Source organism: Cupressus sempervirens, chromosome 6 (assembly GCF_028749045.1).
Source record: "Cupressus sempervirens isolate cs-2001-9-10 chromosome 6, ASM2874904v1, whole genome shotgun sequence".
Lineage (NCBI taxonomy): Eukaryota > Viridiplantae > Streptophyta > Pinopsida > Cupressales > Cupressaceae > Cupressus > Cupressus sempervirens.
In genome coordinates this window covers 38,346,970-38,491,148 of record NC_143123.1, presented here as the reverse complement: position 1 = coordinate 38,491,148, position 144,179 = coordinate 38,346,970, and the positions used below count along the sequence as shown (strand labels likewise).

The 144,179-nt window shown below is 36.1% G+C and overlaps 2 protein-coding genes and 1 long non-coding RNA gene across 4 annotated transcripts; 1 reads left to right on the top strand and 2 right to left on the bottom strand.

Moving 5' to 3' along the window:
* Positions 1-57,502: 57,502 nt before the first annotated feature.
* On the bottom strand, positions 57,503-64,341 carry LOC149550993 (uncharacterized). 2 transcript variants are annotated; one of them, XR_016352649.1, is made up of 2 exons: positions 63,927-64,341; positions 57,503-59,312 (listed from the first exon to the last, which is right to left on the bottom strand). It is a non-coding gene; the product is annotated as an uncharacterized LOC149550993 (long non-coding RNA). The 2 variants fall into 2 exon arrangements; XR_016352650.1 differs by having other exon boundaries at positions 57,503-57,792.
* LOC149550994 (uncharacterized) lies at positions 63,138-63,950 on the top strand. Its single transcript, XM_089786553.1, has one exon. The coding sequence runs from the start codon at positions 63,139-63,141 to the stop codon at positions 63,769-63,771; it is 633 nt and encodes a 210-aa protein (XP_089642679.1). The 5' UTR covers position 63,138; the 3' UTR covers positions 63,772-63,950.
* A 1,147-nt stretch (positions 64,342-65,488) lies between the features above and the next one.
* On the bottom strand, positions 65,489-123,867 carry LOC149550992 (Eukaryotic translation initiation factor eIF2A family protein). Its single transcript, XM_089786552.1, has 15 exons — positions 123,626-123,867; positions 123,456-123,531; positions 121,831-122,106; positions 76,559-76,745; positions 70,851-71,085; positions 70,632-70,700; positions 70,410-70,511; positions 68,515-68,555; positions 66,982-67,115; positions 66,810-66,873; positions 66,614-66,710; positions 66,323-66,480; positions 66,188-66,213; positions 65,945-66,059; positions 65,489-65,820 (listed from the first exon to the last, which is right to left on the bottom strand). The coding sequence occupies exons 1-14, from the start codon at positions 123,657-123,659 to the stop codon at positions 65,966-65,968; spliced, it is 1,593 nt and encodes a 530-aa protein (XP_089642678.1). The 5' UTR covers positions 123,660-123,867; the 3' UTR covers positions 65,489-65,820; positions 65,945-65,965.
* Positions 123,868-144,179: the final 20,312 nt, after the last annotated feature.

Genomic DNA, 144,179 nt, shown 5'->3' with positions numbered 1-144,179 from the left:
CATAATCTAAAAATCCTTGCAATTGTGCCTTATCCTTTCCAAAAATACAAACCAAAATCATAAGTACCTTAAGACCCATTTAACCACTTCCCAATGAGATTTACTAGGATTGATCATAAATCAGCTTCCACTCCCACTACATGAGTGATATAGGATCAAGTAGGAATCGTGGCATACAAAATACTCCCAACTACGTACATGTAAGGAATTCCTTCCATAAATTATTTGATCCTCTTGTGCTTTAGAGCACATTGTAGAAGACAAACAAAATGTGAAGCTAAAGGAGTTTTAATAATCTTAGCTCCTCGCGTATCAAATATGTCCAACACTTTGTCAATGTACTATTTTTTTGATAACTAAATTTCTCTCTTGTAAATATTGACAAATAGTCATCCCAAGAATTCTTTTGGCTGCCCTTGAATATTTCATGGCAATTTTTTTAGCTAATTATTTCTTAAGCACTTGAAGAATTCTCGTACTAATGTCAATTACTAACATGTCATGCACATAATATAGAAGTACAAAAATTTCACCCCTAAAAACTATTTGGAATAGACAAATCACCTTCAGAGCATACAAACTTATGCTTAGTCATAAATTGGTCAAGTTTTTAGATGTCTTTTCTTTGGTGCTTATTTAATGCCACACAAGCTCCACCTCAAACTATAACAAAGATGTTCTTCATACCAATTTGAAATAAAAAGTAAGATAAGTACACAGAAAAAATAATTTAATTGCTTGTCAAAAAGCTTCTATTTATAGAAGTCTCATAATTCTCCATTCATATAGTTATTATATAATAAATATTATATATTGAAATTACACCAGTGAATAACTAGGAATAGCTATCTTTTTGTGTATTCTCATACATGTCTAATCATGACCATGTTTTTGAAGGAGGGTCATATTTATAAAACCATATGGGGTTATTTTTAAAACCTTGGTATTTAGGATTTAATGCTACTGGGGATCTCCCTTCAACAGTGTCAGTGTGGGTTTGCTTGCCTCGCCTTCCCCTCGAATTCTAGTGAGAAGACATTCTTCGTCAAATTATTGCTTTTCTAGGAAAGCCAACTACAATTGCGCATCAATCCCTTGATAAAAAGTTTATTTTTTTTGCTATAATTTTTGTTGAAATTGATTTGAATAACCCATTACCAAATTCTTTGGAAATTTGTCTTGGGTCTTCTTTCTAGGCAAAACAATTAGATTATGAATCTCTCCCTTTTTGATGACAAATATGTCATGAGTATGGTCATATATAGCTTCAATGTCCTTGAAACTTGACATCCAAAGGAGTGGATAGTTCTATGGCCAACAATGGAAGTGGTCTACTAAATACTATAGGGAAAACTCAACCAGAAATATAGCAAAAAGAAAGGCTCAAATGCAGGATAAGGATGGATTTGCCGCTGCTCACCCATGAGTTGAGGGGCATGGTCAGAAGAGGCCTTTGAAATATTGACAATTTGATTCCATTTTTAATCATTTTGAGGTGTTGGATAGTATGGTTTTAGAGGAGGGCATTCCTCCTAGTATCTCTTATGATCCAGTTTGCTCAGATGAGGGAGCTCTACCTCATGACGCTTGTTGGGCATCCCAGGTTGTGGTATACTGGAAGAGTGAGGTCCCTATAGCTCTTGAGTCTAAATATTTGGTGACACCTATGGTGCCTAAGGATAATAAAATTGTTTTGACCAACTTGGTTAAGGATGTGCTAGCATTTAGTAAGGGTAAGGGGTCTCCTCTCCCCTTGGGTTTGATGCAAAGACCATTCAAGTGGGTTTCCTCTACTCCTTCTCTAAGGGGGTGAGTGCACCAAGTTGGTGTACACAAAAGTGGACACCAAAAAAAAGCAAAAATCTCAATAACCCAATCAGGTTATTTAAAAGTAAAATGCGGGTTAGGCTTGGTATCCAAGCCTAGCCATTATAATTTGAAAAACTCGATTGGGTTTTTCAAATTTTACTTCTTAAAACTCGATCAGGTTTTAAGAAGAATATATTTTTTCCTATTTCTTGTGTTTGAGGGCATTTTTATACCCTCAAATAGCAACATTAGTGTGGAGTGTGAAGGAGAAGGTCAAAACCCGAATTGGTTTGGGAGAAAAATAGATTGTTTATTGCATTTTCATCCATAGTGGCATGCAAATGAGGTAGATCTTCATTCTATTCGTTGTTTATGTATTTTCCCATCAAATTTTGAAATGTGGTTTTGTAATTTATAATTTTTGTAATTGATTTTACATTTTTAATATAGATGCATTATGGAATCCAAGAAAATGAGGGAGAGGTGAAGGACCACCTCCTACACAATCAAACCCTCCATCTGTCATGACACAACCACAAAACACTCCACCCATTGTGACACAACCACAAAACCCTCCACTCAATGTTCCCATTCAACAACCACTACCTCTTATAAATCCTTCCTGCATATAATTACATCATTTAACTTCTACACAAGAGGACCTCACAAACTGCCTTACACAAAATAGTGTTAACATTACAGAAATGGTCAATAGGTTGCAGTCATCTACACTTTCTCACCACTCAACCCTAGCGAATACACTTGAACAAATGGCCCAAAATGTGACTAAGGTGTCTAGGTAGGTTACGAAATGGGGTACATGGAGGGATAGGTGTCATGCATTTTGTGTTGATGAATTATCATATCAGCAAGTGAAAGATAAAGACATAAAGAAAGGTACTATATGTTCTTTTTTCACGAATCTTATATCTGCAAACTCCCTATTACACACAATTAAAACATTTCCTATTCATTGGTGGACTCATACTAGGATGAGATCATATTTTTGGGATAGGTGGTATTTGGTATTTGACCTACCACCATGTAGTAAATATCAAGTGCCTCTATATTTTTTGAGAAAGCTATATTGTGAGTTCATCCTTGGTGAGAAGCCAAATTACTTTGACATCTATGAGTTTTAGGGTAGAGGGAGAGGCTTTGTGCAGGATAGACCTAAGGCTCGTAGGGTGGTACCACAACATGAGAGGAGACGTACAGCACAAAAAACCATGCCTCAAGTTGTGCTCCCACAATTATAAAGGAGTCTATTGATTTACAGACTCTTCATGCAACTGCATCATTGGAAGATGTTATCATTGAGTATGCCTCATAGTTAGGTGGTTTTCCTTCACCTATGGCACCTCGACCATCATCAAATGCACCTTTAGGGTCATCATAGCATGTGATAGCTCTAGCATCATCACCTATGGCACCTTGGTCATCATAGCCTATGACAACTCCATCAGCATGACTTGCACCACCAATGCCATCTCTACTTGTGTCACTTGCACCACTAGTGTCATCTCTGCTTGTATCACTTGCACCACCAGTGACATCCTTGCGTGTGCCACCTACATCATCATTATGTGAATCATTATAGTCTTTGGGGCCCAATCAACATTTTTTTTTAGCTTTCAGTGCATGTGTGATGGGATGGATATTGTGGTGTCTCAAGATGGATTGGCATCTCATCCATGTGTACATTGTGGGCATACATGTTATTTAAATGAAGGTGGGGATTTCACACTCACAAATGATTTGATGGTGATAGTCTTCCATGGACAAGAGACATAGGTTTGTTTGTTTGAGTTTGGACATGATATTATTTCATCACCTAAATATCATAAAAGTAAAATAAATAAATAAATGTATAGATCACTCTAGATTGATATGTGAAGAATATGCAATGTAGGGTGCAACAAGTAGTATGAGAACACCACAAAGTAGTCATTCTACTAGAGGTGTGAGGCTAGGAGCAAGAACACCCGAGGTAAAGATTTTTAAATATTCTTAAAAGTACAATAATACACTAGCTTTGAAATATTGTTTCTTAATTTGTATTCTTAAAAGTACAATAATATATTGGCTTTGAAATACTATTTCTTAATTTGTATTCTTAAAAGTACAATAATACCTTTCCATCTCCTACACTCATCATTCTTCTTCCATGTCCCATATCATCCAACCTGCTTCTAAATCCTCTTCCATCTCCTACCATCATTTAAACCCTCCCAAATTCATCAAATCCATCCAACTCCCATCCATATATCTTTCTCCTAGGATACCTGAACTCCATCTAATGAAACTCATGAGTTCATCTTCCATATACCCATTTGCATCAAAGATCCTCCATATCACATAGGGGGTCTTGCAAGTGTGTGGAGATCATGAATCTCCACTTTTATTTCTTGACAAGGTGCCAAAAGTCCATTCGCATCTCTCTTTTCCTTCTCGATCTCTTTGTTTTCAATTTAGGTCTTGTAGCCCTTTTTTAGCCCCAAATTTTCCTATCTTTCAACTATCCTTCCAATATTGTCCTTCAAGTAATTCTTGTGTCTTCTTGCCCTCCTATGATCTTCTTTTTGTTATTGTGCCTTCTTTCCATGTACAACATTATCTCATATTTATAATAATACTCTTTACTATTTTAAAGGGCTTGTCTGGGGCTGAAATTTCTCAAGTTGATGATGCCATGCTTTTTTCCATTAACTTTGGCCTTGAGAGCTATGTGGTATCATAGCTTGCACACCTATCAAGTTACCAATTTGAGTTGAACTCATGATGTGTCTTATTGATTCCTCTTATGTTATATTTGTTTCTTATTTAGGGTACTCCACATAGCTCAAGGTTTGGAGGAAAGGGAAGGAAATTAGCAAGAACACTAAAACAAAAAAAAGGTATTGAATACAAGTCAAGTGTATATTTTGAAATTTATTATGAATGAATGTATATACATGTACTCAATATTTATGAATACGTGTTGACTTATTTGTTGAATATATGTAGAAATAAGTGAGTTTTGTAGAGTTGATGAATACACCCGAGACTACTGATGTTGAGGCAATGGAAGAGGTAAAATTTCATATTTTCCTTCTCATAAATTTTAGGTTATAGTATGCATTTTTTCTACATACATATTAAACAGTTGCATTTACAAATGAGTATATTTTTTTTCAGTTTTATAGTAATTATCAATAATTTTTCTTATTAACATGTGTTATTTATCTTTTACCTATAACAACACTTTTTGAGACTTCATGCAAATCCTTTCTCATTTCATTTTGTTAGCAATCCTAAGTGTCAAAGATGGGTTCAAACACAATAGAGGCCAAAGGCATGTATATAGATTCTTAGTTGAAGCCCTCTTGTGATCTCAATTTGGATTGCTTGTGTGTGTGATAGAAATTCCTAACACCTACTCTACAATTCTAACATTTTATCGCTTACCATACAGGTTGTGCATCATACTAGCATTGATTCATCGGTGGTTGTGCCTCTTGCTAGCATGGGAGATCCAGCTCAACTTGCAATATATTTTTTGTTTTTATACTCTATTTGGAATCCCTAATGCTACTCTATAATGCTAACATTTCATCGCTTACAATATAGGTTGTGCCTCATGCCCGCACCAATTCATCAGTGGTTGTACCTCCTGCTAACATGAGAGATCTAGCTCAGGTTGCAGTATATTTTTTATTTTTTACTCTATTTGGAATCCCTAATGCCACTCTATAATGCTAACATTTTATCGATTATCATACAGGTTGTGCCTCATACCAGCACTAATTCATTAGTGGTTGTACCTCTTGCTAGCCCAGGAGATCTAGCTTAGGCTGCAGTACATTTTGTTATTTTTTTACTCTATTTGGATTGTCTAATGCCACTATATAATGCTAACATTTTATCGCTTACCATACAGATTGTGTCTCATATTAGCACTACTTCATCAGTGGTTGTACCTGCTGCTAGCATGAGAGATCTAGCTCAAGCTACAATACTCTCTTTTTTTTTAACTCTATTTGGAATCCCTAATGTCACTCTATAATGCTAAAATTTTATTGCTTACCATATAGGTTGTGCCTCATACCAACACTAATTCATCAATGGTTGTACCTCCTACTAACACGAGAGATCTAGCTCAAGCTACAATGCATTTTTTGTTTTTTTACTCTATTTGGAATCCCTAATGCCACTCTATAATTATAACATTTTATCTCTTACCATATAGGTTGTGCCTCATACCAGCATTGATTCATTAGTGGTTGTGCCTCCCATGAGCATTGATTCATCGGTAGTTGTGTCTCCCATTGTCATTCTACCTTATCATTTTGTTAGGACTCTCACCCATTAACGAAGGAGCCCATTACCACTATCATTCAATCCAACTATGGGATGAAGGGATGAGCTAATGAATGACTCAACTATCCACAATTTTGAACCCAATTTTTAGTTATTTTCATATTACTTATAGATAAGATATTTGATAGTGTATTTTAATTTTGCTTCTACAGACACCTAGCAAGCCATAAACTACATCAAAGAGGCTCAATTTTGATGATCGGACACAATCATAGATATTGATAGTGATTTACATATGTAGTTTAGGCTAAGACCAGCCTCATTTAGCCACAATGTCCCTTTGAAAATATCGACCACACTGAATAGAAGCATCCCTAAAGTTCTCTAAGCACCATCGGGCTGTAATCTTTGACACAAATACAAAAATCATGACATTTTTTACTTTTCATGTCTTATTACATCAAAATAAGTGACATATGATTAGATTTTATAATGAATTTGATAAACATGTCACATTTTTTATGTAAAATAATGAACGTTCATGTGTTTGATTAATTGCAAGAAAGTAAGGTGAAATACAAGTTTGTATGCACACATTGAACAAGTTGGATGGAAATCCAAGTTTAATGTATATCAAAATGAACAATATATTATGTCATATCAATCATATTGTTACAAAAAGATGTTATGTCTCATCGATACAATACAAAAGTCAACTACCTGACAAATGTCGAATGTGTACAATAGAAATGTTGAATGTGCACAATACAAATATTGAATATATACAATACAAAAGTTGAATACCCGACAAATTTTGAATGTGCACAATACAAATCTCAAATATATAAAACACAAAAGTCGAATATATGTCAATGTCATGTGATGACCACAACTACATATATATATCACTATTAATATCTATGATTGTGCAGGATCATCAAAATTGAGCCTCTTTGATGTAGTTTATGGCTCACCGGGTGTCTGTAGGAGAAAAATTAAAATACACTATCAAATATCTTATCTATAAGTAATATGAAAATAACTAGAAATTGGGTTCTAAATTGTGGATAGTGGAGTTGTTCATTATCTCATCTTGTTGTCCCATAGTTGGACTGAATGATAATGGTAATGGGCTCCTTCATCAATGGGTGAGACTCCTAACAAAATGATAAGGTAGAGTGATGATGGGAAACACAACTACCAATATATCAATGCTCATAGGAGGCACAACCACTGATGAATCAGTGCTAGTATGAGGCACGACCTATATGGTAAGAGATAAAATGTTAGAATTATAGAGTGACATTAGGGATTCCAAATAGAGTAAAAAACAAAAAATGCATTGTAGCACTATTAAAAAACAAAAAAACATTGACATATATTCGAATTTTGTATTGTATATATTCTAGATTTGTATTGTGCACATTCAAGATTTCTATTGTAAACATTTGACATTTGTCAAGTATTCAACTTTTGTATTATATATATTCAAGATTTGTGTTATGCACATTCAACATTTGTCGGGTATTCAAACTTTGTATTGTACCAATGAGACATAACATCTTTTTGTAACTATATGATAGATATGGCATAATATATTATTCATTTTTATATACATTAAACTTGAATTTCCATCCAACTTGTTCAATGTGTGCATACAAACTTGTATTTCATCTTACTTTCTTGCAATTAACCAAACACATAAACGTTCATTATTTATACAAAAAATGTAACATGTTTATCAAATTCATTATAAAATGTAATTGAACTCATATGTCACTTATTTTGATGTAATAAGACATAAAAAGTTAAAATATGTCATGATTTTTGTATTTGAGTCAAAGATCGCAACCTGATAGTGCTTAGAGACCCTTAGGGATGCTTCCATTAAGTGTGGTTGATAGTGTCAAAGGGACGTTGTGGCTGAAATGAGGTTGGCCCTAGCCTAAACCTTACCAACCAGAGCTAATGGAGTAGAGGATTCAATCTTAGGACCAATGATTTGAAATAGACACAACTTTTCCCATTTGAACTAAGAAACATTGTAACTTTTGGCAATATGTGAGATACAAATTGCTAGGAATGCATTAGAAGCTTCAAAACCCTAATTGCTAGGAAAGCACAAAATGAAGAAAGATGAATGAAATCTGTTGTTCTAATATATTTTACTAATTCAAATCAATTCCTTGAACATGTGAAAGAAATCCAAGGACTGGATTCAATCAGCTCATCACACAAACCCGAAAAAAACTTGGAAAAGTACAGATCAGCACTCTAGAAGCAACAAAAAATTGCTCCAAAACTTGTTTTCTTGATTCCAACCAAAAAAATTGGTGATCTCCAACAAATATACACTCCTCTAGGTCATTTTTTCATTTCCCAACCAACCTTTGCACTTGGTTATGCATGCTTGACAACTTTTGCAAGAACTTGCAAAAATTGCACTTTTGCAAAATTTGCACTTTGCAACTTTTTGCACTATTATGCAATTGACTCCAGCTAGGTATGAAATGATCCCAAATAATGTCTAAAGACTAAAGATGAAAAAAAATGATCAAATCCAACCTTGAGTCTACCTTTGACCAAATGTTGACTATGTTTGACCAGCCTAGAAAAACAAACACTAAGTGATCTTTTGGTCTTCAAATGAGTTTACCAACCTATCAAACATTACCACAATTTCCATTAGAGTTTATTACACAAAAAAATTAATGATTCCACTAACTAGACCCCTTATCTACCTTGTGCTCCTACACCAACTGGTTGCTTCAGCAAACAAGATTGTTTTGGGCTTCTTATTGGATTGGTATGAACCAACACATAGATTCAAGAAAACATGAGAACCAATTGGTGCACAAGTGACAGTATGGATTTTTTACTCCTAATTACCTACTGTCATTCAAAACATTTAGGAATTTCTCACAAAATGCTCCAAGATGTTGATTGCAAAAACACACAATCCGAAGGACTTCCAACCCTTCTCGTAGGTCTTCTCATGTTTTATATAGGGTGGTTGGGTGGTTATTCACCCTTTAGGACTCCTCTTCGAAACTTTGCAACTTTCTTGTCAAAAGTTGTAAAGTTGCACAATGCAACTTTTACATTTTTTTCCAACTTTTCACCAATTTGGTCAAATGACATTCCTATCATCTCAAACTTAACTACAAACCTTGCCTATGGTAAAAACCTCACCCTAAATCTTCCTAGACCCTATTGACCTCATGATGATGTCATCATCATGCCTTGTGCCAATCAGAGGGCTATTTTAAGCCTAAAAAGGGGTGACATAGTGTGACAGCAAGGACACAGTCATAAATAACCCTATCCAAGATTTTCATATGTTGTAGAGAAGCCAAATGGATATCAAAATATATAATTTATATTCCTAATGTTTTGGAAAATTTAAGAGAAAAATGCAAGAGGGCAGTCATCTAAATCCATATAAGTTGAAGATAATTGAATTTTTTTAAGGATATCATCAAACCTACAAAAAAGAGTTCAAGAGACAAATTTATAACAAATTTATAACAATAATGTACAATATTTACATCTCTTTTCTATTTTATATACAAAATCTAACATCTAAATATGCACATGTGACATCTCTTATTGGATTTTTATACAAAATATGGCATATAAATATGCACATGTTATGCATCTTCTCTTTTTTTTATATAGAATTCGGCATCTAAATATGCACATGTGACATCTTGTATCAAACTTTTATACAAAATATGGCATATAAATATGCACATGTTACATGTCTTCTCTTTTTTATATACAAAATTTGGCATCTACATATGCACATCACTGCAAAGTTGTAACATTTTTCATAACATATATACAAAATTATTCTACCATATGTAGAATGATTCAGCTATATAGCACACAATCAATCAAGTGAACCTTTTGGATCATCTCTAACCCTTATTGTATCAAGTATTGCCTCGTGATCAGATTCACATACTTTTCACAACTTCTTGTTAAGAGGCCTACCATGATATGGTACCAATCGAATAGTTTTTGCAACAATAAGCTTAGAGTAATGAAGAATGTCTATGTGTCTCAAAATCCTCAAATAACCACATGGTAGAATTCTTGATAGTGTACCTACATTTAATTGTAAAGACAATATAAAGTCAAAATTGATACATTATACATGACAAATTGACTTAAAGAGATCTTCATGGTAGGGGAAAAAAATATACTACCTTCTAAGCCATGTGCCTATCACAACATTTGATCCTATTGGGTACTTGTTGCCTATTTTGCCTCCCACCAAAATTTGATTTCGAATGCTTAACCCCACCCAATGGCTACTTCCCATCTTTTATATTATTTAAATGGCCTAGAGATATTGAAAAAATAAAACGATAAAACCTTATAGTGTTTTCTTATTTCCTAAATATGGTTCCGTTGGCCTTCACTTTCTGCATCGTCACATCTCACACAGATCTACGGTGGGCGCTTTCCTGCATCTTGAAAATGCACTACTTTTATGTAATGCAGGGAAGCCCCTTTGGGACATGTGGATCGGTGGGTCCTTCCATTTTGTGTGGGTTGCAGAAGGGAAGAGAGTTAGTCTACCTGGCGATTCTATTGGCACCCACTTTCCCACATTCTGAGCTTTGTCAGACTTTCTAACAAATGCGGGCAAGTGCCCTAGTGACAAGTGTCTGGATGATGTCACAGTGGATATTCATATAGGTTATGTACACTGTCAAATCTCCCAAGATTAATAGTTGGCACATGCCTACATTATAAAGATGTGTGAAGATTAAATAATGTGGGTATGCACCCTTGCAACACATGGCACGATGTGACATCATGGCCTCACCTTTCTCATAAGGTAATGACTACTCATCCTCGGTGGTAGTTGTCAGGTGAGTTGGAATGCAAAGAAGGTATCTCATTGGTCCATCTTGCTAAAGGTATACAGTCGTATGAGTTTTTTATCCACCGTCTGATGCAATGAGATTGACGATCAGTGCTTCCCCACATTATAAAGATGCAGATATGTTAAGAAATATGGGCAAGCGCCTTGCTGTCGCATGTCTCTTTAGGACCTGTTTCTTGTATGGGTCGCCAAGGTGGTGCTAGTTGTATGTCAGGGTGATGCCAGTTGGGGCGAGGTCAGGCTGAGACAGATATTGAAGTATTTTGTGGGCCCAAAATTTTGAAGGGAAAGTGCAGTATACAAAGAATCTTTCCTGATCATTGATCTTCTGCAGATCAATGATCAATGCTTGCCAGCAATATAGACGTGCATGAAGAATAAACATTGTGGGGAAGTGCCTAAACAACAAGTGTCCCAATGGGCCTAGCCAAGGTATTAATAGTTAGCATTGACAGTTGGGGCTGGCAGTTACATCGCGGTCAAGGTTTGAAGAGGTGGCATCGTTAGTTAAAGGATATGGTCAACCATGTGGAGACTCTGTGGAGTGGAAAAACAAAGGAAAATCATTGGCCCACATGGCTCATCCTAGTGATAGAGTTAGGTTGACCTGCTAACTTTGCAGATTCACTAGCTAGAAACAAGGAAAATCGAGTTTTGTTGTGTGATCTAATTCTTGTGATCAATGCCAACCACTCTTGGATGAATGTTGAACTCATTGAACGTGGAAAAACACCCCATTTCCCTAGTTGATCCATCTACCTAGCCAGGACAGTTTAATGGTGTCATTTCTATCTTCTCAGAGCCCTATTTCAATAGAATATCATATTTCATTGTACTTAGGTCTGCACCAAGGTTGGATTTTCCCTAGATCTACATGATTGTTCTCTGTAAGACTTAATGGCAATGGTTGTGGAGTAACTTCAAGGAGAAAATATTTTGGTTATGCCTTAGCTATAAAGGCAAATTTTGTAGATTTTGTTCTAGTCCACTCTTCTCTGTTTTCTCTGATATTGCTCTACAACTTCAGTGTAAATCCCGTTTGCCTTTGAACTGTATGACATTCTACCTTATCTCCTCCAGCCATTGATGTAAAGTGCAAGAACTATTTGCCTCTTATTGGTGTATTATAGAGATCTGCAATCTCACATAACTATCCTATGAATGGTATATAAGTGAATCCTCTCTTTCCTTGTGTCATTCATTTGGGTTTTCTGATCTATATGTGATTGTTAGATTAAAGCAAGTTTGGATGTGTATATCTTTTGGTGTCATGATGGTTCAATAGTGCATGTATGGGTAGAGATTGGTTTGAACACTCAATTTTGGTGCATCACCTCCTTAGGTTAGAGTAGGTAGATTTGCTTTCATGCATTCCTTCTCCCTTTTCCTCTCCAAGAGTAGTTAGATGCACCCTGATAGTAAAGGAAGTCGGCCTTCTCTAGAGACTCAACCTCACAGTTCAAGTCCCACAGCTTGGAGGTTGTTTCCATATTTCACAAGGTTGTCCTTAGGACAAAACTTTGGACGTGGGCGCAAACTTTTGTGACAACAATACTCAATATCCTCACCATCAATGACTATAACTATCAGCTTTTTTTTGGGCTCAATACATCGACATAGAAAGTAATTTGTTCCTTCATCATTACTGTCATATGAAATAACTACATATATATGACCTGCATTATATAGAATGATAATTTAATAAAAAAAAAGTGAAAGTAATCTATTTTAACCAAGTATTAAATTGATAACTTAGTACCTGGTTCAACTAGGTTAGATAGATGTTCAAAATTTGTTGATGATTCAACCTGGTTGAGTTGTAGTGTTGTAGGAAGTTGATATGAATCAATTAGATGCAAAGGTCTACAAGACCATTGGTCAACCCACTTTTTTTATTCACATTCATCTCATAAATGATGCATGCATGAAGAGAAAAAGCATGCAAGCTTTCTAGTATGAATAGTGAGTGATGCTGCATTTGAACTTCAAAATGAATGCATCTCACTTGATCCTATAAGTGTACCACAATTGCAAATTTTCAATGTTAGGTTCACATATCAACCAACAACATCTAGAAACCATAGAATTACCTATATTTCCTAGTCCCATCATAAAATTGCACCATTGGAAAATTATTTCAGAATGTTCTAGGGTATGTGTAGGATCATTGTGAACCAAACTATGACCTTAAGTGGAAAAGAAAAATCAGCAAATCAAGGTTATGTCAACTTGACACATAATTTTTAAGTGGTTATGGAATTTATATCAAAAATTTGTAAGAAAATAATCTATAGGAAATTGCATGTAGTTTCTAAACTACTAGGCCTTATCTGGAGAAAAAAAAATTGATTGGTCAAAAGTTTGGATTTTAATGCAGTATTATGAAAATTTCAGAGTGAAAATAAAAAGTAGGTGTATGTCTGAGAACCTTAATCAAAATCAAATGATAATTTTTTTAATATAATTATAGATATAAAACGTAGACTCATGCCCGGATGTGACGCATATTTTTGGGTATTTTTATTCCAAATAAATAATTGAATATGAATTTTCTACCAATACTTTTTTGGAAAAAAAAACTCCCATGTCTGACCACCTTAACTAATCAAAAAATTTAACAAATTTTATTTTTATTTTATTTTTCTTATACTAGGCAAAGCATAGAATGTGATGCAACTTTTAGATTTAAAAAATGTTATACCTTTTAAAGTTATAGCTATTTCTCAATCAGTATGTCAATCAGCACTTTACAACAATCTTCATTGAAAATTAACTAATAAGTACTTTTCAAACTCAGAATTTGATAGCAATTATATCAATGGAATCTCAAGAGTGATATTAAAAAACCCTTTTCCTTTCATTCAATTTCAATCAAAATAACATTGTCAGATGGCTACCCGAAGTCTAAGTGTCACTGAAACCCTTCTCAAACACATTTTTTGGGTTGACCGAATAGGTTTGTTAAATACCAAGCCTAATCAGATATCCGATTCCAAATGGGATATCAGATTAGGCCTAACAACTTTACACCCATATTTGGAGGAAAATTTCAAAAGGGAGATTTTTTTGAATTTTAAATTTGGAGGGAGACAAATTTAAAAGGAAATAAACTTAAGAGGGTAACTTCAGACAATTTTAGACAAAATTTATTTCATGAAAGTGTGGACATTAATATTATTATTATAATTATTATTACATTATAGTAATATGTATGATTATTATTAAATATAATATAGTTCTAAATATAATATAGTTCTAAACATAACATAGTGATATATATGATATATATTATTATTAAATATACATAGTAGTATTATATGATAAAATTATTCTATATAATAATATATATCGTTATTATTATTATTAAATCTATAATCTAGTAACATATATGATTATTATTGTTATATAATCTAATAATATATTATTATTATATTAAAATATACAATATAATATAATTATTAAATATAATATTGTCCCTTCGACCCATATGAAGGATACTAATATGTCCCTAGGGGTCCTAGGACCCCTAGGGACATATGTCATCATGTAATGGGTCGAAAGGGGTCATAGGTCACCCTATTACCTCCTTCGACCCATATGAACACTTCTAATATGTCCCTAGGGGTCTTAGGACCCCTAAGGACATATGTCATCATGTAATGTGTCGAAGGGGGTCATAGGTCACCCTATGACCCCCGTGACCCATATGAAGGATTTTAATATGTCCCTAGAGGTCCTAGGACACCTAGGGACATATGTCATCATGTAATGTGTCGATATGAAGGATTCTAATATGTCCCTAGGGGTCCTAAGACCCTTAGAGACATATGTCATCATGTAATGGGTCGAAGGGGGTCATAAGTCACCCTATGACCCCCTTCATCCCATATGAAGGATTCTAATATGTCCCTAGGGGTCCTAGGACCCCTAGGGACATATGTCATCATGTAATGGGTCGAAGAGGGTCATAGGGTGTTCGACCCATATGAAGGACTCTAATATGTCCCTAGGAGTCCTAGGACCCCTAGGGACATATGTCATGTAATGGGTCGAAGAGGCTCATAGGTCACCCTATGACCCCCTTCGACCCATATGAACGCTTCTAATATGTTCTTAGGGTTCCTAGGACCCCTAGGGACATATGTCATCATGTAATGTGTCGAAGGGGGTCATAGGTCACCCTATGACCCCCTTCGACCCATATGAAGGATTCTAATATGTCGCTAGCAGTCTTAGGACCCCTAGGAACATATGTCATCATGTAATGTGTCGATATGAAAGATTCTAATATGTCCCTAGGGGTCCTAAGACCCCTAAGGACATATGTCATCATGTAATGTGTTGAAGGGGGTCATAGGTCACCCTATGACCCCCTTCGACCCATATGAACAATTTTAATATGTCCCTAGGGGTCCTAGGAACCCTAGGGACATATGTCATCATGTAATGGGTCGAAGGGGGTCATAGGTCACCCTATGACCCCCTTCGACCCATATGAAGGATTCTAATATGTCCCTAGGGGTCCTAGGACCCCTAGGGACATATGTTGTCATGTAATGGGTCGAAGGGGGTCATAAGGTGTTTGACCCATATGAAAGACTCTAATATGTCCCTAGGGGTCCTAGGACCCCTAGGGACATATGTCATCATGTAATGGTGACCTATGACCCCCTTCGACCCATATGAAGGACTCTAATATGTCCCTAGGGGTCCTAGGACCCCTAGGGATATATGTCGTCATGTAATGGGTCGAAGGGGCTCATAAGGTGACCTATGACCCCCTTCGATCCATATGAAGGACTCTATTATGTCCCTTGGGGTCCTAGGACCCCTAAGGACATATGTCATCATGTAATGGTCAAAGGGGGTCATAGGTCACCCTATGACCCCCTTCAACCCATATGAAGTATTTTGATATGTCCCTAGGAGTCCTAAGATCCCTAGGGACATATGTCATCATGTAATGTTTCGACCCATATGAAGGATTGTGATATGTCCCTAGGGGTCCTAGGACCCCTAGGGACATATGTCATCATGTAATGTGTCGAAGGGGGTCATAGGTCACCCTATGACCCCCTTCGACCAATATGAAGGATTGTGATATGTCCCTAGGGGTCCTAGGATCCCTAGGGACATATGTCATCATGTAATGTGTTGAAGGGGGTCATAGCTCACCCTATGACCCCCTTCAACCCATATGAAAGATTGTGATATGTCCCTAGGGGTCCTAGGACCCCTAGGGAAATATGTCATCATGTAATGGGTAAAAGGGGTCCATAGGTCACCCTATGGCCCCCTTCAACTCATATGAAAGATTGTGATATGTCCCTAGGGGTCCTAAGACCCCTAGGGACATATGTCATCATTTAATGGGTCGAAGGGGGTTATAGGTCACCCTATGACCCCCTTCAACCCATATGAAGGATTGTAATATATCCCTAGGGGTCCGAGGACCCCTAGGGACATATTTCATCATCTAATGGGTTGAAGGGGGTCATAGGTCACCCTATGACCCCCTTCAACCCATATGAAAGATTGTGATATGTTCCTAAGAGTCCTAGGACTCCTAGGGACATATGTCATCATGTAATGGGTCGAAGGGGGTCATAGGTCACCCTATGACCCCCTTCGACCCATATGAAGGATTGTGATATGTCCCTAGGGGTCTTAGCACCCCTAGGGACATATGTCATCATGTAATGGGTCGAAGGGACCTATGACCCCATTTGACCCATATGAAGGATTGTGATATGTCCCTAGGGGTTCTAGGACCCTAGGGACATATGTCATCATGTAATGGGTTGAAGGGGGTCATAGGTCACCCTATGACCCCCTTCGACCCATATGAAAGATTGTGATATGTCCCTAGGGGTCCTAGGACCCCTAGGGACATATGTCATCATGTAATGGGTCGAAGACCTATGACCCCCTTCAACCCATATGAAAGATTGTGATATGTCCCTAAGGGTCCTAGGACCCCTAGGGACATATGTCGTCATGTAATGGGTCGAAGGGGGTCATAGGTCACCCTATGACCCCCTTCGACACATATGAACGATTATAATATGTCCTTAGGGATCCTAGGACCCCTAAGGACATATATATTAATATATATATATTATATTTATAGATTATAATACTAATAACATAATATATATTATATATTAATAACATAGGTCATAATAATAAGAATATATTATAGATTATAATAATAATAATATATATTAATAACATATATATAATATATTACGTTACTATATTTAATAAAAATATAGTAAAAATAATAATAATAATATAATATAATAATATATATTATATTTATAGATTATAATAAGAATAACATGATATATTATTATATATTAATAGATTATATGTTATATATTTATGTTACATTATTATATATATAATATATTATAATATATCTTTACATAGTAATATAACTCAAATAATTGATAACTTGCAAACTATAACCCATATTCGTTTTTCCCTCCAAAATTTTCTTGGGGCATATCGAATATCTGATTTGATATTGGATATTTGATTTGATATCGGATATCTGATATAACTGGCATCATTTTCCAACATATTCCCTATCCCTACAGACTTGACAACATCATTTTTTGAGATTCTTTTTCATGGGTTTTACAAAAAGTCACATTTTGGGGCCCAACCAATCAAAAAAAGTTTGAAAATATAACCCTAGGTGTCCGATATTGTCATCCGAATGGGGAGTAGCAATCATCGAAAGGCTAAATGAAAAAGGAAGGTATCCAATGAAGACATTGTGGCATATAGGGAAAGGAACAAAATGGAACACCGAAGAAAAAGACAAGGTATGTTAAATATTAGTCAAGTTGATGATGAATTAGTCGAAGGTGAAATCATAGAGACAGATAATGAATATGTATAGTTGGGGTATGAAAATGTACCTATTGAAAATGATAATGCTGGAATTGAAAATTTAGAGAATGAAAATTTCGAGGATGAAATGCTACCATGTCATAATGCAAATTACATAATTGACCATGTTGAACATGACAATGCACAAGAACCTAATGCATAAGAACCTTACATATCTCCTAATTATAATAAAAAATGAAGGTTCTATAATACCAAAATGGATAATTGAAATCGATGAAATGATTATTACCAGTTTGGAAGGGAAAAAATCAGAAAGAACCATTCGATTATGGACTTCAAGATTATATAAGATGTTTTTCGACAACAAGATAGTGGTGGAGCAATGTTAGCTTTTCATGCACTTATTAAAGCTGCAAAAGATGAGACCTATGTTTTCCAAATTGAAGATTCGTGTCAATAAAAAATTGGAAAGAAATGCCATTATTGCGAAGAATCTTTTCAGTACTCTCAATAGCATTGGGAAAAATAGCAGGGAGAAGGATAACAGAGCTTCTTGAAGGGTTATTACAACCTCTTTGGTAAGCCATCATTTGAGAAAGGGTAGATATATGAGACAAACTTGTATTGATTTGAATCTAAATCGTACTACTTTGAGAAGAGCACTTAGTCGATGACATAAAATTGATGATCCTCTTCAAAATGAAACATGGGCATTTGGTGGGAGACTTCCACGTTTTGATAAGAAGCTATTTGATGATGTGAAGGAAGAAATTACACAATTTTGGCACTCTAGCTCATGAGTATCACCCAATGCTAAAGAGTGTTAAAGTTGAGAATTGGCATCAGAGACTGCACGCCACATCCTAAACACTATTTGGAGATAAGTCAAACTATGTTGTTCAAACAATTTAGAAAGAGTCATCCAAGTCTTCATATATCACAAAAGGCTTTTGAATCTTTGAAGCCATTTCATTGCGTGCCACTCAAAATTTGAAATACATGTTGCAAATATCATGTTGAGTTTTCTATGCACCATGAACTATTACGATCCATCCATTCTACTTTGCATAGTAAATAAATGTTGGAGGATTGTGGTGCTAGTGGGCTTTCAAAATCATCAAGAGACTTGCTAGATCAACTTTTATGTCATAGATTTGATGGTTGTTTCTTTTATAGAAATGCTTGCTTAAATGAGAAGTGTTCAGAATGTGGTGGCTTAACTAGGTTTGACACATTTTTCCATGAGGGGTGCGAACAAGATCTTGGAAAAACAATAGTGAGAAAAAAGGTATATGAAATGGTGAAATACACATTGAAGAGTGGAGGTGAGAGCTCTAGATGTGAATTGGTTGGAAAAGATATTAGTGTGGCTTGTTTTATTTCGAATTTCAAGGCAAATCTTTTCTACAAGTATGCAAGACATAGTCACAGGTCTCAGTGGTTGGATCAACAATTTAGAATGTGTAAGGAGACTTTTCCCATTGGCACTATTATATCAGTTGTTGATTTTGTTGAGAAGTACACATTGCAACCTCAAAATGAGACACAGTCTCAGTATTACAACTCCATTCATATTGCTATTTTCGTTCATATAACATATAGAGATACCCCTGATAGTGCGGAAGATAATTGAAAGATTATTAGAGAGTATCATTTTTATATGAGTGATGATAGATCTCACTCTCACGAGTTTGTGCAACATTGTTTCGAGAATTATTTTTATTTCTTACATGAGCATGCAATTGCTATGGATAGACATATCATTTGGTCAAATAATTATACGTGTCAATTCAAGAATTCTTGCATGTTTTATTGGTTGTGTAAGATGCACATAGAGAGAGGGGTGCCTTATATTTGGAGTTTTTTTGAGTCCGTCCATGGAAAAGGGGAACATGATGGAGCAGGGGCATGTGTGAAGAGAGCTCTAGTTAAGGAGCAACTAAAGATTTCAGTATTAGAGCTTCTTGATGCTCATAGCATTTTTGATTGGTGTAGTTTAGCATTATCACAAGGGGGGACTCTTGATTCAGTGGTACGGGGGTTCTTTTGGTTGGTTGATCAAGGTTCCATAGCTGATAGATCAAATTGTGCTACAGTGAGAAACTCATCAAAAATGCATTCATTCCGGAGCTCTGATTCTAGTACATGGACCATTTGGACACAACAACTAGCTTACTTTTGTCCTAGTTGTTTTCAGTGTGATTGGGATCATTGTGAGTCAAGTGAGTGGGTGGACACATGGGCTCCACATTATCTTACTCCATTTCCTATCATACCCTCTATCAGAAATGATGACATGGAAAGTTCACTTGAGCATAACCATCTATCATATCTACTTCAGCCAGGACATGTCTTTGCATTGGTTGCACCATAGGGGAATGATGAGAAATAAAATTATTGGTTAGCACATTGTGTAAGAGGTAAACAAAAACTTGCACAATCGATCACAAATGATGATGGATTCACATATCCTATTGGTTCAGTGGTTGTCTCTGGAACATGGCTATGGACATACATGCTTAAAAGGAACAAAATTCTTGCATTCAAAGACTATTAGAAGCACAAAATAATTCTCATATATTCGCATCTTATTATAGCAACAAATGTAAAGTTGTTGAAGCATCAAGGAAGACCAAAAGTAAAATAACTTTTTACTATTACTAATGCTGATCATGAAGCCCTTTCGGAGACCCTAAAATAGAGAGACGACCCTACTGGAACACTCAACTAGGTATATTTACTTCTTATGTTATTTTCTTCATAATGATTCAATGAACTAATTATTATCTTGTTTAATACAATAAGTTACTAAATTTTTTTTATATTGGAATATAGGTACATCATGAAGAGTTGGGGGGGGGTGTTGGGGATAATTCCTAAGATTTATGATGTATTATGATGTAAAATGTGAACTTTTTTTGTATATGGTTTTTGTAATAATGAAAAAGACAAGTTAAATTAGTTGCACATTCTAATTTTTATTTTGGTAGGTTCTTTGTAAGGAATTATAAGAGGAAGATATTGAACAAGTTCTTGCAAATCATATTTTCATGTGATACAAGGCTATAAGGACAATTTTAAGAGCATTTATAACTATATGAAAGATAATTGCTTGCAGATATCTTATTACAAGTTTGGATTTTTTCTTATTTGACATAGAGCTGACATTATGATTATTAAAACTATTTTTATCAAACTAATCAAATAAGAAAAATCTAGAAAGTACGGATGAACAATTAGAATACTTGATTTCTTAAAAAACAATTTGGGGAAGGTGTCAATAAGTTTGAATACTCATTCGCAATGAAGCATTGAAACAAAAAGTGATTTTATGATGCTAATATTGTGTAAACCTTTTACTACAAGTCTTATCCATACATTTCATTATTTTTTATGGTGTGAGGTTTCCATTGTATATTTTACTTATTATTTTATTCTAATAATGTGATCTTGTATATTGTCAAAGTCAAAGCCTTGTATATTGTCAACATTTGGGACTTAAGCAACATGTTGCATTTGATCCTCTCCATAATCATCTTCATGTTCAAGTGCATCATGGTTCATAGTGTTTCTCCTTTTTGTTGGTTCATCATGGTTAGCATGCATTATTACAACCATGCCAACTCTTCCTCCATTGGTAAAAAGTGTGGCAACAATTCTTACCAAATTGATTTGCCCCTTAATATTAACTTGCCTCCTATAAGGTCTAGGGATAGATCTAATGATCTCCCTATGACCATCCACTTTTGTAATGGATACAAGACCCCATGGTGCAACTATAAACCTTGGGCATCAATTGGTCCAATAAAGTGGGATTTTGGTTATCTCTATGTTTTCTAGGTAATCTAGGTGTTTATAACAGTAGTATGGTCCCTAGGAGTTTGTGGAATCCATTTACAAGCAAATTTGCAATAAAAATTGTCTTAGCGCAAAAAATTGCAAAAGTTGCTTAGCAACTTTTGCAATTTTCTTGACAACTTTTCAAAATGTAACTCCTAACAGAAAAATCCTCATTATGCCCATTTTGAGGGAGGTTTTCATAGTTGCATTGAATTGGGTGCATGTGGTTTTGGGTCTTACTTGTGGAAGGTAAGTCTAGAAACCTTTTTTAGTGTTTGTTAGGAGGAGTATCCATTCAAGGAAGTAGGCCAAGTCTTTTTTTAAATCCTTGTGAAAACCTTGAAGGTTGTGTAGGAGTTGGCTTGATCCTTTCTTCCATTGTGCTATCTTTGCATCATCCATGGTCAAGGAGTCCCCTCCTTTTATTAAGGTAGCTCAAAGTTCATAGCAACTATTAACCTGCTGGATGCTCTTGAGAAATGGATTCATCTTACTTTCATGCTTAGAATCATTAGGAAAAATGCATATACTCTAAATTTTTAGTAGCAAGGTTCTCACAAAAAACTTTTACAATACTATAAAAATAATCTTCTAAGCTTTGGTTAGCTACCATCTCCAAATGAGCTATTCATTAATATGGTGATTTAACATCACCAAAACATGTTGAGCTCTTAGGCCCACCCCTTGAAACAAGAGTAAAATCGACAAGAATCCCTTTGCATGCAGTCTCAAGCCTCGCCAAATGAACTAGTCATTACCAAGGTGGTTCAACATCACCCAATAGTGTTGAACCCTTAGGCCCACCCTTCCAACTAAGAGGAAAATTGGTTCTTAGTCCAATGACATTAATGAAATACAAGGTTGTTGATCATCCACATACCTACTACATCTAATAAAAATAAATTTCAAGAATGCATGACATGTTTCCAAATGCATATCCATAAAAATGCACAAAAATGAAATTCTACAATATTAAAGGATGCTAGTCCCTTTGCATACACCCTTTAGCATCTCTAGAAGAGCAAGTGATTTCTGTGTGGATTCAATATCACCCAAACATGTTGAGCCCTTAGGCACACCCATTTGAATTAGTAGGAAAATGGATTGGTTATCCAAAAATTCTCATGCTAAGAAAGCTTGTTAATCGATCACATACCAACCACATCTCATAAAAAAAGAAAATCAAGTAACGCATACATGAGGTATGCACAATCACTAACCATTCTATGCACTTTTTTATCGAATCAATATATGGAACACTAGTGCAAAGCACCTAATCTTTTTACTTTTCTTGATGTAATAAGGTCTAGGGATAGATCTAATGATCTCCCTGTGAACATGCACATTTGTAATGGACACAAGACCCCATGGTGCAACTATAAGCCTTGGCCATCAATTGGTCCAATAAAGTGGATTTTTGGTAAATTCCATATTTTTTAGGTAAGTCTAGATGTTTAGAACATTATTAGGGTCCCTAGGAGTTTGTAGAGTCCACTTGCAAACAAATTTTCAATAAAACTTGTCTTAGATCAAAAATTGCAAAAATTGCAAAAAGTTGCTTAGCAACTTTTGCAATTTTCTTAACAACTTTTCAAAATCTAACTCCTAACGGCTAGAACTATTCGAATCATCAGTGCCATTAGGTCCAGGTGGATGGGTGAACCCTAGTGATACCCTTTTTCCAGGCACGGAGACCATAAATTATCCACGGCTACCTCGTACTAAGGAGTTTCCAATGTGCTCTAAGTGTGTTTCGAGGTCGATCTTCCAAGGGTCATAACTTGGAGCTCGTGAGGGCTATCGATGAACTATTGAATGCTATAGGATGGTGATACTAAGGCCTAAAATAAACTATCTAATTTTTGAGAGATCACATTTTGTTTCGATTCGGCACAATGATCTCACTGGATGCCAAAACTTGCAATGTGCCTCAGTTCATAGGTGCACCATAGCGTAACTGTGAAACTATTGATCTTGGCATCGAATCGTCAGTGCCATTAGCTCCAGGTGGGTAGGTGAACCCTATTCGCACCATTGTTCTGGCCACAGAGACCATCCATCATCTGCGGCCACCCCGTACTGAGGAGTCTCCAAGGTGCTCTAAGTGTGTTTTGAGGTCGATCTTCCAAGGGTCATAACTTGAAGCTTGTGAGGGCTATCGATGAACTGTCAAATGATACAAGATGGTGATGCTGAGACCTAAAATAACCTATCTCATTTTTGAGAGATCACATTTCGTTTGGATTCGGCATAGTGATCTTGCTCAATGCCAAAACTCATAGTGTGCCTCAGTTCATAGGTGCACCATAGCGTAACTTTGAAACCATTGATCTTGGCATCGAATCGTTAGTGCCATTAGCTCCAAGTGGGCAGGTGAACCCTAGTGACACCCTTGTTCTGGCCACGGAGACCATCCATCGTTCACGGCCACCCCATACCAAGGAGTCTCCAAGGTGCTCTAAGTGTGTTTCAAGGTCGATCTTCCGAGGGTCATAACTTGAAGCTCATGAGGGCTATCGATGAACTATCAAATGTTACAAGACAGTGATGATGAGGCCTAAAATAACCTATCTCATTTTTAAGAGATCACATTCCATTTGGATTCAGCACAGCGATCTCGCTCAATGCCAAAACTCGTAGTGTGCCTCAGTTCATAGGTGCACCATAGCGTAACTTTGAAACCGTTGATCTTGGCATCGAATCATCAGTGCCATTAGCTCTAGGTGGGTGGGTGAACCCTAGTGACACCCTTGTTCTAGCCATAGAGACCATCCATCGTCCGCAGCCACCCCGTATCGAGGAGTCTCCAAGGTGCTCTAAGTGTGTTTTGAGGTTGATATTTCGAGGGTCATAACTCGAAGCTCGTGAGGGCTATTGATGAAATATTGAATGCTACAGGATGGTGATGCTGAGGCCTAAAATAACCTATCTTATTTTTGAGAGATCACATTTTGTTTGAATTTTGCACAGCGATCTCGTTCGATGCCAAAACTCGTAGTGTGCCTCAGTTCATAGGTGCACCACAGTGTAACTTTGAAACTGCTAATCTTGGCATCGAATCATGAGAGTCATTAGCTCTCAGTGGGCGAGTGAACCTTAGTCACACCCTTGTTCTGGCCACAAAGACCATCCATCATCCACGGCCACCCCGTACTGAGGAGTCTCTGAGGTGCTCTAAGTGCGTTTTGAGGTTGATCTTTCGAGGGTCATAACTCAAAGCTCGTGAGGGCTATCGATGAACTATCAAATGTTATAGTACGGTGATGCTGAGACCTAAAATAACCTATCTCATTTTTGAGATATCACATTTTGTTTGGATTCAGCACAGCAATCTCACTCGATGTCAAAACTCACAGTGTGCCTCAGTTCATAGGTGCACCACAGCGTAACTTTGAAATCGTTGATCTTGGCATCAAATTGTCAGTGCCATTAGCTTTGGGTGGGCGGGTGAACCCTAGTCACACTCTTTTCCCAGCCACAAAGACCATCCATCGTCCGCGGCCACCCTATACCAAGGAGTCTCTAAGGTGCTCTAAATGAATTTTGAGGTCGATCTTCTGAGAGTCATAACTCAGAGCTCGTGAGGGTTATCGATGAACTGTCAAATGCTACAAGATGGTGATGCTGATACCTAAAATAACCTATCTAATTTTCAAGAGATCACATTCTGTTTGGATTTAGCACAGCGATCTCACTCGATGCCAAAACTTGCAATGTGCCTTAGTTCATAGGTGCACCATAGCGTAACTTTGAAACCGTTGATCTTGGCATCGAGTTGTCAGTACCATTAGCTCTGGGTGGGCAGGCAAACCTTAGTGACACCCTTGTTCTAGCCATGGAGACAATCTGTCATCCACGGCCACCCCGTATCAAGGAGTGTCCAAGGTGCTCTAAGTGCATTTCGAGGTTGATCTTTCCAAGGTCATAACTCGAAGCTCGTGAGGGCTATCAATGAACCGTTGAATGCTATAGGATAGTGATGTTGAGGCCTAAAATAACTCAGAGCTCGTGAGGGCTATCGATGAACCATCCAATCAAGTTTCTTAAGTTGACATATTTTGAGGTTACGTTGAAATTAAAAAGTTGTAGTATGAGGATAGTAACAAAGTGAAGTGATAGTTATCAAAGATTATGAATCTATGAAAGACTTGTGGTTGAGAATAGAATCCATGGTTGAGGAGTGAAGTCCTTAACTGTGTTGAGATTAGATTTGAAGCCAAGAGTTAGTTTCAAGGTTGAAGATGGAGTTTAAAATCAGATTTGGGATTATCTGAACCTTGTGTAGGAAGTTAACAAGTGTGTTTATGTCATGATAACACTTCAAATTATACATTGCATCCAAATTTGATAATAAAAGTTGTTAAAATGTTATTCAAAAATTATTGTATTTGAATCAAATATAAAAAACATAATCAAAATTAATGATATTCCATAAACATGAACAATACACATGATCCACGATAAATTGAACAATACTAGATACTAAATTAATATGTATAGCATTGTGCACATAAATGAAAAATATATATATCAAAATACATGTATCCATAGACAAAATTTTACACAAATATATATCAAAGTATCCATAGACAAAGTACTATATATATATATATATATATATATATATATATATATATATATATATATATATAGATATATATATATATTTATTTATTTATTTATTTATTTATTTATTTATTTATTTATACAAAATGTGGCTGATCATGCCATCGAAATGTGTATAATATCAATGTTTCTATATACAATGTGGCATATGCCATCTCAAAATGTCTCATGATGCATCCTACAACAATTATACTATCCTAGGGTGCTGGTGGATGATCAAAATGCAGCCTCTTCGCTGCATTAGGTGGATCGGATGCCTCCTACATAAACAAAAAAGGAAAACCCAAAGTTAGACTACTAAAATTATATGATTCTTTGTATCTAACATTGAATTACTCAAATGCATAATGATATTTTTTGTAATGAAGATTTATACTATCAAAATTTCATAATAAATGCCTCTCTCGTCAACCTCTTGCGCCGATCAGGAGTCCTCTCATATGCCCTCGGCAATGCATGTACCTCGCTGATTATGGGTTGTATATGTTCAAATATGTTTGTCAGATGAATCTACAATTTAAAGTATAACATTATAATTCATAGCATGCTAAATTTATAACATATTTAATCATGAATTCAAACTACAACTTACTATTGTAGACTCCTCCTTAGGAGAGAGTGGTTGCATCATCAAATCTACATAACTCTCATGTCGAACCTCATGTGCACTAGGAGTCTCCTATGAGATACAAAATAGTAGTTGTTAATGTCACAGAAATAAGTTTTGAATTTATTTATGAAGATAAGGAAAATTAAAAATTAAAAAAAACTTATACATACAATGGGGCTCTCAGTGCGAATGGAAATCCCTGATGGTCTATAACGTGAAATCTGTACAGGCTCATCGCCAGTAGCCATGCCCTATATACAATAAAGAATGTAATTAAATGGGATTACCACAAACATTTTACAAGAATGCATTGATATTTAATCAAATAGAAAGCACCTAATTACCTTTCCCTTGTCAATGTGTGCTAGCTCACCCCTTGCACTTTGTCCCCTCAGGACAGGTGGTACTTGCAAGATAAAAGAAAGATTAGCAAACATATATGCTACAATATCAAATAGAAAAAAAAAATGCGAACACAACATAATGTACCGTAGATGTCTCAAGACCAAATGAAATGGCTGAGAGTGTGGCATCATCAATCTATCTAAGCTCCTCCTCGGTCATCAACTAAACATGAACAAAGATCACATACATGTAAAAGTCAGTATGGCTTAAAAATTAAAATTACTCTATTATAAAAATTAACTTTAAATCTCATATGTCATAACAAAAAAATGTATACACGTACCGACACTGAAGGAGTCCATGCCTCTACATTCCCCTCCTCTCTTGCATCAGGGTTTGTGGCCTCTGCATGTGTGTCTAGTGTATCCTCGTCTAATACAAAATGATACTCAGGAAGATCACCTATGGGACCCAGGAAAATATTCTTGCATGTAATGCAAGTGTGAGGCACACAAATGTGTGATGAGCTAGCTGATGATGAATTAGCACTAGCATCATCAACACGAGGAGGCAGGACTAACCTAGCCTGAGCTATCATTAGGCTACTCAGCCTATGAATGGCTCTGATGGTCTGAGAGCTAGCCTCAGCCATAATATCCAGATGCTGCACTCAAGGAGGGGGGGAGATATCAGTCGGGGGGCAAAAGTGCTAGCTTTCTTCTGCTGGGAAGAGGGTCTATCTTGAGGAGCTCCTAGTCCTAAGCCCATGTTGGGCTTCATGCTCCAATAGTTCACTTTAAGTTTCAACACAAATTCTGCATATAATTTTCTAAGGAAATAAAATGGTATGTCTAAATTTCCATGTGGAGGGATATCAAAGATCATCCACCAACGATCCCAAAAGTTTCCACTTATGGCATCATTTGTACACCATTTAATCGATAGTTTGGATTTTTTTGGGTCGCTTGGTAAATCTATTTTTAGGTTTGTAAAAAGGCTAGCCAAATCCTCTTTGGTTATATTGAGGGTCGCAACCTCATCATAGTCCAAACCATAATCAAACATCTCATGCATTTCATCATGCCAACGAAGAGCGACATTTTTTTGGTTCGTAAGCATTTCAATGTTATCCACTATGGTGTTTAACGTGGATAACATAGGAGCCAATGAGGGTACATTATTATATGTTCTATGCAAACCTCTCAATTCGATGAGATTTTCACTCATCAAATCCTTGATTTGAGGAGGGTTTTGAGGGGGTAGAGGATCATTTGGTGGATGGTTTTGTGGGGGTACTGGATCATTTGGTGGGGGGTTACGAGGAATATTATTCCTGGCCTCAGTGTCATCATTTTGATCAGTCATTCCTATTGAATTGCGAAACATAATATATATTTTTTAAAAAACCTTAATTTTAACAATTTTTTTCAAAAAAACCCTAGATTAACCTAAAACAAACAAAATCATGCTAAAATATATTGAATCTAGGTGTAAAATGAGTTAAAAAAACAAAACAAAAATGCCTTGATATTCGATATCCGATTGTATATCTGATATCCAATCGTGATGCAAATACTGGCCCCCAAATATGCGAAATAAGGGCCCTCAGGTCTGTGATTTTTTTTTATGTAATGTCACAAGTATTAGATATCTAATATTATATTGGATATCTGATATTCGCCACATATATTATATAATATACTACTTTTTTATTATATATTATATTATAATATATTACATTTTTATTATAATATTATATTTTTTATATATTAAATTACATTATATTTTATTTTATATTATATTATATTATATTTTATTTTATATTTTTATATATTATATTTTATATATATTATATTACATTACTATATATTATAATATAAAATATTATATTATATTATTATAATATAATATATTATACTTTTTATTATATATTATATTATAATATATTATATTTTTATTATTATATTATATTTTATATTATATTTTATATATATTATATTATTATAATATAATATATTATTATAATATAATACATTATTATAATATAATACATTATTGTATTATTATAATATAATATTATTATTATAGTATAATATTATACGATTATAATATAATATTATTATTATATTATAGTATTATTATTATTATTATATTATATTATATTATATTACATAATATATTATACTATTATAATATAATATTTTTATATTATTATAATATAATAATAATAATATAGTATAGTATAATAATTATAATTATTATATTATGATAATATTATTATGTTAATTATCAAATATTCGATATGAGATCGGATATTCGATAAGGCTCAGTCGTACTTTCCAGGTTTGGTATCTAGATAGGTGAAAAAAAGTTAGAGCAAATTTTGAAGCACTTTTAGACATCTTCAAACTCTATTTTTTTCACATCGCCACTTTTTGGCACACCATGATCTTGCACATACCCTCTAATATTGTGCCACCTTTGTACTGTAATTCCTCTCTACTAAGGGCTCTTTTCACACATGTTCCAGCACCATCATGCTCTCCCTTTCCATGTCCCGCCTCAATCAAATTCCAAAAATGTTGCACTCCACTTGTCACATGCATCCTAATCAACCAATAGAACATCCTTGCATTCTTGAATTGTGCGGTGCAATTGTCTGACCATATAATGTATTGATTGTATCTTACATCTCTTTCCCTCAAATTATCATAGAAAACTCTAAAACATCCTTGCACAAACTCTAATGAATGAGTTCAATCATTTCTGATATAGAAGTGATACTCTCTTAATACCTTTCTATCCTCCTCTATGTTATCATGTGCATGAATAAATGCTATGTGTACAAAATTGACACTTGTATAGAGTTGTAATACATTGGTTGCACTTTATTTTGAGGCTTTAGTTTATAGTTTCAATGAATTCAACAACTAACACAATCATACCCAAGAGAAAAGTGTCCTTACACAATTTGAATTGCTCATCGAACCATCTAGCTCTATGTGTATGACCTATGTTGTCATAAATTATTTTCTCTTGAAACACTTTTATAAAATCAACTATGCATAATCACTTTTCACTAATTCACATCTCTTTAATTCTTTTCTATGTTTAACACCATATATAACTGACTTGTACTTTCCAAGAGAAACTAGTGTCTTACCAATTTCATGTATTCTATCTAGATGTAGGCATATATGCAACTTTTGCAAACCACCACATTGAGGGAAAAAACCTCTCAAACACATGGTCTTATAATGAATGCACCCATCATCTCATTTACATAGTAAACTTGCAATAAATTCTCTTGGTGCTTGAGCCATATCCAAAAAAATGTTTTGCATGTGGCTCCTGGTTTGTTTTTCCAATTCATCTTTTGACAACATCTTTTTGGTTTGGTAAAGCCCTTGTGTTGTCACACCAAAAGTTTTCTTTTAATATTCCTAGTGCATCAACAATAACTTTATCCTTACGTGGGAGTCTACCTTAAAATGACCAAAAAGAAGTCTCATTAGAATTCTCAATTTTCGCTTGCCTCACTAAGGCTTTGACTAACATTTTTCTACTTATCCTTGATGATTTACTTGTTTTTCTTACCATACAATTTTTTTCCATTTCCTTTCCTATTATGGTTGATGTGAGGACCCGTCAACTTGTATTAGCATCTTTATTATGTTCTTTTCAACCAATGGATTGGTATGCATCAAAGAGATTTCTAAAAATGCTTATTTCAGTACTATTTTTAGATGTTCTTGACCCCAAAATTCTCATTGTCTCTCTAAATTTCAGATTTTTAACCATTTCAAAAACAAGTTGGCATCTTCCACTTGTTAGTCTTAGCTTGGTTTTAACATTTGAGTGTTAGTACACTTAACCAAATTCTCAAGATGATGCCAAGTATAACAAAAGCCAAGCTACAGTGTATGTCAAGCCAAAGAATTCAATAGGCGCCAAGTGAACTTCAGGTGCCGAGCAATCTTTAGGTGCCAAGAAAAGTTCAAATGTCAAGCAAAGTAAAGATGTCGAGTCACTATAGATTTCGAGTGAAACAGAACTACTATAGGAGCCGAGTGAGCCAATTTTCCTATATGTGTCGAGCATCAACAACTAGTAAGTGTTGAGTAACATAGAATCAGCATATGAGTTTGTGCCTTCACAAACTCAGATGTAAATTATTTTTCAAGCTAACATAGGATGAATCTCGAAGGATCTTGAAGAAAAGATCGAATCTTTTGCATTACTTATGCAATCAGCATGCAACCAATAAGAAAAATAGAGAAGGCATGCAACCAATAGGAAAAGTGCAAGAGTTGAGCGAGAAATGAAGCGTAAATATTGATCATAGATTAACACCTAATCCTAAGTCTTTGAAATCTTTAATATGAGGATAAAATCCCATTGTATGCATGGATGAGAGAAGGGTATGGGTGAAATATAGAAAAATTTAGAGGGCATTTTAAAGACTTAGACAGAGCAGAGTAGCATTGCAGTATTCAATTGATCAAGAACAGAGTATCAGATCAGTAGCGACATATCAAATCAAGCAAGGACCAAATCAGTCAGAGTAGAACAAGGATATGAAATCAGCAATTGAGGATTGCAAGTTATCAGGTCAAAATCTTCTAATACTTTCTAGCAATTGTATTAGATATGGAAATCCTATGGACTTAGGTTGGCTTACTAGCCATTTGTAAATCCTTTAACAGGGTGGCATTCCAAGTGAATGTACTAAAGTCCTTTAACTAGGCCTACTTTTAGCAAGGTAGTGAAATCCCTTAACCAGGTCACTTTTAACAAGGTGTAAATTCTTTAACAAGATAGGCCTTTCACAAGGTAGACCGTTGGAAGTGGTCAAACATTGTAACCTTGAACAGTTACACATTGTTGTAGCGATATTTTGTGGGTGTCATCCCTACCCCAGTTTTACCTTCTCATTTTGGAGAGTTTCTAGGTTACCAAATTTGTGTGTTATTTATTTTCATGTATGTCTTTTACTTTCATGATTATTATATGAATTAGATGCATGTGGATAATATTAGTTGAAAGGATTTGAAAAGGTTAAAGTTAGTTACTTCTAATTCACCCCCCTTCTCAGAAGTAAATCTTCCCACGTATAATTCCAACAATTGGTATCAGAACAAATTTTTCCGAGGAAGGAGCCTTATAGCTTAGAGAAAAGATATGGAAATGGAAGTCTACAAACTTGGGAAGATCATAGAGAATGAGGAGATTGATATACAACTTTCCTTACATGCACTGGAAGAAGCTAGAGAAGAACTGAGAAAATCCTTAAAGAGAAGAAGAGAGATTGTCATAGCTGAAAATGATAGACAATACAAGGAAATTGACACCTCAAATCTATCTTCTAATGGAGATTCCAAAGAGTTTGATGCAGCAATAGCAAACCTAATGGAGAAGAATAGAGCTCAAGCAGAAGAAATCAAAACACTCAAGCTTGAACAAGAATCACAAGCCATGATGCTTTGTGAAGTGACTGAATAGAAGAAAAGAGCCATTAAAGACAAGGCAATGCTAGAAGAAGACAAGAGGAATCTTTCCAACAGACTGGAAGAATAGTCAATTGAGCTTGCAAGAATTTCAAACATGCAGCTAGACACCCTGAGCCAGATAATGAATGCACATCATGAACTGAATGTCAAGGATATTGAGATCTCCACACTGAAGATGCAAAATGATCAACTACAAAATGACCTGAAAAGAGAAAAGGAGATTGCAAAAAGCTTTAACAAACCTAATGAGGCCATCAAGTACTTTGAGGAGCCAATGAATTCACCAAGGGCTAGTAATGATACTTCAGGACTAGGATACACCAACACTGAACAAGGAAATTCATCAAAGACTGCAGAAGAAAGGAGTAACAAAGGTAAGAACACTAAACCTACTTGTCATTTCTATAGTAAAAAGGTACATACCTCTAATGTGTGTAGGAGCAAGAATGCCCATCAACATGACAAGCCTAAGAATGCAAGTTATGGTCATAAGTGCAAAAAGCAAGGACATCAAGCACATAACTGCAAGACTAGGACTATTAGGACACCAATATTTGAAGGTCATTGCTACAATTGCAAGAAGTATGGATATAGAGCTTTTGAGTGCAGATCAAAACCTATGTGGACACCAAATTAGGCAACAAGGGGAAACAACCATGGACATCATTACAATTGGGATTACAACACCAGGTATAGTTGTTATTACTATCAAGAATATGGACACATTCTTTAGAATTGCATAAGGACACATTTCAGAGGAAATTACAATAGATGGTTGAGTCAAACCACATGTTTCAATTGCTGAAGACTAGTCATATCAGCAGGAATTGCCCAACAAAGTCAAAGGCACCCAACTCAAAGAATGACAAAGGTAAAGAAAATGGGGATGTTGAACACATCAAAGGAGAAATGAATAAGACATGGAAGAAGAAAGATGGGTGTAGCACATCAAATGAAGGGATCACTTTACCTAACAGGTTAAGTGGTCACACTTCATCAAACTAAGCAAAAAGAAGGCATGAGGGACTGATTTACAAAGCTTTATCATACATCAGTTCCTAAGACAAGCAAGAACTGAAAAGAAGAGATTAGCATGATCAAAGATGCAAAGTTAAATTTTCAAGATTGCACAAATGTTGTCGAGTTGCCCTCAGATGCCGAGTAAAAATCTAGTACATGCCAAGTTGATTGTCAAAATAGTGGGATCTGAATGATCAGTTGAAGCCGAGTTGGTAGAGGAATCCAAATGAAGAAGAAATTTTTAGTTGAAGTCGAGTAAAGAATACTCCTGTGGAAGTTGAGTGATGGAAAGACAATGGAAGTTGGGTAATGTAGAATCCTTTAGAAGCTGAGTGGATAGTTATAACTGCACTAAGCATTAAATGCAGTGAACATAGGGTATATCATCATATTTTTAATCATTTTTCTTCACCACGAATGAAGAGCAAAGACGAGAAAGAGCGCAGAATGACCTCACAACAAAGAATCCAATGTTTGAGCAAATTTCAACAACATTTCAGCATGATTTCATTGATTTCAAGGTATTTATGTTTGTGCCAAGTTATGCAATTTAATATTTTCCTCGTTTTAAAACCTTAGAATTGCAAAAATGGCTTTTAGCTCTAGGAAAACTTAGGAAAATGAACCCTTCGAAGTCCAACTAGTGTCAAATGAGGTCAAAAAAACTAATTTATGCCCAATACTAGAGGTTGCATATAAGAATGACCCAGATGGAGCCCTATCCATCATACCCCCTAATGTAGTTATGGTTCAAGATGTAAGGAGATGCTATAATTGCAAGATTGGAGCCACAGGAGATATGGAGATTAGGGAGGCATATAACAAATTGTGTGAAAATGGAGTGTTGAAAGAAGAGTACAAAATTGTTGAAAACAAGGGTTTAACGCGTGCCCTAGAATTCCCCACAGTATTCAAGACTAAATGGATTAGACTAGTACTCAGTTGAATACACGATGGAAGCTTATGGTTGGAAGATGGCCCAGTGAAAATCGCAAAGATAATTGTTCATAGAGTGACAGGGTACCCAACCCTAGATCAGTCAAAGACACTTAGGAGTGATGCAAAGGAAGCAATTGAGAAAAATACTGGTGCTAAGTAGAACAAGAGAGGGATGACAATTGATACCATTCAAGACCCTCTAGTTGATTTTTCTGTTAGGGTGATTGTACATAAATTATACCAATCCAGGAGACTTAACAGTGTGCCCTGCATTGTAATGGATGTTGGTTACAAATTGGTGAAGAGGATCATACCTATGATCTTGCAGAACTGCAACTGCAACAAATTAATGAGAATCTAGCAACTATCAAGAGAACCAAGGGAGCCCAATGTAAATTTGGTGCCATTTTGATTTGTATATTCTATTTTTTTTAGAATGAGTCTCCTTCATTTGGTAAAGTAGCATGGAAAACAAATATTTCTATTATAGCTCAAGTCAATGAATACATAGAGCAGATGGGAGCTAATTTTGAGACCCTAATGACTAGCTATTTTGAGGACTTTAAGAAGACAATGAAGCAAAGGCTACGGATTCCAGTGTCATTAGTAGAGAAACATGAAAATGAAGTATGTTTTCTTGTAGATATAGACTGTACATACATTCAAGCTGCCATACCAAGAGTGAGATGGCTAAGATCTCTTGGGTATGAAATAAATATAGATGAAGCATTAACCATAATAACTACATTATTAGCAAAGGAAATAGACAAGGAAGCACCATATTTTGGAACTTATGATGTGGTGAGATCAAAAGTGGATATGGATTTGAATACTACCTCCACTTTGAAAAAGAAGGATAAGCTTGTTAAGAAGCTAAAAACCAAATTTGGGGAAGGCACTGTAGAAGAAGCAGAAGAAGAAGGTGAAGATGTTGACAGTGATGAAGAAGAAAAATATTAAGGGCCACTTTCCTTAACCGAAGGCATGGGGGAGGATGTAGATGAGGAGGAAGGTGTCAAACAGAAAGCACCCAAGGCTGAGCCAAAGAAAAGAAAGGAAAAGAAATAGCTAGTTGCACATCCAAAGGTAAAGAAGAAGGCTACAAAGCCAAGCCTAGCCAAGCCAACTACAAGGGTTGACACTAGGGCTACAACTCAAGTGGCAAAAGAATAGGAAAAACAAAAGGCTATAGAACAAGGAGGACCTATAGAGCAGAAGAAAAGAAGAAAGTATGTTGCACCTCCTGAATGAGACAAAGAAAGGACAGAGTCTGATGAAGATCAATTTAGATTGGTAAGCCGTTCTACCACATCTAAATTGGAAAATGTTTGTAATAATATTAGAGACAATGCATATTTAACTGGTCTAAAGACCATTGATTTTAATAAGTTGTCAAAAGAACAAAAAAACATAGTGGAAGAGTCCATCTACACTATGATGGCTAAGTTCAAGACCACTCCACTTGAACTAGACAACTCAATGCCTAAGGAGCTAAGCTCATTGGTTGAGAATAAATGGCATTACTTTCTTAAGATGGAGAAAGAAATAAGGGAGTCTACATTGGTTCATGTAATGCCAAACCTTACAAAAGGTCAAATAACAAAGGTTAGCAAGAAACATGGGAGGAAATTTGCACCCAAATATAAAGCCTTTAAGATTTTGTAAAACCAAAATGAAGATGTTGTGCAAAACTCCACAAAAATGTGGAAATTAATCTATGGATTGACAATAGTCAAAAAAGGCTAGGAAGACCCATCTAAAGGTAGAAATGATGAAGAAGAAGAAGAAAAAGAGAAAGATGGGGAAGGAGAGAAAGAAAAAGATGAGAAAGAGGAAAAAGAGATAGAAGAGGAGACAATGGAGAAGACACAAGGTGAAGAGGCAATAGTTGAAGAGCAGCAGACTAAACAGAGTGTCCAAGATACCCAATTGCCACCACCAAGTCCTCCACATATAGCACCTATAGAAATAGTAATAGTTAAGGATGTTCTTGACACCACAAGTTAGAACATCAATCCACTCACTGTAGAGGATCTCAAAAAGATCCTTCACCAAACTATATTACAATCAAAGCGAAGCACAAATATAGTTTTGGTGAGTGTGGATGAGTTGCAGAAGGCTATAGCAAAAATCATAAGGGAGAAGGAAAACATTCAAGTACAATCTACACAACCTCCCACAACTATAGCTGATCAACCTAAAGAGCAAGAAGCACATGGTAAAATTACTAAGGTTGATGATACAGTTACAGTCACAACAACTATTGAGGAGCCAGCAAAGGAACAAATAGGGAAAGATGTTCCTACTGCACACACTCAAGGTGCACCTCCTCAAATCATCATTATTGACCAAGCCAATAAAGAAAAGGAGAAAGAAGAGGCAAAAACCCGTAAGAAGCAGGAGGCAATACAAACATTGGTGAACTTTCTTACCTTAGGGACTCCTACTAAGAAGTTGAGCACTGATGCAGTACCATTGTAGATTTTAGCACCAGGCTCAAGCTCCACCAAGGTTGCAAGTGTACTTCACTATGGAGACCTTGCACTTGATGAAGAAATAGTCATACCCAGTTATGACTCAAGAACTATGAACCTACAAAAAATAAATGAAGTGCAAGAGGTCCTAGAAAGAAGGAAGAAATAAGAGATACTCAAAAATGAGTATCGGCAGAAGCAAGCACTGGTGGAAATTAGAGATATACTTCTTGATGCTTTTAGCCTGCAAGTACCTAATGAAACCCAGCCCATCATGGAGAAAATGTCCAACATAATGGACTAGGCACAAAATTAGGACCTTAACACTAATGTTAAATTATTAGAATGGTCAGAAAAGAAGTTTCTGATGAAAGTAAATGAGAAAATATCAAGTGAAATAGCACTTTCCCAAGTAGAATTGGCTAAGAAGATTGAAAAAGGTGAAGAAAGTACTTGAGAATGTATTCTCATTGTACACCAAGTTGTGTGATTCATCTTACTTCACACAAGAAACTAGCCAAAGGATAATGAGCTTGGAATGAAAGCTCAAGATTTCTAGCACTCAGCTACCCAAAGATCTAGCTCAGAGTGAGAAGCATTTTGCAGCTATGCTTCACACATAGAAAGAGTTAGTTGTATTGACGAAAGAAGAGGCCAATATCAAGGTCAAATTGATGCAAATTCAATATTCCATTACTTGACATCTAGAACTACTCCATAAACAACAAGCCTATGTAGAGAATGTTCTACAGAAAGACCTTAATCTTTCTACACTAGAAGGTTTTGTTCATCTTGCAGCAGAGACAGCCCTCCAACACAAGTCATTGGAAATTGCTTTAGATAATTGGGATGCTTCTCTTAAGATGATTATGGAGGTAAATAAAACATTTTTTGGCAAAGTATTCTATTCATCCTTAGGACCCTGTGACATAAGTGTCAAAAAGGGGGAGATATAGTGTGTAAATAATATAATGTTTTGGGGGAGATGTGAATAAGAATGGGAGATAATACATTTTTTGATGGAAATAATGAATATCCAAAGGGGGAGCTATTCAAATTTTGAGGAAGTAATAAAACCAAAAAGGATGCAAAACTGCAAGAAGATGTGAAAGGGTACACAGATACAGAAACAAAGGCAGACAAGGAAAAGAGTATCAGATACATCAACATGAGACACATTCAGCACAAGAATTTTGGTTACAGGAATAGAAATGGCACATCAGCTTAGAGGAGTTACAAAATCTTGAGGTGTATAAAAATTTTGAAAAATTTTTTGAAGTCTTGTACATATTTCAAACAAAATATGTACTATACTCATAGAGATCAGATGCATAATGTTCAGTTAAGTGTTTTTGCCACTCATGTCAAAGGAAGAGATTGTTAGTCTTAGATTGGTTTTGACATTTGAGTGTCAACACACTTAACCAAGTTCTCAAGGTGATGTTGAGTATAATATAGAAGTTGAGTTATAGTGTATGCTGAGCCAGAGAATTCAATAGGTGTCGAGTGAACTTTAGGTGTTAAGCAATCTTTAGGTGCCGAGTGAAGTTCAAGTGCCAAGAAAAGTATAGATGTCCAGTCACTATAGATGTCGAGTGAAATAGAATTACTATAGGAGCCGAGTGAGCCAGTTTTCCTATATGTTTTGAGCATCAGCAACTAGTAAGTGTTGAGTAACACAAAATCAGCATGAGTTTTGTGCCTTCAAAAACTCAGATGTAAACTATTTTTGGAGCCGACATAGGATGAATCTCGAAGGATCTTGAAGATAAGATCGAATCTTTTGCATTACCTATGCAATCAACATGCAACCAATAAGAAAAATGGAGAAGGCATGTAACCAATAGAAAAAGTGCAAGAGTTGAGCGGGAAATGAAGAGTAAATATTGATTGTAGATTCACACCTAATCCTAAGTCTTTGAAATCTTTAAAAGGAGGACAAAACCCCATTGTATGCATGGATGAGAGAAGTGTATGGGTGAACTATAGTGAAATTCAGAGGGGAATTTAAAGATTTAGACAGAGCAGAGCAGCATTACAGTATTCAGTTGATCAAGAACAAAGTATCAAATCAGTAGCGACATATTAGATCAAGCAAGGATCAGATCAGTCAGAGTAGAACAAGGATCTGAAATCAGCAATTGAGGATTGCAAGTTATCAAGTCAAAATTTTCTAATACTTTCTAGCAATTGTATTAGATATAGAAATCCTATGGACTTAGGTTGGCTTAGCAGCCATTTGTAAATCCTTTAACAAGGTGGCATTCCAAGTGAATGTACTAAAGTCCTTTAACTAGGCCCACTTTTAGCAGGGTAGTGAAATCCTTTAACCAAGTCACTTTTAATACGGTGTAAAGTCTTTAACAGGATAGGCCTTTCACAAGGCAGACCATTGGAAGTGGTCAAACATTGTAACCTTGAATAGTTACACATTGCTGCAGTGATATTTTGTGGGTGTCATCCCCACCCCAGTTTTACCTTCTCATTTTGGAGGGTTTCTGGGTTACCAAATTTGTGTGTTATCTATTTCCATGCATGTCTTTTACTTTCATGTTTATTAGATGAATTAGATGCATGTGGATAATACGAGTTGAAAGGATTTGAAAAGGTTAAAGTTAGTTACTTCTGATTCACCACCACCCCCCCCCCCCCTCTCAGAAGTAAATGTTCCCACTTGTTAATTCCAACACCACTTTGATTTAAATTTTCAAAATAGTTATTCCAAATCTTTTGAACAATTCTCCTACAATCTCTTTCTAACATTTTATCATGCATTGGCTTCAAAATATTTTCATCAATGTCAATTAGAAATTTTGGTTTTCTACAAGTTGTTCTAGGAGAAGTTGATGTATATGCATGCTCTATATTTTCATTACTTACATCATGTGCATTCATCATTTCAACTTGAGATGTCACACTAGGGGCATCGGGTGATGTAAGTGTTTTTGTCATAATTATTTCAATTGGAGTATGTTGAATATTTTTGTTTGTCAAATTAGGTTTTTTTGTGACATCAATGTCAATAAGTAGATTTTCATCACTTACATTGGAGGCATTTGATGATGTACCTTCATGTAATCTCCTCATATGCTCCCTTGTTTTTTCCCTTCTTGCCTCTTATTTTTCAATTGTTCCTCTCTTGTTCGTTCCCATGATTGTAGATGTAAATTACCCTACAAACAATCACATGAATAAAATAAATAATAAAATACAAAGCTAAATAAATTTTCATAATTATTTTATGCTTAATCACAAGATACTAACATAAAATGAGATGTTGGCACATTAAAAATATAAAATTTAGCATTTTCAAGCACAAAATACCTTACACTTGCATATCTGGTATAGAAATACATGTGAAGCAATAGTAGAATCTGGTGGACCACACTAAAATGACACAATAATTGTTTACATGTTGTTTTATTTATAGGTTTCAATAACCCGATCACATTATTGAGTTCTGAATGCATTGTCCATATGGACTAATAACCCGATTGGGTTTTTTATAACCTAATCAGGTTTTGTATTATTACTACACAAAGGTAAGATTAAGGAGGGAGGGAGTGATGGAGAGAACGAGAGAGAGGATGGGGATACGATAATGAGAGAGAAGGGGATACAAAGAGGGAAAGGGAATGAGAGAGAGAGAGGGTGGGGTTGAGAGAGAGAAAGGATGTGATGAAGAGAAGGATTGGGGGGGGGAGAGAGAGATAGAGAGAGAGGATGTGATGAAGAGAAGAATTGGGGGGGGGGGGGGGAGAGTGAGAGATTATGGGATATGATAGAGAGAGAGAAATGGAGAGAGAGAGAGAGAGAAGGGGATACAACAAAGAGAGGGAGGGGATAGGACAAAGAGAGGATGGGGTGGAGAGAAATATTAGAGTATATGATAGAAAGAGTGAGAGGGAGAGAGAGAGAGAGAGAGAGAGGGGGGGGGGGGGTGAAAGAGAGAGATGAAGAGGGAGAAGGAGGGGGAGGGGAGGTTAAGGGAAATAATAGAAAGAGTGTGTGTGTGTGTGTGTGTGTGTGTGTGTGTGTGTGTGTGTGTGTGTGTGTGTGTGTGTGTGTGTGTGAGAGAGAGAGAAGGGGATAGGAGAAAGAGGGAGGGGAGAGAGGGGGGAGAGAGAGAGAGAGAGAGAGAGAGAGAGAGAGAGAGAGAGAGAGAGATGATAGGATATGATAGAAAGAGTGATATCTAGATGGAGAGAATGAGTGAGAGAGAAGGGTATCAGAGAGAGGGGGGGCATATGAGAGAGAGAGAGAGAGAGAGAGAGATTAGGGGATAGGATGAAGAGAAATAATTAGAGAGAGAGAGATAGACGAACAGATGGAGAGAAGGATTGGGGGATATGATAGAGAGAGAGATTAGGGGATATGATAGAAATTGTGTGTGTGTGTGTGAGAGAGAGAGAGAGGGAGGGAGGGAGGGAGGGAGGGAGGGAGGGAGAGAAAGAGAGAGAGAGAGAGAGAGAGAGAGAGAGAGAGAGAGAGAGAGAGAATTAGGGGATATGATAGAACGAGTGAGATCTAGATGGAGAGAATGAGTGGGAGATAAGGGGATAGGAGAGAGAGAGAGAGAGAGAGAGTAGAATTTGTGAGAACTAGAGTAAAATTGAACATGATTTTGTTTACTATAGACACAATGTTCGTAGAAGTCAAACTCGAGATTACAATCATTTAACCCCTCAATGAGGTTCTTGTTCTTCAGGGTTCTGAGACCCTTCTAACCAATGTGGCCAAATCTCATATGCCACAACATTGTCTTTTCTATAGGAAGCTTTCCTTCCAATGTGTTTGCACCTTTAGGTACACATGTTGCATAGCCATCAAAACCAATAACCAATCTTCTTTACTGCTAGTTCAAATGGTGGGGATGAAGTGATAGCTATTCTCTTATTTGAAATAGAAGAACTATTGCACTGAGAAATGCATGCATCAAGCTAAAACAAAGTACCTCTCCTACTACCCTTAGCAAGCACCATAGCTCCTCTCATCATCTTACATCCATATTTACAAAAAAAAAAACTTGCACACCTACATCATTCAACATACTTACAAATAATAGGTTTTGTGCCAAACCAAGGATGTGCATTACCCTGTTGATCCCCTTTACTCATTCATCAAGGAATCTGATAATGACCCATCCTCATCCAACTATCTTTAAGTAAGAATCATCACCCAAGTACACCTTTCCACCATCAAAAACTTCATACTTTGAGAACCAACTTTGATGAGAGATCATGTGGAAAGAAGCACCCAAGTCTATCAACCACACATCATCAGATGCATGCATTACCAAGGCTGCAATGAAAGCATCACCATCTTCTTGAGATTTTTTTGAACATGAATCTAAGGCCTTCTTCTTCTTCTTTGGCTCTTTACAATCTTTACAGAAGTGCCCAGTCTTATCACAGTTGCAGCATTTTTCCTTGGACTTTCTAGGAGTCTTTGATTTTCCACGGGATTTAGATCTACCCTTTCTAGACTTGTCATTTTGCTTGCCTCTATCGTTGGATCTACTACAAATAGCAAGGGCTTCCTTAGCCGAATCTAATGACTTTCTCCTCGTCTCCTTAGATAATAGAAAAGACACCACATCATCCATTCTAAAAGTGACTAAAGTACTTCCAAGAGCCATAACAAGATGGTACCATGAGTCTGTCAAGGAACATAATAGGGTCATACATCGATCCTCCTACTCTATCTTGACACCAAATGATGTCAACTTTGCAATCAGTAAATTAAAAGCATTTAGATGATCTATAACAGATCATCCTTCCTCCAATCTTAGTGAATATAGCTTCTTCCTCAAGAACAACTTGTTCACCAAAGATTTGGCTTGATACACAAGCCCAAGCCGTGTCCACAAACTGTTTGCGGTCTTCTCATCAAGAACGTTTAAGAGGACTGAATCAGCTAGACAGAGTCTAATGAGACCCTTAGCTTTTCGATCCTTGAGATCCCAATCTGCTTGAGATATTGTTGCAAGTCTCACATTAAGTGAAGTTTCCTCTCATAGATCACGATCTTCAAGCAAGTCGTCCATCTTGAGTTTTCACAACTCAAAATTACTGCCATTAAATTTCTCCACCTCCATTTTTTTGTATGATGAACTAGCCATCTCAATCTGCAAATAAGATTCAAAATGCATTGCACAAAACTCCCACTCAACTTGAGATTAGCTCAAAAAACCCTACCCAACAACTACGATCAAAATTTGATCAAGCTCTGATACCACTTATAAGAAAACTCAAGTGCAAAAATAGCTTCCTACACTAATCTCTTAAGGAAAGTATTGGGAAAATTCTTTTTAAATCCTTACAATTTCATATTCACTTTTAGTAAAATAACAATATTGCAATCAACCATGAATACAAAAAATAGATAGAGAAATAATAACACATAAACACAAAGATATGCATGTGCGAAAAAACTTTTCAGTAAAACAACCCCACCCCTCCAAAACTTGCACAATGTATTATCTTCAACTCAAAGGTTACAACACACTTATAGTGCAAGCTCTTTCACGACACGAAAGATTTATCTAGTAGAAACCAACAATACACTGCTCACACAGTACTATCTACAGCCCTCAAAGTGCTTATATAATGTGCTTTCCATTTTTAGGGCATCTTCCAAAGATAGCTCTTATGCGTCATTGGAATCTATCATAACCGTTTAAGTCATGATTTCCTTACACACAATTAGATCTTCCAAAAATAGTTCTCATGCATCATAGGAATCCAGCATAACCATTTTAGTCATGATCTCCTTACATGCAATTAAATATTCCAAAGATAGCCCTTACGCGTCATAGGGATCTGTCATAACCATTTCAATCATGATTTCCTTACACACAATTCAAGATGTTGACACATACAAATGGAGTGGCACATCAACATGTCAACTAGACATGTACACTCACACTTAATTACATTATTTGAAAAAAATACATTTACAAAAAAAAAATAAGAATAGGAATTATCCAAGGTTGAGAAACCTTATTCCTAACAAATGTGTGTGTGTGTGTGTGTGTGTGTGTGTGTGTGAGAGAGAGAGAGAGAGAGAGAGAGAGAGAGAGATTATGGGATATGATATAAAGATTGAGCGAGAGAAGGGGATAGGAGAAAGAGGGGGGGATAGGATAAAGAGTGCAAATGAGAGGGAGGGAGGGAGGGAGGGAGGGAGAGAGGGAGAGAGAGCGAGAGAGAGAGAGAGAGAGAGAGAAGGGGAAAGGAGAAAGAGAGAGGGGGGTAGGATAAAGAGTGCAAATGAGAGAGAGAGAGAGAGAGAGAGAGAGAGAGAGAGAGAAGGGGAAAGGAGAAAGAAAGGGGGGGTAGGATATGATAGAAAGAGAGAGGGGATAGGAGAGAGAGAGGGGGGATATGATAGAGAGAGAGAGAGAGAGAGAGAGAGAGATTATGGGATATGATATAAAGAGTGAGAGAGAGAAGGGGATAGGAAAAAGAGAGAGAGGGATGGATAAAGAGAAAAATGAGAGAGAGGGAGTGATAGAGAGAGAGAGAGAGGATGGGATGGAGACAAGGATTGGAGGATATGATAGACACATGTTTAGTATAATACATAACCAGATCTATCTCTCTCTCCCTCACTCTCTCCCTCAATCTGACCTTGTGTAGTAATAATAGAAAACTCGATCTAGTTCTAAATGCATTTTTATTTTCATAACCCAGTTGGGTTATTTGAATCCAAGAAACCCGATTGGGTTATGGCTTGGTGATAGCCTAGGGAAATGACCCAAAGGCTTGGGAGACTATTTTCCCTCCATATTTTTTTCTTTAGACATTTTTTCATCTTCTAAGATGAATTATCGTCTTTGTCTTCATCAAGTATGCTAATGCTGAATTGAGTATCTCTAAAATCACCACCGTAATCTTACACGTCTTCTTAGCTTTCTAACCATATATTTTTTTCTTATTTTGGACAACATTAGCATTGTAAACTTTAATTACTTTTACCAATGCCTTGACATTCCTCATAGACATATGTCTACCATTTTTTCAATAACTTTTTATATACTTAACCAAATTCAAAATATATTACATATTACTATTCTACATTTGACTATATACACTTCTTCTTTTTTTAATTTCATTTTTAATTATTTGATGCAAGTTATACTCAGCACACGAACAGGTACCAAAATTTTAGGATGTATTCTATTCAGTAATTCATAACAAGAAAATACTCATCATAAAATTACAAAAAAATACACAACTTCTAGATATGACTCTTAACTATCATCCTACCAAAGGGATATGCAAAATACTAAATATAATTGTCTTTTGTGTTGCACAGGAAAACAACTATGTTATGTTTTCTAAAAAAATCAGGAACTATTTTTTGTGCACGTAGGGTTTGACCCACATAATCTTATCCATTTTGTAAAAACTCTATTAGTTTAGAAAGTAGATTTAGAGTACTAAAATTTATGTTTTTTACACATCTTGTCATTTTTAGTGGATAACCCTCAAATGTCTCATCTAAGTTCAGGTTTACCCAATTTCAAAAAGAAAAAAAAGTGACCATTTATACCCCCCTTTTTGTACACCATATTGGTGTGCTTACCCAAGGAGTGGGCACAAAATAGACTAGGAGAAGATTAAACTTAAAGGAGATATATTGGTAGAGTTTGGGTCTATGAAATCATTGGATGCTCATTTTCCCCATTCTACTCAATGATGATTATTCTCTCATGGAATGTTTGGGGTTGAATAGCATGCCTAGACAAAAGGCTATTCAGAATCTGGTGATTGATCATTCTCTTGATATTTTTTTGTATCCAAGAGACTAAGTTTTCTATGGAGTCTATGATCTGATATACCTCTAGTATTTGGCCTCGTGAGCAATCTCAGTGTGTTGGGGCTATGGGAAGTGCTGGTGGTTTCACTATATTTTGGGATTTGCAAAAAATTCTCCCCTTGGTTGGGTGTCTTATCACTCAGATCTTTCTATGGTGGCTTCTTATTTGGACTTGGGTGAGGTGATCATGATTACTAATGTGTATGTGCCTATTGATTTTGTGGGAAAGGAGGAACTTTGGAGGCATATTCAATATGTTAGAAATTTTTACCCTTTTCATCCTTGGGTGTTAGCAGGAGACTTCAATTCAGTTTTAAGTCTAGAGGAGAAGCAAGGTGGTTTGGCTCAATTGGGGCCTTCTTCTGCTCTTCTTTGTCAGAACATAGTTCTTTTGCACCTCTTTGATGTTAATCCTTCTAATGGTCTCTATACTTGGAATAATAGAAGGACTGGGTCTGATAAAATTTCAAAACATCTGGATAGATTTACAATTTCTTATTTTTGGGTTAGTGGCACCCTTACTCTCTCTTCATAAATTCTGGATTGGAGGGGTTCTAATAAGTAGCCAATTATATTTTCTTCCACTGGGATTATTATTCTAAAGCATCCACCTTTTAAGTTCCAGTTGATGTGGCTTTGTGACTCCTCTCTTCATGATCTTGTTTTTTGTTGGTAGAGAGATGGAGCTCCTACATATGGTACTACTATGTTTTCATTCTCTTAAAGGCTTCAATATTTGAAAAGGAAGCTCAGGATATGGAATAGACAATTTTTTGGGAACCTTCACTCTATGAAGAGGCTTTCTCTAGAACGTCTCGATGTCATAACCATGCAGATTAGAGATCGAGGTTTTTCTAAAGGCAAGGTTGAATCGTTTGCTTCTAGAGTTCTAGAAGAATGGGAACTTTGAGAGAAAATTTTTTGGAAGCAAAAGGCTAGAGTTTATTGGCTCCAAGGAGATAAGAACACTACTTTTTTTCATCAAATTATGCAATCTTGTCAGAATCAGAGCTATATTTCTTCATTGGTTAATTTTGAAGGTATTCAATTGTCTTTCTTGCCAGCTTTGTTCCAAGAGGCTACTCGATACTTTTCTACCCTTTTGTTTGAGGACTCTCCTCCTATTGATAATGAAGAGAATATTATTATGTCTTGTATTCCTTCCCTTATTACCCAAGAAATGAATGATTATCTCATGCAACCGATCTCTTAGGATGAGTTGGAGGAGGTGGCCTTTGGCATGCCTAAGGGAAAAGCTCCTAGTACTGATGGCTATCTAGTTGAATTCTTTCAAGAATTATGGGACATCTTTAATCATGATTTGTTGGAGGTGGTTAAGGAATCATATTCTAGCAAGAAGATGCTTCAGGAATTGAATTCTACTTTCTTGACTCTTATTCCAAAAAGAGAGGGGGCTAATCAACTAGAGTTTTTTAGACCTATTGCTCTATGTAATGTGGTTTACAAATTTTACTAAGTTGATTTTTGAGAGACTTAAAAAGTGGCTCCCCATTATTATCTCAGAGGAACAAGGTGGTTTTGTTGTAGGAAGATAATTTTTGGATGGGGTGATTATTACTACTGAGGTTATTCACTCTATGGCTAGTTCAAGGGAGTGATCTATGTTTGTTAAGCTGGATATGACTAAGGCCTACAATAGAGTTAAATGGAGTTTCCAGAGGAATATTCTTCTTACCTTTGGCTTTAGCTCTAACTAGGTGAGTTGGACTATGAGTTGTGCTACTTCTACATCTTTTTTCTTTTTCTTAATGGTCAACCTTCTCAGCTATTTGATGCCTCTAGAGGTCTCTGCTAGGGTGATCCTCTCTTCTCCTATCTTTTCATCATTATGGCTCTGGGCTTGGGTAGATTCATTGAGTATCAAGTGTCCCATAACTCTATTCAGGGGTGGTGGTGGGGTAATGTTGTACCTACTCTTTCTCATCTTCAATTTGTTGATAATTCTTCTCTTGTTGGACTTTCTCAGATCAAGGAAGCGGATGTCTTTCGACATACTTTGGATATTTATTTGGTGGCATCAGGCCAAAAAGTTAATGAGCACAAATCTTCTATTTAATTTTTTAACGCTCCTAAATCTATTCAACAAAGGATTACTAATATCCTGCGATTTCATATTGGATCGCTTCCTTTGACATATCTCGGCATCCCTATTGTTGTTTCTAGGCAACCATGACTCTTTTGGAAGAATTTGATTAACAAGCTTAAGGAAAAGGTAGTCATTTGGACTCATAGATGGATCTCTACTGTTGCTCGAGTTACCCTTCTTCAATCTATTATTCAAGCTCTTCCTACTTATAGAAACATCGTTCAAGCTACTCCTATTTACTTTCTCAAGGAGTTTGATGCTCTTTCTCGGCAATTTCTTTAGAGTGGTAATTTGCATAGCTCTAAATGGAATTTAATTAGCTGGGAGATTGTTTGCAGGCCTAAGAAGGAGGGAGGTCTTGGCCTTCAATCAGCTCTCTTGAGTAGTCAAGCATTGGTTGCTCAGCTTTATTGGTGATGGTGCTCTCGACAACATCAACTCTAGGCTCATATTATTACTCATTAATATTTTAGAGGTGAGGATCCTTGTTCTATTTTAGCACTTCCTCTTGAAGGTTGTGGCTCTATGGTGTGGCATACTCTCAAGGCTGGTGCTTATTTAGTTAAGAGGGGTCTTTTTCTAGATATGTAAGGGAGGCTCTAGGTCTTTGTTTGGTTTTATGCCTGGGATGGATTCCCCTCATCTTATCCATGTATCCTCATTTTTAGACTCTCTATGATTCTTTTCTTGTTGTTGGATAGGATAAAGTGGCTCATTACAAGACTCCTTATCAATTGGGATAGATAGAAGCACTCTTCAGATTGGCCTCCTAGAGGCACAAAGGTGGATCGTCAGGAGCTTTCTCAAATTTTTGCCTATAGGGTGTGTTGCTCTTTGCTAGGACCAGATGTTTTGGCTTGGGGAGGTACCTTGTCTAGTAAATGTTCTGACTCTATTGGGTATCAAGAGACAACATGACAACTATTAGGGGATGTTGAGGTCCCTTGGTGGAAAGAAGTTTGGAATAAATTTTCTTGGTCCAAGTGCAATCTTTTCATGTGGCTAGTGGCTCAGAACCACTATCTTACATGAGATAATCTTTATAAACGTGGATTTCAAGGCCCCTCATTTTGTGTTTTGTGTGGTAATGGGAGGAGTTTGTCTCCCATCTATTCTTCCATTGCTCTTTTTCTACTCAATTATGGAACATTTGGTGGAGTGCTTGGGGTTTCTCTTGTTGGCATGCTTCCTCCTTGCCTAAATTCTAGGCCCACTTGGGCAGTGCTCCCTCCAAGACTTCTCCTCTCCATGTTTCTTGGATTGTTGGCTCATCATTTATTCTTTGGCATATCTAGCTAGAGAGGAATCGATGAATCTTTCAAGATGTTTGAATTGGTGTTATTCATCTTTGGTGGAAGAACTCACATTCTCTTCAAAAAACTATTCAAGCAAAGTGTGAGCTAGATGGGGGTATGGATCTGACTAATCTTGCTATATGCAATCACCTCAATTTTTATCTTCAGGATGGGGTTGCGGCTCAATGGTATTAAAGAGTGCCCAAATAGCCTCAGTGACATGGGGGAAGTGATGGGTGAATCAGGAGGAGCATTAGACTCCTCCTCCTCATGGAGTTCTTAAAATTAACACTGATGGTTCTTCCTAGGGGAATCTAGGTCCTACTGGTATTGGGGGAGTAGCTCATTGCAGCTATGGTGAAGTTAAATTCTTTTTCTCAGTGCATAAGGGTTTCTGTACTAATAATCTCATGGAGGCTCTGGCCATTTTGTATGTTGTCGAACAATGTTGTTTGAGGGGATGGCACAAGATTATTTGAGTCTGACTCCCAAGTAGTGGTGAACTTGCTTACTTCGAATGAGCTTGAGAATGTTAGTTGGCAACTGGGTAATGTTGTTAATCAAATTCTTCTCTTTTGTACCTCTCTAGAGTTCATTAGGTTACATTCCTCGTGAATGGAACAGAGTTGTTCATTGTTTGGCCAAATGGGCTTTTGTTCATGCACCAGGCTAGAATATTATGGATAGGGGGCAGCTAACCCTTGATATGTTACGACAATTCGATGGACTTGTTGATTAGGATAGAGTTCCTTGTTGAGCTCTCCTTGTTGTAATCCTTTGTCTTATTAAATGTTTACCCCTATTTTTCCAACTTGTATGTTTTATTCTAATTTATTCAATTAGGTATTACAACTTTTATTATTGCTAATTTATTCTCCTACAATAGCATATTTTTCTAACTTATTTTATTTGTATTTTAAATATTTCTAAATAGTTTTAAATTATTAAAATTTGAACTTTATTTCATTCCTTTTAGCTCCCTATATATTAAATTGTAGTTTATTTGCCTTATATGCTACACAATCAATTGAAGGTCATCACATGGAAAACCTATCATATAACTAGATAGTTTTTTATTTTATTTGTGACTTTTTTGGCTTTATAATTGCCTTTTAATATAGAGATGGAATGAACAAGAAAGCAATAGAATCTTATGTTAAAAATAATGTAAATGAACTATCTGATTATTATTTTTAACTTAAAAATTTAAAATGATGTTACAAATTATTTGTATGTCTAAAAATAAACCCTTCCTGATTTGAACTTAGGAAAGAATTGTGATTGAATCTTATATAACTCTAATGCAGCTATGCTCTTGGAATAACTTATCAAATATATTTTACATATATCGAACTATAATAGCTAACAAAAATCCCTATCTTCAATAGGTGTCCATATCTTGTGCATGCCATGCATTGGTTGCAAGCCAAGATTCCTTACAATTTCTTTAAAATATTTGCATCTTATTTTTACAATTTCTTTGTTAAGTTGGTTTTTCTTGTAATCTATTTCTACAATTTCTATCATAAGTAAGCTCTATCTACATGAACAACATAGAGCAAATGGACAGCATTGGTGACTTAAATGAATGATATGCAAAGATTTGGGATTACGAAACTCTTAGCAAAGGAGGTGAATTGATTTGACGATAATGTACTTTGACTTGAAGAGGAATATCAAATGGAGGAATTTGATCGTCAAATAGGGAACTAACAAATCACTTAGGTTGCTTCATGAATTGGGGGAGTTGATTGATACGATGCAAAAAGAATTAATTTATGGAACGATAGGATACAAACCTCCACTACATTAGAACTAACATGAGGAAAATATCTCCTATTTATCAATTGTATTTTATCATTGATCTCGTTTCAGTTCTAATTTTAATTTTGTAATTTGATATTCTGCTATCTATTTTCTTTTTAGATTGATTCAACAAAACTCTATTAAATCTAACATTTAGAAGATATTTCATTCATATATGTCAAAGATTCTTCATAAAACTCTCTCTCAAAAAATTAAACTAAGAGAAACATCTTTATTCATTTGAAAATAACTTTTTTTAATTTCTCAAGAATAATTGGTTCCATAAGAACACCATTCATTTACTCAATAATCAAAGAAGAGATACAACCTAAATTTCATTCATCTTCCACAAATCTGAAATTGTTTTCCTTGGATGTAGAAGAGAATTTCGATGAATTTGTTTATCTCTAAAAATAAGAAAGATGAATTCCTTGAGAGATGGTGCTCTATGAGATAAAATGACTACTTTCTTTGGCTAAATTATGGAATATTAAGGAAATAGCTAAAACTAATATATAGTCATGTGCCAAATTCTCTATTTGAAAATTCATTCTAGTCTTTCTTGCACTTATTTCTTCTTCTAAAAACTATTTCTTCCTTATTACTAGAGCTTCACATTAAAAGAAACGAAATCTTTTATGAAAGAAATACATAGTGGTACCAATGGAGGACTTTGCCTCGTTACTACTATATTTTCACATAAAACTAGATTTCATAGCCACATTATCTAAAATTTAAATGAACAATTTTGAAAGATGGAGAGAAAAAATGAAGAAATAACTCATTCACCTTCATTCCAATAGTGAGAAACTAAAACTTGGTGTTCTTGTTATTCTTACCAAGGTTCAAAAACTTGTTAGGTTATTGGGCATGTGGGCTTGTGTTTTCACTTACCTATTGTGCTTGTTAGTTTGAGGCTCAATTTTGTTAAATGGGGATGTTGTCTTTTGCTTGTGACATGTCAATGTTATCAATCATGTTAAACATTTTACAAAGCACTTTTTAAAATCTAGAAACTAAGAACTTCCCTGTTCATGGAAAACTAGAATTAGAACTACATTATTTGGGGTTCCAATTGAAGCGACCGCCATTTGATTAACATCCACAAGATTAAGAAAATATATACTTGTGTCGAACAAAATCTGAATTAGGGTGAAACTAAGTCGAGCCATAGAATTTCTCATCAATAGTAATAATGGAATTAACATAGCTACTCAAAAATTGAGAGATAGAAGCAAACAAATATTAAATATATTAATTATATAACTACAAGGAAAAAATGGAAAAAAAAAAAAAAAATCAACAAGATCATTAAATTTTGATAAGAAAATAGGGCTACTTAAATCAAAATAAGTAGCCATGAAAGACATAATATTTGCTCTTCAAGTACAAGGTTTAATCCAATGAAGGGCCCCTTATGCAAGGTACCTCTTACAAAACCTTTAGATCTTATATATAGACATTGTCTTTTATTTTAGATTAAAAAAAAGGAAGTGATAGCATTTCATCTAGACAAAATTAGAATCTTGAGACATAAAATAATAATAGGCTTATGAACCCTAATAAATTCTCAAACAACCTTTTGATATAGGGTGTTGTTTATACCCTAAATATTATGGCAAGGGGGAAAAGTGAGAATCTAAGATGTGAATGATCCCATATTCAACTTATGGTTGTCCTATCATTTCCATTTCCTCTCGGTTGGTTTTTCTACTAACTTTAGGTATTCTTGATTATGGACTTGATTTTACCTTTAACTCATCAACACTTGTTAAACCTTCTCATTAAAGTAACATCCCTACCATTAAAGATGAGTAAATAAAAGAACAATATTAAAGGACCTAGAAGGACTTAAATGCTTCAATCTCATACATGCATTATTTGTTAACCCCAAATTTTGTCTTGCACCTATTTGTTAATTGAATATACAAACCTCCTCTACCCATCATAATAGGAATGTAATCCAATCTTAAACATTTTTCAATTTCCAAACACAAATTTTTTTGTTTCTTTTGTGGTCATGCATTCAATTTGGTCATCTATATTTTGAGTTGTTATGTTTTTTTTAATATAATCATCTTATATGGTTAACATAGACTTCGTACTTTAATTTTTCTTTTTTCTTATTTTTAAGATCTAAATAGGGGCGAAGTTTCCAATATTTTGATCTTGAAATGACTACAATGAACCGTTGTGTCCTCTTCACCCTCATTTTGCCCAACAATTTCTATTTTTTTTGCTCTTAGACTCACTATATTAATCTTTGCATTTAAAGGACTTGTCTTCCCTCTCCTCCACATTGCAAGCATGAGTAAATGTCTTGATCTCCCTTAAATTGGTAGTGACTACCCTAGTTTGGGTATGGCCATGGATCCTACCAAGATACTTTCCATCATGTCCTCATTTAAATCTATATCATTTTCCTTGAGTTATTGATGGAATTCCAAAGTATAGTTGCTTATTTAGGGAGTGCAGCTCCCTCGTGGCCTTTTTCAGCTACACGTACTAGAGATGCCTTGCACTGTACCTCAAAGAGACTATGTAGCTCCACGACCACACCTTACAGCTCTTATTCCCCTAGAGAGTGACCTTGGTTCATCTTATCACCGCTTTCTTCTCTCCCTCATCTCCAACACATGGGACAAAGCAACCTTCCAGTACCACCATCGTAAGCCACTCTAGATCTGTGAGACCTTGTAATTGTTATACTCGTCAACGACACCCTCCCAACTTTTCTTGGTGGCATTTATGGCACCTGCTCGCCCTAGTTCATACCTTTGATGCTTGGCTTCTTTTTACCAAGGAAGGACCCTTAGCCCTTGCGTTGTTCTTGTGCTCCTTACTTCTTCTTGTATCTCTTGTTTTTCATGTTTCCCTTCTTTCCTTGGCACCATTTAGTGCTCTTGTAGCTAGTGGTATTTTATCTTGTAAGCTTTTCAATCCCATAGACCCTTGTGATCTCTTGTTGGACATTAATAAATTTATCTTATCTTCACACTTTGCTCACTTTTTTTCTTATAGTACATCCATTTGGTTGTTAGATCTACCTTCTATCGAATGGAGTTGAAATAGATCTAGACTAATACCGTTTAATTCTTTCTATTTCTTAACAATAAGATTCTTTATGTTTTCAAAGTTAGTAACATAAGTTGTGCCTCCATGCTTCTCTTTGCATAGATGCTCATGGTGACAATATAGCTTGATTTCTTGTTAATTGTTGGGGGAAAGGTCTTCCTTAATCTTCTTCCCAAACTATTATCTAAGTTGTAGGCTTGACTCCTATCCACTCTTGATGAAGGTTATTTATAACCAATAAAAGGTTTGTTTATGGCTTTTGTAGCGATGTGTGTGTTGATGGACTATTCAAAGTTTACGTTTATGGCCCTTGTAAAGGGTTGGCACCCTAGTGTTGCTTCTATTAGTTAGAAACATAAGTTATATATCAATGGGCCCTTGGTCTAATAGTGTAGTCGATTGGTTCACAAAGAACCCACCAAGGATCAAGTCAGAATCCCGAATGATTTTGACTACATGGATGCCCCTTAGTCCTTGACTATTTTTATGTGCTCAACTTACTACATGCACACTAAAATAGATTTGATTCATCTACATTTATTTCTTCAAAAAAAGATTCAATTTCTACCTGTCTTCACTTCAAATAGTTTTTTAGTTTTTTCCTTTATCTTCGTTTAATTATTTCCAAAGAAAAACCTCTTGAATTATTTTATCATTCCCTTAACCATTGTTGATTTTCTAAGATACCTTATGATTTTCAAATGCAATCACTCTTGCCTTGAATTCTTCAACAGTTATATTGTTAGCTCCTAATATAACTATCATACAAAACGTTTCACAAGCCCGCTCCTAAAACTATCATACAAAACCCTTCACAAGGCTACAAAATCAATTATTTAACATGAAAATTGACTTGTAAAATCTTAAAGTTAAATGTTGAAAGCAACAAATTATAATTTAACTATCAATGGGTACAAAAGAATATTGCAATTCAAACATAAATTTTATTTGCAGCTCACAAAACTTAAATTATCATTTTAAAAACTAATAATCTAGTGGAAACCTACCTTTTTATGATAGTGACAATGTCATTGTTAGTCCTTTATTTACTTAGGAGGATAAATAATTCAAGTGAGATTTCATTCCTATCTTCTATTTTTGTTTACCTACACATGACAAGCTGAATTTTGCAATATTTTTCTAATTATCCAGCTTACAAAAACATAATTTAGCCAATAGGCTATTTGTGGGAACTTTGTTCCTAGAGATTAAAAATTTGACAGAAAATTTGGATGTTGGCTGGGAAAGTTGTTAGTTTGGCTGAAATTTTGAAAATCCTTCCCATTAATTATTTACCAGCGAATTTTTTTCTCTCTACACTTTTAACTCTTCTTTTGATATTTATTAGTTGTTATCTCCACTCTTGTTTTGATATTTATTAATTGTCATCTCCACTTTTAATTATTGTTTTTTTTTTTAAATTTATTAGTTGTGATCTCCACATTAGCTCATTGTGTGACCTATTCATTTAAGTTTTGATTTTTAAAATTGATTTAGATTTTAGTTTTTGAATTATTTTAATTTATTTTTTATATTAGTTTAATTTTTTCTTTAAATATTATTTTTTAGTTTCTATAACTTATTTAGTCAATAGAATATTTGTTAGACATATTAATTTTTTTATTTCTCTTATTATTTTTAATAATAGATTTTTTGATTGGTTTTTTTAAATGATTGTTTTTTTTCATATTTGATAAATTTAATATAAATAAATAATATTTATTAATCTATTAAAAAAAATTTAATAAATATTATTAAGCCGAGAGGCTTTCTATAGTGCCAGCAATATCAATGTAAACATTTTTCATTTTGAAAAAAAATTGACGTTTATTTATATGTCAAGAAAACAAAATAAAAATATGCACTTTGTTTATTGCTATGATTTTTCTGGAATGTGATTTTTTAAAAATTTGTATATGATGAAATAAATCATTGTTTAAATTTGATTTGCTGGATTTTCCATTCTCATAAAACTTCTATGTATTAATATCAATACATAAAATATATAAAAATAAATACAATAGTTTATTCATGGAATTTTTGTTTTCATTTGAATACAATTTTTACTAAATTTATATTAATTCTTTTGAAATTAGATACCTCTCGACTTATTTTACAAAAAAAAATTAAATTAAATTTTTAAGTATGCTAGTGTTATTTAAATTTAAAAATATTAATAATATATTTTGTCCACATAAGATTATATTTTAAATATCCACTTTTATCTATTATTTTTATTTTCTTATTTATTTATGAACTAAAAACAACTAGAAGACAGAATTGACATAACCAGCATTGGTCGACCACTAACAGACCTAGCATAACAAGTATTTAGTAATAGCTCTCAAGCATGTAGTTGTAAAATACTAGTACTTAATTTTTGGTAGAATCCAGTTCCCTGCCAGTTTAAAGCCAAAATCCATAGGGGAATCTATAAGCATATGAAATCAAAAGTGGAACAGAGGCTACTGCGAAATGCCAAGAAATTGGAATGCATTTGTATCTTAGAATTTATACTGCCAGGGACATTATAATGGCTTTCAAATTGTGATCAGGTTTATAAATTATATTCAAGATCTTGATATTTGGCTAAACTTAAATTGTGCAAAGCTATTCTTGCAAGGGACAACAAAAACATGAAGGAAACTAGAATGAATTTTTTGATAAATTTGAAAGGGAAATCTGAACTCTCTTACTCTATGGGAAAAATTGAAGACTTTGAATCAATGATATATTCACAGAGAATCAAGTTCAACAACCCTGAGCTTTTTTGGGGGAAAATTATGCTTGTTATGTCAAGATCTAAGAAACTTTTAGGCAAAATTTTGGTTCTCATTGAGACTTAATGTTCCTAAAGCTATAGATAAATTAAGCATCCTTAAGAACCCAATATATACATTGTTCAAGTGCAGATCTATACACTATTCCGTTTGTGCAAAGGTTGTTAGAAAATTATATTCTGCAATGTTGAGTAGTTAGCGGAATCAGATCCTTGGTGCTAAGCGTGGTATGCTACACTAAGACACTCAGAGTAATCAACTGGTTGTTACCTTTGAAAAATAATGTTTGAATGTGAAAAGAAGAGAAAAGCAGGCAAATATCAAACTACACATTTTAACCATGTAATTTGCTTTTGAAGAAATGATATGCAAAATACACAGCAAAATACAATATACAAGAAGTACAACAGTTTGGTATACATGTAAGTAACGTAATTTGAAGTTATATACAAAATATGCTTCATGGTAACACTCTTGTCTAACCGGATATATCTGTCGATGGCCAATTATTCCAAACAACACCAAAAGGTGTACACTCGATCATATTTTCAAAGTTGTCTACAAAATAGGGTGCATTTCAGCAACCTCCATTTGCCCAGCAACATGTATAGGAAACCACTTCAGCACAAAAGTACAAGGAGGCAGACACTCGATCAACACCATGTCTAGAAGGCCACTTCATCACAAAAGTACAGAAAAGGTGGATACTCAATCACACATACTAGTGTACGATATCAGTGAAGCTATATCTGTAGGTATAAATTCTATACACTACACACTACTGAGATAATTCTGAAATGCAATTTTAATACTAGAAGCACAACCAAGAGCATAGTAATCATCTGTATGCATGTCACATAGGAAGTTACAATAACTAGTTAACATGTCACACGTTGCATAGAACTCGAGGACTCTTGCCTCCAGGAGAGTTACATCGGTATCTTGTACAGAACGGATCGCTGAGCACGTTGTCTTGGCTCGATCCCCATAAAATTTTAGGCCTCGTGTAGATAGGACGGGAGGTAGAGGCCGAGGAAGAGAAAAATGAGAAAGAAAGCTGCAGTGTTCCTGCAGGGGGTGCCCTTTTGTTATATAATTGGTGGGCGATCTCTTTGGCATTGCTCTTTCGTATTCTATAATGCATGCCATCCAAGGTGATGGAACTCTAATTTTAGAGTCTCCATTTAGGAAATCTGTTTGGGGATTGATGAAGGATTTAAAAGCATGTCTTGGTATACAAAAACCCATTTCGTAGAAAAGATTTCACTCTGCTCTCCTTACAATCAAAGGTACTTCTCTATGGAGGTATATGTATGATGAGTATAAAGTCTCCAGTTGCATGAACCAGTCATCTAAAAAGAAAACATGACATAGCAGATATGGAGATTTGGAACAAGGGGGATTCAGAGATTTATGTTCACACATTCAGGCTTACTGTCTCTATTCAGTATCTAATCAGTAGTCTTTTCTTGCATATTCTTTATTGGTAATTCACATTACAGGCTTTCAATCTGAAGATGTTAGTTACCATACTAGTAAAGTCATGCAATATAACTCAAGGTTTATATCAGATGAACAATGATGAGGGCAAAAATAGTCAAATTTCATATACAGGCTTCAAAGACTTTACATCAAAAATAATTCTATTTCATGATGAATGGATTTTATTTACATTTCACTAAAGAATATGTTTTGGCAAAATCATATATCACAATAAGAAAAATTTAAACAGTGCTTACACTAGTCAGCATATGAAAGGAATGATGTATTCACTTCAGTCTGAGGCAGCAGTATATTCTTTCAGATCATAGAAATATGGTGCATGTAGATGGTTACATGGATTCAAAACAAAACTGTCAACTGTTTAAGTGTGATGTCAATCTCAAAGCAGGAGGCATGGATGTTAAAAGACATATCAGAGCAGACTGACAGTATGTACAGATTGGATTATGCAGAAGCAACAGTATTTCCTTCTGCATACCTACCATAAATGGTCTTTGGAGAAAGCTAGCTTGATCTTTTTCATGAGGAAACTTGAATTAGAATCCAGTTTGATACATTCGATGCACTCCTTGGATGGAATGAGGAAGCTTTACCCCTTGTTGAGGTCCCAGCTACAGCTCAATGGAAATTTAGAAGCAGGTAATACTGGATTACAACTATACATTCACCACACCATATGCTGGGAGTGAAGTACTTGAATCAAGAAGAAGCCAGGTAGACATGGAGATAATGCCAAAAGATTCAAATCAAAATCTAAGGTGGGTAGAGTGTGAAGATTATATAAATATGGTAGCACACAACCAACAGAACAAACAAAAAACACCAGTTAGCGATCTGTGAGCACATACAGTGGTATTGCAGCAGCTTCATCAATGCTATAGCAGACTCATCATTAAGATTTGTTTAATCTGTTTCTTTGTTCGTCCATTAGTAAAGCCTGGAGGTGTCTAAGACATTTATATATAGGATTAGAAGTTTGAATGCGAATATATCAAGCCCCGACAGATTTAAAAGACAGTCGTATGATCAAACTTGTGCACATATGGAATCATAGACAAAGATGAACTTTTTGTGTTGGAAGATGTTCTTCTCCCATTTGAAGTTTATCACCATCCTTCAAGTGTCTCCGCACTTAGCCACTGGAAGCACTAATTATCGCATATTCAATAATTCTTTGTCTAGTGGTTCTTTGTTTTGGCGTAGGTATATGGAAAATATGATGGAAGAAAATTGGAATGTCGAGTGCTAGTTGACACGGGAGTCAGGTATACCTGAGTCTAAGTATCCAACACGTGAGGAACGGGACTAGAGGATCCATCTTTTATAAATACACTGTGTCATTTGCACCAAGAGCACAACACGAAAGCCCATCGATTCAGGATTTTTTACTACGGAAAAGACAAAAATAAGGAGAGGCAAAATTATATATGATACAAGTGTTTCATTGCCCTTGCATTTTCATTATTAGAGGATGAATCGAGCACACCCAACTCTTGATTGGTGAAGATATCATTTAATATGAATGGGATAATAATATGGAAAAGCATTGAATTTAAAGAAGCTTGGAGATATACGTTGGAAGAATTTAAGTGTATATGCGGAAAACAAATGTTTAAGCCTAGAGTGGCTTTTATTTAAAATATACGCACAAACTATATAAATCCGGATAATATTTAATACGGATTATATTAGGATTAAGGTTCGGTTATTTGTTATAGAAGGGTGCAATGTTTAATAATGCCCCTTCATCCGGTATAACTATGAGATATAAAACATAAGGAGAGACAATATTCATATTCATACTTTAACTTTTTTCTTTGCCTATGCTTTATGATATATTATATTTTTCCGATTGGCAGAGAAATGGACTTTTGAACTAAGTCCGTGGATTTGAGTTAGTGAGTGGATTTTGTGCGATCTGGATATGTTTGCAATAGATGGATCTTCTGTAAGGAATGTCTCTATTGTGATTTTATTTTCGGCATTATTACTTATTTTATATTTCAAAATTTTAAATTATTATTAAGTTGTGTTCTTTGTAAATGTTTTTTATTTATTTTCTATAAATATTTTAATATTCGGATAAGTGGATTGGATCATTATTGCATTTTAAATTTGATAAACATAAATATTGTGAAATATTTTATTGTTTCCGTATTTATGTCTAATTTGTCTCCACAGGAGTTAAAGTGCATTTTAGAGTTATTTAAAATTGCATTTATATAATTGATCCATCGCATTTGATTTATTAAAATTGTTTATAGTTTAATATATTGAACTTTATAAAATTATACATCTCGGCTTATAATGTTGACTCTGATTGCCCATTTAATTAATTTAATTAGGCACTAGTCTTTTACTCCTGATTCATAATCCATATGCTGGCAATTGTTTCATTTCTTCCCATTAGAGGAATTAATATATTCATATGTTGTATTAATCTATATTTATTCTTTATTTAAACATTACTTCAATCATTTTCTTTTCTTCTCAGTTCGTAAATTGCAAGTTTAAAGTTTTCCTATATTTCTTGCCATTTAGAAAACTTTTATTTTATTCATGTTCTAATCGATATGCTTTAAGAGTCTTGGACTTTAAGTGTTTTGTCCAAAATCAAGTACACCTGCCTCGGTCTTGCAGAGCCGGAAGCATAGGGGATTTAAATCACATTGATCAATCCCGTCAAGTTGGCCTCAACCGGTTGGATATCCCAATATCGAGCAAGCAAAACTCGTAGGATTTCAATCTGCGGTTTTGGGAACCAACACAAGGGACCCCATATTCTAGAATGTCATTCGCCTTTAGAACATTAGGGAGCCCCCTACAATTCTATGGCTCATGAACAACAACTATTGCCCTACTATTATATGCCCACCACTGATGCAGGGTGTGATAGGAGAAAGAGTGATAACTTTGGTAGGTAGGCACACTCCGGTTCAATCGTGTAATGCAACTAAGCGCAACTCCAGTTGAAAAATCTATATAATCTAGTTCACTCCATCCAAATAAATAAAGACAACTGAAAATGTTATAACTAGAGAACTTCATCATACAATTTTGTCCGAAGATTGTTGACTGGAGAGCAAACAGTGTGAAAACACCCTGCATCTAAATTTTACTATTTAGATGCAGGGTGTTTTCACACTGTTTGCTCTCCGGTCAACAAGGACATGCAAAGCAAAATTTAAGGAGAGGCAAATAATGAGCTGGATAAAAGCCATATTTTTAAGCTTTCATTCAATGCATGAATGTACTTGGAAGTAATGGTGACTGTGTGAAACTCAACAGTGATGGTCTGGGTGAGATGAAATATGCCACAGAATTACTAACTCTCAAAAGGACAGTGGAAATTTTCATTTTAACCTTGATCTTAAGCATTGAAAGTGCAGTCACTCCATGTAATAAATCCTTGAAAGCCCCTGCTTGTAATTCAAATGTGGAGAACTTTGTGGAGCAGTCCGATGGTCGTAGATAAATAAATAATGGCTGTGCTGCAGCATTTGATACCATCCCTACTCATCTACCATTTCTAAGGTGTTATTGGGAGGGTTCTTCTGAACTCAGTAAATCTATTGTAATCAACAAAAAAGTGATGGTTTGCAAGTCACTCATGGATTGGTAAAAAGTACATTGCTTTTGATTTGCTATTAGCATCTATGAATGCCATTGGTACTGAAAAAGTTTCAATTCTGCCAAACGTGTTCTTCATGGTACTAGAATTTTGTTAGCCAGACCAACAAAGATTGGTGCACTGCTGGGTAAAACAGGTAGAGTCAGAGGGGTGGAATTCATCAAGGGGGGGCCTAGAAAAGTCTTCCACAATAAGCAGATGTTACTCATTCCTGGTCCAATGGTAGTTGGCTTTGTATTTGTAAGAACCCCACGCACCTCTCCATGTCATCAAATTTGTCAATATAATTTTCTCTTGCAAGCTATGTATCTCCATTACTCTTTGCCCTAAGATTTGGCTTCTCAATGGCAGAAATGCAGAACTAAGGTATCTGAGCTTCAGCAACAGCTAGCAGAGGTTCAAGAAGAGCTAAAGAAGACAAAGGTACAGCTAGTCGCAGGTGAAACTGAAAGGGCTCAAGCATTGGAGGTTCACGAAGAGCTAAATAAGACTAAGGAACAGCTCGTAGCAGCAGAATCTGTAAGTGCGCAAGCCTTGGAGTCGCTCCAAGAGGCGAAAAAGGTTCGTGAAGAAACTGCTTTAAAGCTTGAAGAATCTGAGCAAAGAGCCCAGGAGATTTCTGAGAATGGATCGGCTCGGCTCGTTGAGCTGCAGCAGGCTTATGAGGAGGCTTCAAAGGAGAGAGAACTGGCATGACAGTCCCGGCTTGAAGCTGTGGAAAGACAAAGTTCAATGGATGTGGCTGCCTTGATGTCGACTACCCAAGAGCTTCAGAAGGTCAAGCAAGAGCTGAGCTTAGCCATAGTTTCGAGAACCCTGACCATTGCTCAGGTCGAGTAGGCCAATGTAGAAATCGACAGCTTCAAACTTGAGATTGCTAATCTGAGAATGCCTGAGCCAAATTTGTCCGACGCACATGCACATTTGGAGAATCTAAGATCTGAGTTGAAAGACGCAAGAGCTTCAAAGGCTAGGGCTATCATGGCAGCCCGCAATGCCAACCTCAATCTGGAGGAAGCCAGGATGAAGATGAAAGTTGCTAAAGCAGATGAGAATAAGGCAATGGAGTCGTTAAGACAAATGAGTGCAGAGCTTGCAGAAGCCAACACTTGTCTAAAAAATGCAAAATGCAAGGTGGGTGCTCTAACAGAGGCAGTGCAGTACTTGAAGGCCGAGCATGGGAAAGCTAGAGTAGAGCTGGTTGAAGCAGAGAAGAGGGAAGCTGAAGGAGAAGAAAGGACTAAGAAGGCTTTGGAAAGCCTTGAATTTGACCTCCACCAAGCTACGGCAGAAACTAGGAATTTTAAGATTGAGCTTCAGGATGCTTATGAGGATGCACAGATGGCCAAATTTGAAGCTGAACAATTCAAAGCTCTGTTGGAAGTCACAGAATCCAATTTTCAGGCAAAGCTCAGTGAGGTCAGAGCTGAGGCAGAGCATGATAAAGAAGCAGGTATTCATGAATTATCCTTATCACTGAGATTGGTACACATTGTAATTAAAAACAAAAGCAAAGTTTAAAAAGTGGACCAGATTTATAGCGATTCAACCCTACCAACAAGTAAACAAGAACAAGATCTGGAGCAAACATTCTATGAAAGATTAACAGACAGATGTCTACGATCTCCATTCCATTCCATAATATTTAGACTTTAGTCACAAAGCTAGCATCAAACCTGAATAAAAATCTGTTCCAGATATATGGACCGTAGCCACAGGAAATAAACGCATAAACAACTGTCGTGGTCCCACCGCTCTTGAAGGTTATTTATAGAAGGGTTAAACAGTCGGGGAAGTGATTAGATTCTACAGATCATGAAAAGATATGTTAAGATATACAAAGATTTCAGATTTCCAAATTAATATGGTGGGTAAACAAGATTTAGCAGGAGATATGCATTTATTGATTACCCGCTGAAATGGGAGACAGAAATCGTGATTAGAAAGTCCCAGTTACCAAGACTGCCAGCTGCGCTGGTTTAGACAAACCACCAATGGTACATGATAGCAGTATGTATGAACGGACAGGTTTTCCCTGAAATGTCCACTTATAATAGCCTATGGGCTAATTAATTTTATTTTTTTATTTATTTAAAAAATAATTACTTGTGATCTTTATATTAGATTATGTTGTGATCTCTATTTATTAAACTTTAAATTTTTTAAATTGATTTAAGTTTTAATTTTTAAATTAATTTAAACTATTTTTTATATTAGTTTAATTTTTTTTTAAATATTATTTTTTCAGTTTTTATAATTTATTTTAGTCAATAAATATTTGTTAGAGATGTCACTATTTTTCATATTATTTTTTTGTATTTTTCTTATTAATTTTTTGTAATAAATTTTTTGATTTTTTTTTAAATGATTTTTTTTTCATATTTGATAAATTGAATTTAATTGTGAAATCTTGAAATTATTGAACACATTTCTTAAACAATATTCAAATTTCCTAAATATCGTAAATTTTATATCTATGTTGTAATCTTCAACTTTCTTTTTCTTTTTCTTTTTCTTTTTTTCATTTTAAAAAAACTTATATTTACATTATTTAATGTTCATTCTACATTTTTCTCTTAAATCTCATCTCCTATCAGCACACTCGTTGCATGTACAAAAGTGTGCGACTGCTAGTATTTAATCTTGATGGTCTTTGCAATCAAGCACAAGCTTATTGACAAATGTCTTTTGTATTAAAAGAGTGAAGACCACTATTTTATAATTACATAAAAAGAGAACCAAAATGGGTGTCAAAATCCGATGTACCATTTAGGAGCGGTGCACAAAGTTAGCTATAATGACTATTGATACCCTTCCTTCAAAGACTTTTAAATATAGAAAGGGTGGAATTGTCATTGCAAATTTAAAATATTGCATTTACTTTTTATAGTTTTTTCTTTTTTATTTGTCAAGTTATTTAACTAGCCAGCACCTACCAATCCTAGAACTGTGCCCTATCGTTCCCATCTCGGCAACTCAGGAAGACACTGATTAATTCTGAAGTGATTGTCCCCAAAAGATGTCTGGGAATGACATAAATTTTAAACTTCAATGTGGCAATCTGAGAAGCCCCCGCCATCAACAAAACAGACAAATAGCAAACAAATAACAGACGAGACACACACGTTAGCACTATTCTCAAATACTTCAATCGAATTCAATGCCAGGTCATATTTCATAGCTGGCAAACTGAATGTGGCCCAATTTAACACATTTTTTTCAGAGAAAGATAGTGTACTTGACAAAAAATGAATAAGAGCCCTTGAAATTATACGAGAGTTGCCATTAACGCACTGAACTGCTTTATATAGTGTCTGTTCTGCCTGGAATTATTTTCTGTGAATTTGCTTTCTTATAAATACCTCAACCCTGAAACCAAAAAGAAAATTTCCAATTCGCATACAAGCATTCTTGTTTTCCAAAGGCTGATGACAACAAATGTTGGGCCTTCCTACAACCAAAGCTTGTGAAAATCCAAGCAAAAAAATTAATTAGCAATCCCCTTGCGACTAGATGTTGCAGCATTTGACAGAAAAAATTTAGAACAATCCTTTCACCTAAACTCCAACCCTGCAAGCAATCAGAAAAATATATATAATTAGGATTTATCTTAATTCAATTCATATTAAAAGTATAAAAAGTACCCCATTATATGTGTGCCTGTAGGATTGTGCTTATGAGAGAGAACATGTACCTCATACCAAAGTAGACAGATTCAAGTGCTATTCCCTGAGGCAGCTTCTAATGCTTTTTTTTCTTTCTGCTTCTCTCTTTTCTTCTTGTTTTTAAGAGCATTCTTAGTCACCTCTCTGAAAAGAACATTGATTGCAAGAATTAGTTTTATGCAACTAATGGTTTTTCCCTCTGCTAGAATCATTTAAAATAGAAAACAAATGTGCAAATTGTCAAATTCCTATCACATGGTTAAGTTACATACTCAGAAGATTTCTCCTCGCCAAAAAGCTGTCATGCAAAAGCATTCCTTATCATTAGCAACAAGCAGTTCATGTTTGGACCATAACTGGTTATCAATTGCTCACAATCATTTATTTAAAGCCATGAAACATCCTACCTGAGCATTTATAGCAGCAGCATTCTTCGTGTGTGGTGGCCGATATGCTGCAGGTTTCACGGGGGCTGCAGGTTTCGCTGGAGCTGCAGGTTTACTTGAAGCTACAGGTTTTCCAAGATTGGCAGACAACTTTGGCTGTGGATTCGAAGTCTTGGATTCTGTGGCAGACAAAAAAATGTTTCGGATATAGATCATCAAAAAAAATTCCAGTTATCACATAGATTAGCTTTCTGCATAACTTGTCAAAAAGTTGTGCAAGATTATACTGATTCTTCATTGTGCAGATATTACCTGCAATACTTTTGTCAATTGTCAGACTTTCCTTTACTTGTTCAACCAACTCTGAAAGATCTTCATACAAACTAGCTTCTGCTGGCCTCCAATCTGCCTATATTAATGAACAAATACATTTAAAACAACTAAAGACATATTCAACTGATGGTAATTACCTTTTTTTACATCAAACAATCTATAGAAACATCCAAACCTGGTATAGTCTATCAAACATCTTCTTGAAATATAGGGATCCATTATAAGAAAAAAATTTGATCCTGCAGTACACAGTTAAGAATATTCAGCCTTATTCCCTTGGTTTTCTCTACATACCAATGGCAGAAAATGAAACAATTTGAAATTAATTATATATTCATTAAGCATACCCATTATCTATCTGTAACCGTGGAGCTGTTGTCGCTGTCATAAAATATTTTCCATCAGGAGACCATTCACTTGTTACAGACCATTCAGCCCTTGTACTGCCCAGCATTTTTTTGGCAGCACAATCCCAAAAGGCCTGCAATTTTTAGAAAGAACGGCATATCATATGGAAAGCAAGTACGATCACAACAGTCTAAAGCTTGCAGTTCATATTGCCCTAACTGCTCAGATCTTCCTAAGAACCATTAGATCTAACAATACCCATCATAATGTTATCCTGGCCAGCAGATGGTGGCATGAGGAGCATATAACACGTTAACTTCAAAAATTACAAAATAAATTTGTAAGAAGTTCCAAGGTCTATCCAAGTATAGTAGTTCAAGTATAGTATGAGATACATATATACTTGGAGGTACAATTTAGTTTTACAAAATTCTACAGATAGAAATCCCAGTGGAAGATTTCCATATTTTTACTAAGCTGCTATAAAGCCATACTTTATCAATTGGTTAAAATGCACAAGGAAACCAAAAAGATGTACATTTAAACAACAATATAGTCATAATGCTGAATTCTATTTGAGCTGTATCTTTAATGGCATATAAAGTTCATCACTCCACATATTCTCTTTAGTGGCTTTCCAGCCAGTCTCCCAATAGAACATTTTGTTGAGCGAGACAGACAACTACAGATATTTGAACAGAGTAGGAGCAACCCACCAAAATTTTAAGAATTTCACACGTGATCTCTGGCTCAATGAAAATTTGAATTGCCTAGATTAGATTTTCAAAGCTGCAAGTCCATACTATTTTAAAAGAGGCTTTTGGAATAAATTGCAGTGAGATTTTTACCAGAAAATGTCTGATCCTAATTACTCTTATGGATAAAATAAGAGATGATAAATAGACTATAAGTGCATCTCTCAAGACCCTGCAAACCAACAACCCTCCAAACAGGCAAACCTACAACTAATAAAGCAGGTGCCATAGAAACAGGAAAATGTGAGCAAATACACATCAAGGGTAACTGTGGAACATTCCACTACAAAGCTTGTGCAGCCCAAAAAATGACACTTCAAAAACAAATGTATAGACAGAAGACAAGAAATGGTCCTGTGTTAACATAAATTGAATAATTACAGGAACACAATTATAGCAAAGATCAAAAGGAAAACATTCCACACTAAAGTAGCCATATTAATTTTTAAAATGCTGCATATTAGATTTATCAAGTAGCAACACATATGTAAAGAGGTTGTTAAGACATGGAATACAGTAATACTGTATCACAAAAGACTGCTAAGAAATTCCAAATTGAACTTCTTAAAATATGGTTCTATTCAATCTGTTATCATGTCATGTGCCAATAAATAGACAACCTAATGAAAATGTCAGTTTAAAAGCTACGCAACCGTATCAACTGTGCTCCACAAGCATCCAAACATTTTTGCCATAACCATTAAAAGCCAGCATCAGATGCTATTAAACTAGACTTCACAAGAATTTCAAAATATGAATTAGTTCTAAAATGCTTACCATGTCACCAGGCAAATTGCCGAAACCTGCTATACATAAAACTACACAAAAAGAAAAGAGTTAAGGAAAAGACACTAATAACAATTATAGAAATGAACAAGCATGATAGAAGAAAACACTTGCTCTGAAACATTTCTTTTTGCCAATAACTAGTAAAATTGTTGCTAAAATACTCTCCTTAATGGGGATGTTTAAGCTAAGTCAAAAGCCCCTAAGGAAATAAGCCAAATGGGTTACTCCATTCCCTAGCCCCTTCGAGTTGAATTTTATGGAGAGTCCAGGGGCAATCTAGGTGTGTTTAACACTGGGTGAGTCTTTCGTTATATCTCACGGAATCTTTAATCAGAACAGCTTTTAAGAGATTGCTACGGGATACAGAAAATGAAGCAAAGAATAAGCTTTGGTTTTAAGACTCCAAATAGCTGTGAAGCGTGAAGATTTGAAGATTCACATTGAAGGCATTCCTATGGTAATTTTAAAATTGAATCACAACAGAGGCTTGCCTAAATTGAAAATTGGAGAATATTCTAAAGATTTACTTGGCTGTTACTGGAATCTTTCAAATCTTTCTCCTTTGGTCATTGCTTAAATGAGGCACATACAATTGTAGATTTCTTAGCCAACCATGACATTGAATCAAAATAACAATTAATTATTGATAACATTATTTAAAGATGTGATAGCCTTGTGGGGAACATGGGAATTGGGATCCCAATCGCATAATTTTTTAATGATTATATCTCTTCCAGCAAGACAAACCATATAAATGAAGGGAGACCTTTCAACTTAATTATGGTTGTGGTTGTTATCATGATAAACAATAGTGACACATTGTGATTTGAGATTTTTATATCCTAGATATCTGCCATTAAAACATGTGGCAGAGGTTTACCGTGCGATTTTGGATTTGAGTGGCTAGACATGGAATTTAGGGGGACAGTCTCTGATACTAGTCTGGTGGCAATCATCTTGGTGGTAAGAGGTCTTGGGCACGGATTTTTTGCAGGCAGATTTCCATATTAGGGTGGATTCTGAATTTGCATTAATGTTATATCAAGAAGCAGAGAATGCTTTGGTGTAATTCTTTGCAACAAAATAAGTCACACGATAAGCAGAGAATGCTTTGGGGTAATTCTTTGCAACAAAATAAGTCACACGATGCTTAGAGGTAGCATTGAAATTTGCCACTGCTGATTGCAAGTGGACAGTTATGAGGCCATGTTTCACAGTGCTGGAAGGCAGGTTCCTTGCATTGACAGGAGTGGCTGAAAAGATGTAAACATTTGCAGTGAATAGTGGTGGGGAGGGCTTTGTCCCTGCATTTGATTTTTCAAGAATATAGTGTACATTTTGTGTGCACTCTCAACTTTGAGATAATAATGAACGAAGAAGGTGTGAAGGGCTGTAATGTTTCTGCCAAGCATGGTGCATGATTTAAGTAGTTAGTGATACTGGATAGGTAGAAAAATCGCCAATAGAAGGAAGGTGTCTTGAGGAAGGACAAGCCAATTTGATAAGGCTTTTACTCTGCTATTTAGCAGTCTCCATTTGGTTTTTTTTGGTTTTACGCTCCTCCATTTAGGTTTTAGCAGCTGTGTGGAGTCTGGAGTGTCCTGGTTTCCAGCAGGACTCGTGTAGTTTTCCAAAGTTAATGTGAGTGTAGTTTTTGTACATTTCAAGCAAGACTACTGTAGTGTTTGCGTTCTAACCATTAGATAGCAATGTGCACTCTTGAAATGTTATTAATTTTTCAAAATAAATATGAGTGAGAGACTACTCCTTTGATATATGTATCAATTAAAACAAAATTGTCGTCAGCTACTTTAACGATCATGAAATGATTTCAACTTCCTGCACAGGCAATTATTAATATAGAAGAGCATTCTCAAGGATACGTTTTCCATGAGGATTCCATCTAAGCGTATTGTAAGGACCTGTTCCAAAATCCAGCAGAGGATTGCACTTCTTGTCAAATAATGTTGCACTTGCCGGCATAACTGAAATCTGTCAAGGAATATATCATGTATCATTGTATTATATGGCTGAAACAGAACAAGAACACATGCACACCAACTTTGTTTCCTGTTTAACTCAAGATATAAAAACAAGAAGGATACATCCATAAACCACAGCGAATTCAGATCCCGAAGGAGACCACTGGACATCGTGGACAGGTCCCTCCTTGCCTCAAATGTCAAAAGAATTTAACAATGCAAATATTAGTTCATTGTGTCAAAATCTCCTTGTATTAGATATCCAATATATCCTCAAACAATCAACCAAAAAAACTAAACACTAAATAAGAAATGAATCTTGTTGGTAGAATTGAAACATACGAAGAGGCACCATCCCTTCATGACTCCCATCAGTTGTCAAGTAATGCAATCTGGATTCCCCATAGTAACTTTGGTTGCTTTTGTCAACATCAGAGTGTGCTAAAACCAGAAGTCCAGTTGATCCATGGTTCCAAATTAATTGTGCTGTAGAACATTTGAAAAAGCTCCGCCGAGCCACAGGCTGTGCCTGGTCAAGTTTCTCCCGTTCAAATATCTGAACACTAGCTGGTATTCCCTGGATCCATAAGCAAGGAACAAATTTTCAGAAACTGTTTTCAAATCAAAGGTATGATGATTAGAAAATGGAATCGAAGCTATGCTTAAATATTGAGGCCTTTGTCCACAATAACAATGACACAAAGGACAAATTTGACATTTGTGAAACCTCTGATGGTAATAGCAATAGTTCTAACATGTGAAATGATATAGCCACTTTCTTCACAGTTTGAGACATAAGATACTTAAGATAGACTAACAGAAAGGAATCAAGGATATCGTATAACTTTAGGATACACTAACCTTTCTTGGAAGCACAAGCCACTTTACATGTGCTAACTGAAAGGAATCAAGAATATATTATAAGGTCAGCTAACATTAGTGTTCATTGAAGAGATTAAAGTGAGGCTTTATAACATGGGTGAAATCGTGAAACTTTTGATACAGCTCAAATTTGAATTTTTATAAATGGGGTAAATGCTTTTGATCTAGAGCTATGAATCGATGAGGTCACAAATGGTGGACTTCATCCCTAATATAAATGCCTAGCAATAATACCCCAGAGGGATTTGAACCTTGATGGCAAGAACACCGCCACCACAATTTAGCCATCACAGTTTTGCCAATAAGGCAATACTGAAAAATCTAATATACAGAATTGCTACTCTTGCTCTGGAGTACTAGAAGATTAAGAACGAAGCTTATATTTTGTAATTTAAATATTTGAACCTTGTTTGTGCATCTCAATTTTGAAAACAAATCAGAACATTTCAAAGTTGTTGTACTGATACAGATTTGTAGGAGAATGTCATCAGTGCATGCATGAGTAATGTAATTATTGAAAATATTCACTTTGTAATGATTAATATTTATTGATTCAAGGGGACACTCTGGACTGGGGATTTACGGATTTACTTTGTCTCTTCTAGGTTAATATTTTGTTTGTCAGTTATAGAGGGAAGTGTGCTCCTTGGTTTTCTTATAGAGGGATCAAAGACAATGCAATTGGAGGCTTTTGGGCCCTCCTAAAGGTCGACAAGGTTTTCTCACTTGCCAGGATGATTGTGCCCATGCCTTTAACGAATATTTTGATGCCACACATTAAATGCAGTTGTCATTGATTGTTTGCCGGAATCAAAATGTTGCAATACGAGTATATACTCTCTATGTTGGCTGGGCAAGTTGCTCAAAATTTATTTGCTAGACAATTTGCACTTGAATTTGATAGCATTTCTATTGCTGGGAACTGCATTGCAGTTTGAATGTAGGAACAGAGAATGTAAGTGTGCTTCAAGACCTTACATGTAGTGACAGACGGATCCTTCTTTTGTTTCAACAATCAGGATCTATTTTACTTGTCAGGCTAGTATTTGAGATGGTGAGATGGCACTAATCTGCACATATCTCATCTGTGATTCTGGACAATGTGTCAGCAAGTTAAAATTCACTTTTTTTTTTTGCAGTATAAGGTATCCGCCAGCAAGTTGTCAATGGTGGACATAGATTTCTAGCAAAATTTAGGACCACTGGTTTTAAAATACTCTGGATTATGGAAAGGGTGAATTTCAATGAGTTTTTCCATTTCTAGTTGGTCAAGTGCTTTCTGTATTTGCGCTCCGAATGCAATATGTCTATTTTATTTCTTGATGGTGTTCACTTATTCACATTCTTCTCTTTTTCAAATTTAAATTTTTGTGTATTTTTATTCATCTTAAGAGTTTATGAGATGGTGATCAAGTTCTCTGGTCCCTGTTTCAGTATGAGACCAACTATGCAACCCTAGGTTAACAAGGGGTTTGGTTCCCTTTCTTTGTTGGACAGGTAGTGCTCCAGATACCACTTTCAGAACACCACATCCAAAATGTCCCTTTTGGACTACTTGGTTAAACCAATTGTGCTTTATGGCTCTGTGGTGTCGATGCCCCTCTCTCCTAGGATCAGATTGGGTTTAAGTCGACAGAGTCCAAATACCACTCCTCTGGCGCATCATCAAGTGCCATTGGTCCACTCCCCTCAGTATCATTATGGCCAAGTTTGGGGCCCATCCTTTCAAGCTCGGGGCTATCTTCGATCTGGTTTGATTCCTTCATCAACTTCGTGGATTTGCTGACTTAGCCGAGGGTTGCCTTAGGTACTCCTATTTGGCCTATTTATTTTCTAAGGAGATTGCTGGTATGGATTCCACTAGTAGGGCTCGTAGCTGGTACACCCAGGCCTTTTCTCTGTTGAGGTCGACAGGAATTGAGATGGATCATCTTCCCACCTTCTAGTTCTCACTAGACCACCCTGCCCACCTCCTTCCGTCTTGGCAAGAGCTGAATGAGCACATTAGACTCGACATCTACAAAAACAATATATTATCTCAACATGGAGTAACCCCCCGAGGGGTTTCCATCTGAGGATGGCCTTTTATGCTGAGAACTTTACGGATATTTAGGATGGGATTATTATACGCCCTCAATACCTTGCTCATCGCTGGACCCACGACCTCCACATTTCCTTGGGCCCCTTCAAAGTGGGCTGTCACAGGCTTTGTATTTAGACAGACCACCAGATTGACAAGGGAGATAGGACCTGCCGCCTTTGTTCCTTGGGGAAGTGGAGGATGAGACTCCCTTTATTTTCCGCTGCCCCACCTACTATGAGATCAAATGGAGATTTTACTACTTGTTTAAACAGTGTAGGCCTCTTTCCTCTCTTTTTTAGGTACATTGATCAGCAATGTTTTGCGTTGTACTTCCAGGAGGGCTTGCAGCTTTGAGATTACACCCTCTAGCTTATGTTCTCGTTGAGATAGGCATCGGATCAGCTTATCACCTCCTTCACACCTGTGTTTCTGACCTGGGGCACAACGCAGTCTCTCGACCCTCCTATATCTGGGCACATCCGGTCTATGAGACCTCACAGAGGCTACACTTGGCAGTAACATACCTCCAACGTTTCCTCAAGTCGACCCAAATCCACTCTCGCCTCAGACTATATCCTTCTATTCTGAGCTACTTCCCCCCAGCTAGGAGGGTTTAGTTGTACATTATTCAGTTCTCTTGGGTTCCTGGTTGGTTACGTCTTTTTTTTCTCTTTCCTTGTACACTGTTTGGTGTTCCCATTGTTGGTTGTTGCCTTGATGTTTGTATTCCAATCCCCTAGACCCTCTTTGTGGTCTCCTGTTGGACATTAATAAATTTATCTTATCTTTCATCGAGAATAGGCTATGATGCATGTGTATATATATTGAACTTTGAAACGAAAATTGCATTATTCTCATGGGCCAAATTTTGAGATGTGTTGTGTTGCTTTGTCGAGTACATGCCATATCTAACACTATCCCCTGCCATGTCTCAGTAGGAACCGAGAGGATGGGGGTTAAATTCATCTATAAGGAAGTTATGTTTCAAGAAATGCTGATGTTGTTGTTTATTTTGATTACCTGAGCCATTTTCTAACATGGAAGCTGACGTGTCATTCATTTCAAGCTTCCACAAGGGGAGACATTCAAACCATTGAGCTTGGATCATTTGCTCAGTCCAAATACCTTATACAGAAAACTTGACAGCCTTATGATGTTCCTACCATGATATTGCAGTTCCATTTAGTTAGAGTTGGCTTCATTTGTCTTTATAATGTAGGAAAATTTGTTAAGCTTTTTATTGTGGGCATTAGTCAAAATGTTATAACCTCTTTTTAAAAGATTTTAAAGCTCCACCATCATACTATAACAATATGATGTTGAAAAGAAAAGAGTTTTGGAATTATGATGTCTCCTTATTATAATGTTAAGAACACATCCCGTTCCTACTTTAAAAGCAAATGTGAGATTGATTAATAGCTATAAATCTCTAATTAACCGAATTTTACACTGTTGCATCAGCTATTGGATGTGCTTTTCAATGTGGCCAATTCGCATTTGTGTCACTAATTCGATACACACTTCAGGAGGTCGACATGTACTGGAATTTTTCACAGAGGATTGTTTAATAATTAATTTCCTTTTCAGTTATTTTTTCTTGTTAAGTTCTCTTGTTTTTTGGCTAGTGCTCAACTTTTCTATTTTTTCTTGCTAAATTCTCTTGTTTTTTGGCTAGCATTCAAATTTTCTTTTCAGTTTTTGTTAGTATTATCTTCTGCCCCATAGTCTTGCCAGTCATCAGTAACAGAAGATGCATCCCAACTCTCACAAGAGGAGCAGCTGCAAATTTTGCATCAGTATAATGGGAGGATGACAATATGGCCATATTTTGTCATATCAGTTTTTGAAACGGCTGCTATAGCCTATGAATAATCTGAGGCATTTCCCAGGTTAGAATCTCTGATAGAAGATGTGGAATTGTCTTTGGCAATAGAATGGGAGAATTAGATAATCCATTTCTGAGCTTTACCCAAATGCTAAAATTCTCAGGGAGAAAATTCTGCACTATTGGAAATTTTATTTTCGTATTGACATCATGACATATCTACCTTTCAGAAGGTGGCAATGAGGTGAGTTTTCAAGGCAGACAATGGCTCATGAATTGTGGATGCTTTGAAACATCGGGTTTCTGGTTTAATCCAGAATACCCCTCAATGGTGATATCCAGCACTGCAAGTTCTTCGTTTAATCCAGCAGGCTCAAAGACAGCAAGGGGTTTGCACATTATATAAGTACTTCTATCTTTTAAATCAAACTGTATAACCAAGCGGCTAAACCTCAGTAAATAATATAAATAGTCAAAATTCAAACAAAAATAATACCCACGGCAATCAGAATTGATCATTGAAAGCTGAAATCCAAAATTCAGTGGACACTTAATTTAATTATGACCATGAAATCATCCATTGTATTTAATAGCTCCCAAAATAGGGTCTCAGAGAAGACTTGAATGGACAGAATCAAAAATCGCTACACAGTTGTATCAAATAAATCATATTATGTTTATTAGTAAAAATTTCAAACTACATCTGATCGTCATATCATCAATGTTTTACATTATTTCTTTTTTTTTAATGACTTCGCAAAAATGTTTCCCTCTTTTTTAAGACAATTACTGATGGGTATGTTAGGATGTCCCTGGTACATCTCTAGCAGATGGGGTCCTCTCAAGGATGTTTGGGCATGCCCATGTACCCCCATAAAACAGGATGCACAAAAATGATACTAAAAGAGCCTGAAATGTCCCAAGTAAATACTAAACTATACAGAAGAAAAGGAAACATCCAAGACATACAATACAGCCCCAGGGTGCAAGAGAGGCATCCACATGAAGTACTGCTCGTAAGCAATATTTTTGGAACTACCTTTCTGAGATTGACTAGCAACAAAGTACAATAGTTTGGAGATCCTTTTAAAGCAACTCTTCTTGAAACTCACCAGCATAGTAAGAATACCAGTAAATTGGAATTAATACAGTTTCTATTGCAAACTGATTAAATAAAAGAAGCAATACAAAAGAAACACCATCTAGCATATACCCAATATATAAATGGTCCAGCACATTCAACATACTACAAGATCAGACCTTTGATTCAGGAACATATGCTGCTAGATATGTTGCAGGAGATGTAGCAAGTTGCAACCCAGCTAATCCAGGAAGACGTAACTTATTTACAATTCCTCTGCAAAAGTTTTGTGTGTCAAAAATATGTATCTCATTGGTTGCCATTCGACAGGCAATTGCATCATCTACACTGAATTGGAAAGAAGGCCTGGAGAAGAGAAGCAATCTGTGAGCACATGAAAATAAAAAGGAAAAAAGAAAGGCTACAATTTTTTATGTGCTATCAGGTCAATGAACTGAGCAGTTTTATATCACATAGTAGTTGAAACAAATTCAACTGAAAACAAGAATTCTGACGCACTTCAAACATTTTTATCGTCTAAGTCTTGCACATGGTAGTGTACCAATTCAAACGACTATTTATTATATGTTTTATTTGAATTAACTGAATGTCATTGAAAGTTCCAAAGCAGTTAATTCAGGAAACTAAGAAAATCAGCAGTATATTATCCAGGCAAACTAATTCAAAGAAAATGAAATAAGGCAGAAACCATGTACCATTGAAATAAACCCTAAACCCTATAAGATCCCAGAACAACAGGCTTAAAATAGCAAGAACCTAGGACACTAAAATATTCTGATACAGATAAACATTGCATGACTCGTGTAAAGCTAAAAAGTAAACCAAAAAATTAGAAGGAAATCACTTGTCACTAAGGTGGTTATTTTGCAACTAAAAGCATTATCTTTTAATAATTTGATATTTTCCTAACATAGATTATTAGAGACTTGTATTGGTTACAAATACTCTCATTGACATACAAGTGAATAAACTGAGGAGCCAAACTGTCTCAAAGTACTCAGTCCATTGGAAGGCCATACCTACAAAAGATGCTACTTGGAAAGGGCAGAAGATCTTTGAACATCCAGCAAAGCATTGATTAGGGGCAAACAATCCTAGGAAGGTGGGACTTGTAATATCCCTTTTACATAAGCTAATCCTGCAGAATCCCATAAGACAGTTTCTATACTTTTCCAGTAGTGTCTCTCCTGTTTGCTTTTCTGTTTGCATTTCTTTTGTTACAGGTTGGCAATGTGCCTAAGGTTGTGCCTCCATGCAAATGAGTGTGGATCATTTGTGATGCCTTGATCTAGTTTTGGACATTTCACTGTGGCTACGTGAGTTTTCTGGGTGCCTATCTTATGGTTGTATAGATATATGTTTTAGGATCATTTTGGACCCATGATGTGTTGATTCTTTCTTCGTGATCTACATTACGTTGTTGCATTAACATCATGTTTATTTCTTGCCTAGTTGTGAGAGACATTGTGTGGTTGCTTGTTGTATACCTGATCTCAGATTCTATACTTTTTGAAGCTACTATCATGATTTATGTCAACTAATTGTGCTCCAAGTATTTAATGATCAATGAGAAAGAATGATGTCTGGATTATATTTAGAGGACACCTTGGGTTTATTGAGTTGGATGTGTTACATTTATGATGTTATATTGATTTGATTGAGAGATTGTGTTACCGATTATGTTATGATGTTGACTGACGTTATGATGATGAACTCATTCAAGGAATATTAATGCGCTCATTGTTGAAGTGTAAAATATTTAAATGAAATTAATTGGAGGACTATTATTTATATGCTTTAAATGATGATTATATGTGAAAGGCAAAATATTATATCATTCGAATACATGAGAATGTATACAATGTTATAATTCCACCCTTAATGGCTTCAATTACTTGATTAATCTATATATGCACTTTGGCTATTTTATACATGTATGACTATCTACAGAGTCCAGGCATTTGAATGTTAAGTGATTACAAGTAGCGGGCATTGACTCATGTAGTTGTATAGGTCTTAGTGTGCCCAAATCCCCAATAGTGGTTACAAGACGTAGCACATGTTGAATTTTCAAAGTATATTTTCTATCAACCTTACAACTTAGAGGAAGACTCAATCGTCCTACTTATGTGTTAGTGGTGCCTTGTTGCCAAGGGGCACCACCTTTCATTAGGCATAATAATAATATATTATAATATAATATTTATTATGTTATTTCTATAATATGATAACTATTAGTAATATAATAATTATATTAATAAATTTAGTATTATATAATTATTATTTTATTATATTTTCAGTTTAACATTAAAATACATAATAGAAATATTGTCAATACAATTATTAAATTATCACAGCCTTTATATTATCTATGTCGGCGTCAAGGAATCCAACCATAGATACAATAACATCAACAGCACATTGGTCATTTATGTTACCCAATGCTACCCATCATTCCTCATTTGGACGATTTTCCTTAATTATTTGTGCTTACACCTCCAGTTACCATTTTGGTAATGTCTGGTTACCCCAATGCATGTCTGTAAGATCCGTAACTGATTGTGCATAGTCAAACAATTGTGAGAATTCGTCATTTAATGAATATAATAATGATTATTTAAAATTATTGAAGTAATTCAATATTTGAATGTGAAATATGCTTTATATGTATTCAAAATGAAGGCAATGACGTGATTTGACTATTGAGGCCTTTTCAGGAATTTAGAAACATCATTTGATTTTAATTGTTTTATTTTGGTGAGTCATAATTGATCTTAGATGTTAATTAAATGGCAATTTAATAGTTACTGTTTAAGTGTGCCTTATGAGAATGCAGACTATAAGTAATTGCTGAATTTTGCTTGTGGGGTTAATTGTAAATTCTATTATTTACTAAAGTTGTGTTTTAAATTATTATTATTTTATTACCACTTCAAGAAGTGAGTTTTATTATGGGGAAGAAAAGCTATTTTGACAGTCTATTTTCTTCATTTTTGGCTCTCAAAAACCCTCCTGCAAACAAGATTTGGAATTTTTGTCAAGATAGATTTCTTGGGTGGATTTTTGCTGTTGTAGCTCATTGGATTTGTCTTTTTGGATGCTCCTTGCTGCTACGTTTTTGTAACCTCATTTTTTGTATGTAAATTTTGACTTCCATTTGAAATCTTGGCAATTTGTGAGAGAAAATTCAATTATATCTCAAACCTTTATCTTTCTGTTTGAAATTTGTTGCAAATGGTTTGTTTAAACAAATAGAACATATTTCCTTTTGAAACGAAATCATTTCGTTGCTTATTTTAAAAGCTCCCAATTTGTGTTTTGAAAACATAATTTTGTAAAATGAAATGCTACCAAAATCTTATTGGATGGGTGAAATGTGAACCTTATTGCTTTTTCAAGTTGTTCTGTATTAAAGGATCAATGTGTTTTTACCAGATTATCAACTTATGAAGTTTAAACTTGTTATTATTTTGGAGGCCTACATCCATCAACGGTGGATGGGCCTCCATGACTGGATTTTTGGTTCAAATTGCTTCTTGTAAAAAATGGAGTTAGTTAGTTTTGCTATGATATTATATTGTAGTATAATGGTATTATGCATGTGAAGTTTGAATTGTTATTGATTTGGATCCAATTCTATGCTTTTGAGGCCATTTGGGCTTTTTGTGAATAGTGGCATTGAGATGCCTTGTTTGTGTAATTGGGATGGTCATTGGTAATAGCATTATTTATGGAAATTTTATAGTGGGATCATTTGGATCCATTCTCTCGACATCATGGCTGATTGAGTATATCATGACTATGTAAGGAAACAGCTTTTGTAATGGAGAGTAAATGTGAAAATGGAAATTCATTTGGGGAAAATGTGCCATGAAAATGAAATTGGGAACATGTAAATTCACAAAGTGAACTTTGCCATTGTATTTTTTTGATTCACCATTTGATTGAATGGGATGAGCTTAGGTCTAGGTACTAAAGCGAGTTTAGGGAGTAGTTCCCACTCGCATCTCCAAGTTGTAAATGGTATGCTTCATTTGGCAAGTTTTATAATCAAGTAATAATATAATAATAGACTTGGCATAAAACAGTAATTAAGATTCCTCAAGCACACCATGAGTGCTATTAAGAGGCTATGGATGACTAGAGAAGGCATGCCTACCGTGGAGCAATAGGACCTGTCCAAGACACAAGCAATGTCCATATAGTGATTTAACTTACATGATCGATGTTCTCATCCATATGAAAGAATTTTTGGGTCTTTGTGGTGCATCCTCACAAGCACACATGATGACACTCTCCATACTTAACACTCTAGTGTCTGGGCCCCAGAAGATTGGGTCGCACCCTATGGATTTTTTTGCTTGAGCATTTTCGGATATTGCATTGTGACATATCATATGGAAAATTTGGTGTTGCTGATTGTTGATGCCTCCTCTTAATTGTTTCTATTTGAGGATGCTTCTTCTCCTTCTGATATTGGCTTATTGTTGCTTCAGCACCTTTCTTATTTGATGTTGCTCTATGATGAGGATGATACAATGTTCTTGGTGTCTCTTTGGTTGTTGCATTATAATTTGATGGTCGAGATTTTCATGGTGAGTGTATGCTCCATGTTTGGCATTTGTGTAAACATTATATCCATGTGCCTTCTTGCTTGAGTGTTTGGGTTGTGTGACTATCTCCACGAGCACGATGGAGTGGACTGGAGGGTACCACATGCTCATGTGGCATTGCAAACCACCATTGTGAACTAGTGAACAGGGATGCGTGGACTGGCTCTAAGAGTGCTCATCCTCCTCTCCTTCTTTGTACTTCATGTTCTCCTATTTTATTCTATGAAAGAAACAATGTATTGGATATCAAAGCAATGGATTATTGAATTGTATTATTGAGCAATCTACAAGGAAGTATATGTTACAGATGTTTATAATGAACCATAAAATCGGGCCACCTGGCTTGGATGGCAGTGTTGGCTGTCAACTTTGTATTCTTGTGACTTGTCCTTTAGCAAAGATACCAGATTTATGTTTTTTAGTGACAAATGAACAAATTTTGTTTTGTAGAGACAACCGGCTTCTTGAATCTTCTTGAAGAAAATCAAATTTTGTTTTGTTTTGTTGTATGTCTTCTACCAACTTCTAGAGAGGGGCCAAATTAGATTGTTTACTTGCCTTCTACTGCAAGTGAATGAACCGCCCCAAGTGGGTATATATAGAAGAGCCTGCTATGCTTTTTGGTATGTTGAATATTTTTATTTGCCCGTGTGCACGATTTGGATCTTGGGTTGGAACCTCCAAGAGTTCACCTCTGCTACTGAATGTTGTTGTTCAAGCTCTTTATGGTCTTGGGACGAAACCCCTAAGAGTTATTCTCTATTATGTGTTTCTGTTTGAACTTATATTGAGTTCTATGTAATCTAAAAGCTAAAATTATGGCTGTCAGAAAATTTTATATCAATTTCATTAACAAATATATTCCTAAATTTACAGTTAATGGGTAAAATTTGTTATTTGATGCTTTGAATCTGCATAAGCATTATTGACTATTTCTTTTTCTTGAATCAATATTGTGTAATCAGTCTATTAATTTTTGGGTTTAGATAGTTCAGAAAAACAAAAGGTTAGATCATATATACCTTAAGGTCTTTACTGTGGTACCAGAGCCAAAATCCTAGCACTCTATGGAATGTTAAGGATGATTACAGAAATGGAAGAAAGGGATAATGAAATTGCAGCCTCTAAAATTGTTGGATGGTATAACTAGAGTTCCCTAACTCAGTGAGTCACGAGCTAGGTAACCCTGGTTGAGTCTCTCAAACTCCGACGAGTCTGGGATGTGCCTCGATGAGTCATGACGAGTAGCAAGTCAGAGACTGACTTGCCGAGACCCGATGATGGGACTTGGTCGTCAAACAATATGTTTGGTAAATTAAAAACATAAAAATTGAATGTTTTAACTTGGTGTTTTTTTGTTTCTATTTCTTCATTACAACCCTAAAAAGCATTTCATTTCATTGTATTGAGAAGAAGAGTCAAGTGTGAGATTAAAAGAAAAATAGGAATACATAGGAGTGCATCCCACAAAGAGGAAGAGTAAAACAAATTTCAAAATATCACATCAGGACAGCATAAAACTTGCATTTAGAGCATCAAAGAGTCTATAACAATGATTGCAAAGCGTTTTCATCTCATCTGAAAGAGGTAAGTGTTAAATTACATGAATTTTTTTGTTTCTTTTGTATTCTCTAATAAACAATTTTTTTTATTTGTCTTTATCTTTCCAACTTGGGCAATAATTGATAAGAGATGGCACCTCTAGCTTCAAAGGTTCATCCATGTAGCTGCTTATTACCTCAATCCGATATACCATTCCCGCTATGATTTCAAGGCATATGAGGATGTTCTTGGTGAGCTATATTCAGTAGTACACTGGATGACTTTTGGTGATACCAGAACTACACTGGACGAGTTAGAGGCATTTTACAATGCAATGGGGAAGCTGCTCGATAGTCAAATGTGCAAAGAAGCTCGCACAAAATCACAGCCAAGTAAAAATATATGTTAAGTGCATACAATTTAGTCTTAAAGTTGGAAATAAGAGTGATTTTTTCTCTTTTCCTTATTTCAGATAGATGGTAGCACCAAACCTTCAAAGAATCGCCATCACATATTGAGCCAACCATGCACCGCTTTGGGTTGTGAGTGCAAATAGAGCATGTTTGAGCACATTCACTTGAAAAGGTGCAATAGATTTCCTGTGACGAGGTTGAATGATCTAGTATTTGTTCATTACAACCTTTGTCCTAGAACAAGACAGATTTTGGACAATGACTCCAGCCAGATCACGCTAGAGGAGGTTGATCCAAAATCTAAGTAGTCATTGAGTTTGCCAATCCTATCTCTATTGATGAGGACCTTGAGTGGATTGACCAAGCAAATAGAAAGGCTTAGGTTATGGCCATGGCAAAGGAGGAGGATAGAGCACAGTTAGACATAGGCATAGGCACAACTAATGTTGGTTAGAGTGGCATCTCACAAGCACAAACAATGGCTATTTAGTCATCTGAGACACCTTAGGTGCCTTTGTAGGAGGGATGCAAACTCCTCTGAGGCTGAAGCTAAGCTAGAGCCATAGACTTGTTTTTGTTTTCACATATGTTTGGAACATTTGATGTCATGAATTTCATATTCCATGATTTTTATATACATTTGACAATATTTATAATTTTATATATCTAAGTTTGCTATTTGCCTATTTCCTTCAGTTGTTTGTACTAATGTAATCAATGTATAGTTATGTATGTGATTAAATTAGCTTCTATTTGATGATGTTATTGTGTCATTAAGCTTTATTAAATAATGGGTGCATCAAACAAGCTTTAAATCCTTAAAAATCTCTAAATTTCTTGGATTTTTCACTTTGCTGAGTTTTGCTAGGTTTCTTGTCAGCGTCACAAGTCAGGAGTTGGGTCAACATTGTTGAGTCCGAGTCTTGTTCAAGCTTGGGAACTTTGGGTATAACTGATATGAAAAGATGAAAAATCTTCTAACATTTTAGGAATATGTAAGTCTAACAAGAAATACTATATCTGTGCATAAGGAGGTTATCGCGGCCTTTAATGAATACTCAAATGAACCGGAGACGGTCAAGGCTACTGAATCTTTTGATAGGTACAACATATGGAAAAGGAAAGAGGAATTGGATCTTAATCAAGAACTTGATTAGGGTCAAAAGAATTGTTCTTGAAAGAGGGAGAACTCAAGATAATGGGACATCAATACTGAAGAGTACATTAGAGATGGAAAAATGTTAAAGCTAAGGGCAAATGAAAAGAGGCATTAAGAACATGAAGCTATTCAACTCTTTCAAAAGTACAAATTAGAAAACAAGTTCACTTTGATGAATGCTTATGTGTGGTTATAATCTTGTGAATGCTTAATTAAAAGTTAGCCTTAAACAAGGGTTAGTGAAAAAAGAAAAAAGGAGAACAAATACTAAGGTGAACAGTTTTACTAGTTCAGTGAATGATGAAAAGCTGAGCAAAGAGATTTATATTGTAAGAGTTAAACTTGGTCACTTGTCTTTGTCAAGAGATTGTTTTCTCAGTTTATTGGAGGAAGTAGTGAATTGTTTGCATATTATGGATCAGTCACCTTCCCAGTTGATTCAAATAGAAATGGTTCCATCGGTGACTTTCTTGGGTGAGCACAGGTTACAAAGATAAGGAGGTTTTACTTGGTGCTACTCACTGCATATGTGAAAATATAAGGTTAACAGCTCCTAAGGTTCCTTATAGGGATGAATAAATAAGGGAGATCTTGCAATTGATCATTGAAAGTTTTTATTGGTTAGGTGACATCAGAGGTTCTTCTTTCAGTAAGAGGGCTAAGGTTTTAGAATTGACGGCCAAGGTCAGATCATGTGTTATCAAGATTGATTATGATTGTAAATCTTATTCTACAAATGTTTCGTCATTTGCTCGTTGCTATCAATAAGGATCATGACAAATCTATTCATGATTACATGAGAATCATTATGGCTTAAATAATTGATGAAAGTGATGTTATTTCCCAACTTATCATAACTTCGTTAGTGGTTGTTCTGAAACGAAAACAGTTTACTTCTACAGCTGCTTATAATTTGGTATTCAATGTTTTCAAACAATGTGAAAGGAAGCTGAAATCTTACTTGTTTGATGAAGAGCTGGAGGAAGAAGAGTTCAAAACAGAAAATCAGTCGTTTATTGCAGTCACATCAGAGGAGCAATCTTCACTTGAAAATGCAATTTTCAGTCATGGGAAAGCTGTTACTTCAGGTAAGGATTGCACAAGCTTCTTAGTAGAAAGCTTGGTGGTAGAGCTATCATACAAGGTTGATCATGCTAGTGCATTTGGTAGGCATATTGAAAGCATATATGAAGATGTTTTCGAATCAACCAATAATGATGATTCCACATCCTGTCTAAGTGTTGATGCTTGTGTTGGCCCAGGTGAGATAGACCCTACATGTCATGGATCCTATTTGGGTTGGATCTACTTTTAACCATAGTGTTGTTCTAACTTCACCTACACAGTAGTGCATGAAGGATGGCATGGTATTGATGTTAACCTCAAAAACAAATCTAATTTAGCAGTGCATGATGCTGATTATAAATCAGAAAATTAGTATGGGTTGATAGGACTCAAGAACACTATCATTTGGCAGGACAGTCGAAGGTAAATGAAGACAAAATTATTGCAGCCATTAAACATTTTGATGACACCCATAATAAGATGATGGAAAATTTGTGTTGGAGGTCTTCACGGATACATATGAACCTTGGTGAAGAACTTTTTCTTTTAGATTTACAAGCACTTAGAAAAGTGTTAGTGGTGATAAAAACTTATTACCTACAACGTCTTTCTGATAGAGATCATCTTTTCATTCTTGGTGAGATCTCTCTTGATGCACTAAAGGGGAAAAAAGAGGAGGTAAATGAGCTTAATGATGAGCTTATGGTAACCCTGGATTCTTTGAAGAACACTCACATGACCCTTCAAGAATCAGAAATTCAGATTTGTGAGCTTTGTAAAGAATTGAGCTTGGCTCAAGCATCATCATTCACAGCAGAAATCCAGTCATCTATGGCTGCCATAACATTTGAGGATGAGAGTGGTACTCATGGTTTAAGGGGAGACCCTCTTATGATGGACAAGCGCCAGGAGATTTCAGATTTGGATGCACTTGAGACAGGTATGATTCTGAAGTTATCAAGTATAAACAAATCATGCATCATGGAGATCATGAGTCACTTTTGGAGAGCCATTTGAAGGCTCGAGTCATGGACACGGATAGGGTAGTTGAGCACACACCTTGTATAATATCCTTAACCGGCTTCTTGATTAGGAATTTGTTGTATTGATAAAATTTTGCCTAAATATGTATATTCTGAAATAACATGAGTTCCCTGTGAAGGTGACGGAATCACTGATGCAGGAAGCTTAATATTCCATTCACACATGACTGTAATTTTATTGTTTAACACAAAATATTGTTAACTGATCATGCAATGTGAATTAATTTTTACAATAATCATAACAGCCTACTTGATAATCCTTGCAGTCACAGAAATTGGTTATTAAAGAACAATAAGTATCACATTCAGATTTCTTCAGGAGTCTCAAAATTTAGCCACAGAAGCAACTATGTGAACCATACATTATTACATATATTAGCCTTGAAGGTCAATCATTGTGAAATAGAGAAAGAGTAGAAAAGAATAGCAGAACCTGGAACTGCTTGATACCGAGAGAGAAGTCTACAACCAAGTCTGTTAGTGGTTGGAGTTGTAGGTTTACCAGCTTCAGTGGCCCGATTCAATGACCCAGTATAGTGTCCCAAAAGATATCAAGCACTCAGAACCTTGGAACTGTCACACAATGCTTAATCTTTCACCCACGCACTATTCGCAATCTTTCTATCTCTGCCCTTCACACCGTCAATGATAATATCAAACCATGTCGGCTACCAGTCATGTCACCAAGAACTCTATTCACGATGCAAGGAATATGCATATAGCCAATATTTGAACTTGAATCATTTGATCTTCTCACACACATGTGAACACTCGATTACCACCACCATCTGCATTACCTCTGTCCAAGTACATTGTCAAAGTTCTGAGTTGAATTTGCTCTTCAAATTGGTCATCGGGTTCACGTCCAACTCACAGTATTCGAAGGGTCATCATCCTTTGTTCACTGCCAATCATAGAGTGACTAAGATAACACATTTTCTTAGAGAATTTCTAACATGTCCCTGCCAAAAGTAGAGACTATCCCCATATGTTCTCGGCAGTAGGGGTGCAGAAAGCATTACAAAGCCATGAGGGTGCATATCGTGAGTTGGTGGGCATTACAAGGAAGTGGCACAGAGTAACAGCAGTGGGAGTTTCAAGTGAGACACCACCCAAGTGGAATATCTTTAATAGCCATGTCACCAATTAGAATATCCAAAGTTCCTCCTAAGGAATCTCGAGCAAAGACAAAGACAAATACCTTCCACAAGGCCATAATAATGAATTACCAAAATGCATAAGGAAAAATCACATTAATATTTATTTTTAGGCCCCATGTCATCCCTCTGTAGAACAATTTTAGCCTATCGGGATGCAATAATAGGCTAAGTGTAGGTGTTGATGATCACACCAAAGGAGGGGATATGACAGTCTGCCCTTCCTGGGATTGCTTGCCCTCAAGCAATCACAGTGTTGGATGCTGAAGTATGTGCTCACCCTCCCAAGTTGAGTCTTCAATGAGCAAATCTCCAATGCACCAAGTATTCTCTAATAGTCTTGTTTCTTAGTTGTTTCTCACTCTCACCTCCATCACCTCTGTGGGCACCAATTCTAGCTTCCCTTCCTCATCTATTGGGGTAATCCCAGTGAACCAATAAGAGCGTTCCTGAGGCACAAAACATAGAAGATTTTGTGAATTTGATTTCGCCCTGGAAAGTGCATCAGCTACTACATTATTCTTCCTTTTGACATTGTAAAGTTATATCAGATTTCAGAATGTTTATTCAAGTTCAGTATAATGCTGACAGATGATCTATTGGTTACAGGTTTGAATGACAATGAATTGGTTCAGAATATATATGTCATAATATTCTTCAAGTTCTATTTACTCTCCTTCAGATCTGCCTTGCATTTATTAATTTCAATGCTTGACAAAATCGGGCAGAGGTAATATTTATAAATAATGAATGGTGTGATAGTGAATGGGCATGTCTCCGAATGGAGACATGACCATTCACAATCATACCCGATTAGTGTTAATATAACAAATGCTAATCATTAACCGTTACTTACCTTACCGTCAATAATGAATTGCAACCATTGTGATCACGATCAGAGCCCGATCTTTCAATTCAATACTTATACAAAGTATGGATTGGTATATATGAGATACGGCAGATACACAATCAGAAAAGATTCTGATATCATCGATTTGTCTGACGAAGCTATATACCTTAAGACTCCCTCTTAGCTAGGGAAGACGAAGTGTGTGTATATATATGTGTGTGTGCATGTGTGTGTGTGTGTATATATATTTATATTTATTTTATTTTTCAATAATTTTTTTCCTTGTTTGAAAAGTGATATCACCGAACTTGTGATATGCTTAAGAACATCAAGTCTCATGATATTCTTCTTAGTTATGGTGTGTGCACAGACATCAAGTTTCATGATATCTACCATATGAGATCATGATATATCCATAGATATTACGCCTCATAATATCCACCATGATAAGACAACATAATGATCTTCTACAGATATCACGTCACATGATATCTATCAATATGTCCTTTTAACTATCATGACTTGTCCATGAATATCAAGTCACATGATATTTAGCATGATAGTAATCTAATCATCATAAAGTCGTCACCTTATAATGTTAGAGTCAACATTTCATTATAAAAGATATTCAACTTTTAATAGTGTACATAGGATAGGCCCATAAGTCATAGAATCACACATATGACAAAAGAGTTGACACTTTAAACATCTTTATTTATATTGCTACAAATTTACAATTTTGAGACCCAATCCCATAAACTTACATTCCAACCATACCAAGTTTCTTTTTGAAATGATCAACATTCACCTTTGGAAGAGGCTTGGTGAGAATGTCAGCTGTTTGATCACTCGTATTAATATATTCCAATTCGATAGCTCTTCTTTCCACCATGTCTCTTATGTAGTGGTAAGGGATTTCTATATGCTTTGATCTTGTTTACCGTACGGGTAAAATAAATCAATGCATACAGATAGTGGAAACACAAACAGCAGAACTCCTTAGATTATTCGCATATGTCAGAACATTACATTATGCTTGATAAGATGAATGATGAATCATGATTTACAATGATCCCAGACGAGATATAAATACTATCCGCCGAACATTCCCGAAGGAGTCTGTCGGCCACAAACATTATGTCCGCTACAAACTATTTACCCGTCGACTACAAAATACAGAAACACCGACAACAATCACCCCGTCGGCTACAGAAACACCAACGACAATCCAGTCGGCTGACACCATCCCCCCCAAAAAGAAAGGTTGTCTCCTGACGACTAACAAAATTAGGAGACAATTTACAGACAACAAAAGAAATACTAGAGAGGAGGCATCCCAGAAGAGTGTTGTTGGCGACACAACTCATACACCTACTCTGTGTTGATGCGCTGATCTGTCTGAATCTGTGAATTAACCTCGACGGCCTCCTTTAAAAGAAGCACAACATCCATAGCCTGTCTCCTAGCTAATTGCAATTCGTGCTCAACCGCATCCTTATCTAGTACAGCCGCTTCCACATCTCGGATAGCCGCGTCCTTATCCTGCACAACTACTGCCATATCCCTCAATAGTGCTGCCCACTCCGCTGCCCATGCTGCTTGCTGGTCGGCCAAGTCCGCGGCTAACTTCTCTCTTGCCTCTCTCTCAACTGCTAAAGATCTCTGAGCTGCAACACTGTCCGCTACCCTGTCCGCCTCTGCACGCCGCCAAGCATAGTAAACCTCCTTGTACAACCCCACAATCTCATGTGCCAGCTTCATCAATGGGGTGTCACTGGGTCCCAACTCTGGCTCAGTAGCCCAATCTTGCAACATCTCAGCTGTCTCAATTGTCGGCCAACCTTTGTCCACAAAACATGACTGAAATTGTTGCGGACAAATCCCACGAATATATGCTCGGATCAAATGCCACTCCCTCCGTTGAGTCATAGCCTGAATTGCCACATCGTATCCTTTCTTCAAAGCGGACTTCATAGTCCTAAGGTAGTCTCTGCACCTATCCTCATCTGACCCATAATCCTCCATGAAAAGCCCTCCAATGACCATTCTGCATCACTATTCTCCTCCTCATCAACGGGAAACATGCCCACATCCGGTGCCACCAGCTCTGCTCTCGGCGCAACCACGGCCTGCGGCATTCCCTCCTCCTGAGGCTGAGGCTCTGGTACTGCCGGTGATGTTCCTGGATGCCTGGGAGACTGAATGGACGAACCTCGCTTGGCAGGAGTGAGTCGGAACTACTGCCTCAAAACATACTAGCTCTATCCATCACCTCCAGTCGCTGTGACTACGCGGGCTCCATGCTCTCCTCTTGCTGTACTGGCTGCGCTGACTCGATTGGCTCGGCCTCTGCTAATAAAGATGACGAAACTGTGACAACTGCATCACAATCTATTACATCTAAACGAATCTTAGGCTCAAGCTCCGACGCTGGCAATTGCGCTCTCTGTGAGACTGCCACTGTAACAACATCTACTTGTGCAACTTGCTCTGCTAGTACAACTAGAATCACCTCCGCTACAGCTGTCGGCAATATATCGGCGACTATCCGTGGGACAACATATGCCACCGTCGAAGGGGTCATTTCGATCGAGACATGGCGCTGGCCAGACAGAGGAATGACTGACGTGCAAGTAGTCAAGTGTGCCGAAGTTGACAGCTAAGGGGGGGTAAAGAATGTGGACCCACTACCCACTGCCTCATCACCAACTTTCGCCGAAGTGCTCTCCTCCTCTTCCACGGACTCAGCCCCGTCATTCTCCGAAGTGTCCTCCCGTCCACTATCTGTATCTCCAGAAGCATCCAGTCCTCGGAATACTCTCTTCTGGCCCGCTGTTGTTCCCCTATGTCCAAGTGGCGCCAATAGAATATGGGAGGCTCCCTGTCTGCCAACTTGCCCCTCAGAGGAGCCTCAAAATCATCCAGTGGTATCTGGCTAGCTGCAACCTCCAGGCACAACCCAATGGCGTGGTGCGGCATAAAAAATGTTCGGTGCTAAAGGGTCATGAATTCCTCCATCCTGTCGGCAAGGACTGAAGCCCAATCATATACCATCCCCTGCATGATGCCATTCATAAACACAACCTAGGGCAACGCTATATCTAAAGCCCGAGTGGCACCTATCAACCTGCTCTTGATGACGTCCATGATGCACCGCCAGTGACCCTCTCGAACAAAGTCCCTACGAAGCCCTCTGCACTTTGACCCCTGAACCGCTGCATCCCTCTCCACCGGTGTAAGATCCCGGCATACTAGATCTATCCAATGCTCCTTCCGTTCCTGTGAGAGTTTGTGGTTCTTGATCTCCACTTTCTTACCATCGGGGCCAAGGATGCCAAAAACCCTAGTGAAATCCCTAGGTTTAAAAGACATCGTCATCTGCTGCTTCTTGTACATGAATGTACTTGTTTTGCTCCGCGGGCTATATGTCTTTATCATGGTGCGCAATACTGATTCGAACAATCGGATGGAGAAGATAGGAAGCTGGATGGCCCAATGTACCTGTGCCCGTATCAGAATCTGCTTAATCTGGTCTGCCTCCGGGGTCTCCTGCCACCACCTCCAACATTCGCTCCCATTAAGACCCTCGAACTGGATGGTGAGATAAGTGAGTTCCTCCTTGGTCTTGTGCTTCTTGCTACTGGAACTCAAGGGGCCTGCAACTCGAATCCCCAATGCCAAAACCCTTGAATTCTTTTCCATATTTGCTGCCAACTGACTCTTCCACAACTTCCGTTTGCCTGCCGATTCCATGTAAAAATGGCTTATTTCTCCTTATATATGTTTCCTTTGTCCGTTACAAAAAATCTCACCCCTGATGCCGTAACCAACCCACCTTTCCCGCGGACAGGTAAGGCAACAGATAACCACGGGAGGAATCTGACCTCCGCAAATGAGAAACTCAAGCAATTCTTCCGACAGTGAAAACAATCAACCAATCCATTCCTCCCTGCAACTCGCATTAATCCATTTCAACACTTGGCAATCAATGATTTGGGGTACTACACCATCTGGATCATACCCAGCAAATTCCGCAACGACAAATCTATACATCCATGGCGCAGGAATGGAGAAACACTCAAAAAGATACCTAAGTCACCATACAACTACCATCATATTGCTAAATGAGGCACCCCGTAATATATTGAATCAGTCACAAAGCTTCCTCCGGATTTAAAACCCGTTCATCAACGTTCCTCGCCACTGTGATTGGAAGAAAATCTTCAAATTAATGAAATCTTCAGCACAAGAGTCGGTCCATATCTCAAAGCATAGCTCTCAACCTGCTCCGTCGAGCCTTGCCAAAGCCAATCACCACTGTCGGAGATCGATGGGGAGATTACAAATGATCACAAGCAAGCCGGAACAAGGCAGATCCCGATGTCCAATGGCAACTGTAGCATGCAAGGAAACCTTGCTATACGCCCGCGGAAGACTGTTCGCCCTTGCAGCAGATGAAATGAAACTTACCGCAGCAGATAAATCTTTAGGTTTGGGACAAGCCCATCGGGAAAAAAGCTTCTACAGATAGGAGAGTGGGTGCGAAGCAACCTCCCGCGGACATGTGCCCATGGGCCATCTCCCGCAGAGAGTTACCTGCGGAACAATCTCCCACATTCATGTGCCCATGGGGCATCTCTCGCGGAGAGTTACCCGCGAGGCATCCTCCACAGCCTACTCAGCTTTTCTCTCTTCTTCTTTTTTGTCTTTTTTTTTTTCTTTTTTTTTAATTTTCTTTTTTCTTTTTTTCTTTTTTATTTTTTTCTTTTTTCAAATATACAAAGGCACCTCAATTAGGCGCCGACGCAGTGGACGACAACAAAGGACTCATGTGAGCATTGGGCGATGACAACACTTTTCTAGCATGGTATATTTTCAATTTGGATCCATTAACCGCCTGAGGCACCTCCTGTCCGTCCAAGGTCGATAGTTTGATTGCTCCATTGTCGCCAACTTCTCGGATCTGGTATGGTCCGACCCATCGCACCTTGAACTTCCCTAGTTTTATTTCATTGCGACCGTCGTATTTCAATACTAACTGTCCTGGCTGGAATCTGCTACGTTTTAGATGCTTATCATGCTAGACCTTGCATCTGTTCTGTGTGACTTCTGTTGCCCATTGCGCCAGCAATCGCTTCTCCTCCAGGTTATTCAAATTATTTAGCCGCTCTCGTAAGCTTTCCACGTCATCCAGCTTGTTTTCCAGTGCTATTCGCAGGCTCGGAATCATGAATTCCATTGGTACTACCGCTTCCTGTCCAAACATTAATTGGAATGGTGTGTGCCCTATCGTCACCTTATACGCCATGCGGTAAGCCCAAAGGGTAGCGGGTAAGTTTTCCTCCCAATCAGCACCTTCAATCGCGTAGGATTTATAGATGATGGATACCAAGATTTTATTGGTAGCCTCAGCCTGTTCGTTTGCTTTTGGATAGTATGGACTCAACAGCGAATGATAAATCTTGAACTCAGTGGTGAGTAGTCGAATGACATGATTAACAAAATGTCCTCCCCTATCACTTGTTAATTGCAATAGAATTCCATACCTGGTAATGATCTGTTCATAAATAAACTTCACAGTGCTGACGGCCGAATTATCTAGTAACGCACGTGCCTCCGCCCACTTGGTCAAGTACTCCGTTGCAATGATGATGTACTGGCACCGTCGAGTCTTGCTCACCCTCAGTGGTCCAATAAAATCTAATCCCCACCACTCAAAAAGTTCCTGCGCATGGGAGGGGTTAAGTGGCATGAAGTCTCGCTTCAGCGGCTTCCCAGCACGTTGGCAAGTGTCACATCCAACGACCCATTCCCGCACATCGTTGTACACCGTTGGCCACCAAAGACCTGCGAGCAATATCTTTCGCGTAGTGGTGTCGGGTCCCATGTGTCCGCCCGCGAGACCCTCATGTGCTTCTTTTAACACCCGTCATATCTCCTCTTCCAACACACACCGTCGAAGAATATGATCCGGCCCCATTTTATACAATAATTCGTTGATCAATTGAAAGGTACGGCTCCTGATTATAAACTTGCGCCTTTCACTTGGTGGCATCCTAGTGGGAAACTATCCTGTTGACAAGTACTTGCCGATACTCCTGTACCATTCCAGCAGTACCCTAATCTAAAATAGCTGCGCATCAAGAAAGTCATCATTCACACCCTCCGCTAGTTCCCCTGTTTTGATTCGCAACAGGTGGTCGGCACTGACATGTTTCTTTGCCGGCCGGACAATGATTTTGAAAGTAAATTCCTGCAATAGGAGTAGCCATCTGCCGATCCTCCCTTGAATGACAGGTTTATTAATCATGTACAACAAGGCCTAGTGATCAACATAGAACACAAACAGCGTAGCGAGCAAATAATGATGGAATTTTTGCACAGCATAGACCATTCTCAACGCTTCTCTTTCAGTTGTGCTATAGTTCTGCTCGGCCTTTGATAACAACCGGCTAGCAAAGTATATCGGGTGATCCAGTCCCTGGTTTTCTATCTGTGCCAGGGTCGCACCGATCGCATACTTGGAGGCATCCACATGAACATGAAACTCTTTATTCCAGTCCGGATACACCAAGATGGGTGTCATAGCCAGTTGTACCTTCAACCCTTCAAATGCCTCGTCCTAGTCTTTGTCCCATCTAAATGATTCTTCCTTGCAGGTTAATCTGTCTAGTGGGTATGACACCTTGGCAAAAATTTTAATAAATCTCCTGTAATAACCTATATGCCCAAGAAAAGACTTTACCTCGGTCACATTAGTGGATGGCTGCATTTCAAGAATGACTCACCTTGTTAGGGTTCGTCTTTAACCCTTCCTTACAAACAATGTGTTCGAGCAGTCTTCCGTGCGGAACCATGAATCTGCACTTCTTGGGATTCAACGCTAGCCGCGCTCTGCGACATCTCTCCATGCACTCACCAAGTGCTGCCAGGTGTCTGTCTTTTGTGTTAAATACTAACCAATTGTCCAGGAAGGCTTTGAAGTTTCCCACGGACATCCTGTCGAAGATATGCAATATAATATTCTGGAATGTGGCCGGCATGTTGCACAACCCAAATGGCATCCGATTGTACACATAGACCCCATCCTCGACGACAAACGTTGTCTTCAATTTATCCTCCTCCACTATAGAGATCTAATTGTATCCGAAGAACCCGTCCATAAAGGAGTAAATTTCATGTCCAGCGACCTCCAAAATGTTGTCTGTGAATGGAATTGGGAAAGGATCCTTGATCGTGACTGCATTCAAGCATCTGAAATCGACGCATATCCGGATCTCAATAGTATCCTTCTTCAGTGAGATGACTATTGGTGACACCCATTCGCTGGTCTACACCTTGAATATAATGCCAGCTTCCAGCATTCGGTTGATTTCCTCTATAACTCGTGCCGCATAGTTCTTGTTCATCCTGTAGGGTCGCTTCCATACAGGTACGGCTCCTTCCATCAGCGAGATGCGGTGCACACATAATTCCAACGGTACTCCCTTGAGGTCCTTGTATGTCCATGCAAACACATCCTTGTATTCCAGAAATATCTTGAATGCCGCGACTTTGAGTACTAGATCCTGTTGTGAGGTTTTCACACATCGCCCCAAAATCTTGGGGACCCCCTTTTTAATCGCCTTTAGGGCCAGTGGAGATGGTTAGATGTATTTTTCACCCGGTTTCAACTTGATTTTCCAGAGCTATCAGTTCTATCCTTAGGCCGAATAAGTTCAAAATTGATTTCAACTTGGCAGGATAAGATTGTGAATTTTGTACTTAGACGATTTCTTTTGAAAATTTGGATTTAATTGTAAATTTAAATGATTTTCAAATAAGGAAATTTTTCGTTAGACTTAGGTTCTTGGAAAATCTTTTTTTTTTTTTTGGTGAAATAGAATTTAATTTTGTAAGATGAAGTTAAATTGCAAAATCGATTTTTACTCTAGAGGCAATTTTATTTTTTGTCATAAAATTTTAATTATTTAGCAAAATCGATTTAGAGGAAAATTGCAAAAATTGGCTTTAATAGATTAAATTTGCATTGAAAGCTTTTGGTATTTAATGAAATTGGTAAATTAATATTAAGAAATGGCTTTTGGTTAGCCAAAATTCAACTTCAAGGATGTATTAATTAGCAAACCATCATTAAATAGAAATTTTTAGCATCCCCAAGGCACCATTTAATTTCGTTTTGCAATTTGTGGTTAATTAGTAAATTAAAAGTGCAGTTTTCATTTTAGAAAATTAAAATTTTGGCAAAGTATTTAAAGTGGGCCACTAACTTAGCTTTAATTTTGGTTTTTTTTTCTCTATAGGACCAAGTCGGCCAGCCTGGGAGGAAGGTGAAAGCTGCTATAAAAGGGAGTCCCCTCCCATTTCATTTTCATCAATTCATTTGCTCCTCATGCTTGGGCGAATTTGAAGCAAGGGCAGATTTCCAGACTTGGGCGAAATTGGTGGAAGGCAGTTTTTTGGCGATTTTTGGGCAATTTCTCCATTGCCATTGTTGGGCGATTTGTCTAAGGGCCAGATTTTTTGCGTTTTTGGGGATTTTTGCTCCACTTTGTGGGCTGCGATTTGTGCCCTAGGTGGCAGATTTTACAGATTTTGCTCCTTCTTTGCTTGGGTGAATTTTGTGGAAGGGCTGATTTTTTTTTTTTCATGCTTAGCCGAATTTTGTGGGAGCCGAATTTTGTGAGGGCCGAAATTTGTGGAAGACAAAATTCTGATTTTCTAGAGGGGCTGCAATTTTTATATCAGATTTGGGCAATTTTGTTGGGAGAAGAGATACATATGAAAGTTTGATTTTTGCATAGAAGGCAAGTGTTGGATAAGCTTAGAGGCTTTGTTTTCTAATTTGCAAAGGGATTTGTAATTCTTTGATGTCATATCCCGGGTTCCGAAAAGTTGCTGTAAGATTATTAGTTAAGGTGAAAGTCATCATCTAGAGTTGCAAGGAGTGCTTAAGCTGACATCCATTCTTTCGCTCTTTTCTAAGAATTGCACTACTTGGTTCTTCTTGCCTTTTGGTCCACCACTCTACCATCCCATAATAGGGCGACGAGCATGGAGGATGATAGTGCAAGTAAGAATCCCAAGCGGGCAAACGCTAAGAAAGACAAAGAGGATATGACGCCCAAAACTTCCTTCTTCTCGAAAATGAAGAAAATAACCGATACTAATATCGCTACAGTGGACATGATACGGATGAGGGACAGACTAAAGGAAGGACAATCCCCCTTGGCAAAGAGGATATACAAGAGCGGAATTGTACATGCAGCAGCTTTTCCTCCTACTTTGCCTTGTCCGGAATTGATTATGGAGTGTGCATCCAGATTTGATCTAGACAGTAAATCCATCATTTTTGGCGAAGGGAAGAGAGTGTTGGCCAACATTGGCGAACAAGCGATTGAAGAGACATTTAATATTCCCCAGAGCAAGGGCATGACAGTTGTAATGGTGGATTAGGCGGCCAAATCATTTCAAGGTAACCAAGAGGCCTACTTCTTACATCTAAAGCGGAATTGGATACATGAAAGAAGGAAAGGAGTTAACAAATCAACAAGGCTTACAGTGGCAGATTTCAAGCCGGAATATGGCGATCTCATTTTTCTTCTCAGCCGGATCATGGGCCTAGCTCAAGCTATGCAATTCGAAAACTGGATGTACTTCTTCATTGATGAAATTGAAAAGGGAAAAGGAAAATTTGATTGGGCTAGGATCATAAGTGAAAATTTAGAGTTGCAACTTAGAACAGTTCAAAACCAAAGGCAATTCTACATGGGATCCTATCTGTTTTACTTAATTGCTAGATTGTATGAGAGTCCGGGACTTAGGGCCTTAGGAGAGATTGGTAATGGGCCGGGGCAATATTTGGTGCATGAATGCTATCCGCAGCTTCATTTGCACAACAACAAGGATTACAAGATGTTTTGCGATGCATTCGCCATGAAGACAGTAAGGGTATTACAAGGGGCGCCTGCTAAGAGACTTTCATCAGAAGCAGAAGCAAGGATTAAGAAGTTTGGGAGTTGGTTCATCCAATTCCCGCAATTCACATACATTAGAGTGGCAGGAAGTACAGTTTGTCCCAAGAGGCTTCCAAGATACCCGCCCGACAAGGTAGTTTTGATGGAATTGGCTAGGCAGCTTGAGCACTATGATAGAGTAATGAGGAATGAGGGGAAAACAGGCGTTTCCTTCTCAATTATAATTGGCAATGATAGTTGCCCAAATCGGGCCACCTTTGAGGCTGCGGAAAAGGAATTGGAGTGGTATCATCTAGGATGGTACAGAGCAAGGCAAGGATTCGACCCTGTTGGTCTTATCAAGGCATCTCATGGAAGCGAATTTAAGCATGTTCCCACTATAGAGGACTTTTGGGCCAATGCAAAGGATGATTTTCACGTGAGAAAGCTAGCTTTCTCGAGATTGTCGGTGAATATGATGAGAGATATCAGATGGAGAGGCCTTGATATTCCCGATCAATTGGAGGATGATCGTAGTGTGTTGAGAGAAGACTATGAGACAGTAGTTGGAACAGAGTTGAATCCAGTGGATTGGGACGATCATCAGGATCCTTCCTTGGAGGCAGTCACAAGGACAGTAGATTTGCATACCGAGTCGTGGTATAATGCCAAGTTGAGAAAGCTACAAAGACAAAAGGTTCTCCTTACTTATGAGATGATGAAACCGAAGGAAGGTCTAGTAGAATCAATCGGACAGAAGGGTGAAGGAAGTGGCCGGCAATCGGAGACAGTTAGAAATAGCAAGAAGAGGGCTTTGGAGGTAGAGAAAAGTCAAGAACGTTCGGAGCCTCCAGCCAAGAGACAGCGGGCAGCGCCGTCAAGGGAGAGTATAACTAAGGCTAGAAGCCAAGAGGTCAATTGGAGTGAAAAAGGGGCCGCAGTGGAGGTGAGCTCTGATTCGGAATCAAGTGGCTATAGTGAAAGTACGGAGTACTCCCCTCTCTCGGAGAACCAGCAAGGAAATATGGCAGAAACTAGTAGAGAAGAAGATGGGCCGATTGATATTGAAGAGATAAGTCAGGCGTCTAAGGCCGTTGGTGATGCTTTGTTGGTCGAACCGAATCCGGATTTGGGGAAATGCACTGCACCACTATGGTTAAGGCAAATGCTTATGCCGAGAGGCGAGGTGGTAATGGCTCACGCAGTTGATGATATCCAAGGACTAATAGAAAAGGATGATAGCGAGAACCAAAAACAGATGGCAAATACGGTGGCAAGGGTAATCAAAAGCGACAGTGATGGTCACCGAAGGGTTTAGATTGCTATACCAACAGTCAATAAGGCAGCGGATGAGATTGCAACCCGGGAGTACGAAATAGTAGAACATAATTTGGGAAGAAATACAGATGATATGGAATGTGAGGAGGTTCAGGAAGGCATAGCATCAATCAGAGAAAGATTGAGGAAGGCAAACGAAAGGATAGTAAAGTTGGAGGCCGAAAACAAATATTGGAGAGATTGCCAGCCAATCCAACAGCTGCATCAGGCAGCCCTTCCTCAAGACAGCGGGAGCAATTCAGAAGAGGTATCAGCTCAGTTACATGAAGTAAGGGGTTGGATCTATGATACAATCCAAGATGGGCGAAATTTCTTGCCCTCCTTCATCTCAACATTCCAATCATTGGTGACTGTTAGAAACAAATTCAGATTATTTGAAGAGGAATGGAAGAATTTTCTTCCCATCAAGGATTTGGTTATTCCTAGGCTGCAGGCTTTCATTAGGCTACCGGAGGCATATTTGGAAAGAGCCCGGTTGGTTGATGAGAGAGGATTGAGCATAGTTGAATCTTGGTATGTCGCATTGACTACCAGATTCAGAACACTTGAAGAAATTCATGATGAGATTGCACAACACGGCCCAAGCGTCGACACTTCCATTTCGACCATGATGAGCGACGTTGGGGTGGCGCTTGATTTTGAGGGTATTAGAGAGGAGGATGTCAGTGAGACAGGATTTGGATCGAGATTGGATGAGTTAGGAAAGGCTGCCGTCAAAAGGAAACATCTGAACACCCTTTCCTCACTCAATGCTTTTATTGGGTTTGCAAAGGAATATGAGAAGGATCACGAAAGGATACTACAAGCAGCAAACAGCGTGGCAAAGTCAGCAGAACTCCGAGCGAAGCACACACCTTGTCCTCCTATGGAAGAAGTTAAGAAAGGCTAGCTAAGTTCATTGCCTTAGCTAAAAGAACAAAAGAAAAAGGAAGAATTATATTAGAAGATCATCTTATGTAAGCCCAAGTGGCAACTTTCTCTTTCTTCTAGAATAGGACAAGTGTTTGTTTCTGATTGGCCACCATTTTGGTGCCTTCTCATTGGTTGCCACTTTTGCACTTTTTTCATTGGTCCATTGATGAGGTGGCATCTTCTCATTGGCCGATGGGGTGGCAACCCTAATTAGGGTTTTTGGATCCAATCTGGATCGTCGATCTTGTTTTGATCTCTACCGTCCATTGTATTTTGGACCTCTATATAAGGCCATTGGCTCTCATTTGTAAAGAGAAGGGGTTGGAGAAATTGTTGCGAAAATAATACCAAAGTGCTCTCTTTTTCATTGCATGTTGACTAAGAACATTGGGTGTTATTGCATGTTTTCTACTTCCACATAGTTAAATTTTCTTTTCAAGTTGAAGCAATTTCATTTCAAGTTGTTAGAGTAAGAGTAAAATAAAATGGATAGTTGCATGGTAGCTTTGGTAGATGTTTGATAGGGGTCAACACTAGGCCACTAGCATCCTAGCGGCTGGTTGGGAGGCTTTGTGTGGTGATCTAGTTTACTTTCCTTTGAAGCGTTGCATCTATGGAGGTAGGGCCGCTATTTAGCCTTCATTAGATTCGATCCCCGTCCATCTGCTAACCTTCCATTCTTAGGAGTAGGAGTAGTTGAGTAGCCAAATTTCATGCTTAGAAGAGGTTAGTTAGAGAAGTAAACCAAAACATCGGCATTCTCACCTTCCATCACCATTCACCCTACATTGCCATCATCGCGCCATCAACACCATCTAGCATTCACACCGAACCACCATCTCCATTTTCTCACCAAGATCCAAATTTTTCTCAAACAAGAAAACGTAAGGCCGCCTACGTGATTACCAACAAATCACATTGATAAAACTGAGCGAGTATCCAACGGTGTAAGGAACATTGGAGTTATACTCATGTCCCATGAGGGATAACTTTTCAAGAGAGGAATTGTGTATTTGATATTCTGTATCAAGCATCCAATTACTAATATGTTATGTAGTGACACAAAACTCGCATCAACAGATCCCAGTTATCTCCGACTAGTATGTCCTTCGGCTCTGCTTCATCCCCCAAATTCATTGTTTGCAGCATAGCTTCATTATATTTTATTGTCTCCCCTTCACTGAATGCATGGGCGGGTGTAACATCCAACGGTGCCTCCCCCTCCTTTACTTAAGTAAACTCCTTCGGATATTCGTTTGCTCTCGAACCTTCCTCAATCAATAGAACATTGCAGTTGTGAAATAATTCATAGTCCTCCATTTGCTAGTGGTAGAGACCGTTGACCGAATCCAAGTCATCATCCATTGATCCCCCATCCAATCGCAAGACTCCCTCCTGATCTAGTTCCATCCGTTCTCTGCCTTCATCCTCCTCTTCCTCAGAATCTGATGACAGGGCCTCTTCCCCTACAATTTGGGTATGCAGATCAATGACAAATTGGCAGCCTTTACTTTCCAGTGATAAAGTGTTCTTCTTTCAGTCGTGTCGGGCTCTCACTTCGATAAGCCACCCACGGCCCAGGATGGCGTCGTATCCTTTTCTCTTCAATGGAATCACCACAAAATCCATCAGGAACAGCTGAGTGCCAATTGTTACCGGTTGTGCCATGAGAATACCCAGCGGTTTAATGCCATGTTGATCAGCTGTCAGTAGTTGAAATCTCGAAGGCCACAATGTCGGCTGTCCAAGCTTCCTCCAAGTTTCTTCCGGCAATACATATACATTGGACCCTCCGTCAACTACTGTGTCCGTGAGAACATGTCCGAGGATCCCCATCTCGACAACTGCGGGGTGCCATCTGGATGTCAGTGCCAGCAACATCTAATCTTCTCCGCCTACAGCAATCTCCTTTTCCTTCCCTCGACTTGGTTCTCCCGATGACTTTTCCTTCCCTCGACTTGGTTCTTCCAGTGACTTGGGAACTAGCGTAATATTTGATAGAGCAAATCGAAGTTGAGGCATGGTGAGAAGCAAATCATTTATCTTTACTGGTACCTCCGTCTGCAAAATTTGCCATACTATGATTTGTTCCACAGAATTCCTTGCTGAAGTGCCAACAGTGTCCTGAGGTGTTGCCGCTTGGGATACTTTTTCAACCTCCGCTCGTGCTTCCGCAAATTTCCTCTTTTCTTCGGCGGGGTCCAAGTATTCTTTTGCTTGTTTCTGCATAATTGCCAGAACTTCTTCCTCGTCCGTCCCAACAGTGATCAAGTTCACTCCGGATTTTGGACACTTGGAGTCGTCGTGATTGCCAGGTCCGCACCATAAGCACAATAGTTGAGGTGTATTCATCGTTGGACACTCCTGCTCAAAATGCCCCAAGTTACATGCACGGCACTGAACAATCGGCCGTCCATTTGCATCATATTGGATTCGACTTCTGCTCATATTGTTATTGTTATTGTTTGCATTGGTGTTGTTGTTTTGTCCATGCCTATTATTCCTGTATCCTCTGGATGTGGCACCTGCACTATTGGTGTTCCCGTTGCTGCCCGACAAGGAAGCCTCCTATGTAAGAAGCACCTGTGGAGATCCTCTTGTCTTCATGTTAAAAGGGCACTTCTTTGTCGAATGGCCCATGATTTGACAAATGTCATAGAATTGATTCTTTGGACAGGACCCTTTAGTATGACCGTCGGTCTTGCACTCCGTGCACCACAGTTCACTGCTTTTTGGCTCCTTCTGCATGTTTTTAAACTCCTTCATCATGCGGATCATGTCCTTTTGTAGGGCGCGGACCTTCTTGCTATTGCCTTCATCGTCGCTGCTATCTTCACTAGAAGGCTCGTCGTCATCAGAATCAAACGAACTAGTCTTCTTCTTTTTTGTCTTGTGCTCACTTTCAAGATTTAATGCTTTGTTATAGGCTTCTGTGTATGATGACAGCGCCACAATTTTCATTTTCTTCCGCAGGTTTGGGTGTAGACCTTCCATGAACCATCTTTTCTGAAGTTCATCCGCCGGCTTATTTTTCATTTTGTTTATCGAGTTTTTCAATTTCCTAGTGTAAACGCAAACAGTTTCGTTCTTTCCTTGCTTGGTATTAAAGATCTCTGCTACAATTTCATTATCGTCTCGCAACAGTTGAAATTCGACCAGAAACTCCTTTTTAATGTTATTCCAACTGTCAAGTTTCTACGGATCTGTACTAGTAAACCAATCAATTGCCACGTCCCATAGGGTGGCTGGAAATTCTCATCCAGTCGTCTTCGTCAGTTATCCCATTTGCCTTCCAGATCATTTCACATGTTTTGCAGTGTCGAGTGGGATCGGTCGTACCATCGCCATCGAACTTTGGCAATTTCTCTTTTGGTCCCGCCATCATGATTGGTTTCTGTAAACAAGCGTTGCTCAGTCCTGCAACACTGGCACTCTTCACTCCTACACCGGCGGTCTACACTCCCACATCGGTGGACTGCACTCCCCCACCAACAGTCTGCACTCCCACATCGGCGGACTGGTCTCTCACACCGACGGACTGTTCTTCCACATAAGCAAACTGTTCTCCCACACCATCAAACTCAACAGCTACGAACCTTGGTAAAGAAGGGTGTTCTGAAGTTGTCCCCTACGGAAGTATATCCCGGACTAAGAGTTCACTCCACACTCTTGCTCCGTCGGCACTCCGAGCCGTGCGAGTCGATGCTCTTCCTTTTGGATTCTCTTCCCTCGACGAACACAAATTCAAGAACTCCTCCCGTGCTTCTTCCACCAGTTCCACCTGTTGCTGAGTTTCCTCCAACAATCTTTCTGTGCTCCAGTTTCCGTCGGCAATCTTCTGAAATCTCCGTCGGCATTCGGCTTGCTGTGCCAATATTAAATTTTCTTGTGATTAAAAAAATAAAAATAAAAATAGAGAGAAAAGCTAAGCAGGCCGCGGGAAGATGCCCTGCAAGCAACTCTCTGCAGGAGATGCCCCGTGGGCACATCTCCGCGGGAGACTGCTCCGCACCCACTCTCCTGTCTGTAGAAGCTTTTTTCCCTGCGGGCTTGTCTCAAACCTAAAGATTTATCTACTGCGGTAAGTTTCATTTCATCCACTGCAAGGGCGAACAGTCTTCCGCGAGCATAAAGCAAGGTTTCCTCGCATGCTGCAGTTGCCATTGGACATCGGGATCTGACTTGTTCCGGCTTTGCTTGTGATCCTTTTTAATCTCCCCATCGATCTCCGACAGTGATGATTGGCTTCGGCAAGGCTCGACAGAGCAGGTTGAGAGCTACGCTTTGAGACATGGACCAACTCTTGCGCTGAAGATTTCATTAATTTGAAGATTTTCTTCCAATCACGGTGGCTGGGAACGTTGATGAACGGGTTTTAAATCTGGAGGAAGCTTTGTGACTGATTCAATATATTAGGGGGTGCCTCATTTAGCAATATGATGTTAGTTGTATGGCGACTTGAGGTGTCTTTTTGAGTGTTTCTCCATTCCTGCGCCATGGATGTATAGATTTGGCGTTGCGGAATTTGTTGGGTATGATCGAGATGGTGTAGTACCCCAAATCGTTGATCGCCAAGTGTTAAAATGGATTAATGCGGGTTGCAGGGAGGAATTTCGAAGGAATGGATTGGTTGATTGTTTTTACTACCGAAAGAATTGCTTGAGTTTCTCATTTGAGGAGGTCGGATTCCTCCCGTGGTTATCTATTGCCTTACCTATCCGCAGGAAAGGTGGGTTGGTTATGGCATCAGGGGTGAGATTTTTTGTAACGAACAGAGGAAACATATATAAGGAGAAATAAGCCATTTTTAGATGGAATCGGCAGGCAAACGAAAGCCGTGGAAGAGTCAGTTGGCGGCAAACATGGAAAAGAATTCAAGGGTTTTGGCATCGAGGATTCGAGTTGCAGGCCCCTCGGGTTCCAGTAGCAAGAAGCAGAAGACCAGGGAGGAACTCACTTATCTCACCATCTAGTTCAAGAGTCTTAATGGGAGCGAATGCCGAAGGTGGTGGCAGGAGACCCCGGAGGCAGACCAGATTAAGCAGATTCTAATACGAGCACAGGTACATTAGGCCATCCAGCTTCCCATCTTCTCCATCCGGTTGTTTGAATCAGTATTGCGCACCATGATAAAGACATATAGCCCACGGAGCAGAACAAGTACATTCATGTACAAGAAGCAACAAATGACAGTGTCTTTTAACCCTAGGGATTTCACTAGCGTTTTTGGCATCCCTGGCCCCGATGGTAAGAAAGTGGAGATCCAGAACCACAAACTCTCATGGGAACGGAAGGAGCATTGGATAGATCTAGTATGCCGGGATCTTACACCCGTGGAGAGGGATGCAGCGGTTCAGGGGTCAAAGTGCAGAGGGCTTCGCAGGGACTTTATTCGAGAGGTTCACTGGCAGTGCATCATGGACGTCATCAAGAGCAGGTTGACAAGTGCCACTCGAGCTTCAGATATAGCGTTGCCGCAGGTTGTGTTTATGAATAGCATCATGCAGGGGATGGTATATGATTGGGCTTCAGTACTCGCCGACAGGATGGAGGAATTCATGACCCTTCAGCACCGAACATTTTTTATGCCGCACCACGCCATTGGGCTGTTCCTGGAGGTTGCAGCTAGCCAGATACCACTGGATGATTTTGAGGCTCCTCCGAGGGGCAAGTTGGAAGACGAGGAGCCTCCCATATTCTATTGGCGCCACTTGGACACAGGGGGAACAACAACAGGCCAGAAGAGAGTATTCTGAGGACTGGATGCTTCCAGAGATACAGATAGCGGACGGGAGGACACTTCGGAGAATGACAGAGCTGAGTCTGTGGAAGAGGAGGAGAGCACTTCGGCAGAAGTTGGTGGTGAGGCAACGGGTAGTGGGTCCACATTCTTTACCCCCCCTCAGCTGTCAACTTCGACGCACTTGACTACTTGCACGTCAGTCATTCCTCTGTTTGGCCAGCGCCATGTCCCGGTCATAATGACCCCTCTGACGGTGGCAAAGGTTGTCCCACGAACAGTTACAGATGTCCCACGAACAGTCGCCGATATATTGCCAACAACTGTAGCGGAGGTGATTCCAATTGTACCAGCGGAGCAAGTTGCACAAGCAGATGTCGTTACAATGGCAGTCTCACAGAGAGCACAGTTGCCAGCGCCGGAGCTTGAGCTTAAGATTCGGTTAGATGTAATAGATTGCGATGCAGTTGTCACAGTTTTGTCATCTTTATTAGCAGAGGCCGAGCAAGCCGAGTCAGCGCAGCCAGTACAGCAAGAGGAGAGCATGGAGCCCGCACAGTCACAGCGACCGGAGGTGATGGATAGAGCTAGTATGTTTTTGAGGCAGCAGTTCTGACTCACTCCTGCCAAGTGAGGTCCGTCCATTCAGTCTCTCAGGCATCCAGGAACATCACCGGCAGTACCACAGCCTCAGCCTCAAGAGGAGGGAATGCCACAAGCCGTGGTTGCGTCGAGAACAAAGCCGGCGGCACCGAATGTGGGCATGTTTCCCGCTGACGAGGAGGAGAATAGTGATGCAAAATGTTCATTGGAGGGCTTTGCCAAGGAGGATTACGGGTCAGATGAGGATAAGTGCAAAGACTACCTCAGGACTATGAAGTCCGCTTTGAAGAAAGGACACAATGTGGCAATTCAGGCTATGACTCGGCGAAGGGAGTGGCATTTGATCCGAGCATATATTCATGGGATTTGTCTGCAACGATTTCAATCATGTTTTGTGGACAAAGGTTGGCCGGCAGTTGAGACAGCTAAGATATTGGCAGATTGGGCTACTAAGCCAGAGTTGGGACCCAATGACACCCCACTGATGAAGCTGGCACATGAGATTGTGGGGTTGTACAAGGTAGTTTACTATGCTCGGCGGTGCACAAAGGCGGACAGGGCAGCGGACAGTGTTGCAGCTCAGAGATCTTTAGCACTTGAGAGAGAGGCAAGAGAGAAGTTAGCCACGGACTTGGCCAACCAGCAAGTAGCATGGGTAGCGGAGTGGGCAGCACTATTGAGGGATATGGCAGCATTTGTGCAGGATAAGGACGCAGCTATCCGAGATGTGGAAGCGGCTGTATGGGATAAGGATGCGGCTGAGCACGAGTTGCAGTTAGCCAGGAGATAGGCTATGGATGTTGCGCTTCTTCTAAAGGAGGTCGTCGAGGTTAATTCACAGATTCAGACAGATCTGCGCATCAGGATAGAGCAGTTATATGAGTTGCGTCGCCAGCAGCACTCTTCTGGGATGCCTCCTCTCTAGTATTTCTTTTGTTGTCTGTAAGTTGTCTCCTAATTTTGTTAGTCCTCAGGAGACGATTTTTCTTTTTGGGGGGGATGGTGTCAGCCAATTGGATTGTCGGTGTTTCTGTAGCCGATGGGGTGATTATCGTCAGTGTTTCTGTATTCTGTAGCCGACGGGTAAATAGTTTGTAACGGACATAATGTTTGTGGCCGACGGACTCCTTCGGGAAGTTTCGTACGGGTAAAATAAATCAATGCATACAGATAGTGGAAACACAAACAACAGAACTCCTTAGATTATTCGCATATGCCAGAACATTACATTATGCTTGATAAGATGAATGATGAATCGTGATTTACAATGATCCCAAACGAGATATAAATACTCTCGAAGGAGTCTGTAGGCCACAAACATTATGTCCACTACAAACTATTTACTCGTCGGCTACAGAATACAGAAACACCGACAACAATACTCACGACAAAGAATGCAACAAGATCTCTCAAGATCCAATCCAAACCCAAGCTAGTCCAGATCCACACTCTGGTAGAAACCTCTGAGATCTCAACTTGTGCTCGCAAGCCACCAAGAAACCTCCTTGTTTCTAAACTGCAGTCACTAGCTCTTCTCACAAACCTAACCCAAGATCCAAGTGTAAACTGCCTCACATTCGGCGCTCTGTCTACACACTCACAACTCTATCACAATCCTGCTGTAAACTGCCTCACATTCGATGCTCTGTCCACAGACTCAGGAAAACTCACTCTTCACTTCCTCTTTCTCCTTCACACCTTGAAGCTTTCCAAGCTTCACCTTCCACAACTTTTACCTTTCCAAGCTTTCCTTCCAAAGCTTCTACTTCCCAAGCTCCTCCTTCTCGAGCTTCCACTTCTCAAGCTACTCCTTGAGCTTGATTTAGAAATGCTCATATGCCTTGCTTAAATAGGCACTTACCACCCAATGCATAACTTATCCACAACCTTCTAGAATTCCTCCACAACCTTCTACATTATCCACAACTTTCTACAATATTCATAACTTTCTAGAATTCTACCCACACACCTCGATAAATGGAATGACAACCATTTTTATTTTTTATTTTTTTTTCTATTACGCCACCTATGCACCTCGAAAATAGAAATCCCCTTTTCTTTTCTTTTCTCTTTTTTCCTTTTTTATTTTTTTATTATTTCTCCTTTAATTTTCGTCACTTTCTCTCTCCTCCAGATTTTTTTTTTTTTTTTTCCAATTTTTTTTTTTCAATTTTTTTTTTTTATTTCAATAATTTTCCATGCAAGATGCTCCTGCATCAGATTTACAATGATCCCAAATGGGATATAAATACTATCCACCGAACATTCCCAAAGGAGCCCGTAGGCCACAAACATTATGTCCGCTACAAACTATTTACCCATTAGCTATAGAAACACCAACGACAATCCAATCGGCTGACACCATCCCCCCCAAAAAGAAAAGTCGTCTCCTAACAACTAACAAAATTAGGAGAGAACTTATAAACAACAAAAGAAATATTAGAGAGAAGGAGGAGGCATCCCAGAAGAGTGTTGTTGGTGACGCAACTCATACACCTGCTCTGTCCTAATGCGTAAATTTGTCTGAATCTGTGAATTAACCTCGACGGCCTCCTTTAGAAGAAGCGCAGCATCCATAGCCTGTCTCCTGGCTAACTGCAACTCGTGCAACTTTGAGCGACTGAAGATTGCTTCCTGCAAATCCATGAGATCATAGCTGATCCTAAACTGAAACAACATCCTGATGTGCTTTTCTAGTCTTTTACACTTCCAGCCCAATCAGAATCAGTGTATCCATGAAACTACAAGCTGGTATTCTCATATTTAAGTTCATACCCAATAGTGCCCTAAAGATATCTTAATATATGCTTCAAAGCAACAAGATGTACTTCTCAAGGTTCACACATGAACTCAATGCATTCATAGCATAGCATATATCCGGTAAAGTATTCACAAGGTACATCAAAGACCCAATTATTTGTCTATATAAAGTGGGATCGATAAGTCTGGATTCAACAGTTGCTTCCTTTAGTTTGTGCAAATTGGTTTCCATAGGCATTGACATAGGTCGACAGTTCCACATTCCAAATCATTTCAGAATATTGAGTGTATACTTATTTTGATTTAGAAAGATGTTTCCTAACTTGTGTCGAACTTCCAATCCAAGGAAGTAATCAAGAATCCCTAAGTCCTTCATGTCAAATTTAGAAGTCAATTCTTTCTTACACTAATTAATGAGGTGGTCTTCTCCTATAATCAAAAGGTCATCAACATAAAGGATTAAAATCAACATATCACCTTTAGTTACTTTAAAATTAAGATTTAGATCAGCATCATTCTTGGAGGATACAAGACTTAGTAGATATTTGTCAATCCTTTCATTCCAGGCTTGGGGAGCCTGTTTGAGTCCATATAGAGCCTTCTTTAATTTACACACATAAGAAGCAGCATTATGAATCACAAACCCTTCAGATTGCTCTAAGTATACTTCTTCCTCAATAGTTCCATTTAGAAAGGCAGTTTGCACATCCATTTGATGAATTTTCCAACCTTTGTCAGCTACAATGGCTATTACAGCTTTGACAGAGGTATACCTAGCAACCGGTGCAAAAGTTTCTTTAGTCTATTCCTTCCTTTTGAGAGAATCCTCTAGCTACAAAATGGGCTTTATGTAGAGCCATTTGGATGAAACAACAGATTTTCCTCTAGGTCTAGGAACCATGTTCCAAACATCATTCTTTAGTATTGACTGATACTCTTCTATCATCGTATCTTTCCAAACTTGATGCTTGAGAGCTTCAGAAGCATTAGAAGGTTCAAAGTTTGGAATCTCACACATGAAGGCATTTTATGTTAACTTTCGAGGTTATTTGCTTTCTCTGAATGTCCCTATAGGTGCTGCAAATTCATCTCCTTTATTATTTTTCTTGCCCAAAGTGGCCTCTTAGAACTATTGTCACAACACTCTTCTTGAGTCTCTGGAAGGATCTCATTTTCATTTGAAGTCTCTTCAAGGTACTCCCTCTAAATCTCAAGAGTAGGAACTTCTATGGAATAGGGTGAATCATCTGAATCTAGTTCATCTAAAATTTTGGCTCTTTTCAAAACGATGTCTTCTTCAAAGATGACACTTTTGTTGAGTTCTATTTGTTTTTGTCCAGCTATGTAGATTTTGTAACCCTTTATTGTTTTGCTAAAACCAATAAGGATTCCTTTCCTTCTAATAGGTTCTAATTTTGTCCTTTTCTCCTTAGGTACATAAACATACACAGGACATCCAAATATCCTCAAATGGCTAATGTCAGGTTTCATACTTGAAAAAGCTTCTTCAAGAGTTTTGCTGTCCAAATGTGAGTGAGGACATTTGGTTTGAATATAGATTGTTGTATTAGATGCTTCAGCCCAAAATGATATGCTCAAGTTTTGATCATATATCATAGCCCAAGTGGCTTCTACATAGTTCTATTTTTTCTTTCAGCAACTCCATTCTATTGTGTGTTGTAGGGAACTGTAAACTCCCTCTTAATCCCAGCAAGTTTGCAGAATTCTTTAAATATTCCTAAAGTGTATTCTTTCCCATTATCTGTTCTTAGAATTTTAATTTTCTTGCCTGAGGAGTTTTCAGTGATAGTTTTGAATTCTTTAAAATTTCTAAGAATCTCTTCAAATTCTTTGCACTTAAGGGAGTATATCCATGTCTTCCTTGAAAAGACATCAACAAATATCACATAGTACAAAAATCCTCCTAAGGATGGTGTTGACATGGATCCACATAGGTTAGAGTGTACTAGTTCTAACACATCTTTGATTTTTCTCAAACTATTAGGAAATGATTTTTTTGTGTTTTTCCCTAAGGCACAACCTTTACAAGATTCATTTTGAATTTGATTTAATTTGAGCATTCCAGTTACCAACTTCCCCATTGATGTTAGGGCACGAAAGTTGATATGACCTAATCTTCGATGCCAAATTTTATTTGAACCTGAGGTCTCATGAACAAGTGCTTGATTTGCCTTAGTGCAAAGTTCATATAACAGTCCTTGTCTTACTCCTATAGTTTGAGCCTTCTTTATAGTTGAATTCTTTGCCCATGCTAGTACTTTACCTTCCATGAATGTAACTCTATAGCCATCATCTTCAAGTGCTAATATAGATATTAAGTTCCTTTTAATACCTGGTACATATAGAACTCCAGAGAGCTTAATAGATTTTCCTGATTTTAATTTGATGGTACAAGTCCCAATTCCTTTTACAGAAAGTGCAAAATCACCCCCAATTGTAACTTCTTCATCTGTTTCTATTTGCATGCTTTCTAGATTATCTTGATATCCAGTGATGTGTCTTGAAGATCCACTATCAACTATCCAAGTGTTGGACTTGGTTGACATTTGAGTAGACCAAGCTGAGTAGAAGGTATACTTCTCAGGATCTTGATCTTCGTTTGATTTATTAATTTTGAAAAATGATGCTTGAAGCTTTGATCAATCAAGGCAATTTAGTGCATAATGTTCATATTGATCACATCTGAAACATTGAATTTTAGACAGGTCTTTCTTCTGTTTTGAAGATCCTTTTCCATGGAAGTTTCTTTTCCTTTTGGAGTTCTTCTTCTTACCCTTCTTATGAGAGTTGGTATTAAGAACATGAATGTCTTCATCTATAGTCTTTTGTTTTCCTTTACTCATTAGTCTTGACTCTTCTTGAAGATAATCAGATCTTAATCGATCTAATTTTGGAAGTTTAGATCTTGCACTTATACCCTGTACAAATGACTCCCATGAATTTGGTAGTCCTCCTAATACTATTAGGGATAACTCTTGATTGTCAATCTCGTAACTGACTGAAGATGATTGATCTCTCAATTCAGTGATTCTCATGAAGAAGGCATTTACTGATTCTCCTTTATTCATGCTAATATTATTCATTTGTCTCTTAAGGGCAAGTTTTCTGCCAGTGTTATTTACTATAAATGTGTTTTCAAGGGCTTTAACCATGTGATATGCTATTACATGTTCTGGCACAATAGGTACTATATGATCTCGAACAGCATCCACTATTATTTTCATGGCTTTCTCATTATTCGCAATCCATAGAATTTTCACTAGATCATCTTTTGGTTCTTCCTTTTCTTCTTTTACGAAGCATTCAAATTTATTCTCTTTTAGTACCATCATTATTCGAAGTTTCCAAGATTCGAAGTTGTCAACACTTTCAAGATGGTGTTTGAATCTTAACATGTTTGTCATTTTAGAAGAACAATAAAAGACTCTAACTCAAGGTGAAAATCTGATCTCTCAAACTTAATAAGATCTTTCCTTAACGAGGCTCTAATACCATGTAAAGCTATATCAGATTTCAAAATGTTTACTCAAGTTCAGTATAATGCTAACAGATGATCTATTGGTTGTAGGTTTGAATGACAATGAATTGGTTCAGAATATATGTCACAATATTCTTCAAGTTCTATTTACTCTCCTTCAGATCTACCTTGCATTAATTGATTTCGATACTTGACAAAATCGAGCAGAGGTAATATTTATAAATAATGAATGGGTGTGATAGTGAATTAGCATGTCTCTGAATGGAGACATGACCATTCACAATCATACCCGATTAGTGTTAACATAACAAATGCTAATCCTTAATTGTCACTTACCTTACCATCGATACTGGATTGCAACCATTGTGATCATGATCACAGCCCGACCTTTCAATTCAATACTTATTCAAAGCAAGGATCAGTATATATGAGATACGGCAGATACACAATCAGAATATATTCTGATATCATCGATTTGTCTGACGAAGCTATATATCTTAACAGACATAATGTCAAAATCATAAGCTTGAACCTTGCTGATCCACTTTTGTTGCCTATGATTTAGTTCCTTCTGAGCCAAAAAACAACGCAAATTGTTATAGTGTTCTCCCCACAAATCTCCCACTCCTCAAGTACTAGAACTTTCCTAATGCATGCATAATGGCCAACATTTCTTTATCATAGGTAGAATATAATCTCTCCTACTCCTACAGTTTCTTGCTCTCATAAGCAATGGGGTGCCTATCCTGCATGAGCACTGCACCTAATCCCTCACCCGAGGCATCACACTCCATAACAAATGTTCTAGAGAAATCTGGTAGTGCTAGCACAGGACAAGTACTCATGACCCTCTCAATCTTGTCAAAGATCACCTCTGCATCATTTGACCACCTAAAAGCACTCTTTTTAGTGAGATTTGCAAGTGGTGTTGTGAGCTGAGAAAACCCCTTAACGAATCTCCTGCAATAAGAACACAAATCGAGGAATCCTCTCAAATCAGAAACATTTCTAGGTAGTGGCCAATCCAATATTGCTTGTATCTTTTCTTGATGAACCTTGACCCTGTTGGCCCCTATAACATGCCTGTGATACAAACTCACATTTGCATTCTTTAGCAAATAAAGAATAGTGCTCCATTATGCTCAAAAACTCATCCAAATATTGTAAGTGTTCTTCCCATAAATTTCTAAATATCAAAATGTCATCAAAGAACACCAACACATACTTAGGTAACTACTTACTAAAAAAAGTGGTTGAAATGTAGCAAGTGTGTTGATGAGATTGAAGGGCATCACTAAAAATTCATAATGACCATAGTGGCATCTGAAAGTTATCTTATGCACATCCCCCTTACAAACCTAGATCTGATGGTATCTAGAACAAAGATCAATAATTAAGAAGTAAACAGCCCCATGCAACTCATTCAATAACTCATCTATACACAGAATTGGATACTAGTTCTTAGCGGTCCTCTTATGCAGAGCCCTATAACTAATGCACATTCGAAGAGTTTCGTCTCTCTTCTTAACCAATACCACTAAAGAAGCAAATGGGATGGAAACTAGGCCTAATGTTCTAACAGCTCCTTGATTGTTTTCTTGATCTCCTCCTTAAAATGTCTAGGATGGTGGTGCAGGAGCACCCACATAAAGTTATTTTGGATGTGATTTTTGCACGAGCCGACTGGAGGAATTTATCCTGATTTTGTCATTAGGATAAGATCTTTTCTTGGGATTCGTTCAAATCATTGTGGGGTCATTCTTCCCTATTCTATATTGATCTAGACTATTCTGTAAGCCGTTCTTCCTATTTTGTAATAATCTAGAATGTTTTGTAGACCATCTTAGCAAGTATAAATAGAGTTTTTAGGTTTAGGTTTAGGTTTAGGTGTAGGTCAAGTTTTTGGATACGAAATCACGGGAATCTGTAGGAGAGCAAGAGTATATACTGTTCATTTGATGAATTAATTAGAAGAATATTATTATCTATCTCTTTCTGGTGCTGGTTCCTTTTTTGTTTTTGCTTCCGTTGAATTTATCTCTGCATCATTTTTGTATGGTGCAGGAGCACCCACATAAAGTTATTTTGGACATGATTTCTATACGAGCCGACTGGAGGAATTTATCCCAATTTCGTCATCAGGATAAGATCTTTTCTTGGGATTCGTTCAAACCATTGTGGGGTCATTCTTCCCTATTCTATATTGATCTAGAGTATTCTATAAGCCGTTCTTCCTATTTTGTAATAATCTAGAATGTTTCGTAGACCGTCCTAGCAAGTATAAATAGAGTTTTTAGGTTTAGGTTTAGGTTTAGGTCAAGTTTTTGGATACGAAATTACGGGAATCTATAGGAAAGAAAGTGTATATATTGTGCATTTGATGAATTAATTAGAAGAATATTATTATCTATCTCTTTCTGGCGCTGGTTCCTTTTTTTTTTTTGCTTCCGTTGAATTTATCTATGCGTCAAATGGCAATAGAGGGTGTTGATAATGGGCTTAATGCCCTCCTCTAACTCTATCACGTGTTCAAATCCACGGTCGGGTCGTATGCCAAGGGGAATGTCCCCAAAGACCCCTTTGTGCTTATCTAACACTACCTATGTGTCTTTGTGATGTTGCTTCCCCAAATCCAAAGTTCATTTGGTAGATTGAGAGGCCCAATCAATATCATCATGCCTCAATATGGCCTTCATCCGATGATAATCCTAGTTCCCTGTTAAGCTTCATGCATCAGTGAACTTCACAGTAATGTAGGAAGCTTAATATTCCATTCACACAAATGAATGATATTCTATTGTTTAACACGAATACATGATATCTTCCAAACACAAAGTATTGTTAACTGATCCCAATATGAATAATTCTAACAATAATCATAACGGCCTACTCGATAATCATTACAACCATAGAAATTGGTTATTAAAGGATAATAAGTGTCATATACAAATTTCTTCAAGGGTCCCAAACTTTAGCCTTACAAGCAACTATGTGAACCATACATTATCTCATATATTAGCCTTGAAGGTTGATCGTTGTGAAATAGAGAAAGAGTAGATAGGAATAGCAAAACCTGGGACTGCTTAACACCCTTAAGAGGAGTGTACAAACCAGTCTAATAATGGTTGAGGTCATAGATTTACCAACTTCAATGGCCCCATTCAATGACTCAGTATATTGTCCCAAATGATATCAAGCACGCAGAACCTTTGAAACTATCACACAATGTTGAATCTTTCACCTATGCACTATTTGCAATCTTATTATCTTTGTCCTTTGCACTATCAATGATGGTACTGCTCCACACTCCTATGCCAAATTGTGTCGACTACCAATCATGTAGTCACCGAAGAGTCTACTCAAAATGCAAGGAATACACACAGCCAATATTTGAACTTAAATGATTTGATCTTCTCACACACATGGGAACACTCAATTACCACTAACAATTACCTTCATCCAAGCACATCGTTAAGTTTTGAGTTGAACTTGCTCTTCAAATTGTACGTCAGGTTCATGTCCAACTTGCAGTATTCTAAGGGATATTGTCCTTCGTTCACTACCAATCATAGATTGACTAAGATTTTTTTTTTTTTAAACTCAAAGAACTTCTAACATGTCCCTGCCAAAAGCCGAGACTATCCCCTTATACTCTCTGCAATAGGAGTGCAAAAGGCATTGCAGAGCCATAAGCATGCATATTGTGAGTTGGTGAGCATTACAATGAAGTCACTCAAAGTAACAGTTGTGGGAGTTTCAAGTAAGATGCCACCCAAGTGGAATATCTTTCATAACCATATCACCAAAGAATATCCAAAGTTCCTCCTAAGGAATCTCACAAAGACAAAGACAAATAACCTTCCACAAGGCCATAATAATGAAAAGCGAGCATGCTTAAGGAATAATAACATTAATATTTATTTTTAGGCCCCACCGCATCCCTTTGTAGAACAACTCTAGCTTATCAAAATGCAAAAAGGGCTAACTGTAGGTGTTGATGATCACACCAAGGGAGGCGACATGACACCTTGAAGATCAACCACTATAGTTATGCCTACATGTAGAAATGGAGACTTGGGTGACTTGCATTTGATTAGGCCTTCAGCTCTGTATGAAGAGCTCGAGGAGATCAATGGTGTTGAATATTGTGTTGGTGATTCCCTAGTGAAGAGTGAAGGATTCCTAGAATTAGGGTTTGAGATGCACATCGTGGAGTCACCTACTTTCGGTTGATATATGCTTGCAAATGGTGAGTTGCAGCAGATCTATGCTCCATTTCATGGAGATGGTCATGAGGGTGAAGTATTCCAGCCAAAAGTTGTTGGTTTCCAATTCAATCATTGTTATTATAAGGATATCCTACATTGCTCGTTACAAAATTTTCAGATTGTAATTTGATAACAGCAGTTGTTCAGATGGATTGGAATGATTGAGATGATCACTCCAATGTTGGATATTGGCACAGTGACAAAGGTCTAGCAGCACATGACATTAGAGGCATTTCTTATGGATTCACTAAGATGGATAGTCAGCATCAATGATGTAGTGAGAGAGAACTATCTCTTCAATTTGAGCGAGTGTGATAGTGCAATGACTTGGGATCCAGCGATTCACATCATGGATGGAGTGCTTCTCTGGTTGTTGCAGATTGAAGACAGTTATATCAAAGTGCTGCAGCAAATTGGTGGAGCCATATTGCTAAGATTGATATGGGATCCTAGTATACTTAGCATACAGGTGCAATAAAATTTGGTGTTAGAGGTATGGTAAGATGCATCTATCTACTCACTTTCAGTGTGGGAGATAGAATGGTTTGGAATCCTGGCATTGGTGTTTTTAGTATGGTACTTCATTGGGATCACAATACATTGTTTCACAATTTGAGATATAGCAATGTTTTTATTAGAGTGGAGCAGCAGGAGTTTAAAGGGGATGTACAAGGGAATATGTATCTAGGTTCCAGATCAATTTGGGATCAGTGTACTGATTGATGTAGTTGAAGGCACTCCAAAGTCGACGCATGTAATTACTTGAGGGCAAGCAATCTTGGAGAATACTGCTACAATACAACTTATACTATGGCGATTGAGATGTCTCCCTTAAAGCATTGTATGGCCATGATGCAACTTACTTTGTGGATCCGATCCTCACTGATAGTAGAGTACCTAGTGCTAAAGATTTGATTGAGCGTAGCAAGTATATTCTAAAAGCCCTCAAAAAGCAATTGTGACAAGCCCAAAGTCAGCAGAAGTTATATGCAGATAGACATCGAACAGAACAAGCATTTAAAGGGGGTGATTTGATGTTTCTGAGGTTACAGCCTTTTAGACAATCCTCTATGAAGGGAAGCAGAAAAGAGAAGTTAAAATCATGCTTCTCTGGTCCTGCCCGGGTGATTAAAAAGGCGGGACAATTTGTTTGAGTTAGAATTACCTCCCAACAACAGGATTCACAATACATTTCATGTTTCATGCTTAAATAAAGCCCTTGGGCAGCAGATCAACCCATCCATGGAGCTCCCTCTGCTGGACTATGAAGGAAAAGTGATCCTTGAACCTCAATCTGTTTTGGATGTAAGGGAGAAGAGAGTATGAAACAAAGCTATTCCAACATACTTAATCCAGTGGAAAAGGCTGCCATCCAAAGATGTAACCTAGGCAGGAATTGAAATCTTTGAACACCCCAACCTAAAATTGCTTGAGGTCAAGCAATCAGGGGACGGAAGGGCTGTGATGAACCTGTGAAATGGGGCCAACTGGCCTATATGGGAGGTGCTGCCTACCAACTATGCACTCTTGTCCTTAAGCAAAAAGATCAGATTTTATTTCATAGTGAAAATCGATCAGAAATCTGAATATATTTTTTGCCTTTGTGCACAATTTGGGTCTTGGGACAGAACCCCCAAGAGATCATCTCTGCTGTTGTATGTTGATGTTCGCTCTCTCTATGGGCTTGGGACAAAACACTCGAGAGTCATTCTCTTTTGCGTGCAACTGTTCAAACTCTGTATTCAGTTTTGTGTAATCTGAAAGCTAAAATTACTGCTGTGAAGAAATTATATATCAGTTTCAATAACAAATATATTTCTGAATTTACAGTTACTGGGTAAAATTTGTCATTTGATACTCTGAAACTGCATAAGCATTATTCACTATTTCTGTTTTTTTTAAGCAATATTGTCTAATCAGTGTTTTTTTTTTGGAGTTTAAATAGTTCGTTAAAACAAAGTTTAGATCATACAGACCTTAAGGTTTTTTATAATGTTCTACTATGTACCTCTATTGGATTATGTGTGCCAATGTTGGTACCATGCGCACCCTTGTGATTATCTAGTTTTTGATACTTATGGTTGCATCGTGGTTCATTAGTAAGAACATTTGATTTGGTGCTTACTATGAATAGGTGGTTATCTCAAGTTGTCCTCTGGCTCATGAGGGTACTTCTTACCCCTCTCAGTATTGCCTTGCTGGTTTGAACGAGCACAACTGAATCCAGATAAAAATCCTAACATGTGCGCTCATCCCAAGTTCATTTGGGAAGTGCAGTGTACCTTATTAACTGACCTGCAGTGTATCCTCAGCAGTCCACTTGATGTCCTCATTGTAGGACTTAATTTCTTAGCTTTCTAGCCAAACTGGGGACTTGATTTCTTAACTTAGTTTTCTAGCTGAATTTGTTGATTGGCATCTAAGGTTGTCCATCAACATCTGCGCTATTCCGTGTCCCCGCCTAGAAATCGGTGCATGTGAGTCTTCAGACAGAGACATCTCGACAGTGGCCAAGCCCTTTCTTCGGATTGGCATCTATGCATGTGGTTCGGCTATGCCTTGCTTTTGGCAATTGTGCTTGTCCTTTGGTGTCTTCGTCTGGTTCACTAAAAGAGTTATGGAGTTGGACATGTTGGTGGGCACAGGGACTTTCTGCCTAAGCTTGTAGCTGTTCTTCCGATTTAATACCTTTTAAGCTCTTGAGGTGAAGGAAAACTTGTGGCTTGGTGTTTCTTATGGGTGACTTCCTTCAGTGCTTTATGGAACGAATCTTGAAGTGCTTTGAGTTGACTTTGAGTGCTGCATCTTCAGGGAGACACTTGGGTGAATCTAAGTACCTCATGTAACTTGTTGAGGGATTGTAGGACCTTTCCCTTGTACAACTGATTCTCTTGGATATTTAGTCTTCCACTAGTGCAGGGTCATGAAGCAACCAGTCAAGTTAATCCTCAATTTTGAGGGCAATGAACTTGTTTGTTAATCATGTTAAATAAAATTGCTTGGAAAAAAAATCCGTGTAATCTTATGCATAATTTACTCTTTATTCCAAGGCTTCATTGTCAGGGCATTACATTTCCCAATAGGCTAGAGGAAAAGTCTCTTTAAATGGAGGTCTACAGTTTTGGAAAAACTTGCAATTACAAACAAATAATATTCAATGCCATTTTTGTTTAATCTCATCAATTTCTAAATATGGATTACGAGAAACAATTGACTTTTCAAAGAGGATAGTTATGCTGTCAGAAAGAGAGCACTGACTTATGGTGGCATTTTGACTTTAACAGTGTTTGCTATTCTGGGAATGCGTGGAATTTGGATCTTTCCTTGCATCACTAAATGACGCATTTAGCTATAAGAAGTCCCTGCACTTTGGTGGTTATATTTCTACAATAGTATTATGTAGCTGATTTGTGAATGAAATCCCTTTAGTCTCTAAACCAAAGAGTGAAACCCCCTCTGGCTCAATTCAGAAGCCTAATCAAGGGGCCGCAACTGTCTGAAGATATTTTCTTTCTTCATTTTTGACAAGTGTCTGATTGTCTTTCACAGCTGCATACAGTACACAGTAAATCAGTTTTGGTTAACTGTGTGCAGGTCGATGCATGTCCTGTAGGTATGGCATGTGTGTATGCTATCATCTATCTGTGTAATCTAATTTTATGTTGTCTATTAAAGAGAGTATTTCAGTGTAGTGTGGTTCATTAATTCATATGCAGTAAGTTATACAGTTTTTGTAGAGGTTATTACAGATTCTTGCATTAGTGTGCTGGTTATGCAGACATTTAGCTATGTCTTCTATCTGTTTTTACATATGATTCATGGTTTGGCCTGTGTTATGGTCTCTGCCTGCATATGCATTCTAAAATATAGGGTTGGGACCCCTTAATAGAACCGCAGATCTCCTATCTTTGAAAAGAAAAAGATAAATTAGCTACATTTTTCTTCCCTTCAGATTTCAAAAAGTTCCAAAAACAGCTACTTGGATTCCAAGCCAACCCTGTCAAACTAACGGTTGTTATCTGACCAGATGCAAAATAATGTGCAAAAACTAGATAAACAGTGCAGAGGCCATATATTTGGCACTTTAGAAGTTTAAAGCTTATATGAAACCAAAAACCAATTAATTGTGTACAGTAGAAACAAAAACGAGTGAATCAGATTTACCATATCCCTCAGCATACCCAACTAATACAATAGACTTGTCCATGTTGACAAAATTACTCTGTTTACTTTAGAAACCCAACCTGACCATCCTATTATATATAAAAAATCAGGATATGTGATAGTACAACTCATCTTGCCTTGTAATTATTCACCGAAGTACATGAGATAAAAAATCATTGAGAAAATGACTAGCTTAGGAAAATAACCATCAAAGCGACAAATTGAGCATTAAAGCATGAAAGATACCCTTGACACAATGATCAGTAACACAGAACAAAATATATTAAAAGTACCAAACTATGGAAGGCCCAATTGCAAAATCTTGTCAAGCAGAAATCATTGGCTTACCATGTAGTTTTAGTTATATTTTTCTGATACAATTGATAGACAGCAGCTCCAGATTGTACATCCCATAACACAAGATTCTTGTCCTGGTTGTTAGATGGTCGACGGAATGTCTGCAAAAACTTCCCTTGAGGAGAAAAGGCTACAGCGATGATACCAGGAACCCCAATAGAACAAATCTGAACGGATCCATCACAATCATAGATGACCACACTGTTTTCTGTGGTAACTAGAAGTTTACTCCCATCATCACTAAACTTTGCAGAAGTGCATGTCAACCTGCAACCATTCAGTAGATCAAAAACAGTATTCTGCAGATCATAAACATGGCCCCCTGCCACATTTCACTCTATTAGAAAATACTGAGAAAAACTTACCAAGAAATTCACGCTATGATGCTGGCAAATATTGGAAGCATGTTGTATAGTTGGTTATGGCTATGGAGACTCATAACTAGAAAAACTTTAGCATTTTGCAGCTAGTGAAATCAGGAAATTATAATCTTGAATTTTCTAATTTGAAAACATAAATTGGGTGCATTTATAGGTTTTTAATTTTTCCCCATGGTTTTAATGCATTCAAGACATTTGTAAACCCATTTTTGATGTCTCAGTTTATATCCATGCGTGCATAAGGTTGAGCAAATCTTGTATTATTGTATTGTGATTCGTGAACAGATTAGTTTTAACAATAGTAAAGAGGATTATTGTGCTGGGTTTTAACCTGAATGGATATATTGTATGCATAACCTAAAAGGATATATTGTATGCATTTTCATGTTTATTTACTTTGGTTCTACAGGCATTGTTTCTATTGAACAAGTTTATCAGGCTCCATTTTCCTACAACCAGATAATAATCAGGCTCTCAGAACAACTCATTGCAAAACCTTAGATAAAAGCTATCAAACATAACAGGTATTGGATCCTGTAAAGCTTACAATGCATTGTACAAAGCTAAGTTTTTAAGTATTGAAAACCACACACACATACAGATAATATTATTTACATTGGTATTGGAAGTCAACCTAAAGCTCTAAGGGAATTAAAGTCCAGACTGTCCTATGATTTATGAAAAAAGAAAATCAACTTAAATTTCATATACTTTTTTTAAACTATTGGCAGTAAAAGTTAAAATCTACGCTAGAAGGCCAACTTAATCAAGACTGCGTAATCAGTTTTCAAAGAAAATCACTATGGACTAACTGAAGTTTAACTTGAAATACATAATATGTAGTTGAAAATTATAGAAACCTTCCACGTCAATTACATCACAGCTATAGAATTTGCAATAATTAAGAATCTGTTCCCATAAAGGATTTTGATTCACTGTAATCTTCAATATTATCTGTTCTGGCTATCGTTTCCCGTCCAATTGACCAACTTCGGTGATCTGCTTATAATGACATAATCCCTTTCTACTGAATTCCAATAATGTTTACCAAAACAGATAATTTCATTCTTTAGCAGTGATTAAAGGAAACGTTCACTTCCGAAAGGCGGTCGACCTTATTAAAACAATATTGAGTCTTTCACAAGTTTGCTCCAGCATTCTCTCATATCACTATGAAACAATATCGTACAACAATTTAAATAAAGATTATATTTTTAGGGCCTTACTGACTCATACTTTTCAAGTTTTACGGCTGGCTCTCCATCTTTGAAAGGCGGCCCGACAAGAAGGGATACGCCTTCTGGCCCTCGAACTGCAGATTAAAAAGTACGAGAGTAAAATAAAGCACACATTTACGCTCATAACAATGACTGGGCCAACCAAGTTAAACAGAAAATAAATGTTACCAATATAGTTCAATGGTGGTGTTGAAGGCTCCATTGCTTCAGGCTGTGAGCACGTCTAAACGCTGGGTAAGGAAAACTGGTTTTCACTATCCCAATTCTCCAATAATGAATAAACCTGAAGCTCGTGGAATTCGAAGAAGATTCGGAGGCGATGGGTGAACTCCTTAACGGATGAATTTCGAACCCGCGGCCATTTTATAATTTTTTCAAGACGATTATAATTTGTGTATTAATTAAGTCGAGAGGCTTTTGAAAAAAAAGTTGACTTAAGAAAACTGTATATGAAAACAAAATAAAAATATGCACTTTTTTTATTACTATGATTTTTATGGAATATGATTTTTTTTTTAAATTGTATATAATGAAAACAAAATAAAAATATGCACTTTTTTTATTACTATGATTTTTATGGAATATGATTTTTTTTTAAAATTGTATATAATGAAATAAATTATTGTCTAAATTTGATTTGCTAATTTTTCAATCTTATAAAACTTCTATGTATTAATATCAATGCATAGAATATATAAAAATAAATACAATAGTTTATTAAGTCGAAGTTCATTTTTCATTTTGAAAAAAAATTGAAGTTCATTTATATGTTAGGAAAACAAAATAAAAATATGCATTTTTTTTATTGCTATGATTTTTATGGAATATGATTTTTTTAAAATTTGTATATGATGAAATATAAATTTGATTTGCTGAATTTTTCAATCTCATAAAACTTCTATGTATTAATATTAATGCATAGAATATATAAAAATAAATGCAATAGTTTATTCATGGAATTTTTGTTTTCATTTGAATACAATTTTTATTAAACTTATACTAATTCTTTTGAAATTAGATACCTCTCGACTTATTTTACAAAAAAAAATTGAATTAAATCTTTAAGTATGCTAGTGTTACTTTTTCTTTTTGGTGGATAGGTAACTAAACCATTTTATGAGAATTTTTTTTTTTCATGATTTTTTTAATTTAATAACAAGAATCAAAGCTTCCTCTCATAGAAAATAATAATATGAATTTTATGCAATAATAAAATATATAAAGCCTATAAAATCATATATTGCATTTTGTGTATAAATAAATAAAAACCCTACAAAACATCAAATCAATTTGTCAATAAATATATTTTTATGAATTATTTCAAATATAATATAGATGAAAATTTTATAGTTGTAAAATAATTGAATAATAAATTATTTTCATTAGACAAACAAATAAAGCTAAACCTAGTTAAGCCAAGAGGCTTTCTACAGTGCCAGCAATATCAATGTAAACATTTTTCATTTTGAAAAAAAATTGACGTTCATTTATATGTCAAGAAAACAAAATAAAAATATGCACTTTTTTTATTGCTATGATTTTTATGGAATATGATTTTTTTAAAATTTGTATATGATGAAATAAATCATTGTCTAAATTTGATTCGCTGAATTTTCCAATCTCATAAAACTTCTATGTATTAATATCAATACATAGAATATATAAAAATAAATACAATAGTTCATTCATGGAATTTTTGTTTTCATTTGAATACATTTTTTACTAAATTTATATTAATTCTTTTGAAATTAGATACCTCTCGGCTTATTTTACAAAAACAATTGAATTGAATTTTTAAGTATGCTAATGTTACTTTTTCTTTTTGGTGGATAGGTAACCAAACCATTTTATGAGAAAAAAAATTTCATGATTTTTTTAATTTAATAACAAGACTCAAAGCTTCCTCTAATAGAAAATAATAATATGAATTTTATACAATAATAAAATATATAAAGTTTAGAAAATAATATATTGCATTTTGTGTATAAATAAATAAAAACCCTACAAAACATCAAATCAATTTGTCAATAAATATATTTTTATGAATTATTTCAAATATAATATAGATGAAAATTTTATAGTTGTAAAAAAATTGAATAATAAATTATTTTCATTGGACAAACAAATAAAGCTAAAGCTAGATATATTTGTATGAATTATTAGTTCTTTCAAATATAATATAGATGAAAACTTTATAGTTGCAAAAAGTAATGGAAAAATTTAAAAAAATCATTGGACAAACAAATAAAGGAAAAAGTTGCACTCCCTACTGTAGCACAAAACGACCACTCAAATTGTCAATAAATATATCATGTTGAATTATTTTAAATACAATAAATATGAAAACTTTATAGCTTAAAAAGTAATTGAATAATAAAGAGTTATAATTGGACAAACAAATTAAAAAGTAAAATGTATTGAATGTTATAGTTTCATGCCTAAGGAACTAAAAATATTGGTCAATGTTATTAAAAGTTTAATTTTTATTACAATATGACTATGTCCTTTAAGCATCTTTTAATTCAATGTTGTCAAGTGAAGGGAATGAGCATGGCTATGTCATTGTAGCAAGTGTTTTTTTTTGGTTGGGACTAAATACTATTGATTGAAGGTAATGAGAATTGAGACTAAATATTGTCCATCATACTTAGAACTTTTGTAGAGTAATATATCCATTCTTTATAAAGGATTTAATTAAACAATAGATTGAATAGTTAGATTTTAAAGTAATATAAATATTGCTCTTTTATCTTGTCTTTTTTAATTAGATATTTTCAATAATAATTATTAGATTGGTATTTAAATTTTTATACATAAAAGGAAATTTTAAAGAATAAAAATGTTCATTTTTGTTGGTGATAATTAAAATAATATTTTAACTCACATTTAAAAAGTATACATTTTGTGAAGAGATTAATTCCTTCAGAATGGATAGATTATGAAAGCAAGAGCATCATTAAATTTGATCTTCAACGGAGAATTTATCAACGATTTCATCAACAAATTTGATCTTTAAATTGTAGTGCATTTTATTTATTACCATGGATTTATTGTCTCTAATTCCCAAAGATAAGGGCAAATAAATGATTTCCACTTAAGTAAAAAGCCAAACATTTAGATTTTCATCATTGCATTATTCATCGATTGAAAATTATTTTGAGCAATTGTGTTGGATTCAAAACTGAAAGAAACAAAAAATATTAATAAAATAAGAGCAAATAGCAAGGATTCAACAAATAGCGAAGGATTGTGCAGATAAAAATTTCAAAGGGAGGATCAGGGTTTCCAAATGTTTTAATGGTTATCAATTTTTTGACGACCTAATTAAAAGCGAAGCAAACAAATAAAATCAGTATGCTTGCGAACATATTCTACATGTGAACAAGTGATTGAGAATAGCTCGGAGGTTAGTGAATATAGATTCATAAGAAACTATTAGTGATAATAATGAAGACAGAATTGTAGGGGGGTCATTGATAAGGGAAAGATATCAATAGGTGATTTGGAATTTTATCGGCAAAAAAACCTTAAAAGAACATTCAATGTTTTCGGCCATCAACGACAACTGGGAATAGGACAAGGGCAGAAAAGTATTGGAAATACAAATGGCAAATGTATACTTCTGAGAGGTGGGGGTGAATCAGAAGTACTAATCTCTAACCAATAAAACTTTTAACTTTAAAGCAATGCATGCATAAACATATTGAAATAACATGTAAAGTAAATGCATCCACATAAAAAACTTGACACCAGATATGATTATCCAAAAACCCTCCAATGAGAAGGTAAAACTGGGGTGGGGATGACACCCACAATTCTTCACTACTGCAACAATAAAGTTCACCTGTTAAGGTTACATATTTTGACCATTCTCATGATCTGCCCTGTGAAAGGCCTGCCCTATTAAAGGCTTACAAAGGATTATTAGATCCCACTCTGCTAAAGGATTTTAACACCCTGTTAAAAGTGTGCTTGGCTAAAGGACTTTAGAACACTCACTTGGAATGTCACCCTATTAAAGGATTTCACAATGACTGTTAAGTCAACCTTAATACAAAGGATTTCATCTTGTTGATACAGTTGTTAGAAAGTACAATAGAATGTTTGATCTGATACACTTACAATCTGGTATTGTTAATTTCATATCACAATTCAGTCCTTCTTAATCCTTTCTGATCTGATATGGAATTGTTGTATCCTCGATCCTTTATTCTAATAACTGATTCTATAATTTTGTCCTTCTTCTAAGTCACCTTGAATGTATACTGATCGATTCACCCCTTTCATTGCTATCATCACCTTCTTGCATGCATTCTCTAATGCTCTCTCACTGAATTATGGGGCTTCGTCTCCCTTTAAAAAGACTTCGGTGGCTTAGGGTTAGGTATGAATCTACAATTGAGATTCATCCAATTTTTTTGCTCAATTCGTTCCATTTTTCTAATTGGTTGCATGTTGATCGCATAGGGAATCCAAATAGATTTGATCTTATCTTCAAAGCTTCGAGATCTATCCATATGTCAGCTCAAAAATAGTTTACATAGTTGTTTGTGCCATCACAAACAACTAGGTCAATTCTATGTTACTCAACACTTGTTAATATTGATGCTCGGCACATACTACAATTCTTGTTTGGCTCGGCACTTGAACTGCTCGACATCTATTGTTCACTCGACACTTGAAACTTGCTTGACTCTATTTATTTTCTCAGCATTTACTATTTACTCGACACATGAGTGACTCGGTACTCATTGCAACTCGACATCTATATATATTATACTTGGCATATGTTACTAGCTCGGCATGAAATTAGTAAATTTCTTAAGTGTGTTGACACTCAATTGTCAAAACCAACTTGAGATCAACAAAAAGATGGTAGACTTTGTATAATATGGAAAGGGTAGTGAACTATGATTGGTATGGCATGCTTTTGAGCTTCGTTAAGGATTTTTAATGGAAAACTCTAGTCCCCACACATGAGCAACAGATCCACATTGTCGACCATTTAAAACACACATAAATAATTTCCTTTCAGTCACACAAATCTAAAGAGTAGTAATCTCCAATAATAGTGAAACCCTAAGAAAGTGTAGCAAACCAATAGGATTTCAATATGATGGATATTTAGAAAAATGTGTTATGTTCCTACTCATTAGGGGAACTCTCACCCAAGTGCCCAACATTTTCAAAGATGGAGTGAACATTTCTGGAGAACAAAATAAGCTCTCCCTTTTTACAAATCCTTTCTTCACATCGAAGTGGGAGAAGATGTGAATAATGGATGGATTGTGGTCTCATCCATAGGTCAAGTAAGAGATAGAGTAGATCCATGACAGATCATAAACATTTTATTCCAGCAAAACCTAAGTATCAACAAAGGAAATAGCGATCTTCAAGCCCCATTGGCCCTCTTCGAGAAAATGAAGAAAGTAAGAAAGAACAGTTCCACAGAGCTTACATGATCTTAAAATAGGGAGGATGCCCTATCTCAAGGACCTACGGATAATGTTAGACACCAAAAGGAAGTATTGCAACATGACCGAAAGGCGACCCTTGTATCAAGCCAAGTGGTGGGATACATTCAGAAGAGATGTCAACACCAAGGCCTTTTCACTTGCTAAACAGGTCCATGGATGAGTTTTTATCTAAAGAGCATTCTAAGTAAGCATTTTAACTTAACAGTTAGAGAAAATGAATTTATTTATTTAGCCTATGATAAAATAGATCTTAAGGATGAACTTCTCTATGGTAATACTTTAGTTTTTAAAGGTTATCATGTTGAATTCCTAGATTAGAGTCCCTTTTTTCGACCCAAAAAAATTAGCTAAACTCAGGGTAGAAAAAGGTATCTTATTACCAAATTTTCCAATTGAATTTTGTTTGAGGACTTTCTTAGAACAATCAGATCTAGTTTTGGAACTTATGTAGGTGTGGTAGAATCAAATTTGGTTGTGACCAGTCCAATTATTATAATGAAAACAAATGTTAACATTATCAATTTTAAAACCCTGGATATTAATATTAATGATACATTTATTTATGTTGAACTAAGATTAGTTGAAGGCATCTTTAGCAATTATCAGGATTTAGCTTCATCTCAACCCCATCTTGGGGGTAATCTAAGGAAGGTAGAGAACACTCAAACTATAGGGAGTGTTGAAGAGGAGAAACTATCGATCTACCAAGAAGACCAGGAAGAAGAAGGGGAAATTGGAGACTACCAGCCCCACCTCAACTTGGTCAATGTTTTTTCAAATCTAGATCAAGTGGTTGACCCTCTAGAGGATCCATCCCAATTACCAGTAAGCCAGAATAACTAGATTCCTATGGAAAGCAAAGATTTATTGAGTCATGCAACTCACTCTCAGGAAGATCAAAGTGAAACCCCAGAAAGAAAGGAAACAAAAGCTAACATCTTGATAGAATCCCTGAATAATATGGTAGTTGAAGATCTTATGAATTAGTTAATTAATGGAATTTGTGATGAGGAGGAAATCAAGTTGCAAAAATCAATTTTGATCTCTAAAATCCAGGAAATAGAGGACATGGAAAGGGAGACAAGCCCCATTGTCATCGAAGAAGGGTTAGAAGAGTTGTTTGAGGATTTGATAGGTCCTTTAGGATTAGGGATCATCCTACCAAGTAGGGGAGATCCTGACTGTGTAAAAGTATTAAGAAAGAGAGGACATAAATCCTTTCAAGAACTCTGTCTAAAAGATGGAGGAGTTAAGGGTCAAATTATGTTAACCAATATTCTTTATGTTGGGAAGGGGGAGTTATTTCCCTAGGCACCATGAATGTCTTGACTTGGATTATTAGGTATCTCAATGCCCCTAATAAGCAGCGACTCCTAAAACATTGCATTACTAACACTAAAATTGATATAATTATTCTTTAGGAAATGAAACTTAATAATGAAGAAATGAATAAGTTTAGAAGGTCATTAGGTTGGAGGGAGATTAAAGATTCCCCCATTGAAGGGACTTCTAAAGGTCTTGCCATAATTTGGGATCATATAAATCTATCAATTTCATCTATAGAAAAATACATAAAAATTGGATGAGTGGTATGGTGAAAGGAATCAAAGCTCAATTTTTCTATAGGTTCTTTAATATATATGGTTCAAATCATAATGGAGATAAAGTTAGGTTATGGAAAGAGTTGGAAGATAGACTAATGTTAGAATAGGAAGGTCTATTCATTCTAGGAGGAGATTTTAATGTTATTCTTCGATCGTTAGGAAAAAGAGGAGGCAGAAACACCCACTCATTAGCATCAAAATAATTTTTTGATTGGGTAAATAGGTTAGGACTTCTCGAGTTGGCTAGATCGAACAACACCTTCACTTGGAACAATAGAAGAAAGGGGTTTAGTAATATTGTTTTGGAGATTTGTTAATGGTATCAGTTTCATTTCATTTTAAAGTTAAACCAATATCAAGATTGAATCACTATCTCATTGAGCTTAAAATTCTGGAAAACAAATGACCTAGCAATTGTCCTTTAAAATTTGAGCAAATGTGGCTCAAAAATGATAATTATATTAATCTTATTAGGAGATGGTGGGACAAAATAGAAGTCTTGAGATCCAAAATGCTTTAGGTAGTTAGTAAGTTGAAAGTAATCAAACACAAGTTAAAAGAGTGGAACTCAAAATTCTTTGGAAATATCTTTGAGGATAAGATAGCTCTGGAAGAAAAACTAGAATCATTAAAGAAGAAAGTTATGAAATATGGAATGGGAGACGCTCTATTCCTTGAAGAAAGAAAGATTATACAACAATACGAAGCAGATTTGGCTAAAGAAGAACTTTTCTATAGAGAAAAGTTGAGAAAAACATGGTTAGAAGCTGGGGATAAAAACACCAAATATTTTCATAATAACTCTAAGCATAGAAGAGCTATTAATCAAATTTCTTCCATTAAAGGAATAGATGGAAATCCAAAGAACTCAGTTGAGGATGTCAACTTAGAAGCCATTTTTTACTTTGAAGGTATTTATAATAATGGTGTAAGCTCGAGTATGTCAACTTAGAGGAGTGTTCTATCTAACATCCCAAGATTTCTCTCTATGGAACAAAAAAAAAAAAATTGTTGAAGAAGATCACCAAACTGAAGGTTGAAGAAGTCCTCAAAAAAAAGAATCCAGACAAGTCTCCAGGTCATGATGGTTTTCCAACCTTTTTCTTTCAGAAATGTTGGGAATTCATAGAAGAAGATATAACAAAAGCCTTGAAACGAGTCAAGAACTCTAGCAAACTACTGAGAGAAGTCAATAATACTTTTATATCACTTATTCCAAAAAAAAGGAAAAGGTAGAATCTTTCAACAATTTTAGACTCATAGCTTTATATAATACTCTCTACAAGCTCTTTACTAAAATTGTGGTCAAAAAAATTCAAAAAATGGTCTCTAGTCTTATAAGTGAGGAACAAATAGGTTTTGTCTCAGGAAGATCGATATATGATGGCTTCATTCTAGCTCAGGAGGCTACTCATTTGGTTCAACATGAAAAAAACTCAATATGCTCATCAAATTGGATATTATGAAAACATATGACAAGTAGACTGACACTTTTTATGGAAATATCTTGAAGCTTATGGTTTCTCTAAACAATGGATAGAGTTAATCTTTGAATGCATATCTACTCTAAAAATGTCCATTTTAATAAATAGCACTCTGGTAGGCTATTTTAGTATTTCTCATGGACTGAGAAATTTGTTGAAGAAGATCACCAAACCAAAGGTTGAAGAAGTCCTCAAAAAAAAGAATCTAGACAAGTCTCTAGGTCTTGATGCTTTTCCAACCTTTTCTTTCAGAAACATTGGGACTTCATAAGAGAAGATATAACAAAAGCCTAGGAATGAGTCAAGAACTCTAGCAAACTACTGAGAGAAGTCAATAATACTTTTATATCACTTATTCCAAAAAAAGAAAAAGGTAGAATCTTTCAACAATTTTAGACTCATAGCTTTATGTAATACTCTCTACAAGCTCTTTACTAAAATTTTGGTCAACAAACTTCAAAAAATGGTGTCTAGTCTTATAAGTGAAGAACAAATAGGTTTTGTCCCACGAAGATCAATATATGATGGCTTCATTCTAGCTCAAGAGGCTATTCATTTGGTTCAGAATAACAATTTACTCAATATGCTCATCAAATTGGATATTATGAAAACATATGACAAGTAGACTGACACTTTTTATGGAAATATCTTGAAGCTTATGGTTTCTCTAAACAATGGATAGAGTTAATCTTTGAATGCATATCTACTCCGAAAATGTCCATTTTGATAAATAGCACTCTGGTAGGCTATTTTAGTATTTCTCATGGACTGAGAAATTTGTTGAAGAAGATCAACGAACCAAAGGTTGAAGAAGTCCTCAAAAAAAAGAATCCAGACAAGTCTCTAGGTCCTAATGGTTTTCCAACCTTTTTCTTTCAAAAATGTTGGGACTACATAGGAGAAGATATAAAAAAAGCCTTGGAACGAGTCAAGAACTCTAGCAAACTACTAAGAGAAGTCAATAATACTTTTATATCACTTATTCCAAAAAAGGGAAAAGGTAGAATCTTTCAACAATTTAGACTCGTAGCTTTATGTAATATTCTCTACAAGCTCTTTACTAAAATTTTGGTCAACAAACTTCAAAAAATGTTGTCTAGTCTTATAAGTGAGGAACCAATAGGTTTTGTCCCAGGAAGATCGATATATGATGGCTTCATTCTAGCTCAAGAGGCTATTCATTTGGTTCAGAATAACAAGTTACTCGATATGCTCATCAAATTGGATATTATGAAAGCATATGACAAATAGACTAACACTTTTTATGGAAATATCTTGAAGCTTACGGTTTCTCTAAACAATGGATAGAGTTAATCTTTGAATGTATATCTACTCCGAAAATGTCCATTTTAATAAATAGCACTATAGTAGGCTATTTTAGTATTTCTCATGGACTGAGACAGGGAGACCCTATTTCTCCCTTTCTATTTATTCTAATGGTTGATGCGTTAGGGAGGTCAATTACGTAACCAAGAATGAAAGGAGCCATCAAAGGTATCTCAATAACCAATGAGGAGGAACCATCTACACATCAACATTTTACAGATGATAAAATGTTATTTGGAGAAGGATCAGTTAGAGAGGCCTATGACTGGAAGGATATTTTGGGCAACTATACCAAGGCATCAATGCAAGAGATTAATAGAGATAAAACAAAGATTTTTTTCTTCAACACTTCCACTAATTTGGAAGCTCACAGTTGTGCCATTTTGTAACACCCCACCATGTAACCCAAAAGAAGTTAACCTAAAGTTTTACTAAGTTTAATAAACATTTTTTTTAAAATTTAAAGATAATAACTTAACAAGAACAATTATAACATAGCAAAAGCAATTAACATTCACATAAAGACATACCATAAAACAAATTACAATTCTTAAGGGTCCCATGACATTGAATTACATTTAAGTTTAATTAATAATAAATCTAATATATAATAAATCCACATCAAATAATAATATGCCAGTATGAATCCATTTAAATAATATATATTTGTTTAGAATGTCACTTGGTAATAAACAAAATACATAATCATCCACTATATAGGTCACATGGTATGAAAGGGTGAAATAATATACATCATGAAATAAATTACATCATTTCTTAAGATCTTATGAAATCAAATACAATACAATAGTACAACCATCCATCATAGAAATACAAGAATAGATAGAAAGGAACATCTACACAAACACATCCAGCAACAACATCTGACAGTCGGATCTCAATGGTATAAGAAAAAGCACTACTGCACGACCTCATAGAACCTAAATGGCCCACTCCCACTACGCTGAGGAGATAGTCTCAAGTCCCAAATAGGATAACAAACTCAAAAGTCAAAACCAACATCTAGGTTCAAGGAATCACCTGAAAGAAAACTATCTCAAAGGGTACCAAGACACAAGTATCAACTAATCCCAAAGGCAACACAGACACATAGGAAATCTACTATGCAAGTGGGCAAGTGTCATCACACGAACCAACTCTAGGGTTACCTGGCTAGTCTTTTAATCCTCCAACCCCCTAGTGACTCTATGTGGCACTAGTATCCTTTCATACTGACAAGGCATATAACGAATCAACTCTAAGGTTACCTAGCTAGTCTTTTAATCCTCCAACCCCTTAGTGACTTTCTGTGGTACCAATATCTTTTTAATTAATTTCAAACCCATTTAATGAAATGTTATCACTTATTAAACAACCTACAATGAGTTACCCTAGCAGCCACTTTGGGCCTTAGCCTCCATTGCAAGCCATTTCCCAACTTAACATACAAATAACCTACCCTAAGCTCATTAAAATCAAAAAATCACAAATGACCACATACCATACATTAGTTCTTAAACAAGCAACTGACAAGTATTGAAAAAAATACTGATCATAATTACGAATTCCACCAATACGATCATCCTAACAAGACTGATCCCAAAATCAAGTATACATAAACCAATCCATGTTATAACATGACATCACCAAGAACAAATCATACAAACACCTCAGTCCTATACAAGCGACTGAAAAACAATCCAAATACAATTGATCAAAGAATCAAAGGTTATATCAGATAGGTCAGACAATTCACCTCAGTTTCACACAAGAACACTAGATAGCAATAACAATCAATGCATCAAAACATCTCATAGAGCATACCAAACACATTACCATGGTTAAGTATAAAAGATCGAGATCAAAACATCATCATGACATCATAAAACAAACCCCTAAGCCTCTAGTAAACATCTTGACTGGCCAAAGATAAGACAAACCCAAAAAACCAAACACCAATAAATCACACATTACATAAAGTACATACAAAATTGAATTTCATAATTCATTAGGTTTTGAAAACCCTAAATTTCAATATTTACTAAAGGTTTTTAGATTAAATCACAAACAATTCTATTATGAAAATCAATTTCCTCAAACAAGGGTTTCAACCCAAAGAAATTCTAAAAATAGAAACACAACAGACACGGAGAAGATAGGAATTTGAAGAATGAGCAACTAATGCATAAACCCACAAGATCCTACCTGGATCTGATGCTAAAACAATGAATGCACAAACATGCAATAATCTTCTTTTTCCTTCAAAAACCCTCTTTTCAAAAATTGGCTCCTCCAAACCTGTGTATCTAGAAATGAGCTCTAATTTCCTTAATAAAGAGTTTTTCCCCCAAATCAAGGCTTTGATCATGCAATCATGTGAAAACCCTTTGTCTTTAATAACTATATTTTAATGTCCATGCACACACTTTATGCAATTTAATTAAAATAAACTTTATTAAATTAAAGCTTTCTCTCTGTTATTAAATCATGCAACATTTTTAATATAATATTTATTAATTTAACTAATAATATTATTTAGAGTTTATTAAAAATAAAACTCCTAAATAAATTATTATTAAATAAAATAAATATAAATACGCCTAAATTAGAACTTTAATCAAATTTTTTAAATTTAATTCTTTCATGCACATTTAAAGTACTTTTTAATTAAAATATTCTTTTATATTTTCTTTTTCTCCACTTTATTAATTAGTGCAAGCACTATTTAAAGCATAGTTTATTATTTAAATTAATAAGAATAGTTAAAGCTCATTATTTCAATGCAACTCTAATTTAATAATTATTAATTAAATAATCATAATAAAACAATATTAAATCTTTAAACTTTTAATATTTTAATTCTATTTTTATCTAACTTCTTAAATTAGGCTTTTAAAATATATATTTTAAATTGAAGTACATATTTAATTAATTTCTAATTAATTAAATAACATTATATTCTAATATTTCTTTAACCAATTTTCTAAATTTAGGCCTCTAATTTTAGACTTCAAATTTTAGACTTTTTATTTAAAGCATAAATTTAATTATTTTTTAATTAATCAAATATTCACATATTTTAATATTTTATTTTTAATAAAATAATATTTATTACTCAACTAATAATATTATTTAGAGTTTATTATTAAAATAAAACTCTTAAATAATAATTATTAAATTAAATAAATATAAATATGCTAAAATTAGAACTTTAATTTAATCTTTTATTTAATTCTTTCATTAAATACTAAAATTAGAACTTTAATTTTTTAATTTAACTAATACTATTATTTAGAGTTTATTAAAAATAAAACTTCTAAATAAATTATTATTAAATAAAATAAATATAAATATGCCTAAATTAGAACTTTAATCAAATCTTTTAAATTTAATTCTTTCATGCACATTTAAAGTACTTTTTAATTAAAATATTCTTTTATATTTTCCTTTCCTCCACTTTATTAATTAGTGCAAGCACTATTTAAAGCATATTTTATTATTTAAATTAATAAGAATAATTTAAGCTCATTATTTCAATGCAACTCTAATTTAATCATTATTAATTATATAATCATAATAAAACAATATTAAATCTTTAATCTTTTAATATTTTAATTCTATTTTTATCCAAATTCTTAAATTAGACTCTTAAAATAAATATTTTAAATTGAAGTACATATTTAATTAATTTCTAATTAATTAAATAACATCATATTCTAATCTTTCTTTAACCAATTTTCTAAATTTAGGCCTCTAATTTTAGACTTCAAATTTAAAGAATAAATTTAATTAATTTTTTAATTAATCAAATATTCACATATTTTAATATTTTATTTTTAATCAAATAATATTTATTACTCAACTAATAATATTATTTAGAGTTTATTATTAAAATAAAACTCTAAAATAATAATTATTAAATTAAATAAATATAAATATACTAAAGTTAGAACTTTAATTTAATCTTTTAAATTTAATTATTTTATTAATTAATTTTTTAATTAATTAAATATTAAATTTTCTGTATACAATTTTCATGCAATAACTTTAAGCAATTTAAATTAAAATATCTTTATTAAATTAATTTTCTTTCTACTTTAATTGATCATGAGATGTTTTTAATATCATATTTATTAATTTAACTAATAATATTATTTAGAGTTTATTAATTAAAATAAAACTCCTAAATAAATAATTATAAATATGCCAAAATTAGAACTATAACTTTATCTTTAAATTTTATTCTTATATTTAAGTAATTAAGGAGACATTTTTAATAACATATTTATTAAATTAATTAATAACATTATTTAGAGTTTATTATTAAAATAAAACCCCTAAATAATTATCATTAAATTAAATAAATAAAAATAGAACTTTAATAAAATCTTTAAATTAAATTATTTTATTAAATTAATTTCATAATTAATTAAATATAATTAAATATCAAATTTCTTTCTAAAATTTCTATTAAATTAAATCATTAAATTATCTTTTAATTTGATTTAATTATAATAGAAAAACACTACATATCCACAAAACCAAAAATGACAACTCAACTAAAGGAAAAGAACATAATCAAACTTCAGGTTCAAAATCATGAATTCACGTCACTTGACGAATTTGGATGGGTAAACTAACTAAGATACTTGTCCTATTTTCTAGGACAATCAGATCTAGTTTTGGAACTTATGTAGGTGTGGTAGAATCAAATTTGGCTGTGTCCAGCCCAATTATTATAGTGAACACAGATGTTAACATTATCAATTTTAAAACCCTGGATATTAATATTAGTGATATCTTTATTTATGTTAAACTAAGATTAGTTGAAGGCATCTTTAGTAGTTATCAGGATTTAGCTTCATCTCAACCCCATCTTGGGGATAATCTAAGGAAGGCAAAGAACACTCAAACTACAAGGAGTGTTGAAGAGGAGAAACTATCGATCTACCAAGAAGACGGGGAAGAAGAAGGAGAAATTGGAAACTGCCAACCCCACCTCAACTTGGTCATTGTTGTTTCAAATCTAGATAAGGTGGTTGACCCTCTAGAGGCTCCATCCCAATTACCAGTAAGCCAGAATAACTAGATTCCTATGGAAAGCAAAGATTTATTAAGTCAGGCAACTCACTCTAAGGAAGATCAAAGTGAAACCCCAAAAAGGAAGGAAACAGAAGGTAACATCTTGATAGAATCCCTGAATAATATGGTAGTTGAAGATCTTATTAATTAGTTAATTAATGGAATTTGTGATGAGGAGGAACTCAAGTTGCAGAAATCAATTTTGATCTCTAAAATCCAGGAAATAGAGGACATGGAAAGGGAGACAAGCCCCGTTGTCATCGAAGAAGGGTTAGTAGAGTTGTTTTGAGGATTTGATAGGTCCTTTAGGATTAGGGATCATCCTACCAAGTAGGGGAGATCCTGACTGTGAAAAAGTATTAAGAAAGAGAGGACATAAATCCTTTCAAGAACTGTGTCTAAAAGATGGAGCAGTTAAGGGTCAAATTATATTAATTGATATTCTTTATGTTGGGAAGGGGAGTTATTTCCCTAGGTAACATGAATGTCTTGACTTGGATTGTTAGGTATCTCAATGCCCCTAATAAACAACGACTCCTAAAACATTGCATTACTAACACTAAAGTTGATATAATTATTCTTTAGGAAATGAAACTTAATAATGAAGAAATGAATAAGTTTAGAAGGTCATTAGGTTGGAGGGAGATTAAAGATTCCCCCATTGAAGGGACTTCTAAAGGTCTTGCCATAATTTGGGATCATATAAATGTATCAATTTCATCTATAGAAAAATACATAAAAATTGGATGAGTGGTATGGTGAAAGGAATCAAAGCTGAATTTTTTGTAGGTTGTTTATATATATGGTCCAAATCATAATGGAGATAAAGTTAGGTTATGGAAAGAGTTGGAAGATAGACTAATGTTAGAATAGGAAGGTCTATCCATTATAGGAAGAGATTTTAATGTTATTCTTCAATCATTAGAAAAAAGAGGAGGCAACAACACCCATTCATTAGCATCAAAATAATTTTTTGAATGGGTAAATAAGTTAGGACTTCTAGAGTTGGCTAGATCGAACAACACCTTCACTTGGAACAATAGAAGAAAGGGGTTTAGTAATATTGTTTTGGAGATTTGTTAATGGTATCAATTTCATTTAAATTTAAAGTTAAACCAATATCAAGATTGAATCACAATCTCATTGAGCTTAAAATTCTGGAAAATAAATGACCCAGCAATTGTCCTTTCAAATTTGAGCAAATGTTGCTCAAAAATGATAATTGTATTAATATTATTAGGAGATGGTGGGATGAAATAGAAGTCTTGAGATCCAAAATGTTTCAGGTAGTTAGTAAGTTGAAAGTAATCAAATGCAAGTTAAAATAGTGGAACTCAAAATTATTTGGAAATATCTTTGAGGATAAGATAGCTCTGGAAGACAAACTAGAATCGTTAAACAAGGAAGTTATGAAATATGGAATGGGAGAGGCTCTATTCCTTGAAGAAAGAAAGATTATACAAAAATATGAAGAAGATTTTGCTAAAGAAGAAATTTTCTATAGAGAAAAGTTGAGAAAAACATGGTTAGAAGCTAGGGATAAAAATACCAAATATTTTCATAATAGCTCTAAGCATAGAAGAGCTATTAATCGAATTTCTTCCATTAAAGGAATATATGGAAATCCAAAGAACTCGGTTGAGGATGTCAACTTAGAAGCCAATTTTTACTTTGAAGGTATTTATAATAATGGTGTAAGTTCTAGTATGTCAACTTAGAGGAGTGTTCTATCTAACATCCCCAAATTTGTCTTTGTGGAACAAAAAGAAATCTTGTTGAAGAAGATCACCAAACCAAAGGTTGAAGAAGTCCTCAAAAAAAGGAATCCAGACAAGTCTCTAGGTCTTGATGGTTTTCCAATATTTTTCTTTTAGAAATGTTGGGACTTCATAGGAGAAGATATAACAAAAGCCTTGGAACGAGTGAGGAACTCTAGCAAACTACTGAGAGAAGTCAATAATACTTTTATATCAGTTATTCCAAAAAAAGGAAAATGTAGAATCTTTCAACAATTTTAGACTCATAGCTTTATATAATACTCTCTACAAGCTCTTTACCTAAGTTTTGGTCAACAAACTTCAAAAAATGGTCTCTAGTCTTATAAGTGAGGAACAAACAGCTTTTGTCCCAAGAAGATCAATATATGATGGCTTCATTCTAGCTTAGGAGGTTATTCATTTGGTTCAGAATAACAAGTTACTCAATATGCTCATCAAATTGGATATTATGAAAACATATGACAAGTAGACTGACACTTTTTATGGATATATCTTGAAGCTTATGGTTTCTCTAAACAATGGATCGAGTTAATCTTTGAATGCATCTCTACTCCGAAAATGTCCATTTTAATAAATAGCACTCTGGTAGGCTATTTTAGTATATCTCATGGACTAAGACAAGGAGACCCTATTTCTGCCTTTCTATTTATTCTAATGGTTGATGCATTAGGGAGGTCAATTACGTAACCAAGAATGGAAGGAGCCATCAAAGGTATCTCAATAACCAACGAGGAGGAACAATCTACACATCAACATTTTCTAGATGATAATATGTTATTTGGAGAAAGATTAGTTAGAGAGGCCTATGGCTGGAAGGATATTTTGGGCGACTATACCAAGCTATCAATGTAGGAGATTAATAGAGATAAAATAGAGATTTTTTTCTTCAACACTTTCACTAATATGGAAGCACATAGTTGTGCCATTTTGTAAGACCATGCCATGTAACCCAAAAGAAGTTAACCTAAAGTTTTACTAAGTTTGACAAACATTTTAAAAAAAATTTAAAGATAATAACTTAACAAGAACAGTTATAACATAGCAGAAGCAATTAACATTCACATAAACACGTTCCATAAAACAAATTACAATTCTTAAGGGTCCCATGACATTGAATCACATTTAAGTTTAATTAATAATAAATCTAATATATAATAAATCCACATCAAATAATAATATACCAGTATGAATCCATTTAAATAATATACATTTGTTTCAAATGCCACTTGGCAATAAAAAAATGCACAATCATCCATTGTATAGGTCATAGGGTATGAAAGGGTGAAATAATATACATCATGAAATAAATTACATCATCTCTTAAGATCTTATGAAATCAAATACAATACAATAGTACAACCATCCATCATAGAAATACAAGAATAGATAGAAAGGAACATCTACACAAACACATCTAGCAGTGACATCTGATGATCGGATCTCAATGGTATAAGAAAAAGCACTACCACCCGACCTCGTGGAACCTAAATGGCCCACTCCCACTACGCTGAGGAGAGATTCTCAAGTCCCAAATAGGATAACAAACTCAAAAGTCAAAACCAACATCTAGGTTCAAGGAATCACCTGAAAGAAAACTATCTCAAAGGGTACCAAGGCACAAGTATCAACTGATCCCAGAGGCAACATAGACACGTAGGAAATCTACTATGCAAGTGGGAAATTTTTATCATACGAACCAACTCGAGGGTTACTTGGCTAGTCTTTTAATCCTCTAGCCCCACTAGTGACTCTATGCGGCACTAGTATCCTTTCGTACTGAAAATGCATACTAACGAGTCAACTCTAAGGTTACCAGGCTAGTCTTTTAATCCTCTGACGCCTTAGTGACTTTCTGTGGTACCAATATCTTTTTAATTAATTTTAAACCCATTTAATGAAATGTTATCACTTATTAAACAACCTACAATGGGTTACCCTAGTAGCCACTTTGGGCCTCAACCTCCATTGCAAGTCATTTCCCAACTTAACATATCGATAACCTACCCTAAGCTCATTAAAATCAAAAAAGACCACATACCATACATTAGTTCTTAAACAAGCATCTGACAAGTATTGAAAAGAATATTGATCATAATCACAGATTCCACCAATACGATTATCCTAACAAGACTGATCCCAAAATCAAGTATACATAAACCAATCCATGTTAGAACATGACATCACCAAGAACAAATCATACAAATACCTTAGTCCTATACAAGCGACTGAAAAGCAATCCAAATACAACTGATCAAAGACTCAAAGGTTATATTAGATAGGTCATACCATTGACCTCAGTTTCACACAAGAACACTAGAAAGCAATAACAATCAATGCATCAAAACATCTCATAGAGCATACTAGACACATTACCATGGTTGAGTATAAAAGATCGAGATCAAAACATCATCATGACATCACAAAACAAACTCCCAAGCCTTTGGTAAACATCCTGACTGGCTAAAGCTAAGACAAACCCAAAAAATTGAACATTAGTAAATCACACATTACATAAAGTGCATACAAAAGTAAATTTCATAATTCATTAGGTTTTGAAAACCATAAAGTTCAATATTTACTAAAGGTTTTTAGAATAAATCACAGACAATTCTATAATGGAAATCAATTTCCTCAAACAAGGGTTTCAGCCCAGAGAAATTCATAAAATAGAAACACAATAAATATGAAGAAGATAGGAATTTGAAGAACGAGCAACTAATGCATAAACCCACAAGATCCTACCTAGATCTAATGCTAAAACAATGAATGCACAAACATGCAAGACTTTTCTTTTTCCTTCAAAAACCCTCTTTTCAAAAATTGGCTCCTCCAAACCTGTGTATCTAGAAATGAGCTCTAATTTCCTTAATAAAGAGTTTTTGCCCCAAATCAAGGCTTTGATCACGCAATCATGCGAAACCCCTTTGTCTTTAATTACTATATTTTAATTTCCATGCACACACTTTATGCAATTTAATTAAAATAAACTTTATTAAATTAAAGCTTTCTCTCCCTTATTAAATCATGCGACATTTTTAATATAATATTTATTAATTTAACTAATAATATTATTTAGAGTTTATTAAAAATAAAACTCCTAAATAAATTATTATTAAAGTAAATAAATATAAATACACCTAAATTAGAACTTTAATCAAATCTTTTAAATTTAATTCTTTCGTGCACATTTATAGTACTTCTTAATTAAAATATTCTTTTATATTTTCTTTTCCTTCGCTTTATTAATTAGTGCTAGCACTATTTAAATCATAATTTATTATTTAAATTAATCATAATAATTAAAGCTCATTATTTCAATGCAAATCTAATTTAATAATTATTAATTAAATAATCATAATAAAACAATATTAAATCTTTAATCTTTTAATATTTTAATTCTATTTTTATCCAACTTCTTAAATTAGACTTTTAAAATGAATATTTTAAATTGAAGTACATATTTAATTAATTTTTAATTAATTAAATAACATCATATTCTAATCTTTCTTTATCCAATTTTCTAAATTTAGGCCTCTAATTTTAGACTTTTTATTTAAATCATAAATTTAATTAGTTTTTTAATTAATCAAATATTCACATATTCACATATTTTATTTTTAATCAAATAATATTTATTACTCAACTAATAATATTATTTAGAATTTATTATTAAAATAAAACTCTTAAATAATAATTATTAAATTAAATAAATATGAATATGCTAAAATTAGAACTTTAATTTAATCTTTTAAATTTAATTCTTTTATTTAATTAATTTTTCAATTAATTAAATATTAAATTTTCTCTATACAATTTTCATGCAACAACTTTAAGAAATTAAAATTAAAATATCTTTATTAAATTAATTTTCTTTCTCACTTTAATTAATCATGAGATGTTTTTAATATCATATTTATTAATTTAACTAGTAATATTATTTAGAGTTTATTAATTAAAATAAAACACCTAAA

Coding starts and splice junctions, on each gene's coding strand:
- LOC149550992 (XM_089786552.1), bottom strand. CDS start 123,659: ATGGAGCCTTCAACACCACCATTGAACTATATTG. Junction 76,746..121,830: donor AATATAACTAAAACTACATG/GTAAGCCAATGA, acceptor TCTCTTCTCCAG/GCCTTCTTTCCAATTCAGTG. Junction 66,711..66,809: donor TGTTTGATAGACTATACCAG/GTTTGGATGTTT, acceptor TCATTAATATAG/GCAGATTGGAGGCCAGCAGA.
- LOC149550994 (XM_089786553.1), top strand. CDS start 63,139: ATGCCTGAGCCAAATTTGTCCGACGCACATGCACATTTGGAGAATCTA.